General features: G+C 39.5%; 4 protein-coding genes across 5 annotated transcripts; 1 reads left to right on the forward strand and 3 right to left on the reverse strand.

Moving 5' to 3' along the window:
- The first annotated feature begins 21625 nt into the window (after nt 1-21625).
- LOC108716235 (galactose-3-O-sulfotransferase 2) lies at nt 21626-29094 on the forward strand. Its single transcript, XM_018262357.2, has 4 exons — nt 21626-21758; nt 24946-25038; nt 26188-26632; nt 27936-29094. The coding sequence occupies exons 1-4, from the start codon at nt 21727-21729 to the stop codon at nt 28740-28742; spliced, it is 1377 nt and encodes a 458-aa protein (XP_018117846.1). The 5' UTR covers nt 21626-21726; the 3' UTR covers nt 28743-29094.
- Nucleotides 29095-55580: 26486 nt separating this feature from the next.
- On the reverse strand, nt 55581-61740 carry LOC108717138 (aquaporin-12). Its single transcript, XM_018263956.2, has 3 exons — nt 60561-61740; nt 57795-57911; nt 55581-56423 (listed from the first exon to the last, which is right to left on the reverse strand). The coding sequence occupies exons 1-3, from the start codon at nt 61165-61167 to the stop codon at nt 56185-56187; spliced, it is 963 nt and encodes a 320-aa protein (XP_018119445.1). The 5' UTR covers nt 61168-61740; the 3' UTR covers nt 55581-56184.
- Nucleotides 61741-62441: 701 nt separating this feature from the next.
- pak2.L (p21 protein (Cdc42/Rac)-activated kinase 2 L homeolog) lies at nt 62442-98888 on the reverse strand. Its single transcript, XM_018263957.2, has 15 exons — nt 98658-98888; nt 83686-83876; nt 78993-79093; nt 77182-77332; nt 76691-76725; nt 76243-76350; nt 75966-76092; nt 75143-75206; nt 72722-72770; nt 72337-72449; nt 70961-71078; nt 70052-70151; nt 69308-69504; nt 69056-69193; nt 62442-68117 (listed from the first exon to the last, which is right to left on the reverse strand). Exons 2-15 carry the CDS (start codon nt 83852-83854, stop codon nt 68031-68033), a joined length of 1557 nt encoding a protein of 518 aa, XP_018119446.1. The 5' UTR covers nt 83855-83876; nt 98658-98888; the 3' UTR covers nt 62442-68030.
- Nucleotides 98889-121412: 22524 nt separating this feature from the next.
- Nucleotides 121413-130650, reverse strand: nrros.L (negative regulator of reactive oxygen species L homeolog). 2 transcript variants are annotated; one of them, XM_041563492.1, is made up of 4 exons: nt 129284-130650; nt 128968-129068; nt 127208-127328; nt 121413-123509 (listed from the first exon to the last, which is right to left on the reverse strand). In XM_041563492.1, exons 3-4 carry the CDS (start codon nt 127310-127312, stop codon nt 121581-121583), a joined length of 2034 nt encoding a protein of 677 aa, XP_041419426.1. In that variant the 5' UTR covers nt 127313-127328; nt 128968-129068; nt 129284-130650; the 3' UTR covers nt 121413-121580. The 2 variants fall into 2 exon arrangements, with proteins under 2 accessions (XP_041419426.1, XP_018119447.1); XM_018263958.2 differs by lacking the exon at nt 129284-130650 and having other exon boundaries at nt 128968-129189.
- Nucleotides 130651-139360: the final 8710 nt, after the last annotated feature.

The raw sequence follows: 139360 nt of genomic DNA on the forward strand, positions 1-139360 counted from the left end.
GTGGCTGCTGCTGTGTATCTGGAAATGGCTACAGCTGGATTAAATAGGACCACATAGGAATGATGCAGTGCAGAGGCGCTGAACGAAAATATAAATCATTCAAACAAAGACCGACTGCAAATTGTCTATAAGTATAACTGTGTACATCATATTTAAAGTTAATTGCCCTTTGATGGAACATTACCCCAAATAATCTCTTCCAAAGGATTCCTACACTCAGCTGGATCTCTCTCTCTCTCTCTCTCTCTCTCTCTCTCTCTCTCTCTGTCTGTCTATCTATCTACCACAAGGATGTGGTAAAAAAATGTCACCTAAAGTACCCCCTATGTAAAATCCTTTCACTCCGTAGAGAAGGTGTGGACAAAACCATATCACCATATTGCCAATAGCAGTCTGTACATCATACGAAAAGTTAATATAAAGGTTCTGGGGTAGCTCCCAGCATCCTTTGGCCAGGTGGTTCTGGCCATTTGGTTGCTCATCAGCCAGTTATGTTCTATGATGATATAACCAGCTGGGTGACCTTGATAAATCCTTGAGGTCCAGGGTCTTGATCAATAAGTAGAGGAAGATTGGGGGTGTAGGGAGTAATTGCTGGTGCAATTAAAAGAAAAACAAATGAGGCATCAGTTAAAAGCACTTTCTGATGTCTACATTCTACTTATAGTTGGACCTAGCAGTGACAGCGGTAAAGTTGGCGTATTGTGTTAAAATCAAGAATGTGCCAGTACATTATACTCTTTTAGATATAGAAGAAATGTACTTTAAAAAGTAGTGTATCAGGCTGATTTATTGAAAATCTCTCCAAAAACTCTACTAGCCCAGTCCATCTGTCCTACCTTCTGCCTTCAGAAGCGTAACTAGAGGGGGGCGGGCCCTGGCGCAGAACGCTGCAGCCGGGCCCCCGCCCCCCTCCGTACACCCGGAACCGGCCGGGAATATGAGCCGCACAGCGGCACGCGGACTGCCAGGGGGCCCTGAGGTGGTGCGGGCCCTGGCCCGCTCGCACCCCCTGCTCCCACGGTAGTTCCGCCACTGTCTGCCTTCTTTTCCAGGCTGTGCAGGGAAGCTGGGTGGACTGCACTGTAGGACAGGAACCAATCAGGAGCAAGATAGACCTGACAGGGAGTTGAAGCTTGTCTGTGCTTGTGTGAATGCAGGGCTTTGATAGGCTGTCCCCCTCCTACTGTGCTTCTGGCAAGGACCATTAGGACACACTCACCCCTCACTTGAACCACAGACCAGAACTGTAGCAGATCTATGGGGGAGCTCAGACAAAGGGACCATTTTTAAAGATAATATTAATTTTTAGCCCAAAGGGAAACAACAGGGCTGTCCAACTGGTGACCCACGGGCTGCATCCGACCTGCGACCCCCCCTTGTGCGGCTCCCACATGAAAGTCTACCTGTTGTGACTGCTTACTTTGTGTAAACTTTGAAAGGTATCAGTACTGGGATTAACTGGCCCCTGCATTGTTTACACCTCAAATTCAGATTGTAATTCCCTGTATTGTTCACATATGTAATCCCCCCCTGCATTGACACCTCTGTTGTTTACACCCCTGTACGGTTCATCCTCAGACATAAACTGAAAGTGCCAACATTGTTCATATCTCATACAAACTGCTGGAGGGCCACCAGCCTTATGTCACTTTATGTAGCACAGTATGAATTGTTCATCTTAGAGTGGCCTTGTCTCCTGCTGTATTCTGATTTCCCTATGCTCCCTGTGTGTGTCATACTCTGCCAAATTCCCAGTATATATGGGATTTTCAGTTTTATCAGGAGGTGAAAACATCTGTCTCAGTTGCAGGAAACCACTAAAAATATTGTTCTATAGAGCTCTGAAAATGACTAAAAAATGTTAGTCCCGCATACCCCCAGTTACTGGCTAGTCTACAGGTGTAACTACAGAGGTAGCAGACCCTTTGGCTGCAGGGAGGCCCAGTAGGTATAGCCTAATTCATTTAAAATTTTAATAAATATTGGTGCAAAGAACCTAGCCTGGTTAGGGTGAGACAAGCTAAAAAATCCCTTCATTATGCAAAACATGCAGCATGAGGCCTTCTTAAAACAGAAAGTATTTACTTGTCTCATGCCATATACATAGCACTGCTTTAATATCACAAATGAGAGTTTAACTCTCACATAAGGCATTAGGGGTGGAGACATGCAAATCACTAATTTATGTCCCTTTGGCCAACTATGCGTCCAGAACCGCTGATTTTATAGCACAGATACAGCCTAATAATTCAGAGCTACTCCACAAGTCCTACCTCTCAGAAGTCATGTTCCAATATCTTGTACTGATGAGATCTAACAAGATCGAAGCAGGCTGTCTGCAAGTTTGGATATGTAGCTCTGAACCATTAGGCTGTGTCTGTGTTATAAACCAGCAGTTCTGGATGCATAGTTGGCCAAAGGGACATAAAGGAGTAATTTGCATGTCTCCACCCATGATGCCTTATGGGAGAAACAAAACTCTTATATTGGTATCTAGGCAGTGCTGTGTGTATGGAATTAAGCAAGTAAATACCTTCTGTTTTCAGAAGGCCTTATGCTGCAATAAACCAGTAAAACCGATCAACCTCTAGATATTTTGGGGGCCTGAAAAATAGTTTGTTGTGTGCAACACTACATGATATTTTCATTACTTTAAAACACTTCCAAAGTAACAGTGTTACTGTTGCTTTAATTAATGGAAAACTAGTATGTAAGGAGACTGGTATAGATAATATGTGCTTCTTTACCACTCAAAGCATTGGAGTATTCTTGAATCGGATAAACTGCTGAAAGATAATATTATAAAATCTGAAGTAGTGTTTAGGAGAGCAAAAAACTTAAGGCAGCAGCTGGTTCATAGTTATATCCTAACCAAGTTGATAGAATTAAAAAAAGAGGAAAATTAACCGAAATGTTTTTTTCCCCTGTGTACTCTGCAGAGCATGCAAATATGCAGTAAAAAGAAAATCCTTTATAGCAAATTCAATATACAGGGAATTTAAAAATGAATGCGGTATAAAGTGCACATCAGAATATTTAATTTATTGCTTAGAATGTCCTTGCGGACTCCAGTACATGCGGAAAACAAATAGCAAGTTAAAGGGGATCTGTCACCCAAAAAAATTATTCCAAATCCTATTTTATCATGTAAGTCAGGCAAAATGAACTTTAATTACACTGTATAAATTGTTTGAATCTAGTTTACTTTAGTCTGGGAATTCATAATTATAGCAAGCAGGCAGGAGCCATTTTGTGCACACTGTTATGAAGGCAAGTCTTGTATCATCTCAGAATCTTGTTTGTGCATCAGAATGGGGGACCTGATGTCCATCCCCATGCCCTGGATACACAATTAAATAGTGAAGAGAACGGGGAGTGACATCTAGGATGTGCTGAATGGAAAGTGAAAGTAATTATTAGCCCCACCTCTATGCCTAAGGCATAGAGGAGGGTCAGGCAATATTTGATTGACAGCTGAATTTTTTAATTGAGTTTACAACAGCTATGAACACTTTAATAAAAAAAAGAATTTGGATTTCATGTTTAATTTGAAAAGGACTTTTATTATTCTGATTTTTATGTCTAGGTGACAGGTCCACTTTAAGGGAACAAATAAATAAACATGTAAGGAACATTAAAGCTGGAGTAGTGAGTTATAGTGTGTCTAAGCATTTTAAAGAACAGCATAATATAAACTCTCAGGGATTAAAATTTTGGGGTATTGAAATTGTTTGAAAAATTTAGAGAGGGGGGGACATAACACTTAAAGGACTGCAAAGGGAAACTAAATGGAGGTATGCCTTTTATTCCCCTAGGTTTGTACATTGATATTAATTTTACATAGGACTTTTAAGAATAATTTTAGGATTGGTATACTGTTATATTTGTATAAGGTATTTATGTATTTATTTATGTGTTTATTCATTGATTGAAAGTGATTCTGCTCTTTAAAGGCAAATTTAGTACTTTTGCAGTACAAACAGACTTTTTTACCTGGTGCCCATATGGACTTTATGGAGGAGGGGTTACAAGATCATTGAATGGACTTGCAAAAGAAATGTGAAGTGTAACCATTTCAACACAGGCAATATAAAGAAACTAGCACGGAAAGGAAATCCACCTATTAATAGGGTTGCCACCCGGCTGTGCTCCCCGATATTTTGCTGCCCTAGGTCCAGGACTTTGTGGCCTCGCCACAAATCCGGGCCTGCCCTTAACAAAACCCCTCAGCCCTCCGCTGGAAACTTACCTTTTCTCCGCCTTCTAGCCATCATGTGATGTGGCTCCGCCCCTTCTATGGCTCTGCCCTCTTTTGCAGCATGGTCCGCCCTTCTGTTCCCACCCCCAACACCTATGAAAAAGCTGTCCTCAGTAAAAGTGGCAGATGTGACATCACTTCTGATAACAGGAGTGAGAGGATGTATAGGTAGAACACACGGTAGAGGAAGACGATGGGAGAACCCATCTCTTTGTATTGCAAAGGTTCCCCTCCATAGCACTGAAGAAAGTGACTGTTTGTTATGCACTCAGAAATGGGATTTATACTTTTATAAGTGCAATAAGTTTTAAAACCTTTTGAAAAATAAAGGTGAATTACATTATGGGTGCTGACCCTGCTTTTAATATCTTTACAGAAAAAGAAATACCCTGGAGTTGACTAATATGCTGTTTTGAAATCAGGAACCTTGTAAATTGTTCATGCTGAGTTTTATTGTTTGAACACCATTGCACCTTGTTTAATTCATTCAACATTTTGAAGAAATCATTAAGACTGTGCACATGCTCAGTGTGGTCTGGGCTGCTTAGGGATCGTCATAAACAAAGCTGCTTGAGTTCTGCATGGCTGGGAAGTAAGGCGGGGGCTCCCCCTGCTGTTCATAAGTATGATTGTTTCCCTGCTCAGCAGTTAGGGACTGTCTGACAATTTCTATCCACAGCAGTAAATGAAGGGAGAATTTCACTGCATACAGTCAGGTTTCTTATAAAAACGGTACACATTTTCATTTCATTTTTTTTGCCTTTACATGCCCTTTAAATACAATGGAAGTGCAACTGACATTAATCAATGCACATTCCCTGGTCCCCTGTCTCACAAGTAATTCAGTAGATATGCAAATGCATGTGTGAATAAAAACAAGAGTTTTTAGTTACAAAGTTATGATCATAAAATTGGTAAGCCACCATACCACGTCAAGGTAAACCCCATACGGTGGTCCCTAACTGTTTACCTCTGGTCATAGTATAAAAGTAGTATTTCTTGGGAACAATGTCTCCTGGCCTTGGCTTTGGTTTTAATCAGAGGGCTAGATCCTCCCCTGCCGCTGACTAATGCGGCTTTGAAGGGAGATATTGCCCAAACCAACGCCCATTTTTAAAGGCATGGCACCACTTTAGTTGAAGGGGCGGGGAGGGGGTGCTACAAACCACTTGGAAGCAGTACCTGCTCCTGGCTACAAGACAAAAAATACAAGGAGGGGTAGTGGGAGCACTCCAGGCTAAAAAATATGTTTAAATACAATGGAAGTGCAAGACCGCCATATGGGTTTTACCATGACGTGATATGGTGGCTTACCAATTTTATGATCATAACTTTGTAACTAAAAACCCCTGTTTTTATACATGCATGCACTTGCATTTATACTGAATTACTTGTGAGACAGGGGACCAGGGAATGTGCATTGATTAATGTCAGTGGCACTTCCATTGTATTTAAAGGAAAACATGTTTTTTTCAAAACGCATCAGTTAATAGTGCTACTCCAGCAGAATTCTGCACTGAAATCCATTTCTCAAAAGAGCAAACAGATTTTTTTATATTCAATTTTGAAATCTGACATGGGGCTAGACATTTTGTCAATTTCCCAGCTGCCCCTGGTCATGTGACTTGTGCCTGCACTTTAGGAGAGAAATGCTTTCTGGCAGGCTGCTGTTTTTTCTTCTCAATGTAACTGAATGTGTCTCAGTGGGACATGGGTTTTTACTATTGAGTGTTGTTCTTAGATCTACCAGTCAGCTGTTATCTTGTGTTAGGGAGCTGTTATCTGGTTACCTTCCCATTGTTCTTTTGTTTGGCTGCTGGGGGGAAAGGGAGGGGGTGATATCACTCCAACTTGCAGTACAGCGGTAAAGAGTGATTGAAGTTTATCAGAGCACAAGTCACATGACTTGGGGCAGCTGGGAAATTAACAATATGTCTAGCCCCATGTCAGATTTCAAAATTGAATATAAAAGAATCTGTTTGCTCTTTTGAGAAATGGATTTCAGCGCAGAATTCTGCTGGAGCAACACTAACTGATTCATTTTGAAAAAAATGTTTTTTCCCATGACAGTATCCCTTTAAACGTATTTTTAGCCTGGAGTGCTCACTCTACCCCCCTGGTATTTTTTGTCTTGTAGCCAGGAGCAGGCACTGCTTCCAAGTGGCTTGTAGCACCCCCTACCCACCCCTTCAACTAAAGTAGTCCCATGCCTTTAAAAATGGGCGTTGGTTTGGGAAATCTCTCCCTTGAAAAACAATTTTTTATAATGACTTTGGATCTTTTTGCCGCTTTAGGACTACAACTTTGGCTGTTTTTGTGACTTTGGGTCTTTTTGCGGCTTTGGGAGTTTGGCTGGTTGGCACTTCGGCATTTCGGCTGTTCGGGACTTCAGGAGAGGAGGCAAAGCTTCGGCGCTGTCAAGGCAGCCGGCACCCCCTTCAAGCAATCAGGCATTATGTTTTCAATCACAGACTGAAAGGTGCATGGGAAAGAATCCAATTGCGGATGCTGCCTCCTCCTTTAAATGATCTCATAAACCCATATACCATTGCAACAGAAACAGGGAATATGACAAAGCACCCTGTTACCTTTGGAATGCATTTCAGACAATGGTAAAATCTAACAGTAGGCTGCAAAGCTTATCTTCATACCATAAGTCTACTAAAAAATCTTGTAAACATTAATCAACCCAATAAGGATTAATTATATCTTATCAAGTACAAGGTACTGTTTTATTATTACAGAGAAAAAGAAAATTATTTTTTACAAATTTGGATTATTTGATATAATGGAGTCTATGGGAGACAGCCTTTCCATAATTCGGAGCCTTCTGGATATCGGTTTTCCTGATACCGGATCCCATACTTGTAAAATCAGCTGCTATAACTCATCTTACAAATGTTTCAGTGTTTTCAAAAAGATATGCATAGAATGACAAATCACCAGTCAAAAAGATTTCAGTTATTATATTCAGCATTTGAGCCAATGATCCGTTCACTTAAGGGTCTTGAGAAGAGTGGTTGACTCTTCTCCTGAAGAAACACAGAATACCTGCTGGGCTTTTCTATTGCTGTGATTTGTGACTGGCACCGGTACAGATGGGGGGCTTGGGCTCCTTGTGGACAATATTGATGGCTAATATGGCCAATGGCTGCTGGCACAGGTACAGATGGGGGTCTTGGGCCTTGGGCAGTATTGATAGCTAATGGGCAATATCTGCTGGCACAGGTACAGATGGGGGGGTTTGCGCCTTGGGGGTAATATTGATGGCTACTGGGCAAAGACTTCTGGCACAAGTACTTTTCTCATAGGAGTTGTGTTAAAAGCAAAAACATTCCAGTATTGATGTTAAGTGAACCCCTCATTTTCACTTTGTTTGTTTAATAGGATGAAGCTTTTGTTTTTTCTACATTTTTTTAGTGGTCCTTATTTTTGCTTGTAAACATTAAGTATTTTATTTACATAAATGAAAATTTTCATTCACTAATGTGTTTTCTTTATTAAAAAAAGTAATGGTAAGGTGGGAAATGTTAACGCAGGGGGGGGGGTTAGGGTTAGGGCGCTGATTCGAGCCCTTGCCTAGGGTGCCAGACTACCTTGGCTCAGCCCTGAATGGAAGAATGGCCTTTAACTGGATGTTACTATGTAACACAATTTGCTCAGAGAGCCATTTTTTAACTTTTCAAGATATTCACCATTGTTTCTCAGCTAATATAATGAATTTGTAACAGCAGCATCACCTGCTATTAATTTCAGCCAATTGTCCACAGTCAGCAAGAAAACCATTTTGTGGAAATAAACACCTGGAGCTTATTTATCATGTTGTGTAAAACATTGGAGAAAAACATCACCGGTAAAGTTGTCCAGAGCAACCAATCAGCAATTAGATTTCAACAGTTTGAAAACAAAAGCAAATATCTGGTTGCTATGGGCAATATCACCTGTGATGTTTGTCTCCAATGAGACACAACATGATAACTAGGCTCCAGGTTGTGTTATTGCCCTGTTTAGAACATGGAGTGAGCAGAGAGGAGTCGTCTGATGTTTCTCTTGCTAGTGATAAGCGGAGCAACATCACAAGATTTAGGAAATTCATTTTCAGTTGTTGCAGCATCAGCACTTTTGTATGGTGGGGTGGAGAGTGAAAGTCAATGCATGCAAATTATTCTCAGATATGCACACCCTAATAAAGTCACAGTTTTTTAAAATAGGGTTTGTTGGTACAAAGACCCATTGGAACATGGCTCCTATGGCTTCATTCCCTACCAGTACCTCATTTTATTGTTGCTGGGTTAAAGCCCATGTAACCAATTCTACTTATTTTGAAAACCCAGTTCATTGGCTCTTAGGTTGTTGACCATATGCTGCATCACTGTAACAAAGTGCTTTTTGGGGGGAGATATTTCCTCTTCGGCCTGCAGCAGTTGATCCTAGTGGATGTTCCATTAGGGCTGGGGCCCAACGGGTTTTTTCCAGGTGTCCTGCTGGCCCAATCCAACCCCTGATACAGGGACCCCATGAACAAGGTTAGTAAGCGCAGGATAGAAAAGAGCAGTTTGCGTTCCAACCAGGAGGATAGAATGGTCGTATCTCTCCCCAGGCTCTGCTTTTCCTGTAGTGGAGGGACCACAGTACTGACAAAGGGAATCAGGTTATTGTTCTATCCCTGTTCCACGTCTACTGTAAGGAATCCATGAGGTACTGAAACCCTGGGTACACTTTCAACTCCCCACACTATTCCTTCAGTGGCGCCATTCTGTGCTGCATATGCTGCCCTTGTGATTGTACCTGCTCTTTATGCTACCACCTCATTGCTGTGAGTATCATCTTCCCTGCTGTTGAATAAACTACTTGTTATTTCTGTTTGCAATGGACCCCTGGTGTCATATGATTTGGACAGTATAGAGTTGTAGTACAACAACACCCTCACGTGCTCTTTCCGCTTAGCGAAAGCCAATCCTCTTGAAAGAGGGTCCAGTGTAGCCCATGCTCTACCCCTCGAGTTGATATTTGCCTATTTAAGCCAAATCAGGGTTACATGGTCTGAGAATAATTTTATATATGGAGAGAGAGAGAGAGAGAGAGAGAGAGAGAGAGAGAGAGAGAGAGAGAGAGAGAGAGAGAGAGAGAGAGAAAGCACATCTCATGCTATAGTTGGAGTCTTGTCTCAAAAGCAAGTAGAGGAGACAATGCCTTTTTATTTACACATATATCCGTGCGTGTATATGTCTGCTTGTTTCTAGAGGAGGTTACTCTTCACAAGGTTCACCTTATCTAATTGTTTTGATAAACACAATTTCTTGTGGAAACTGGAGACTGGAACCCTGGACTTTAATTACTTGACGTAAAACAAGATTAAAGGTATAGACACATGACCTTAACTGTGTTCATGGCCCCTGAATTATGCAATCCCTGAGAGACATGCTAATAACTAATAAACAAGTGTACAGAGTCCCTAGTGTCTCAGTAATAAAACAGTGCAGCAATAAACTAGTGTTGATTGTCATAAAATGCTGCTACGCACGGTTCAATTTCAAACCCCTTTATTACTTAGTGCCACCAACCGCAACATGTTCAGAACTGGGTTATGGGTTAAACTATGGGAACCTAGAAGCTTAGATGTTATGCCATCAAATAACCAGCACCAATTTTTTTAGGGGCGGCATGCCACCCAGTTGCATTCTAATTTTTTTTGGAAGAACTGGGGACATGCCTGCGATTTACCAATAGTGATGGGCAAATAAATTCGCTAGACACAAATTTGTGGTGAATTTTCGCGTCTCAAGCAAATTCATTTACAAAACTGTGGCGACAATTCGGCAGGGAAATATTCGCCTCATCAAAAAAAAAAAATTGACGCTTCGGACACCCATTGACTTTAATGCATTTGGACCAAATAGTCACGCTTCTAAAAATTGTTGCTCGTGTCAAAATTGAGGCACATCAAAATTATTTTGACGCTCATTGACTTAAATGCGTTTTTTGACGTTTTGCGAATAATGCTGCACAGATTCGCCTATCACTATTTAACAGCTCTTTAAATCTCCTGTATGCCTAACCCCCAGTGCTCCAGCGGAAACCTGCACAAGGAGCAGTAGCAGGACCTTCTGGCCTAGAGGAGCGTAAATCTGAAACCGGGCCTGGAAAAGGGAATGCCAGTGGGTTGGAGATGCAGATAAATGTGAAGCACAATAAACTCTGGTACAATTTTCTTGGTCTCAGTCCACAGTGGCAGCTTCTTGCCCCCCACATCTTGTCTCTTATAACCAGAATGGCCAATGCTTTTTATTTCACTTGTTTAAACACAGGTTTCCTGCAAGAATCTTTCCTGCAGCACACAGTTATACAGATAATCAGCAAAGAACATTTTCTAAGTGAAACCTGCCTAATCCAGTTGAAGGAGACCTCCATCTAAAGTCCAAAGTCTAATTTTTTTTTTTAACAATTCTTTTATTGAAACAATCGTACATTCAGTTAACACAACTGTTACAAATACAATTTTTGTTCCTTTTTCTTATTGTTTCATGTAAGCTTTTTTGTTTCATAATTAAAACATAAACAAAAAACAATAACATGGTGTCTTTGTCATTCTTAAGATTCTTGCCTTTTTTCTACGTTTGTTTGTGTTTTCCTTGTCATATCATTGAGAATTATCACAATACAGTTCTATCTCAGTACATCTAGTTAACCACAGTATATCTACAACAATACTGCTATTGATTCACAGCTTGTCACAATATAAAGATATAGTACTAATCCTGTCTGTTTCACACATACTATTATCCCCTAATCATGCTAAATTTAATTCTTTAAAGAGGTAGTAAGCCAATTGATAGTGTGCAAAGTCTAATTTGCCTCAGAGGGAGAAAATTCCTCAATGACCCAATAGGATTTTTTTGCCACCAATATGATTCATGCAGCTTAGTTACCATCAAGTACAAGGCACCGCTTTATTATTACAGAGAAAAAGAAAACCAATAAAATTAGAATGATTTACTCGGTGGCATAGAACCTTCCTGTAATTCAAGCTTCCTGGATATTAGGTTTCTAAATAATTAATCCATTGTCTATTGTTTAACTCTGACATATATAGATTAAAAAACAGTGGGAGTACAAAATGCAATATTGCAAAACAAAATTGGCTAAGTAAAAGAATGGTCATGCCACAGAACTGAGCTGCAACCTACCCCCAAAACCAAGCTACTTTTTTTTTTTAAATAATTTTTATTTGAGCAAAAAGTGTACAAAGTCCAATCATCTCCATATTAAAGGATAAGTAAACCTTAAAAACAAGTGAATGTAAAATTGATGAGAGTGCTATTCTAAGCACTCCTGCAATGTACATTCATTATTTATTTTTTTAATTCCAAAATATTAAAGGATACATGTACTGTTAACTTGAATGAATTTTGTTACAGCAGTGTCACCTGCTTTCTGACTATTTACGAAAAATTAGATACCTTTCTCAAATCTTTCCTAAGCACAAGAACATCAGAGCAGCCTCTTTCTCCTGACAACTTCCTACTTGCTGGTCAGACTGGTCTGAAAATGACCAGTACATGTATCCTTTAATATCTTTGAATTAAAAAAAATGATTAAAGAACATTGCAAAAGTGCTTAGAATAGCACCCTCATCAATTTTACATTCACTTATTTTTAAGGTTTACTTATCCTTTAAAGAAAATGCCACATTTACATTGTTACAAATATCCAGTACATCAAAGCAATGAAGGCAATATGCCAGAATAAGATCCTGGAATCATCTATTTGTGTTACCAGTATTACACATTTTTCCTGAGGTAGTCCAGGAGATGGGATATTTACCGTATATACTCGAGTATAAGCCGTCCCGAGTATAAGCCGAGGTACCTAATTTTACCTCCAAAAACTGGAAAAGTTTATTGACTCGAGTATAAGCCTAGAGTGAGAAATGCAGCAGCTTCTGGTAAGTTTCAATCAAAAAATTGAGGGTTTTTGCTCCCATTGGAGGTGCCGGCGTCTCGTTTTTGGATGCCAGCTACCATTCTTGGACTAGGGCGAATATTCTTGGAGACTATTCTTGGACGCCAGCGACTATTCTTGGATGCCGGCAACTATTCTTAGGCGCCGGCGACTATTCTTAGACGCCAGTGACCGTTTTTTGCGCTTGACCCGAGTATAAGCCGAGGTAGAGTTTTTCAGCATATTTTGGTGGCTGAAAAACTCGGCTTATACTCGAGTATATACGGTAATGCAATATATATATATATATATATATATATATATATATATATATATATATAAAATCCAAAAAGGTAAGGTGCACACTGGGATCCTTTGTAGCTTTTTAAAAAAATAAATTTTATTCAATACATGTTAAAAAGAGGTCAACGTTTCGGTCTGTTCCTCAGACCTTTATCAAGACCAATAACACACTTAAAAACATTGTATCCATAAATAAGTAAAACCAATTAACACTCACCCAATCCCGTGTAGCCCCATGGGACATGTGATGCAGGCTCCACCCCAGCCGGGGGTTAAACCAAACACCACCTGAACCATATAGAAAAAGGAAGAAAACATGAGGCGATACTTTCTTCAGTATTTACATAGTTGTAACAAATGTAACAAATACAGTGCAGACAGGAACGTTGCAAAATAAACACAGTTACCTTATCAAATATTAATGTACATCTTATTATGTTTTATCTTTGTTTCAGAAAGCACAAGAAGGAGCAGTGCTCATTTAACCCTGTCGGTATTAAGTTTTTTAATCCAAAACACTTCTCTCTGGAGAAGCATTTTGGATCTATCTCCCCCTCTTCTAGGGGGAGGAACGTGGTCAATGGCAATATAGCGTAAAGTAGGTAACCTATGCCCAACTTGAAGGAAATGATTTGCCACAGGTTTATTCGTATTACCATCACGAAACGCTGTGCTAATTGCGGATCGATGTCCATCCATCCTTAACCGCAATGTTTGGTCAGTTTTACCTATATATGACAGCCCACACGGGCAAGTAATCATATAGATTACATGGGTTGTAGTACAGGTGATGTGGTGTTTTATCAGAAACCGCTTACCAGTATGGGGATGTAAAAAGCTATTCCCTGGTTTCATAAACCTGCACGAAGTACAGCTTGGGCATATAAAACAACCAGGTTAGTCACTTCGAAGCCAGGTCTCCTGTCTAGTTTGATAGCACCTCCCTGGATCACTTTTAACCAAAAGATCCTTTAGATTAGTGCCCCTCTGGTAACAATTCATAGGTTTATCTGGGACCACCTTAGTCAAAACCCCATCTGCCTGAATAATACTCCAATTTTTCTTGATGGTAGTATTTATCACATCAGAGCCTGTAGAAAATTTGGTACTGTAAATAAAGGACGGTTTTTTAGCCTCAGCTACTGAGGTTGTCACCCTATGTCTAGCCGACTCTAATGCCCGTTTAAGCACATATTCAGGGTAACCCCGTTCTGTGAACCTGTCCCACATCTCATATAGCTGTTGCTCTGCCAACAAATCATAGACCTTGGATGGCAACTATTGTAATGTAGGAGAACATTTTTATCAGTCTTTTTAGGATACAGAGTAAAATCAATGTGTTCATCCTGTCTCCAAAGTTTCTACAGGCTCTGATGTGATAAATACTACCATCAAGAAAAATTGGAGTATTATTCAGGCAGATGGGGTTTTTCAATCTTCACAAACATTGTTAGTGCTACTTTTTATTAATCATCTTTCTATTCAGACCCTCTTCTATTCATATTCCAGCCTCTTGTTCAAATCAATGCATGGTTGCTAGGGTAATTTGGACCCTATCAACCAGATTGCTTAAATTACAAACTGCTGAATAAAGAAGCTACATAACTCAAAAACCACAAATAATAAAAAATGAAAACCAATTGCAAATTGTCTCAGATTATCACTTTCTAGTCATACTAATTTAATGGTGAACAATAGTGATGTGCCCGCCCTAACACGCCCAGCTACAACCCGCTTCCGGGGGTCCATTTATAGACCTGCACCGACCCGCCCGCCGATGATGTCACAATGACATCACAAAAGGGGCGGGGCGAGCAGACGCGAGACTATAAAACTGGAAGTCGGATGCAGGCATTTGAAGGTGGCCATCCGCGAGGAGCACTGCGAGGTCGACCTGAACCCGCCCGCGGCTTTAACATACAAATAAGGACATTGTTTGAAAGTTTCAAAGTAACATTCACCTTACTGTTAGTCCATGTTTTTTTTTCTGTATACAAATTTTGCTTTTAATGTGAAAAAGGTCTCCTGAGAGTGGCTCAGAGAAAGGTAAGGGTGATATTGTGTCCAAAGCTAGAGTTTGTGGCAAGGTGGGAAATCTGATATCCTATGTACTCAAGTCAACTGCTACGGTCAGCAACATGGAACAAAGGAGAAACAAGCCCTTGGAATAAAAAAACCCAGATGCTGCAAGGACATTGTTGTGTTTATTGGGTAGAGAAGTGGAAAAAATTCTGCCTGGATTGCAAAGAACAGAATTTGAGGACAGAACAGTTTCATAGTCTGCATAAGGACTTGCTCTAATTCTGTATAAAGACTGAGTGCAGCTCATGTATTCAGATGGAACATATAGAAATGACTGGTAAATGAAAGTATCAACAGAAGTCAGCAAAAGAGAGACTCAACTCATTCATTGTTGCATCCAATTTATTACATACACCTAACCTGCCACTTGCAATAGTATTGGATACCTTATTTGTCCTAAACAAAGCAACAGAAACAGCTGCAGGAGTATGTAACCAGTTCTAATACCGTTTCAAGACATATTTAAAGGGGTGGTTCTCCTTTAAGTTAACTTTTAGCATGTTAAAGGAATGGATGATTTTTAGCAACTTTTCAATTGATCTTCATTTTTTATTTCTTAAAGGAACAATAACACCAAAAAATTAGAATGAAGTAAAGTCATAAAAATATCATGTAGTGTTGCCCTGCACTGGTAAAACTGATGTGTTTGCTTCAGAAACACTACTATAGTTCATATAAACAAGCTGCTGTGTAGCAATCGTTGATATTGAAAAAAGTCTATATGGCACAGGTTAAATAGTGGATAACAGATACATTATGTTCTACAGAGCTTATCTGCTATCTGCTGTGTAACCTGAGCCTTTTCTCCTTTGAATGTCTGTGGAATGTCTGGTGGAATTTACACTACGAAAAAATTAATTAAATTAATAAAATTACGCCATTTTTTACATGGAGAAGCCTGGTGATGTATGGCGAATTATCCCACTGCTTTTTACACTGCATAATAAATATGCCCCTTGGTGTCATTAAAACAAACTAAGAAGAGAGTCATCTTCCCCAACTGAATCCATGTAAGGAGTGCTGACCATCTCCAAGGAAAACTAGGGCAGTTAGGCGAAGGGGAGATTTGTAGTAAAATCTCGAAAAATGCATCTCCATTCGAAATTACTGAAATCACTGGCGGTGAAACCAACATATCGCTAAACTGCCTGAAATTTCCTCCAGGGGAAACTTTGGGCAAGTTCACCATATGTTGGTTTTTTCGTCAGCAAATTAATTTATTTCCAATTGAGATGCATTTTCAGGATATTTGTCGCTCGCAGTCACTCATATAAACCCATGGGGCACAATATATAGCGGCACCTAATGGATAGTATTCAGTATAGTACATTACTGAAATTCAATGGATGCCTACGGGACTTGGAGAATCCCATGGTCTACTCATTACTACTGGATAGAGTTTCATCCTGGCTAAAGGAACAGGAACACCAAAAAATTGAGGTGTTTTAAAGTAATGAAAATGTCATGTAGTGTTGCCCTGCACTGGTAAAGCTGATCTGTTTGCTTCAGAAACACTACTATAGTTCATATAAACAAGCTGCTGAGTAGCAATGGCGGAAATTGAAAAAAGACTATATGGCACAGGTTAAATAGTGGATAACAGATAACAACATTATGTTCTACAGAGTTTATCTGCTGTGTAACCTGAGCCTTTTCTCCTTTAAATGGCTGCCCCCATTGCTACTCAGCAGCTTATTTATATGAACAATAGTAGTGTTTCTGAAGCAAACACATCAGTGCAGGGCAACACTGCTTTATATTTTTTATTACTTTAAAACAATAAAAATTTTTGATGTTACAGTTCCTTTAAACAAACTTTGACAGGCTATAGCCTGGTTATTGTGAAGGGGAAAGGGTTATAACTGGAAGCTCTTCCAACTGGTGTAGCAACAGAAGAAGAAATACACAAGACTTTGCATTTTAAGCATAAACAAGGCTTCTAGATAGGAGCAGACAATACGATTTGGCTAGTGGTTGTGGGCTGAAATCAACGTGCCCTAGCCAGAAGGATAGCCACCTAGACATAACACTATATGCACACATAAGGTTAGAATAGTTAGAATGTAACTCTAATAAACCTTTTATGTTCTAAGCTTCTCTCATTATGGGATCTAATTTAAACTGTGATAGCTTGTTGTAATTATATTAGTTAATTGTGGTAAGAATAAGCTTTTATAACCATAAGTTACTAGAGTCCTTTATATGTTATCACAGGTATAGAAATACATGCTGGTTTGTAGTTAAGTGAAAGACTGACAGGTTATAGTCACAATCCCGGTATTTAGGGGGAGCTTTATATAGTGATTCATAGTAAGTAAAGCCTGACATTTTATAGCCGGAGACCCTTTATTTAGGGGGGATTTCTATATAGTGGTTCATAGTCAAGGAAAGCCAGACATGTTATAGCCATAAACATACATTTCCTATCCATATTCCTATTCTATCATTTAAATCACTGACTGATTGCTAGGGTAATTTGGACCCTAGCAACAGATACCTGCTAAAAATCCAAACTGGAAAGCTCATGAACAAACAGATACCAGAGAAAATAAAAAGTGAGGATGAACTGCAAATTATCTCAGAATATCAAGCTTTATACTATACTATAAAGTTTTTAAGGTGAACAACTTTTTTTAAGAGCAATATTTAGCATTCTGCATATAATTGATTTAAAAATGTTTGAATATGTTATGGATCAATTCTAATCAGAACTGATCCACATTGGGGGAGTGTAGTAATATGTCCCGGGCCTATACAGATATAGGAAACCTGTCTATTACAGGAAGACCAGCTCCCATAGACTCCATTATAACCAAATAATTTTTAAAAATAATTTCCCGTTTCTCTGTTGACATCACAACTAAGATATAATTCATCCTTATTGGAGGCAAAAAAATCCTACTGGGTTTAATTCATATTTAAATGTTTTTTTTAGTAGACTTATGGTATGTTGATTAAAATTTCAGAAAGATCCCTTATCTGGAAAACCCCAGGTCCCGAGGATTCTGAATAAAAGGTCCCATACCTTCACATTGCGAGCGGAAAAAGCCCTACACTGGTCCCAACAAAAACTCTATACTCAAACTAACAAACCCACCCGGTTATTAGCACGCCGCCTCAATAATAGACTTGATTTTACTCCAATAACCATGATCAAAGGGACCTCAGGCAGACTAATTAGATCAGTAAGAGCTATTGTGAAGGAATTCTCACGGTATTACCGTAAACTTTACTCTAACGACCTTAAACCTTCTAAAACGGCAGTGCTCCAGTTTTTACAAGAGTGTAATCTCTGCTGCTTATCCCCTGAACAAAATAGTCGACTTGAAGTTAAGGTTTCAATTGAGGAAGTGATCTCAGCTACATCTTCCCTACAATTATCCAAATCACCAGGCCCTGATGGCTTCTCCGCTATTTATTACAAAAAATGCATCCATATTTTAGCCCCTTACATGGCTAATATGTTTAACGGTCTACTCTCAGGAGAACATTTTACCCCAGTCTCATTACTAGCTAATATCTCCCCTATACCTAAACACTCATCCGAGCCAACTGAATGCCAGAACTTTAGACCCATATCAGTATTAAATGTTGACATTAAACTCTTAGCAAAAATCTTAGCTACTAGATTAGGCCCTATTATGCCCCACTTAATTCACAATGACCAGGTGGGATTTGTACAGGGCCGTCAGGCCTCTGATGCAGTACGACGGCTCATATTGCAGACATCTCGTGCTAAGTCAACACTACAACCAGCTATGATTCTCAAGCTAGACTTAAGAAAAGCATTCGATTCAATCTCTTGGGCCTTCCTCTGGACCTCTTTATTAAACAGGGGTTTTGGCCTCAATTTCCTTACGTGGCTGGTGGCCCTGTACAAAACCCCTACTGCCCGAGTTCGTATTGGTTGCAACATGCCTGAATCTTTCCCAATCTCAAGGGGCAGCAGACATGGATGCCCCTTATCCCCACTATTGTTTAACATAGCCATTGAACCCCTAGCAGAGACAATCAGGGCTAACCCAGATGTTTGAGGCCTCAAAATCAGCGATAGACAACACAAAATTAGCCTTTTCTTGGATGATGTGATCCTCTTTTTGACACAGCCTATGACATCCCTGCCTAATCTTTGCATCGTATTGACCAAATTTGGTAATCTCTCAGGATTAACTATTAATCCGGAAAAGACTGAGGCTCTTAATATAGGCTCCTTCATGATTTAACCAAAGTGCTCACCCTTAACTTCTCATTTCAATGGCAGAAAACATCAGTCTCCTTTCTAGGCATCCATTTGACCAATTCCTATGATACATTATATAACGTAAACTATTCCAACATATATCGCAAACTAGGCAAGTGCCTAGAGGACTGGAGCAAATACCACATTTCATGGATAGGTCGCATTTGGGCTATTAAGATGACACTATTCCCTAAATTATTGTATTTCTGTGTGCTTCCCCTGTCGCTTAACCTCCAAGATTTAAAAAAATTTGAAACTAAAATACTCAAATTTGTATGGAACAATAAATTTCCCAGGGTAAATAGGAATATACTATATATAGATCTTTATCTAATGGTGGCTTAGGCTTGCCCAATCTCAGATACTACAACTGGTCAGCACAGTTATGTCAACTCCCGACTTTACACTGCACCTCAGACCCCCCCCCCCAGTGGGTTGCAATTGAGAATGCCTTTGCTGCCCCCTATGATGCCTTTTCGTTCCTTTGGCTACCCAAGAAATCTCAACCTAAAACTATGAGCCCTTGCTTCACTTGTTCCCTACAAATATGGGATATAGTTTCCCGTAAGCACCCATTTATTACCCCTCACAATCCTGCAGCACCTATATTTGGTAACCCAGCTTTCCCAGCTGGATTGCAAAAACACCTCTTTCACTGGTGGATACTAAATGGGCTGATATCTGTCAAATCCCTAATAAACACCAGAGGTCCCTACACTATCCAATATCTCTTAGTTTATTATTAACTTCCAGATTCGGAGAGGTTCAGAGCTTATCAGGTTTTACATTTTATACAGAAATGTTGGAATTCCACTAAAACTCACGATATGTCTAGCTCGTTCTATCAACGTTGGTGTACAAAAGGTGCAGCCCTAAAGGAGCCGTTTCAATTCTATACTTACAATTTAACACGCCAGCCAGGTTACTAGATTTACCATATATTACCAAATGGGAAATAGATATAGGGAAATCATTACCTGAACAGGATTGGTTACGGCTTTGGGATAATACACGCAAAAGCTCTATCAACACAGTCATTCTGGAAGCAGGTTATAAGGTATTATTTCGCTGGTATTCAACCCCAGAAAGATTAGCTAAATTTTATCCAGATTGTAACAATACATGTTACAGGGGTTGTCCTGCATCAGGATCCATGTTCCATATTTGGTGGTCGTGTCCCATGGCTGTGAGATTCTGGATACGGATTTATACCCTTATTTTTTCTGTGTTACATCTCAACTCGAAAAGAGACCCATACGTTGCCTTATTGGGAGCTGTCCCCGGTGACGTCCCCAGGAAACAGGTTCGCTTACTTAATCATATTTTCTTGGCCGCCAGACAGGTTATTGCTAAGGCATGGAAATCACCTTCTCTACAATATAGCATGGTAAAAACGAAACTGGATTGGATTCTCGTTAATGAAAAACTAACCAGTATCCACCTGGATAAGTATCAGACCTTTGTAGATATCTGGCAACCCTGGATAGATTACAGATTCCACGGTACCCTACCGGTCTCTACACTTTCCTTATAAGATCCTTGCCTGGCAAACCTTTTAACATGAGACCAATCATAATATTTAATACCGCAATCTGATCATAATTGACATGGCTCCTTTATATGGAAATTGCCTAAAGTTGATATGCTGGTATCTGATACTGCTCAAACTCCCCATGTATATGATGTAACCCACCTTTGATACACCTGACTGTTCGACACGTGTGTCTACTTATTGGTCTAACTTATTTTATTTTCCTTTTTTTCTTTCCAAAAGAAAACAACTGTCTTCGATTTCTTTGTTTCGAGTTACATGATATATGCAATGTAGTTTTGCTCTGTTTCAACACACAATGATAGACAGACGACTGATCTATACAAATCCTTTTCTTTTTTTGTTTTATTGTTTGTATCATCTTCTCACTGTAATATGCTTCCTGTATCTGATTATAAGTGCACAGTGATGATGTCAATCCTTTTGATCTGTCTGTTACACGATTTTTTTTCCTTCTGTCAATAAAAATATTGAAATAGAAAAGGTCCCATACCTGTATATAAATACATAAACCCCCTGCACAATGCAACATGCAATTTATACCTTGTCCTGGTGCTGTTGGCACATCTAATTCAAGGTATGGCCCACAGCACTCTGTAATACAAATGTTAAAATTCTGGTTGTAAGGTCCTGCAATAGGCTTAGTAAATGCAAAAACTGCAAGTACTGAGTTGGTGACAGGTATGAAATGCAGATGTGGTTATGGATTGGTGAGTCTGAGAGTCAAGTTTCAATATAGTCTTCTTTCATACACCAATTAGTTTCGATGAGACTGCTGCAAGTTAGGAAATAAAGGCAAATATCTGATTCACTATGCACAATTCACTACTACATTCACTTTATTTATACCACTTTTTTGACAGCAGCACTGGGTACAATTTGGATGATCAGAAAGGAATGCAGGATATCTGCTAAAGACAGACATCTTATGGCATGTTACTAGCTGTTTAACTACCGTCAACCCTAGTTTATGACACATGTACGTTCGGGTGCTGCTGCAGTTAAATAACGTTTATTGTAGGGAGTTGGTTCCTTCCCAACATGGAACATTTCCACTTTTGTTGGTAAAGAGACATTTGCCATATGTTGGACACATCACATCCTATATATTCAAGGTTCTCATAAGCATCATAGCCAGGTTATTCATTAATCTTCATATCAATTACCTTTTGCAATTGGATTGGATTGTATTATCAGTTTCCATCAAAGTTTACTATATAACCTTTCATAGAGAAGAAGGATGATTGCGTGGAGGGAAAGTTACATGAGAGAAGACCAAGCTCATTGATTCGTGGATAGAGAACATTATTGTTTTCCACTTGGACAGAATATTTATTTCCTTTAGCCATGGTTCTGAAGCAAGGCTCAAGTGACTTCAGGTAAGTGCGAAAAATATTATATATCTCATTAGATGTTCAGATCTAAGACTATTGGGCGCCCTCTGTATGATGTTATTCAGTCATGGGGAGAGGAGCACATTTTGTGAAATAATACAATATATGTCAGACTTGTCCACTATGATACCAGGAACATTCCCAGTGTGTCCAGGTGTCATGGTCTTTCCCTATCTCTGTATGGGAACAGTCTGACACTATATAGCTTTAAAAGGAATCTTAAAAACATTGGTAGAAAAGTATCTCTACTTAGTTAAAAGAGGCAGATTATGTTACATTGTACAAAGAATGCTTAAGCTGATAAGACCCATCAAAACTTGGAAACAGTCATTACAAATGAAGTATGTCCCACCTGCTTGTTTTCACTGCCTTATACTTATAGTAATTCGTGTGGATATACAGATAATACAGTAAATAGGTGCATAGCTAATACAGAGACAGACAGATAGATGATATATACTGTAGATAGATAGAAAGATATGCCAATTGCTAGAGTATTTGTTATAAAGCAAAAGTTATTAGGCACTTAAACTCCTTCATAAACTGCATTTGCTGCTCTCTTCTTCTTTTTGCAAGAGGATATATCTTTATAGAAGCTCAAATTAAGTTGCCAGTAAAATATCAAATTTTTTCCTCACAGGAAATTTTTATTTTAGACTGTAAGCTGTTTCTGTCACTCTCCCCTCCCTCCCCTCCTATCACTCTCCCTCCCTCCCCTCCTATCACTCTCCCCTCCTTCACTCCTGTCAGTCTCCACTCTATCCCCTCCTGTCACTCTCACCTCCCTCCCCTCCTTTCACTTTCCCCTCCACTCTTTCACTCTCCCCTCCACTCTTTCATTCTCCCCTCCACTCTTTCACTCTCCCCTCCACTCTTTCATGTCTGTCACTCTTCCCTCCCTCCCCGGTTGCAGTAAGGCAGGCGCAGGGTGGGGGAGCGGGGTGGCCGGTCAGGTTGCCTATGCACTTGGTTAGCTTGGTCCGGCCATGGTCTGGGACAAAGACCTTAACCAGCTAAAACGGAATACTAAAATGGCAATGTGCCTCCAAAATGCTCTCTGTCTCCCCAAAATATAGACTTAAACATGTATATGGTCCATAAAGCTTACAATACAAGGTCCAGTCTACACAGAATGGAACCACAATTTTTCCTCCAATGCCAGCACTGTAACATAGGGGGTTCTAATAGATACAATATGGGACTGCCCTGAAAAAGTTGGATTCTGGGAAAGGTATTTATGATTCTGGTGAATTTTACTGGTGCTAACATCCTGAATGACCTAAACTGTGTCTCCTAAATATTATACCTGAATTGCTGAAAACACAGGCAGCAGTGACTTTCTTATGCCAAACACAGTTTCTGGCGCATAGAAGTGGAATCATATCTCAACCCCCCTTGTATGAAAATTGGGAAAGTAGCATGAATAAGCAATGAGAACTAGAGAAGTATATGTATACACAAATGAGAAACACAATTCAGTATGCCAGAATAGGCTGGCGCATTTAATGCAGCAACTTACTATTCGGTGAAACTGTTTGTACCACTGATATATTGTACTGTATTGTATGAATCTGTTGTTGCCACTGACATATGATGTTCATAAACTTGTATATTGTCTCTGTATATTGTATGTATCTTGTATATATCAATAAAACCTCGCCTGAATGAAAAGGAAAATTCACATTTTCTTTTTCGTCAAAGGCTGACGAGACATTTTAAATGGGTTGTTCCCCTTTGAGTTTACTTTTAGTATGATATAGAGAGTGATATTTCGAAAAAAAAATATGGAATTTGTTTTTATTTTTTATTTGTGGTTGTTGAGATATTTATCTTTTTATTCAGCAGCTCTCCAGTTTACAATTTGTCCAAATTGCCCTAGCAACCATGCACTGATTTAAAAAAGAGACTGGAATATTATTAGTCTGAACAGTAATATGAGTAATATGAGTAATATGAGTAATATGAGTTTTATAAAGTATCAATAACAATACATGTGTAGCCTTACAGCGCATTTGTTTTTTTGATGGGCTCAGTTACCTCCATTTGAAAGTTAGAAGAAGGCAAATAATGTAGTTTAGAAATAGCCATTCTACAACATGCTAAAGGTTATCTTAAAGGTGAGCCACCACATTAACGATCAGGCTCATCAGTCTACTAAACTCGTTGTTTTTTTGTTTTTTTTACACAAAATAATGACCAGCTTTAGCCAATGAAAAACACCATTCTATGCAACAACTCTGCTCCAAATTTTCTTAGTCAGCCAAGGAAAGAGTTGTGAAAAGCTGCTCTTGCTGCAGGAAAATTCATCATAATTTAAATTTATTAGAAATACATTTTTCCCATGTTATGATTATTTTTGACAACCCAACTAGTTGTCATACTAATAATTGGCAGAAACAAACTCTCACTTACATATACTATCCTCAAACCGTTAAAAATGTGACATTTGATAAATGTGCCCCAGTCCTGTCACTGGATCTCACAATGCTGGTGAATTCAAGGTGTCAAGGTGACTGCACATGGCGATTGACTCAAGGAACCAAACCCAAAAGTGTAAGGAGCTATTTAAACACTGGCTACTGTTATTGGGGTATAAGCAGGGCCGGATTTCTTCCCTGGCCACCTCTAGGCCGCGTGGTCCGACCAGGCGGCAGCGCGTTCCTAGCGCCCACCTTCCCAGCGCGCCGGCGAAAAAACACAGCGCAGCTGGTGTAGTTGAATGGGGACGCGAACGTCCCCATAATGCGGCTGCCGCCCCTATTTTTTGCCGCCCTAGGCCCAGGCCTATGCGGCCTTGCCACAAATCCGGGCCTGGTTATAAGAATATAAATCTTCCACATCTGGTTGCAATAGACTTCAGAGACTTTTACATTTTCTCAAGCTTTGCTCGGGGTGCTGTCTTTTATTTGAGCAGTTCCCGTGTGTTCTTTAGAAAGGACTACTGAACCACACTGAAACAAAAAACAATAAACATTCAAAAATTCTCAGGTGCCCTGGACATTTTCTGCATTTAATCTGAAGTTCATTGAGAGTTGTGTTCCCTGCTTCCTATTTGGGTGCCAGGTATTATGTAGATACCTACAGTACCACCTACAGACCATCAATGTATTGTTTATAAAGAATTGTATCTTTTGAGCATTCACTTAAAATAGTTTACTACTACATCTTGCAGATGCCTGAATTTCAAGAAAGTGTTCTTTGTTGTTTCTCTTCTCTTTGGGATATCCTTTGTCACAAGAATGTTGGCTGTCGGTGAGTTCTGGAGGTAAGGGACCTAAGACAATGTTCTTCATTAGCAAGTCTGAACACAAACTAAATATCTAAAATACATATAAATAAGCCTAAAAATGATCTTCTTAAAGAGGATACTAGAGAGAAAAAACAGTAGACTTAGGAACATCATTTACTGACACCCAGGACACAAGTCAAATGACCCTAAGGTGCACAAAAGGGCGCAGAATGAAAGAAATGGTAATGCACAGTACATTCCACTATACATTAATTAAAATGTATAATGATTTTAAAGGGGACATTTGTGTATGATGTAGACATTCATAATCTAAGACTACAGATATGGGATCCATTTTACAGAAACCCCTTATCCAGAAAGCACAAGAATTATGCAAACAGTAGCTTGTACTTAATCCCATCTAAAATATAATTAATCTTTATTGGAGGCAAAACAACCCAAATGGGTTTATTTAATGTGTACATGATTTTTTAGTAGACAATGTATGGAAATCCAAATTACTACTGAGAAGGCAGTATATTCATGAGGGATAAGCAGGGATGGCACATAGGCTTCCTTCTCATGCCCACTACCCATCCTCTAATATTGTGTCATTCAGCCACACAAGTTACAAAGTGGCAGCCAATACTGTGATCTGCATCTTGTAATTTAATTTTCTTTGCCACATTTTCTTCTCTTAGTATACAATACAGGGCGTGTGATTCTGGACTTTAGAGTTTTATAACTTTTTGTCAAGGGACCCAAATTAAGTTAGGTGGCTTTATCAGTTCATGAATATTTTGGATACTTGCCATTTTTGTTGAAAATTCTTTTTACATAAAATTGTAAATCCACTGAGTGAAGTTTGGTTTATTATTGTTTCACTTCATTATTTTATTTACTATGTTAATTATTTTCCTTTGGAATGTGTTCCTTTGAGTATAGATTTATAGATATTTGTTTGTATCTTTGGCATGTTATACAGCATTGTATATTCTTTTCTTTTGTTATCTTGACATACTCAATCTGCGTAATATATTCTATTGTGTTTATGGAAAACTCAATAAAATTATTGAAAACAAAAAAAAACAAGTCAATGCTATATGAATGAAGTATAATAACAATTAAAAATGCCACACAAGCAGAAACACCTCTTATTGACGAGCTTTGTTCTCTCCAATCCAGGTGCAACGGACATCTACTTCCCACTCAAACAACCCAACAATATATTGGAAAGCTCCTACAAGCCCTCCACAATGTCAGTCAATTAAACAACATTCATGGGACAGAACAACGTGAACTGCTGGGAAAATCTGAGTTGATTCTAAAACGTATTTTGGATCTTGAGGATAAAAAATCAAAGGAGAATGGGAAAACTGTGAAAGGTTCTTGCACTCCCCACAGGCACATCTTCTTCTTAAAAACCCACAAGACTGGCAGCAGTACCATCATGAACATATTGTTTCGATTTGGGGACCTGAGAAACCTGAGTTTTGCACACCCCACTAATGGAAACTCACAGTTTAATTATCCTAGCTATTTCTCTTCAAGGTTTGTGGATGGCTTTGTTCCAGGCAACTGCAGCATGTTCCATATTATGTGCCAACACATGAGGTTCCAGTTTACTGAGGTACAGTCGGTTGTTCCACATGATGGATGGACAATATTTCCAATATGACCAGTATTTGTTGATGAATTACAGCTCCTATTAAAAGGCTGTCAGGAAGCTGGTAGGTCTTACAGACAGGGGCTTCACCACAAATATGTGTGGGAATATATGGACTCGCCTGGAGCTACTACTGGTACCGCGTTACACTTGACCAGTCACTCAATCTACTTTTCATTTACTATTCTGTAAATTGGACCAACATTTAGGTTCCAACATTGTTCTTGAAAAACAAATTGCATTCCCCAAGGGTTTGGGATGGTTTGTTTGAGGTTCATTAGATCAAGTTAATTTGATTAAACTCTGTTGTAGTCCCCTCCAGCTAGCAGTCCTGTCAGTGAACATTTGCCATGAGGTGGGTTGAGAAACTTATCTCAGCCGACAGCATCTCCTGGTAACTTTAAGAGCCACATTTCTGGTTATTAAACTGGAAATTGCACTTTCTGCACTAGAAATGCAGCCTCCCCCCTGCACTTGCTTCTGAGCAGAAAAGGTAAGTGTTGGTGAGCTGGGGGGATGCATCGCAGGAGCTGCCTCAGGCAGCAAGGAAGAGAGTATTGCCCCTGTGTGGAGCATTTATCATGCCAGGCACTAAATACTGTTTGATATGGTGGACGGTTTACCAAGTATTTCTGGGATTTGTTGTCCGTTTTAAGTCACAAAAGTGCATGTGCCTTTGTAAGGGTTGCTAGGCATAATGTAGGCCATCTGCTTCTCTAGCCTTGGGTCGTATGTTGAAGGCACAAGGTTAACCTGTAGTCTCATTCTGGAGCAGATACAATCCTTGTGTTACATCCGGGTTGTTTATATCTTAAAGATAGTATCGATACTTCTTTAAGTAAAAAAGTGTTGGACTGGCCCCATGGGTACCAAAAGTTCTTCTTTCTTCTCCACCCAACCATTCATGTCAATGTTCTTAACATGGTAGAGGCTGAAAAAGCAAATAATACACCCAGTATATTTTAAGCCTTGTAATAAAGCTGTCAAAGAAATTTGTCTTCAAAGGCTAAATTAACCTTTTTGTAGTAATTATAGCACTGAATGGCAATAAAAAGATTTATGATACTAAACTACTTTTATTATGTTCCCCATACTCATCCTCAAAAATATAACAGTGCTCCTTTGGTTTTATCAAGTATAAAAAGAAGAAAATATTTATACTCAACACTTCCAACATGTTTATATTATACTGGGAATTTTTATTTGAAATAAGCATTCAGAGTTTGGCTTCTTGGTGACCATGATTATGTTTGTTTTTCCTTTTCAGGTAGACAATGTGATGCCCAGAGACACATTTTACTTCACAATTCTTCGCAACCCAATTTCCCAAATGGAGTCCTCTTTCTCCTACTATAAATCCATAGGTGTCTTCTCCAAAGCTAAAAGCCTGGAGGACTTTCTCCACAATGCATCAAAATATTATGAGAGCAAGGGCCTGAGCAGGAACTATGCAAAGAACCTCATGATGTTTGACATGGGTTTAAATCCTGATGGAATTTCATCGAACAAAAATTTCCAGCTGAATTGGAGAACAGTTGAAACAATATTTGATCTTGTACTGATCACAGATTACTTTGATGAATCACTGGTGCTCTTAAAGGATGCGTTGTGTTGGACTCTAGAGGATGTGCTATCATTTCCACTCAACACAAGGAGTAACAGCACAAAGAAGAATCTCTCCAAGGAAACTCAAGACATGATTAAGAGCTGGAATGAGTTAGACTGGCAATTGTATGTTTATTTCAATCATTCCTTCTGGAACCGTGTTGATATGTATGGAAGAGAGAAGATGCAACGAGAAGTAGAGGAACTTAGAAAGCTTAGGGCACAAATTAGTATGACATGCCTGGAGGGTGAAGTTGACCCAGAAAAAATGCAGGATAAATCTTTAAAGCCATACCAGTCTGGGATAGCCAGGATTCTTGGCTATAACCTGAAACCAGCGTTGGAGCAATCTAATAAGTTGATGTGCCAGAGAATGGTGACCCCAGAGCTCCAATATACTAAACTGCTGGTACAGAAGCAAAGCAAGTCAAAATACTATTGTATAGAGAAAAAGGAATCAATAACTTAAACACTCAGAGAACAAGTGTTCTAACTCATATGCTATACCTTTGTTTTCCAGGACTTGTTACAAAATATGGACAGTGCTCTTGCCTCATATCTAAGAGTTTAAATCCTCATCCTTGTCATGTTTGACAAGCTGATGTGAAGGAATGTGTCCTTTAAATAGTTGTAAGGGGAGAGGTCCAGTTGGGTCGGAGAAACCAGCTTACTGAAAGAATGGGATGAATGAGGCCAGATTTTGTGCCCAGAGGCACAGTGGCACACCACCACTACTTAGTTGTTACCTGTTCACCTTAAAGGGCATGTAAAGTCTAAAATAGAATAAGGCTAGAAATGCTGTATTTTGTATACTAAATATAAACATGAACTTACTGCACCACAAGCCTAATCAAACAAATAATTTATGCTTTCAAAGTTGGCTACAGGGGGTCACCATCTTGTAACTTTGTTAAACATCTTTGCAAGACTAAGACTGTGCACATGCTCAGTGTGGTCTGGGCTGCTTAGGGATCGTCATAAACAAAGCCGCTTGAGTTCTGCACGGCTGGGAAGTAAGGCGGGGGCTCCCCCTGCTGTTCATAAGTATGATTGTTTCGCTGCTCAGCAGTTAGGAACCGTCTGACAATTCCTATTCACAGCAGTAAACGAAGGGAGAATTTCACTGCATACAGTCAGGTTTCTTATAAAAACGGTACACATTTTTTAATTAATTAAAGTATATTGGAGATAGGTTTTTTTTTCATTAAAGAAAGTAAAAATGGGATTATTTTTTTGCCTTTACATGTCCTTTAAATTAAATCTTAGTATCCTCCCCAATTTGTATAATTTACTGGACAAATGTGGGGCAATTTCAGGTCTTTCTATTAATCATGATAAGTTCAAAGCACTTAAACTCACTCTCCTGCAAGAAATGGTTGAACTGAATTTTATTGAATTTTTCATTTAAATGGCAACCTGACTGTGTATCCATTTAGGGGTAAACATTACAGTACGACATTCTAGGTTATATAAGCACAATTACCGGAAGTTATATATAACAAAAATGATGATAGAATGGAATAGATACCAAATCTCATGGATAGGTCAGATCAGTTCTATAAAAATGACTTTGCTGCCTAAGATTTTGTACTATTTTTGTACCCTACCAGTTCAAATTAATATTCTGGACCTCAAATCTTTCCAGTCTAAAATGATAGCCTTCATTTAGGCAAATAACCCCTCCTCTCCGGGTCAATAGGAAATATGCCCCAAGAAGTCAAGGAGGTTTAGGCTTCCCTTGTCCATTATTGCTATGCAGCTCAACTGACTGTGATACCCACCCTAAACTTAGGGCATGCAGACCCTCAATGGACAATATTAGAAAACCCATTTAATGCAGAAGCACTCTTATGGACTACATCTAAAAGAGTGGCCTATGTATGGACACCACCTTAAATATATGGGATTGAGTAAGATACTCAGTGGGGCTGATGCACTATGAACCCCATTGGCTCCATTACTCCAAAACCCAGTAGCTTTTCAATGGTGACAGTCTAAAGGCATAACTAGAAACAAAAATTTGTTCACAACAAGGGGCCCCATGTCAATGTCACAATTGCAGGATCGATATGAGCTCCCCCAATCAGAAAGATTTAGGGCCTCTCAGTTTATACATTATGCAAGGTCCCTAAAGAAATATTGGGAAACAGTTGAAGGGAATTTAACCTTTTTGGAAAGTTGGTGTGTGCACCCATCACAACGCAAATATATGATAACTATACTATATATTACCCATAACAAAATATCTCACCCAAGAGAACACCCCTATGTCCACACTTGGGAAAGGGACTTAAAGGGATCCTGTCATCTGAAAACATGTTTTTTTCAAAACTCATCAGTTAATTCTGCACTGAAATCCATTTCTCAAAAGAGCAAACAGATTTTTTTATATTCAGTTTTGAAATCTGACATGGGGCTAGACATTTTGTCAATTTCCCAGCTGCCCCCAGTCATGTAGGAGAGAAATGCTGCTGTTTTTCCTTCTCAATGTAACTGAATGTGTCTCAGTGGGACATGGGTTTTTACTATTGAGTGTTGTTCTTAGATCTACCAGGCAGCTGTTATCTTGTGTTAGGGAGCTGTTATCTGGTTACCTTCCCATTGTTCTTTTGTTTGGCTGCTGGGGGGGGGGGGAGGGAGGAGGTGATAACACTCCAACTTGCAGTACAGCAGTAAAGAGTAATTGAAGTTTATCAGAGCACAAGTCACATGACTTGGGGCAGCTGGAAAATTGACAATATGTCTAGCCCCATGTCAGATTTCAAAATTGAATATAAAAAAATCTGTTTGCTCTTTTGAGAAATGGATTTCATTGCAGAATTCTGCTGGAGCAGCACCATTAACTGATTCATTTTGAAAAAAAACATTTTTTCCCACGACAGTATCCCTTTAAAGACCACCCTCGAACCGGAAACCTGGAGTACGTGTTGGGATATAACCAAGTCCAGTTAAAAAAATACAGTATTGCTAAAGGCATCTTATAAGGTTATGTTCTGATGGTACTTAACCCCCGAGAGAATATCTAAAAGTGTAATGTCTGCAGACACCAGCTGATTTAGAGGGTTCACCCAAACAGGTTCCATGTATCACATTTGGTGGACATGCCCCATAGTTGTTCGCTTCTGGACCAGAGTGTATAATATTATTTTTTCTAAGTTTCATATTAACATAAAACGAGATCCACTGTCTGCCCTACTAAATAGAAAATGTGAAGGCTTTACAAAACTCCAGCATAAATTGCGTATGTCAATTTTCTTAGAGGTTAAACAAACAATTGCTTTCAATACTCCTTTTTTCTTTCTTGTGTGGCAACTTTCAGCCTCACCTCAAAAAATAACCCCAAATGTAAATTGTAATAGATTTATTACAACTATCCTGTGTCAAGCTTTACACAATACAGCGTGGCATTTAAGATTGCTTTATTTTATTTTTTTGCTTTTGTATGATTTGTTAAAATTGTTACAATATGTACTGACAAGACTCTTGGAGGCAACACAACTGTTATACTGTAATATTGACAATGTCAATTAAAATATTGTTATAAAAAAATGTACAGAGACAATCTAGAACCAATCTTTATTTTTTGTTTTTGTGTAGTTTGAATTATTTAGGATTGTGTTCCAATTTGGAAATTCATAGAGACTGGAATATGACCAAGGTCGGAATGGCCGGCGGGACACCGGGAAAAAACCCAATGGGCCCCAGCCCTCATAGGCCCCCGCTGGCCCAGAATTGCTCCCCCCATTGCCCCAGAAATACCGGCTACTGTGCCGCCACCATGTTCATGCATGCACACACTTGGGTGAGAGTTTGGTGGTCGGGAGGGAGGGAGCCCCCGTGGACTGCCAGGAGATCCCTTCATTTTGCAGCCCCCGTGGGCCCCTCAAGGCTTCAGTTCTTTACTTCACAGATCTGACACAGTGTCATTCATTTCCTTCATTCTCTGTTGCTAAATGTGAATTAAATTATTATTATTGGCTTGTTTTTGTGTGCTTTGAATTTTGGCTGGAATGCTTGTTAAGGGTTAACTAGAGGGATTAAATAACAAAATTGGAGAAAAGGACTTAACCTCCAGGACTGTATCAATGAATCAAAGAAGTCATATCCAAATAATTTAAAAAGACAATATTTATTCACAACCATGCCCCAAATGTCAATTAAAAACAAATATAAAAACAAGGTGCAGCATATGGGAGGAGGGATCCCTCTGTTTTAAATCATTTGACCCCACCACCTGCTTTATGTAAAGCGGGTTAGAAGAACCAATGATATGTATAGTGATAATGGCTGTGGAACAGACTCCTGGGCACACCTCTATGCCACTGAGTAATTGGGCACACCTCTATGCCACTGGTTATGACCAATAATTAATTATCACACAGCTGATAGAGTAACATGCAACACAGTAAGCGATCTTAAATATAGCAAAGCGTGGAACATGGGCACTGCCCAAATTATTAGAGTCTTGCAGAGTTAACCCAGAACCATAAACTCAACAACACAATTCAACAATGTAGATAGATGGAATGTGTTATTATAGATCCGCAGAGGGGTCTGTGTATCGCATATAGTAATAAGTGGTGTTTTGGAGTCCAGGTATTGCAGTCCAGTGACTTCCTTAGCGATTAAACAATCGCAAAATATCCTGTCCACTCTCACAGAACACAAATAGGTATACAGACCGTACTCTTGTAGTTTTCCCCGCTATGCGGATTGAAGTGAGCGAGTGTGATGAGATTAGCATCCGGGTTCCATATCTGCCAATTTAGGAAGAGAGAATAAATTCCACCGCCATGCTTAAGAAGCCTGTGAGCATAAGATCTTGGAGAGGGGCCCCTTCTCCCAAGTACCGCACCAGCCTCGACGACCGTTTCGCCGCCACCCGCAGCTTTGTCAAGAGGCCGAATGTGCAGCAATGGACGGGTCTTAAAGGGGAAGGAAACCTCCTCGGCGCTAACCCCCCACCCCCCCTCCCGTGTATTGCCCCCCCTCCCTCCTCCCCCCTGGCCTACCCCTCCCACTGGGCAAATGCCCCTAACTTGTTACTTACCCTTCTGCGCAGGTCCAGTCCAGGGAGTTCACAGCCGACATCTTCTTCCACGCGATCTTCTTCCTCCTTTGACCGGCGCATGCGCAGTAGGATCATTTCGCCGGTACGATCTACTGCGCATGCGCGTGACTTTTGGCGCATGCGCAGTAGATCCGTACCGGCGAAATGCTCCTACTGCGCATGCGCCAAAACGCCGGTCAAAGGAGGAAGAAGATCGCGTGGAAGAAGATGTCGGCTGTGAACTCCCTGAACTGGACCTGCGCAGAAGGGTAAGTAACAAGTTAGGGGCATTTGCCCAGCGGGAGGGGTAGGCCAGGGGGAGGAGGGAGGGGGGGCAATACACGGGAGGGGGGAGGGGGTTAGCGCCGACGAGGTTTCCTTCCCCTTTAAGGGTGTGGTCACGTGATCTTCCACGTGCGTGTGACGTCACACGTCCTCAGCGTGGTATGCCTTGATAAAATCCTTAAAGGAGTACCAATCTTCGTATCTACTGTGTTTAGGTCATCCATTTGATGGCACTCATACCCACGAGTGGGAGTGTCCGAGTATCAAAATCCTTTATAACACATAGTTCACTGTATAAATGGATACCAGTTAGCATAGATACATAATCAATTAAGGGCACAATATACATGATGTTCAAAGCATCCCAGCTGCATGTCTCACCCAATAGAGCATGGTTGTGAAGATAATGACAATAAATGATAATAATGTATAATAATTAAAACTGTTTCATTGATATGTATAGTGATAATGGCTGTGGAACAGACTCCTGGGCACACCTCTATGCCACTGAGTAATTGGGCACACCTCTATGCCACTGGTTATGACCAATAATTAATTATCACACAGCTGATAGAGTAACATGCAACACAGTAAGCGATCTTAAATATAGCAAAGCGTGGAACATGGGCACTGCCCAAATTATTAGAGTCTTGCAGAGTTAACCCAGAACCATAAACTCAACAACACAATTCAACAATGTAGATAGATGGAATGTGTTATTATAGATCCGCAGAGGGGTCTGTGTATCGCATATAGTAATAAGTGGTGTTTTGGAGTCCAGGTATTGCAGTCCAGTGACTTCCTTAGCGATTAAACAATCGCAAAATATCCTGTCCACTCTCACAGAACACAAATAGGTATACAGACCGTACTCTTGTAGTTTTCCCCGCTATGCGGATTGAAGTGAGCGAGTGTGATGAGATTAGCATCCGGGTTCCATATCTGCCAATTTAGGAAGAGAGAATAAATTCCACCGCCATGCTTAAGAAGCCTGTGAGCATAAGATCTTGGAGAGGGGCCCCTTCTCCCAAGTACCGCACCAGCCTCGACGACCGTTTCGCCGCCACCCGCAGCTTTGTCAAGAGGCCGAATGTGCAGCAATGGACGGGTCTTAAAGGGGAAGGAAACCTCCTCGGCGCTAACCCCCCACCCCCCCTCCCGTGTATTGCCCCCCTCCCTCCTCCCCCCTGGCCTACCCCTCCCACTGGGCAAATGCCCCTAACTTGTTACTTACCCTTCTGCGCAGGTCCAGTCCAGGGAGTTCACAGCCGACATCTTCTTCCACGCGATCTTCTTCCTCCTTTGACCGGCGCATGCGCAGTAGGATCATTTCGCCGGTACGATCTACTGCGCATGCGCGTGACTTTTGGCGCATGCGCAGTAGATCCGTACCGGCGAAATGCTCCTACTGCGCATGCGCCAAAACGCCGGTCAAAGGAGGAAGAAGATCGCGTGGAAGAAGATGTCGGCTGTGAACTCCCTGAACTGGACCTGCGCAGAAGGGTAAGTAACAAGTTAGGGGCATTTGCCCAGCGGGAGGGGTAGGCCAGGGGGGAGGAGGGAGGGGGGGCAATACACGGGAGGGGGGAGGGGGGTTAGCGCCGACGAGGTTTCCTTCCCCTTTAAGGGTGTGGTCACGTGATCTTCCACGTGCGTGTGACGTCACACGTCCTCAGCGTGGTATGCCTTGATAAAATCCTTAAAGGAGTACCAATCTTCGTATCTACTGTGTTTAGGTCATCCATTTGATGGCACTCATACCCACGAGTGGGAGTGTCCGAGTATCAAAATCCTTTATAACACATAGTTCACTGTATAAATGGATACCAGTTAGCATAGATACATAATCAATTAAGGGCACAATATACATGATGTTCAAAGCATCCCAGCTGCATGTCTCACCCAATAGAGCATGGTTGTGAAGATAATGACAATAAATGATAATAATGTATAATAATTAAAACTGTTTCATTATAACTCCAACACCAAAATAAAATAGTCCTGTGTTGGATTTGTTAAAGTATGAAAACCATATCAATCTAAGGGCTCACTAGATTAATACAAAATGGACAAAGATACAAGTGCCAAAACCAGGATGTAAGCTCTCTGTTCCTAAATAAATGCTTGAAAGTTTAAATGACCATTCAATCCCAATTCTGACTTGTATGCGTTTAGCCTAAAAATCCAGGTTGTTTCTAATTGGAGCAATCTCTTATCCAAATCCCCACCTCTTAGGTCACCATGGATACGATCTATTCCTTGAAAAAAGGAGCCTGCAAACGTGCCCCCATGTGCGCAATGAATATGTTTGGCAATGCTCGATAGTAAATTGCAGTTTTTTATATCTAATAAGTGTTTGTAAATGCGTCTTTTAAAGGGCCTCTTGGTTTTCCCCACATAGAGACTGCCACAATGGCATGTAAACAAATATATCACGTGGGTAGTAGTGCAACATGTATAGTGATACATCTTAAACTCAAGACCAGTTTTGCCAAACATTTTAGATGGTTTTATGAAACGACATTGTTCGCAATCTCCACATCTAAAGCTGCCCGTTGTTTTGCAGCAAAATTTATTAGGTTGTTTTTGAAAATGACTTTGTGTCAGCAAGTTGCCAATGCTGATATTTTTCTTGTAGGTAAATAGTGGGCGAGGGGTGACCAAGTGGCCGAGAGAGGGGTCCTTGGAAAGGATTTCCCGGTGCTTATAAATTATGTTGCGTATATCCGCATCATTGTTATTGTATCAGAATAAGTCTGGTCTGGCCCTGATTTCTGGTTTTGCTTGTATTTAATTTGGATTTGGGTTTATAGAGCAAATCCTCCCTATTTTGGGAAAGGTCCCATTGGTATGCTTTGTGAAGGGACCGTGATTTTTACCCTCTCATTTTAAACCTCTGATATAATTTGTACGCCTCGTTTTTGAAGTCCTCATCAGAGGAACAAATTCTCCTCAAACGTATGTATTGTCCTTTGGGGATACCCTCAATACATTTGAAAGGGTGCATAGATTTAGCATGAAGTAAACTATTACTTGCTGTCTTCTTGCGAAATAAGTTGGTGGATATTAGGCCTTGGGGGTCCTTTTTGATTTCTATGTCCAAAAATTCAAGTTTGGAACTATCGAAATTCATAGTAAAAGAAAGGTTGAAATTATTGATGTTAAGTTTGGATACAAATTCTCTCAGAAGTATTTCAGACCATGCCATATCAACATGATGTCATCGATGTACCTGTCATGTCATAACTATCATCCGAAAAGACATGGCGCTCCCATTCACCCAAGTATAAATTTGCATAACTAGGGGCGCATTTCATGCCCATAGCTACTCCCTGACATTGTAGATAGTGAGTACCATCAAAGAGAAAAATGTTATGATGTAAAACAAAGTCCAATGCTTGTAGAATGAAACTGTGTTTTTCGGTGATAGGTGTATGGATTCTTTCAAAAATTGTCCTGATAGCATCCAACTCATATACAGAGCTTCCACATCTAAACCCACCAATATGCAGTCAGAATCTTGAGTAAGTCCATTTATTTCCCTTAACAAATGGGATGTATCTAATATAAATGAATCCAATTGAGTGACCAGGATACTTTTCAAGGAATCTTTAAAACTTGAAATTATGCAATTTTATGACTTACTAAAAAGTGGGAAAACACTAAGCTGATTTTTTTCTGCATAGTGGGTCATTCAGATTCTCTGGGGATCATTGACTTTCAGTGTCGGACTGGCCCACCGGGATACCAGGAACAGTCCCGGTGGGCCCAGGTGTCAGTGGGTCCTCATGGTGCTAAATATTTGGCCTATTTCATGGACATTCCCAATTTTTATGAGAACAAAGAGGCTAAATAGTTGGAAAAATAGAGTATAGTATGTAAAGAAAATAGACTAGGAGAATAGAGGTTGGGCCCCTGGTCTAAGATTAATTGGTGGGCCCCTGGTCTATGGTTTTTGGGTGGGCCCCTGACGTCCCAGTCCGACACTGTTGACTTTCCTCATGTTCTTCTCACATCACCTGGTTAAACTTGTTCCCTCAATGTCCAAGTGCAATGTGATTCCCATCTACGGGTTAAATGTTCAAATTAAGGGTTCACCAGAAGTGTCCCCAATGCCTTTATCCCACTATGCATATATTCATATAAGACATTTGTGTTAAAGGAGAATTAAACACTTAAAATGAATATGGCTAAAAATGCCATATTCTGTAAATTGAATTTATTGCACCAGCCTAAAGTTTCAGCTGGTCAATAGCAGCAATGATCCAGGACTTCAAACTTGCCACAGGGGGTCACCATCTTGGAAAGTGTCTGTGACACTCACATGCTCAGTGGGCTCTGAGCAGCTGTTGAGAAGCTAAACTTAGGGGTCGTCACTAATTATCAAGCAGAAAATGAGGTTGGCCTGTTATATAAGCTGATGCTACAGGGTTGATTATTAAATTCTGATGCTAATTGCACTGGTTTCTGTGCTGCCATGTAGTAATTATCTATATTAAGTACTAATCAGCCTTATCTTGTGACATTTCTATTCTATGTGTACTGTATATTGTGAGTGGGTCCCTAAGCTCAGTAAGTGACATTTAACCCACTTTTTTAGTTAAGCTTTAACTCTCCTTTAAATCAATCCACTACCATCTAGACTACTGTGTTCCCATGAGATAGAGGAAGAGCAACTATAAAAACATAGGTTTTCAGGTATGGTAGCAACTGTAACAATACATGGGTTCAGCCCTGGAAGGTTAAAAGAACAGTAAAAAATTTAAGTGTTTTAAAGGAATGACATTATAATGTACTGTTGCCCTCAGCTAGTAAAATTGTTGTGTTTGCAAACACACCAGCTATACCAGTGCAGCACAACAGTACATTATATTTTCACTACTTGGGTTGAAAGAAAGAGGATTTGTTGTGCCCTTAGGATGCATGGTAACAGGGAGGAGACAAAGGAAGCAATCATACTTCTTATAAAGGTGGCCATAGACTTAGAGATCCGCTCGTTTGGTGATGTCCCCAAATGAGCGGATCTCTCCCCGATATGCACACATTGAAGTGGGCGATATCGGGCTGATCCGATCGTGGGCCCTAGGGCCCAATGATCGGATCGTAATGCATTCTATATGGGCGGTTGGATCGCAGGACTGCATAAACGCACAGATGCGGCTGCGATCCGACGGGATTTTCCAACCTGCCCGATAGAGATCTGGCTGACTTTCTGCCAGATATCGATCGGGAAAGCCTGTCGGATTGCCCCACACACGGCCCAATAAGCTGCCAACTCGGTCTATCGGCAGCTTTTATCGGCCCGTGTATCGGGGCCTTTAGAAAGGTTCTTTTTTAAAAAAAAAATGTAATGTTTGCAATTTAACAAAATTGATTGAAATAAATCGTGAAAAATAACTTCCGATACTTCTAATTTGTACTCTATTTATCATTATCAATAGCTCAAAAAAATTCAAAAACGTGCATTGAAAATTTTTTACATTTGCCATAGGCAGCTCCCATTTACTTCACATGAACTCGGTAGCTTTTAGATGCCGAAGTTTTACATTCGAATTTTTCATGCTTAATCAATATCGTACATTTGAGTTTATGAAAGCATCATTTGAATTTAGGAGTTTTAGCACACAAAAATTTGAGACACATCATACATTTTCATTTGAAAATTGATAAATCACCCCCTTAATGTATCACTTGCATTTATATTATTACTACGAAAGTGCAAAACCTTGCACTTGTCATTGAACCTCCTTTGCCAATATGCTGAGCAGTTCTTCAGTTTAGTCAAATCACTTTGCAAAGTGGCAGCTTCCTGGATGAAATGTATAGTTTTGCACAGTTTAGTATCATCAGTATAGTACTTACTTGCCCACTTACAGGTTACTAATAAACAAATTAAAAACCACCTGTATATTTTTGGAAGTGTAGTAATGTCATTTAGGAATAGCTACACCTTATAATGAGGAATTGCTAGTAAATCATGATGGGCAAGAAATGTGTATTGACCAGTGTCCCCTGTTGTTTTGTTTTTAGTTATGTATTTATGGATTTGGAGGGAATTTGTAAGAGTAATGGAAGCATGCTATAACGCACTAAGCAGCAACTACTTATTTAGATGTTTACATATTAAAACACAATTTAAATATTTTTAATTGAATATTTTTAACTTGACATAGCATGTTTTGCATTGTGAAGGGCTCTTTGGCTCATTCAAGCACTTTTCACACCACAACCAGGTTGGTTTTCTCTGCTTCTCTTCTCTTCTTCTTGTTTACACTTATATTCCTCTGTATCCTCTGTATCTGATCATTTGTGACAGCTGGTGAGTGGAACCCTAAACTCATATGATAAAGAAAAAGTGCAAAGGTGCATTTCACTTGATAATAACTGCAATGTGCAGGTGTAACTAAAACTGATTAGCACATTGTCCTTTTGGCTTGTTATTATGCTGGAGATATCTTCTGCAAGCAGCAAAGAATCCTTCTGCCTGTATTACTGACTCATGTTTTGCTGATTGCTGGGACTCTACTGGACTCCTTGGGTGGGTAGAAAGCAGTGCTTCTATGTGGCCATAGACTTAACAATTACGATCTTTCTAGGAAAAGATCTTTCCAAGAAAGATTGTTTATTTCAATACACACGTGTAGAGCTGAATCGTCAGATATACAGGTAGATATACAGGTAGAAACAATAGAATCCTACCTGTATCTAACGATTCAGCACTAACAATGGCCGATGTTTAGGTGCCTTCAAAGTCACACAATCAAAATTTTCGTCCAGCCTGATTGACGAGCCGACCAATATTCAAGTCTTCAGCCGATATCGGTCGGCTCTTTTCCCATCAAAAACGCACCGAATATCGTATGAAAATTTGTTTTGTGCGATATTATCTGTGCTTCTATGGCACCTCTACAGATCTAACTGTTCCAGCACTATAGTATTTTTTAGCATAAGTGTGCACTGCCACTACAAATACTTTAGGGCAGAGACATATGTAGAGATTCGGGGAGATTAGTCTCCTGGTAACAAATCGCCTCTTCTTCGGGCAACTAATCTCCCCGAACTGCCTTCCCGCCAGCTAGAATGTAAATCACCAGTAGGATGGCACTCGGAGCACTTTGTTTTCCGAAGTCACCCAAAGTTTCCTCATGAGGCAACTTCGGGTGACTTCAGAAAATGAATCGTTCCGAGTGCCATCTCACCAGTGATTTTGATTCTTGCCGGTGGGAAGGCAGTTCGGGGAGACTTGTCGCCCAAAGAAGAGTTGATTTGACTAAATCTCCCTGAATCTCCACGTGTGTCTCTGCCCTTAAAGGAACAGTAACATCAAAAAATAAAAGTGTTTTAAAGTAATGAAAATATAATGTACTGTTGCCCTGCACTGGTAAAACTGCTGTGTTTGCTTCAGAAACACTACTATTGTTTATATAAATAAGCTGCTGTGTAGCAATGGGGGCAGCCATTCAAAGGAGAAAAAGCTCAAGTTACACAGCAGATAAGCTCTGTCTGTCTAATGATGTTATCTGTTATCCATTAGTTAACCTGGGCCATATAGTCGTTTCTCAATTTCCGCTATTGCTCTACTGTCGATAATAATAAAGGGGAAAATTTAGTTGAAATTTGATGCAATGTAGCAAATGCCTAAAAGACACGTGATTAGATTTATAATAGTTACAAAGATACAGCTGAACGTATAAATAGAATACCTGTCCTGTTGCAAGGACAAAGATTATGTTCTTATCTGTAAGGGAAATGGAACACTTGTTAATAATGGGATCAGTATGTTGCAAACAAACAAAAAAAAAAACAAGACTTGTTAAACTCTTCATTGAGGCCCTTGGGATATCTGGATTGTAACAACCAAATCCAATAGCATTCTCTCTGAAGGAGTAATCGTTTCTTATTATCATTTAGCTGTTTTTCAAGCATCTGCCAACGAATTTGTGCCACACTGTGGCCATGGGTAAAAAAATTGTTTTGCCAACATTGGTTTCCTTTTTATATTAAGCCTATGACTAAGTGTCCCAGTGACACGAAACGCGCCAGGCAAGAGATGTTTGTACAATAAAGGTTTAAATTTTTTATTTATCTTTCGTTCTGATCCATTCGTGGAGTACCGGAGTGCCTTGCACCTACATTTGTTTGTTCCCTTCCTTTTTATATTTCCCTGGTTCCATTTTTAATTTCACATTGGCACTAATTGGTGCTATAGAGGGTTGATAGCTGTTTATTGTAGATTTATGTTCATTCAGTTTAACCTTTATGGCTCTAGTGGTTTGTCCCACATAGGCTAGAGCACATGGGCAATTTATGCAATAAATAACATCACAACTGTCACAAGTAAAAAACCCTCTAATGTTATGCTTGGTGCCCTGTTGTGATGTGTGACCAAGTTGCCAGGGATGATACCATTACAATGGCCACAATTTCTACATGGGATTGTACCAGCGGAATTTATTGGGGAGTAACCCTCTGTATGGTGCTGGGTTTTAGGTTTGATCCATTCCCCGATGCTTCTACCTCTCCTATATGAGAATAGAGGAGTGGTTTGGAACATATTGCCATATTTGGGGTCCGTTTTTTTTAATTTTCCCCAATATTTTAGGATGATATTTATACAGGCCTTGGAGTTACTGTCAAAGGAACTAATGAAAGGGATTCTTTGATATTTACTTGTACTGTTGGCCTCTTTTTTAAGCAGATCTCTGCTAGGAATTTTTCATACCTCACCATTTTTAGCTTGTAAGTTTACAATATCATAACATTTTGTTTAAATTTATGAAGCATTTTAGTAGATTCTGTGTCATATAACTCATCAGTGGATGTGATATGTCTAACTTGTAATGACCTTTTGGAAGGCTTTTAACAGGGCCCGGGGAATGGAAGCTGCTGGGTCTCAGCAAATTGTTTCTCTCAGTTGGTTCAGTATAGACAGAGGTGACAAAAGATGAGCCAGTATATAGAATGTTCACATCCAATTTAGTGGTAAACTTAATAGTCGAATGGATGTTATTCAAATATCTCACAAAGTTATTTAGTTTATCAAGTGTGTCAGACCAAAGGAAAAATGTATCGTCCATGTAACACATGTATGCGTGGGTATAATGGGCAAAGTCATCATTGGAGAAAATAAACGTTTTTTCAAAGTAATCCATAAAGATGTTAGCATAGGCAGGTGCCATGTTGGCACCCTTGGCACAGCCCTGCAACTGAAGATAAAACTCATTATTACATTTAAAATAGTTTTTCTTCAACACATTCTCCAATAGGTCACAGATAAAATTTATCCTAAAACTCAGTAAATTGCCTTGGGACAGGTAAGTACGGACTCATTCGATACCCTCAACGTGGGGTATGGACTTAAATAAATCCTTTATTTCCAGGGAACACAAAACAAAATCACCAGTTGGCACAGCTGTGTTCTCAAGTCTATTTAACAAACTCAGTTGTGTCGATAAGGCAGGGTTTCGAAGAAGATAAAATTTCTTGCAAATACATATTAATGTAAATTGCTATTGGTTGCCAGATGGATTCAACGTTAGACACTATTGGTCGCCATGGAGGGTTAATCTTGATTCGTTTTTGGATTGGGATTTCATCTGTATCTTTGTAACTATTATGTATCTAATCACGTGTGTTCACCACATTGTATCAAACTTCAACAGAATTTCCCCCCCGTTATTATGGACTTCTACAATGTATCAATTTTCAATCAATTTGAATGAGTACTCCATCACTATGGACTTCACTGAATTGGTTATATTTTGATTTGCCTTTCTGGTTTTAAATGAAACTTAATACTGGAAGTATGGACTATTGTAACTTCTAGATTACAACAACCATTTCACATTGTAATATATATAAATGATCTTTAATCACCTTAATTGTTTTCCCTTGAAATACACCTTAAAGGGATACTGTAATGGGAAAAAAAATTTTTTTCAAAATGAATCAGTTAATAGCGCTGTTTCAGCAGAATTCTGCACTGAAATCCATTTCTCAAAAGAGCAAACAGATTTTTTTATATTACATTTTGAAATCTGACATGGGGCTAGACATTTTGTCAATTTCCCAGCTGTCCCAAGTCATGTGACTTGTGCCTGCACTTTAGGAGAGAAATGCTTTCTGGCAGGCTGCTGTGTTTCCTTCTCAATGTAACTGAATGTGTCTCAGTGGGACATGGGTTTTTACTATTGAGTGTTGTTCTTAGATCTACCAGGCAGCTGTTATCTTGTTTTAGGGAGTTGTTATCTGGTTACCTTCCCATTGTTCTTTTGTTTGGCTGCTGGGGGGGAAAAGGGAGGGGGGTGATATCACTCCAACTTGCAGTACAGCAGTAAAGAGTGATTTAAGTTTATCAGAGCACAAGTCACATGACCAGGGGCAGCTGGGAAATTGACAAAATGTCTAGCCCCATGTCAAATTTCAAAATTGAATATAAAAAAAATCTGTTTGCTCTTTTGAGAAATGGATTTCAGTGCAGAATTCTGCTGGAGCAGCACTATTAACTGATTCATTTTGAAAAACATTTTTTTTCCCATGACAGTATCCCTTTAAGAGCAGAGACACACGCTCAGATTCGGGGAGATTAGTCACCCAGCGACTAATCTCCTCTTCTTCAGGGCAACTAATCTCCCCGAACTGCCTCCCCTGCTTTCCCACTGGCTAGAATGTAAATCGTCGGCGGGATGGCACTCTGAGCGCTTTGTTTTCTGAAATCACCCGAAGTTGCCTCACGAGGAAACTTCGGACGACTTCGGAAACTAATGGCTCAGAGTGCCATCCCGCCGTCGATTTACATTCCAACCGGTGGGAAGGCAGGGGAGGCAGTTCGGGGAGATTAGCCGGCCCGAAGAAGCGGAGATTTGTCGCCAGGCGACTAATCCCCCCGAATCTGAGTGTGTATCTCTGCCCTTACACCTTGATCCACTATGCTTAACAAAGGGGTGAAGCACTTCGCCATTAAAAAAATTGCAAGAGTTTTCCCATTCTGGCCAACCAGGAGTTTATCTAGTGATGTGGTAGGTCAGTGAGACCCAGTACTTTTATTGGTTGAATTTACTGATATTTCATATTTCACTTACGTATAAAATACAGCTTTTGCCTTCAGCTTTTTACCTGATTTATTAAAAAAAAAAGTTGTCGATCACTTTGAGCAAAATAGCACTAAAATAACTTGGGCAGCTCAAACCAGGGACAATCCCATTGTTTCCCGAGAAGAGGTGAAAAACTTCTATTTGACAAAGTTAGAGAAATCATTAGTATTTTAATACCTGGTGGTGATCAGCTGAAGAACTTAAATAACCACCAAAATAGTAGGATTTCACTGAAACGTTTTTATGGCTGTGTTTATAATCTCACTTACTTCTGGCTTTAAAGTTTTATAAGCAGGCAGTAACTGTAAAGCAAATCAGTAGCTAAGCAGCTCATTTTTTTTTTTTTGTCACTTTATAAACAAGGCCCTTTTTAAACTTGGAGATGATGATTAATTAGCATTGGGGGTAAAGTGCACCAGCGCAGTTGTGTGTGTGTAAATAGTAACATATATGTGTCAAAAGGGCACGATCTTGTGTATATTCCAGCAGTGTTAAACTGGTGAAATAAAAACTCCAAGGAAAGTCTGTGTTGCTGCAGCAAGTAAAGCTGTGTAATTGTGCACCGGCTATGGAAAAGCTGGGTAACGGGTCCCTGGAGTGAATGGAAGAGAGCAGGGTGGGCTTCCATTCCTTGTTCCAGTGAAGTTGGCCATACACAGGGAGATCCGCTTGTTTGGCGATGTTGCCTCTCCCCATATGCCCACATTGAGGTGGGCAATATGGGGCTGATCTGATTGTGGGCCCGAGGGGCCAACGATCGGATTAGAATGGGGGCCATACGGGCGGTCGGATCGCGGGACCGCATCAACGAAAAGATTTCTTACCCCAGGGACGCCCGTCGGATGGCCCCACACATGGGCCAATAAGCTGCCGACTCTATCTTCTGTCGGCAGCTTTTATCGGCCCATGTATGGGGGCCTTAAAGGTTTTTCAGCTGCAAAGCTAGAGGCAGTTAGGTAATTAGGCTGCAGATGAGATGCAGTTAAAAGGAGGTGTGCAACTACACCTCAGAGATTCCCCCTGAAACCTTCTTGAGTGGAGGAGGGTGAGGGACCGGGAAAACCTCCTTGAGTAGAGGGACGGAGACTGGGAAAAGAGAGTGATTCTCCCTGAGTTGGAGAGAGCTCCAAAAGGACTGGAGAGAGGAAGAAAGAAACCCCTCACAGGAGACAAGAGTGTCTAAAGTGAGCCCCAGAGAGGATTCTGTGATTTGTGTCTGGTGAAAGCAGCAAGTGCTGGAAAGCTGAGTCTGTGTGAACACCAGTGAGGGTGTTAGAGCAGGACTGTTATTCCCTATGTAAGCAAGTGTGCTGAAGCATTGTTTTATGGTGAATAAAAGCCTGCCAAGCTGCATTTGAATGTGGAAAGTGGTGTCTCCATTTCTGTGCTGAAAACTGTGCAGTGGCTATAGTTTTCTCTACCTAAAGGTCACAATATATATATATATTTAGAGCCTATGTTAGTAAATTAGCCCCTAGAACAGTGATCCCGACCAGTGGCTTGTGACCAACATGTTACTCACCAACTCCTTGGATGTTGCTCCCACTGGCCTCAAAGCAGGTGCTTATTTTTGAATTCCAGCCTTGGAGGCAAGTTTTGGTTGTATAAAAACCAGATTTAATGCCAGATTCTCCTGTAGGCTAGCATGCCATATAGAGGCTAAGCAATCACAGCCCTAATTTGGCATCCACAGGACTTTTTCATGCCTGTGTTGCGCCCCATTATTTATATTTGAATGTGGCTCAGGGCTAAATAAGGTTGGGGACCCCTGCCCTAAAGTATTTCATTCTGTACTCAATGTGCAACAACTGCATTCAGTTGACTTGAATTTTAAGTTTGACAGCAATAAGATCAAATCTGTTTTTTAAATCTTGACTAATTATAAGCTTCTACTGTATAGACAAAATATAGTTAAGGTAGCAAGGGCACATGGTAGGGTATTCCTGTTTATATACACATTCAAGTAACAGTAACACATCTATAGCAATGACATCTTTTCTTGCAATCTATAGAATGCACAGATATATTATCAAAATACACTGCTTCTCATGACCATTCACTTGCATCACACGTCTTTCCATCCACACTATCCTGCACAAAAGGAGTCATAAATACTCTTTACATTATCAGTATCAGCAGTGGTTACCACTTAGTGCTTCAGTGAGAAGGGAGATCCTGATGTCATCTATTGGGGTTCATATCTCGGATGTGAAGTTTAACACTACCTAGAGAGCTACAGTTTGCCCTGGTATATAACAACCTCTGAATCCAATTTCATAGTAACCAATCATAAACAAATCTTGAAATAAATGACGTATAAAGAAGAGCTTCAGCTCAGCAGCTCTTTATGAAGCTGCCTTTAAAGGGATTGTTCACCTTTAAATGAGCTTTTAGTGGGATGTAGAGAGTGATGTTCTGAGAAAATTTACAATTGGTTTTCATTTTTTATTATTTGTGTTTTTTTAGCTTTATATTCAGCAGTCTCCAGTTTGCAAATTCACCAATCTGGTTGCATTGGTCCAAATTACCCTAGCAACCATGCATTCAGTTGAAAAAGGGACTAGAATATAAATAGGAGAGGCCTGAATCAAACGATTCTAACGATTTTATCGAACGATCGAACGATTTTCCTTCTAAACCCAAAAACCTGCTCTGGCAGGTCCCCACAGGCTAACATAGCACTTCGGCAGGTTTAAAGGGCATGTAAAGGCAAAAAAATAAAATCCCATTTTTACTTTCTTTAATGAAAAAGAAACCTATCTCCAATATACTTTAATTAAAAAGGGAGTTGTTTAGTGTCAGGGCTGGAACTAGGGACAAGCAGAAGAGGCACATGCCTAGGGCATAATGCTGCTTTTGTGTCTGCTTACTCCATAGTTCAAGGCCCTGGACAAAGGTTGGTTCTAATTTTCACAGTAATAAGTAGGGAGTGATCTGGAGTTCTACTCACTCAGCTAACCCCCGACCCCTGGCTGGTCACTGTTGGAGAGGAGGGTGGCTGAATGTCAGATTCCATTGGCAGCTTCCCTCTTGGTCTGGCACAGTTTGTCACCAAAGTTTTACCCCATCATCCATGTGTCCAGTAGAATGCTTTTCATTCACTGATATTGGGAGAGTTGACAGGTGGAATGAGCAAGCATTGGTCAACCTTGAAGGAACTGATGACTGTGTTTCTGCACGTAAGGATGTCTTATAAGAGCGAGACTGTGGGTTATTGTAGGGAAGAAGATAAAAAGAAAACAACCATATTGTGGCTGCTATGTAAATACTTCATTTTCCATCACATATATATATGGTTGTACTTACGATTGCTAAGTAGGAAATAGCTTGACACCTGCCACCTGCTGACTTACTTCCTTCTTCTTTATGCACTCATGCTGCCCTTGTGCTCTATAAAATATAATCCTTGCAGATTTTAACACATACCAGATATTGCCAGACGGTTTTACAAGAGACAGAAGGGCTAAGATCAGCTCAGCAGTTCAAAGTTACTCACTCATGGCTCGTGCGAACTCCAAAGGGAACTGAACGTGCTGAGCAGGGTTGCCAGGTTGGTGGTTTTCCAGCCAAATTGGGATACTAATGTTAAGCCCAGGTCAGTTTTGAAAGTACAAACTAGCCAAGGTACAGATTTGGGCTACTTTTTGGCCCTTTGGCTGGTATGTACATTGGAAACCAGCCAAAGTTTTTTCTTGCCCTAATGTGCAAAACCTACATCTCCCAATGCATGTTGGGTAATGTTGTTTTGTGTAACAATTTGCCAACTGCTAAGTTTAATGGAAGACCCAACATGCAATGGGACTGACTTGGTAGAAGTCGGGAGTTACCAGATTTTGGGCTCTGTATCCCAGTCTCCCATCACTCTTGAACATTCTCATGTTTTCCGGTGACTTTCCTCAATTTCCGACAAATTTGGGGCAAAAATCTGCTGGCCACCAAAAAAATCTAGAGGTTGACCTGTTTTCCCAATATTTATTGAAATTGTATATGCATTGTGGCCTTATGGGGCCCCTATACCTCCTGAACCCAACTCTGTACTTATGCCCCTGGTGATGGTCGAATCTGTACCGTTTTGATTCATGGAAAAATTTGCAAATTCCTTTATTTTTTTAGACATTTTTCACTGCACATATTGTACCATTTTTGGGCTACTTTTGAAGTGCCTCTTGGCTAGTTTTAGGCTCGTTTTGTAGCTGAATTAGGTTGGTTTGGCAAATTAGACCTGGCAACCCTGGTGCTTAGAAATGTCTGAGAGCCGACGGCAGTGACCTGTGCCGTCATGTCTTTACCCGGCTTCAGAACATAGCGTATGTTACCATGACTGCAATTTATGGAAGCTATTATTTATGAGGGGGCAGACAGGGGCAGACAGGCAGCCAATATACTTTATTTAAAAAATGTGTAACATTGTTATAAGAAACCTGACTGTATGTAGTGAAATTCTTCCTTCATTTACTGCTGTGGATAGGAATTGTCAGACGGTCCCTAACTGCTGAGCAGGGAAACAATCATACTTATGAACAGCAGGGGGAGCCCGCACCTTACTTCCCAGCCATGCAGAACTCAATTTTTATGATGATCCCTAAGCAGCCCAGACCACACTGAGCATGTGCACAGTCTTAGTCTTGCAAAGATGTTTAACAAAGTTACAAGATGGTGACCCCACTGTAGCCAACTTTGAAAGCATAAATTATTTGTTTGATTAGGCTTGTGGTGCAGTAAGTTCATGTTTATATTTAGTATACAAAATACAGCATTTCTAGCCTTATTCTATTTTAGACTTTACTTGCCCTTTAAACCCCAGTCTTGGGGGAGATGAACATACCTTCACCTTCTACTCCAATAAATTATTTCTGCTTTCATTTGTTAAGGGAGAACTAAACTAAACATTTTTTTTGCTAAAAATGTCATATATTATATATGAACATATTGCACCAGCCTAAAGTTTCAGCTTGTCAATAGCAGCAATGATCCAGGACTTCAAACTTGTCACAGTGGGTCACCATCTTGGAAAGTGTCTGCGGCACTCACATGCTCAGTGGGCTCTGAGCAGCTGTTGAGAAGCTAAGCTTAGGGGTCGTCACTAATTATCAAGAAAATAAGGTTTGTCTGTAATATAAGCTGATGCTAAAGGACTGATTATTAAATTCTGATGCTAATTGCGCTGGTTTCTGAGCTGCCATGTAGTAATTATCTGTATTAATTACTCATCAGCCTTATATTGTGACATTTCTATTCTATGTGTACTGTATATTGTGAGTAGGTCCCTAAGCTCAGTAAGTGACAGCAGCACAGAGCATGTGCAGTGAATCAGCAGAAAAGAAGATGGGGAGCTACTGGGGCATCTTTAGAGACACAGATCTTTACTGCTAAAGGCCTGTGGTTGCCTTGGGCTGGTACAGAAGCCTAAAACATTATATACAACATTAAGCTTTAGTTCTCCTTTAAAGATGTAGGAATTTTAAGAATGATGAAAAACAAATACATAAAGTATGTGTGTACATTATCTCTCTATCTCTCCTTGGAACATGACTATCTACACTATATATTACACCACCCAGGCAGTAAAACTCTGCTGGATTGGAGTGCACCACAGCCTGAACTGTATATATATATATATCCTGTATATGTTTTAAAACTCATAAAAATTCAAAGTTGTGCTCAGGGAGGTGAAAGGTAGCGAAGTTGTGCTAGCTTTAATTCGTTAAGCAAAGCGAAGTTAGGCTAGTGATACCTTATTTGTATACAGCGCCAAGTTAAAGTACAATGGATGAATATGTAGCAGCAAATACATTACACTACACATACCTGGGAAAGCTTCATAAAATAAAATAGTTAGTTAAAATAGTTAAAATAAAATAAAGTTATTATAATGCCCTACACATGAGCCCACTGTATAGTTTAGGTGCCATATGTTAGAAAATGTAGGGGGGAAGGAGGGTACTCCCAAAAAAAAAAAATTTACGATCTTTTTCAGCCTATCACACTTAAAAAAGTAAGACACCAGAGTTTTTTGGGACTTAGAAAAACTTTCAACTTTTTTTGAATCAAGCCCTATCTACTCTATTGCACTTCGCCTGGTCTGAGGTGGCGAAGGCAAGTCGGGCGCAAGAGGAAACGTTCAGTAAAATGCGCAAGTTAGTGAATCAGTGTAGTTACGTCCCTTCGCCATAGCGCAACTTCGTCTGGCGTAAGGGTGCGAAGTAGCACAAGAGTAGGTCCACTTCGCTAGCGAATTTACGCCAGCACCCGTTAGTAAATCAGCGAAGAAACGAAATTCCCTTATTGGTGCAACGTGGTATATTAATGACTCAATGATACAATCACACTGAGTCAAATTCAAATCAAGATATTTAAACATTATCCCATATCCACGATACATTATACACAAAAACTACGACCGACCCTGTCCAATACATAAATGGTGCTTTGTAAAGCCATCAACAGCCTCTCTTCCTCCAGACCCCCCCCCCATGCCACCCTGGTCCCACTGCTTTCACTCACCCTTTCAGCAACTAGTAACCCAGGATGCGTTCTATAGCACCCATCATTTACTCTTTTTGTCTTTTTTAGTTTGCACCCTCCTCCCAGCTATACTATAATAAGCTTTCCCTTCTGCCGACCCCTAATTCTGCTTCACAGACCAAAAAAAGGAAAAATATCAAAAGAAAAGAAATAGCTAAATTAGGTTCAAACACTGTTCTAAAGACCTGTATTGTGGAGGTGCAGAGATGAGTTCATTAGATTGTAAGCTCTTGCCAGCAGGCCCCCTCCCCTCTCGTCTCCTAACAATTTCCAGTCGTGACAGTATCTTTATACTGGTGAAAGGTTAGTGTCTATTTGATGCAGTATCAATAAAGCAAAGAATATTCTGACCCTTTGGATGTTGCTCCAAGTGGCCTCAAAGCCGGTGCTTATTTTTGAATTCCAGGCTTGGAAGCAAGTTTTGGTTTCATAAAGACCAGGTGTACTGTCAAACAAAGCCTCCTGTAGGCTATAGTCTACATAGGGACTGCCAAATAGCCAATCCCAGCCCATATTTGACATCCCCAAGTGCTTTTGTTCATGCTTGTGTTGCTCCCCAACTTTTACAATTGAATGTGGCAAACAGGTAAAAAAAAGTTTGGGGATCCCTGCAGTAGGATGAGATTGTAAGTATAAACAACATAGCTAAAGATGGTCATCAGAAGCAACACAACAGTTTTCCCACACTGTCTGTCCAGCTTCACTTCAGTTTTGATGAGGCCAGAGAATTTCATTTGCTCCACATTTTATTACATTGAATCCAAGTAAACTGTCGTTAATCTCTTCTAGTAAACGGAAAAACTTTCTGTTCCAAGATTTTATAATTTAATAGGTGTCAAAAAAAGTATAATAAAAGCACAAGCAGAAAGATATCTTTATGCCAATCTTTCATGTAGTACTTCCTACTTTAACAGCTCAACAATACATTGGAAAGATCCTACAAGCCCTACACAATGGCAATCTAGCAAATGGCATTCAAAAGCTTTAGCAAAGTGAACTGATGGAAAACAATGAGATGCTTCTGAAATGTCATTTGGACAGCGCTAAAAATGGCAACTCCCCCCTCTACACACACAAAAGTTATAAAAAGTCATTGGTGGCCTGGGCCCCCCCCTAAAAAATTAGGCGTTGTCAAGGGGGGCCCAGATAATTCAAAAAGTGCAGCAGAGCTGGTCCCCCTTTAGGCCTGGTACAAATTACCCCCGGATCCCCCTGATGGCGGCGCTGCCTAATATAGAACAACCCATGAATCCAATTTAATAGTAACCAATCATAAACATCTCTATAATAAATGACGTTTAAATAAGAGATTTTATGACACCTGTACATTCCAGATGTTTGTAGTATGCAGGTATTTATTATAGGGAGTGGGTACCTCTTAACCAGATGGCATGTTTGCTTTGGTCTATAAAGTGACGTTTCCTGAATGTTGGGCAAATTATATTTTATAAATCCAGTGATTTCTTAGTCATCATACATGGGTTGTTCATTGATCTCCAGAAAAGCAATGACATGAGTAAATGGGAGAAAGAAGCATTCATACATGGATAGTTGGATGGAATATGAAAGTTCCATGAAAAAAAGGAAAGGTGGGATGGGAAGCGGAACATTGAGTAGAAGGAAGGATACATGGGAGAAGATGTAGAGAGAGAAGATATAGAGCACTTTAAGGACTGCACTAGTTTTGTTTTCTGCTGGCACAGAATATCTAATACATGTAGCCAAGCACTGAAGCTCTGCACAGGAAACTGCAAATAAATGGGATATCAATAACTACATATATAAATGCAAGACCCCTGATCTCACTACTTTTATTAGACTGGTGGAAACCACGTAGATGCTTCTGAAATGTAATTTGGATCTAGAAAATAGAAAAACAAAGGAAAATGGGGAAACGGCAGAGGGATCCTGTCCCTACAGGCACATCTTCTTCTTAAAAACCCACAAGACTAGCAGCAGTACCATCATGATTGGTTTCAATTTGTAGGACCTCAGAAAACCTGAGCTTTGCGCATCCCACTAACAAAGACTCACATTTTCATTGTTGCATTTATTTCTCATCAAGGTTTGAGGAAGATATCAATTACATGAAAACATGCTGGACAATGTTTGTAAGCTTATCACTTTAAATGGTCAGTCAGGGAGCTCATGCCCTAGAACTTCAGCATTAGGGAGTGAATGACTGGTGAATATAGCAACAGGCACCCATAGACAATTTACAGACTCACCACCAGGATGAATTAGCCCCAGCTCCGGTACTTGAGGGGAGTAACGGTAGTTTCACAAGAGAAACCACTGCTTGTGTCTATGCGGTGCCTGCCTGTCGCTACATTTACCAATGAAGGTTTAAAGGAAGGCTTTGCTCCAGGGAACTGCAGCATGTTCTGTATTATGTGCCAACACATGAAGTTCCTGCTCACTGAGATTCCTGCTGCCCAAGTCAATATGACTAGAAACAGCAGCCCACCAGCTCAACTATTCTCACCCATAACTCTCCTAGTTAACTCTGTCAGCTCAGACAGACAGCTCAGGGTGTTAAATATTTTTGACAAGGCTGCTTGGTGGCCTAGAGACAGGGTCGAGTATGAACCCATTTCCACATGCCCCAGCCACACACATGACCTGCACCCTTGTTCCTGCCTCCCATAGCATTTTTGTGAAGTTCTGATGCAAGGATCCAGGTCCTGGGGGTGTGGGCGATCTCATGTTATGCCCCTGGGTAAGACATTGGCTTTGTTTCTGTGCCTATTTGGTGCATTTACACATATCACTAAATACTTGTTGACATGGGGGGTTGGTTTGCACCACATTCTTAGGACTTGTTGCCCTTAAACCAAGTGCAGCATGTCACATTTAGTCGTGTATGGATTGCAAGGCATAATGTGGGGATTCATATGTGACGTTGGACCATATGTTAAAGGGATTCTGTCATGATTTTCATGGTGTAGTTTTTATTTCTAAAGTACACTGTTTACACTACAAATGATTCACTCTACCACATAAAATGTAATACCTGAACCAATTAATTTTTTTTAGTTGTAATATTGGTGTGTAGGCGCCATCTCAGGTCATTTTGCCTGGTCATGTGCTTTCAGAAAGAGCCAGCACTTTAGGATGGAACTGCTTTCTGACAGGCTGTTGTTTCTCCTACTCAATGTAACTGAATGTGTCACAGTGAGCCCTGGATTTCACTATTGACTGCTGTTCATAGATCTACCAGGGGGCTGTTATCTTGTGTTAGGGAGCGGCTATCTGGTTACCTTCCCATTGTTCTGTTGTTTGGCTGCTGGGGAGGAAATGGAGGGGGGTGATCTCACTCCAACTTGCAGTGAAGCAGTAAAGAGTGACTGAAGTTTATCACAGCACAAGTCACATGACTGGGGGCAGCTGGGAAACTGACAATATGTCTAGCCCCATGTCAGATTTCAAAATGAAATATTGAAAAATGGATTTCAGTGCAGAATTCTGCTGGAGCAGCACTATTAACTGATGCATTTTCTAAAAAAAACATGTTCTCACATGACAGTATCCGTTTAAAGGCACCAGGCCACTCTGTAGCCAAATTAGGGAGCTGACATAAACCTGTATTATATAACCCTTAAAGAGAGTAAATACACTATAGTTGGCTGGAATATTGACTTACCTACCAGATGATAAGGAATAATATTGGTAAGCCTCTCTCTTCACTCAAGCAACTTGGTCTATATGTTTGTAGCATGTTGGGGGGATGAATGAAGCTGATCTATTAGAGTATTCTCATAGAATTAGGTGTTCTGGGAGGTCTCCGACTATCCAGTCAACCACTGGTACCAGTGTCACCATTTGCAAGATCAAACTTCTTTTCTATGCTCTTTTCTATTCAATGGCAAGCTGAGGAACTTGGAAAGCTTAGGGCACAAATGTTTATAACTTGGAGTGTAAAGTTGACCCAAACAAATTGTGGGCTATATCTTTAGAGCCAGTCTGGGATTGCAAGGAATCATGGCTATGATTTAAAGCCAGGACTGGGGCAGTCTGTGTCAGAGAATGGTGACCCCAGAGCTCCAATATATTAAACTGTTGGTGCAGAAACAAAAACAGTAAAAATTCTATTGAATCAAGGAAAAAAAAAAAAAGTCAATGATAAAAATATTGAGAATAGTTTTTATTTGTCTCCTGCTATATCCTTGTTTACCTGGGATAGTTAGAACACCAGTAATAGGTAACTTACATTTTACAACAGTGGGTACTTTATTCACGATATACAGTTAGGCCCATAAATCTTTGGACAGAGACAACTTTTTTCTAATTTTGGTTCTGTACATTACTACAATGAATTTTAAATGAAACAACAGATGCAGTTGAACTACAGACTTTCAGCTTTAATTCAGTGGGTTGAACAAAAAGATTTCATAAAAATGTGAGGAACTAAAGGCTTTTTTAACACAATTGATGTCAAAAAGGACCAAGCTTGCAAGCTCTATTTAACCCATTGATATCAATAACATTCAACACCTGTAATTTCATGTTTCTAACAATAAAAAACAATGGCAAATCAATACTTCTGAAAATTACCCGTTAATCCAAACCCAAATTCTGTGGATACACTTGTGTGGTGCTCTATCTGGGAACTTCGCTGCTCCACTATTCCATATACATCATAAATTAATAATCAAAAGGCAATCAGACGGCACTCACGCAGCAAAATGTACTTGCAATTTGTGATTTATTTAGATCTCACACAACGTTTTGGAGGATCGACCCCCTTTCTCAAGCACACTTGAGAAAGGGGGTAGATCCTCTGAAACGTTGTGTGAAACTGCGAGTGCCATCTGATTGCCTTTTGATTACTTCTGAAAATTAAACAGCTTAATTCCCTTCTTCAAATAGAATGCTTTGAGGAATGCCTCCATTGTGTCATTCTCCCATCATCATCATCATCATCATCATCATCATCATCATCATCATCACTGCAGCGTTTAGCCGCTTCGTTTCTGGGTTGGCAAAGTCCCTGCTTTCCTGGACTCATCTTGACCAGCTTTCTTCTCAGGTGCTTTTCCCTTTTGAGAAGATTTAAGCTTATCTGAAGCCTTAGCTGCAGACGATTGATGAGCTTTTGTCTTTGGAGTTTTGTATTTGCCCTTCTGGGAGTACAGCAGGTTTCTCTGAAAGAGCAGGGGGATGTTGCCTTGATACAGGAGGAGGGCCAGTGCCATGCCTGAAAAAGAAAATTCAGCTAATCATTATTCTCTAAATATTCACAATATGTGTTCTGCCTCACCTTGGGTAACCCGCTTAGCTGTACAGTAGTGATGTGCGCAGGCCCTCCTTTGGCCCGCTCCCGATTTGCTTTTATAGACCTGCGCCACCCCGCTGATGACGTCACAAAAGGGGCGGGCGAGCAGGCGCAGCGTCTATAAAAGACAAACCCAGAAGTCAGAAGCCACCAGAGAGCAGAAGAAGAGCTCAACCCGCACCAGCCCGCCACCCGCGAGGAAGAGTGCGAGATGCGCCCAAACCAGCTAATAAACAAATCTCTGTAAGGCTACACATTTGTTGTTATTGCTACTTTGTATTACGCAGCTTTCTATTCAGGTCTCTCCTATTCATATTCCAGTCTCTTATACAAATAAATGCATGGTTGCTAGGGTAATTTGGACACTAGCAACCAGATTGCTGAAATGACAAACTGCTGAATAAAAAGCTAAATAATTAAAAAACACCAATAGTAAAAAAATTAAACACAGTTGCAAATTGTCTCATCATATCACGCTCTACATCATACTAAAAGTTAATTCAAAGGAGAATTCAACCCTAACGTTAAAAAAAAAAACCTTTTTTCAATGAAAGAAAAACTTGAGAAAGGGCACCACTTGCCCGAAACATGTTGTGTAAAGCAGCATGAATAATAAATAATCACAAGGGGTTAATCTGCGTTTGAGGGCTCTCCTCTCTTTCATTGAAAAAAGTGGATATCTCTGGATGATTGGTAGATCTTTGTGAGAGGATTGATGCATGCATAAAGACGTGATCATTAGGCTGAGCACAAAACCCTACCCACTACCTTACATAGACTCCCCTCCCTCCTCAAAGTTACCCCAGGCAAATGCCCCTAACGTTTTACTTACCCCTCGGTGCAGATGCAGACATCGAAATTCACGGCCGCCATCTTCTTCTCTTCAGAAATCTTCGGAATGAGACGGCAGGTCGATGTACAGTATTTGCATTGGAGCAATTTTCTGCTTCGCGACAACTACGCATGCGCCAAAACGTTGAACGCAGGTCTCATTACGAAGATTACCGAGTCGCTGAAGATGGCGCCCGTGAACTCCAATTCCTGAATCTGCACCGAGGGGTACGTAAAACTTAGGGGCATTTGCCCGGGGTAACACTTAGGCCGGGGGGGGGGTTGGAGGAGGAAGGGGGTCTATATAGGGTAGGGGGGCTAGGGTTTTTTTAAGTTTAGGGTTGAATTCTCCTTTAAAGGTGAACATCCCAGTATGAATTAAAATAAATGTCTAGTAATAAAATTTGTATAATGTCATTCAGTCTTCCGAATGGTAAGGACCAGCTATGACTAAATACTCACCAGCACAAGGGCCACAGCAGTACACCAGTGAATATTCCCTTAGACTGTTTCCAGAGCATTGGAAGGTCAGTGTGGCAGCCAGCATAGGGTTAAAGAAAGCTCCAGTGTACGACCCGGCTACACAAAAGAATGAGTAAATTGTGAGTAACTGGTAACATGAAATGCTCGGAGTGGATCTTTAGAATCTTCAAGGAGCGACCAGAAGAAATGTTTGTGAATACAGTCACGGAGACTAGTGGAAACATTGGCTGGTGGACATCTCTGCTGAGAAGTTAAAGGGATTCTGTTATATTCTTTTTTTCAAAAAGCATCAGTTTATACTGTTGCAGACTGAAATCATTTTATCAAAAGAGTAAGTTTTTTTTTTAATATTTAATTTTAAAATCTGACACAGGGCTAGACATATTGCCAGTTTCCCGGGTGCCCCCAGTCATGTGACTTGTGCTGTGATAAACTTCAGTCACTCTTTACTGCTTCACTGCAAGTTCGAGTGATATCTCCACCCCCCCCCCCAGCAGCAGAACAATGGGAAGGTAACCAGATAACAGCTCCCAGAGGACTGCTGTGATGTTCTTCTGCTTAGGAAAGATTTGAGAAAGGTTTCTAATTTTTCAACTAACCAGAAAAATACCAGAGCAGCCTCTTTCTTTCTCCCGACAGCTTCCTGGACTACTTGGCGGTCAGAAAATGACCAGCAGGTAACGCTGTTGTAACAAAATGAATTCAAGTTAACGGTACATGTATCCTTTAATATCTTGGAATTAAACAAATAAAATAATGAATGTACATTACAGAAGTGCCTAGAATAGCACTCTCATCAATTTTACATTCACTTGTTTTTATGGTTTACTTATCCTTATCCACTTACCTACTATAAACATGACTTACTAGAAATAGAAACACCTTTATGACAGGCAGTTGGCATTTGTCATTAACTCATGGTATGCAAGTTATAACTGTAAATTGTATGTTGTACTGTATGTCCAAGAACCATAAATTCTTTTATTAAAGAACAAAAAAAAAAAGAGAGAAGTTCATAAACCCACAGTAAATGACCCAATCAAAGCTAATTGTTGACAGGTCATTATAAATGACTGCGCTTCTGCATGTATGTTATAGTCAAGGAGTTCCAAGTGCAACAGTGTTAAACCTACAACACAAAATGACTATTATCATTAAAATGTATTTACAAGTCTGCATAAAACTGGCCTGGTTTAGCTTAACTTAAGGCACTGGACTGTTGCAATGCTTCTCAAGCAAAATGAATTGTTAGGCCATGTAGTGTCAGGAATGTGCTTGGCCGGTATGAAGAACAAAGCAACACAGGTTGGGGTAAAGTTCCAAGTGGATGTACCCTGAGCATTGCCTATTTCTCAGTTGATGGTTCACCAACCAGTTTTTTTTACCCGTGAGCCGCATGCAAATGTAAAAAGTCAGGAGCAACATAAGCATGAAAAAAGTCCCTGGGGTGCCAAGCAAGGGCTGTGATTGGCTATCTGATGTGGATGTGACGTCTCTATGTGAACTGGCAGCCTACAGGAGACTCGGTTTGGCAGTAGACATGGTTTTTATGTAACCAAAATGTAATAAAGATACCTTGCCCTGGCAGTCTAGAGGTGCGGCGGGGACGGGGGGGCTTTTGAAGGCGCATGCGCGTTGGCGTGATGACGTCAGCATGCAATGGCACGAAATTTAAATTATTAAAGGGGTATTCTTACTGTTTGTCATTGCCCGTGATAGGATTGTATTCCTGGTGCTCCCGAGCCTTGTGCTATTTGTCTGCTTTCTTCTGAACCTGTCTGATTCCTGCTGTGACCCCTGCCTGGCTATTTTGACTATTCTGACTTCTGGATCCTGACCTTTGCCTGCTTACGACTACTCTTCTGTTAACCCTTTGATTGATCACCCGGTTTTGACCCTTTTGCCTGTTTTACGATCCTGCTATCTGCCTGCCTCGACCCAGCCTGCCTGACTACGATTCTGCCTCATCCTTTGTACCATGACCTTCGGCCCAAAAAGACTCTGCTAACAGTCGTGCCCCTTTGCCAGCCAGAACATCTCGCCTTGCACCCCTCGTTAAGTCCAGGTGGCACCCAAGTAAGCTGAGGGCTCCTCCCGAAGCCCAACGGTGGTCACACTACTGGTGAAGCCGAGCCGAGACCAGGGTGCTTGGCACTTGTTCTGGTATTGGGTGCCGGCCGTGACACAAAACTTGCCTCAAAGCTGGGAATTTAAAAAGAAGCTCCTACTTTGAGGTCACACAGTTTTTATGCAACCAAAACTTGCATCAAAGGGGTGTGATTAGCTATCTGATGTGGATGCGATGTCTCTATGTGAACTGGCAGCCTACAGGAGACTCTGTTTGGCAGTAGACATGGTTTTTATGCAACCAAAACTTGCCTCCAAGCAGGGAATTCAAAAAGAAGCTCCTACTTTGAGGCCACATTGTTTTTATGCAACGAAAACTTGCCTCCAAGCCTAGAATTCAAAAAGAAGCTCCTACTTTGAGATCACATGGTTTTTATGCAACCAAAACTTGCATCCAAGCTGGGAATTTAAAAAGAAGCTCCTACTTTGAGGCGTCTGTGAGCAACATCCAATGGGTTGGTGAACAACATGCTGCTCCTGAGCAACTGGTTGGGGATCAGTGCCTTAGAGTATGTGTACAAACATCTGTGTCATGTAACAGTAGGCAATACATGAGTAAAACAAACAGAGCAATATTTAATAGCTTGCCATTATATGTTGAAGCACAAGACTACTTACCTGTGTAAGACAGGAGAGAGACAGTAAGTGCAACTATAGGAACCCTGTAGATCAGCCTTATGCTTTTGAAGCGGAGGAGCACCAGATGGAAACAGAAAGCGCACAACCCTTCAACAAAGACACCATGTGCAACTGAAGTTTGCAGGGACGAGCTGCAGTCCTGAGCCATCAGATTCTGAATCATGTGGAATTCTGTGAGCTCCAATGCCCAATAATGTTTCGTTAGCACTTTTGCAGCTTCCATGCCCATGTACTGTGCCAGTAACTTAGCCGTGGTGTCTAGAAGAGGGGAGTCACGGAGAAGGAACTCCTGCAGGGACACTGCAGAGTTGCCGGACGCTTTATCAAAAGTGAATCCATGGGCGACGAACAGAAGAAACAGCAGTGTTGTGACCACATCAGGGCCATAACCACCTCCCCACATACCAATTTCCACCAGCATCCGCAGCTCCAGGCAGCAAGCACATAACTGAAGTGAACTGGCCAACTCACTGGCAGTGCACTGATAGAACCGGTCAGGCAGGAACTTCCTGGCAGCCCAGCGAAGAAGTTGGCACACTGCTATAGTTGATGCAAAGAAAGCCACCAAGATGTTGAGGCCAGCCATGACTGTATTGAAGCACAAGGCAGCAGTGAAAAAAGGATATGAACCCTGTGCTTCTCTTGTTATATACGTGCACTGAAAGGTAAACGTGGCCAAAGCTACAGGCAGTTAGTGCAAGGTCACATCTGGGAAATGGCAGGTGAGCAGCATTATTCTTCAGCCAGCATGTATCACACCTGTTTATCCTCTCCTTAAAAGTGTAGCCATTGGACATGATCACTAAACTGATATATTCTCTATATTTACAGTTGAGGGGGAATTTGCAGGAATTGCATTTCACATTCACCTTGTATTCTTTGCTTAACGAGTCTAATTCTAGAAAGGTTTCATGTAATTCTGCATTGCACACCTGTGTCCTTGTTGCACACGGCATAATGCTGAAAAGCGAAACTCTCGAAATGCAACGAGTTTAGGGAGCGAAGCAGGTCTAACAGAGTTGCCATAAGGTGATCCAGCTCCATTAGTTTTGTTCTTTTGCAATGTTTCTTTGCCAACAATATATCATTTTGCTCAATTCATTGTCATTATAGAAATTCTGAACTAAATGTTTAGGAGACTGGTTTCATTGATACTTGGAAAGTCTGCCCGTTGAATAGACAAAAGTCGGACTATAGTTGAAGGTGGACCACCCCTTTAATCTCGTATTTCTTTGATTGTATTGAAGCAAAACGATATCTCTTTGCCATAGCGTTTGGTCTCTCAGATTCTTGCAGGGATAAAGTTTTGCTTCAATACAATCAAAGAAATACGAGATTAAAGGGTGGTCCACCTTTACATTAACTTTAAAAAAAAAATATCAAAAAAGTTTTTTGTTTTTTTTTATCCCCAAAATGTGAATTAACTTTGTGGAAAACACTACCCGAACCTTAGTAAATCTGCCCCTAAAAACAACCCCATTACCTTTATTTCATGTAAAGTTTCACCTGTATCATTTGTTGCTCTTCCTATTGCAGTGTGCTCCAAATTACAGAAAGACCGTCTCCCATAGACCCCATTTTATCCAATAAGCCAAATTTTTAAAAATGATTTCCTTTTTCTCTGTAATAATAAAACAGTCCCTTGTACTTGATCCCAACTAAGATTAATTAATCCTTATTGGAAGAAAAACCAGCCTATTTGGGTTTATTTAATGTTTACATGATTTTATAGTAGACTTAAGGTATGAAGATCCAAATTACGGAAAGATCCGTTATCCAGAAAGCCTCAGGTCCCAAGCACTCTGGATAACAGGTCCCATACCTGTACTCGCAAATAAAATGAAACCAAAATAATTCTAGTAAAATACAACAATTTTTTTTTTTATTTTAAGCCAAGACAATGCACACAAATGATTCAGTAGTTATTGCCGTAAAAATTAACAATTAAATAAAAGGATGGGATTAAATTAAACAGACAGGCAGAGTAAGAGCAGGAGAAAGAGAGTTCCATGAAAATATAAAACATCTGCATGCAAGGAATACATGGAGGAAGAAAGAGGGACCTGAGGAGAATCCACATAGAAACAAATAGGGAAGATGGAATAACAGCTCTGCTACTGCAGTACAGGTCCTGAGCTCACACAGCTGGATGGGTTTATCCTTGGGATGCACTAAATCCAGGATTCGCTTTGGGATTTGGCCTTTTTCAGCAGGATTCGGGCAAATACAAATTTGCATATGCAAAATAGGGGCAGGAAATTGCATGACTGTCACAATAGTGGAAGTAAAGACATTTTTCACTTTTTACTTTCCCAGACCCTAATCTGTTTATGCAAATTGGGATTTGGTTCAGTATTCGGCGAATCTTTCCCAAAGGATGAATCCAAAGTAGTGAATTGGGTGCATCCCTAGTTTATCCGAACAGTAAAGATTTATCGTGAAGGTTTCGGTCAATTAGCGAACCAAATCTGAATTTGCATATGTAAATTAGGGGCGGGGAAGGAAAAGGTAGGAAACATTTTTTTTACTTCCTTGTTGGTGTTCTGTTAAAGTGGAAGTTCACCTTTAGATAAAAACTTTATGCTATAAATGGAACTATTCCAATCAGCTTTTTACTTGATCTTCATTTTTTGTTAATATAATGTAAAAACTATCTTTATGGTTTTTGAATTACTAGCCTATTCTGCCTCTTTGTTGCCTGCAGGGTCACTGTCCCCAGCAACACCAACAATGAAAAATATCTTGTATTCATGCTTCTACTAGTCATCTTTCATACTGAATTTCCAAAGTGCTCTCTGGTTGCTAGGATAATTTAGACCCAGTAAAACTAATAAATAATTCCAAAACTGCAGAAATAGACAACAGGTTGACTACAAATTGTCATAGGATACCACCGTCTACAACATAATAAAATGTGAACTTCCCCTTTAAGCTAATCCTGCATTGCTCTGTTCACAGCACTGGTTTGGGTGAAGCATACAAGAAACCCAAACCACTTTAGTTTGACTTTCTGAAGAGCAAACATTAAACCATTTAGTACTAGACAACTTGCTTGGCTATACCTTCCACTTAAAGGAACAGTAACACCAAAAAATGAAAGTGTCTTAAACTAATGAAAATATAATGTAGTGTTGAGCTGCACTGGTAAAACTGGTGTGTTTGCTGCAGAAACTTTACTATAATTTTTATAAACGAGCTGCTGTCTAGCCATGGGGGCATAGGAAAAATGCACAGGATACACAGCAGATAACAGATAAGCTCTGTAGTATACAATGGGTTTCTTTAGAAATGATCTGTTATCTACGGGTGTATCCTGTGCTTGAAGTTTTACCAATACAGGACAACAGTGCATTATATTGTGATTCCTTTAAAACATACATTTTTTGGGGTTACTGTTCCTTTAAAGGAGGGAGGAGGTTGAATATTCACAACTATACACATCATCAGGATAAGAAAAAAAAACTCTCCTCTTCCCTAGTTGAAAAGAAAAAAACTAAAAGATAAAAAGAGTTGATAAAAGGAAGGTCGATGAGCAATGCCCCATTGATTTTAATGCTTTCTCCAACAATAATTACAACCACTAGAAGATTTAAACTCATTTTGCATTTCTACTGGTCTTTAGTAAAATATAGTAATAGAACTGCTGACATTTCTTCAGCCACAGATAAACCGTCACATAACGGGTCACCTGGCCAATTGCTATTGCACCAACAGACAGAGAATAGCAGACTTCTTGAGACTTGGCATCAATTCAGAGACATTGGAAAGGGAAGATGAGATATTCCTCAAAAGAAAATATCATCTTTGCTTACAGTTTTCCTTTGAAGAAAGAAGCATTGTGTTCACCAACGAATGGAACAGTCATCTAGTTTAACACCAGATCTGGATTGGGGGAAGTAAAATGCACTTGAATATTATTGTGGTATAAAAGTAACTGAAATGAGTGTCTGTGTCATAAATAACACGTGTCATGCTTAGGAAACACACAAAAGGAAATATTTCGAGCAATTCCAGGTAAGATACAAGGGTCCTTGAGGGTAGGGATACACCGAATCCAGGATTCGTTTCGGGATTCAGCCTTTTTTGCAGCAGGATTCAGCCGAATCCTTCTGCCTGGCTGAACCGAATGTGCATATGCAAATTAGGGGTGGGGAGGGAAATCACATGACTTTTTGTCACGGGAAGTAAAAAATGCTTTCCCCTTCCCACCCACTAATTTGCATATGCAAATTAGGATTCGGTTCGGTATTTGGCCAAATCTTTCGCGAAGGATTCAGCCGAATCCAAAATAGTGGATTTGGTGCATCCCTACTTGAGGGACATGGAGCAAGCAATCAGTGCAGAGGCCACATATTGATGAAGGAATCAAGCAGATAATCCTGATATCAGCATGTGGGGCCCAGGAAAGATATGCCCAACTGCCAGCCCCCTACTACAGAGATAAGTATGGAATTACTAAGCCTAGGGGTACAGTATTTATCTTGGAAACTAATAAGTAAAAATTACCTTGTGGCCTCTGGAACTAAAAAACTTTATGGAAGTTGCCCTTGAGTAAAGATGTGAGTCACTAGAAGATAAAGTTGCCTGACCAAATCTGGGCATGTATGGCTAGCTTTAGCACTGCTGTCAGGGGTCACACAGTTGGCAGTTTGGATAATTACAACCATACTACCCAAACAGCTGGGGGCTTTTTGGTGGATTTAGGATCATCTATCCAGACTTTTAACCAAGAAAGGACTAAAGGTTTCCAGTTATTCAGGTGGTCTCTGCCTGAACAAAGGAAATAACAGAAAATTGGTTGTTTGGTCTGTTATTTACCTCAATGGAATCCACCAGGAATAAGCAGATTGCCTTTAAGCAAATCAGGCCCTTCTCTGAGAATACGGCCCATGTGAAGAAATTCTTTAAGATGGATGCTCCTTCATCTTATGTATGTTTAAAGGGGAACATCAAGTTTAAATCGACTTTTAGTATAACAAAAGTGGCAGCCTAAGAGAGATTGCAGACATTTTTTCTTTTCCTTTTTAGCTCTAAGTTTAACAAGGCTCTTGTTTAAATCCTCAAATAAAAGGGAGAACAGGGATTGTACTGGACTAAGGACAAGCTGTAAATACAGGTTCTAGAAAATCCAGCCTCTCAATTTAATTAAGAGTTTCCAGGGCAAATATCCCTAGTGACTAGACTGTATTTTGTAGAAAGGCAGAGTGATATAAAAAAAAAACAAAAAAAAAACACCCCATAAAGATAATCTTAGATTAACAGCATCTACAACACAGGAAAATTAAATAAACTTCCCTTTAAAAAACCTAAGGCATCATGAACAAGGGATATCTGGATAGTAGCTTGTAAAAATCAGATATGCCGTTCAAGTTCATCAGACAAGCCCAATGCTTTCTAACACGGTAATAGAAACAAGGCTATGAAATGATTTACACATACAGTAAGACCAGTTTCGGTAAAAAAAAAAAAAAATTAAATCGTGGCACCGATTAGCAGCAGGAAAGAACGTGAAATCAATGCAAATCTGGCTCCAGGGCTGCAGTGCGGATAATGAATTGGCTTCTCTAAGGTAAAGGCACAAAGGATGGGACACTGGAAGGTTAATTTCCCCTGTGCTTCTAGAGCATTAGCTCATGGTAAGAGTTAAATCAGCACAAGACAGAAGTTGCATAGTTTTAGTCTGCTTAAACACACACATACGTTGTATTTAAGTAGAAGACAAATATGGTTTAGTGAAATTCTGTAAAATTACATGAAATGGACAAATGATCTCAGCAGCATCACAAACCTTAGCACCAGGAGATGGAACAAAACAGATAATAGCTGCCTACCTACGAGCCCAGAACTCTGGTTCATGGACTGCTGGGAGCCACATTTAACTTCCCCACGCCACATACTCCCTAGTCCGTCACCGTAGCTCTATCTTAAGAAAAAAACATGAATGTGACGTCTCAGACTTGTATCAAATAAACCATCTAACAAAGGGCCTTACATACTGAAAAATCTGCCTTTCAAAACAATAGCCAAACAATATTTGAAAGCACTGGAAACACCACAGCCTGCATTTAAAAAGGCATGTGTTTCGCTACATCATTAGCATGGGTCATAAAACCCCCCATCTCTACAGATATTTGCAGAAATATAAGGAAAATAATACCAAAAGGCTTAGGGATTATTTTAGCGAAAAGCATTAACACACTGGATCACAATGGTTTAATAAATGGCACTACTATTCCCTTTTTGTATATTTTTGTATATTTAGTGAAATATATTAAGAGCAAAAAGACTGGATGGTGACTTGGCAATATTAGGCGAATCTCCAGGAAAAACAGAGTATTCATTTTTAGTACTGTTTTTTGTAGATTAATATCAGTATAAATGGATTCATAGTATAGCCCTACAGCTGCAACAAGAACAGTGGTGATCCAGGCTCTGACAGTTCTAACCTTGTTGAAGGCACTTTTGTCTTCACAATGCTTTAGAGAAAAAAAAAGGAACATTTTGATTTAGCACTTAAGTTGGCAATCACTGATTAGTAAAAAAACTGATCAAAACTACAAAAATATCATTCTAACTTTGGCACTACTTCCCTTCCGACAACAACGCATGGGTGTAAAAAAAAATCCAAATCTTTTGTTTTAAGAATATTAGTGCAGTTTTTACTGACTGTTAAGAGCACTTAATGAACTGTCCATAGCAAAGGTACAGAATTTACCTCAGTACAAAAGAAAATAACCCAAAACACCAGTAATGTCCCATGTCACCGTCTATACTGTTATTTTAACCCTTTCTCTAGTAAAGAATACAAAAACAAATCCAGAGCAAAAGGCTTTGAACAAAAAAAAGTGATTCTACCCTTACTGAAAGGGTCAGCATATCATTATGTGTTGCTGGCCCTATAGTAAAAAAAGGTTGACCGGTATAGCACATGGTGGCACAAAGCAATTGCTTATGCTTCTACACAAAGAATTCAAAAAGATCTGCACATTTCTTCCCTGTATTAAACAAACAGATCCAGGCACATGGAAAATAATTGAAATCTGAAGAGCCAGCACAGACCCAGAAGACTAAAGCTCTTCTATCAGCGAGTTATTCAAGTATCAAGAGAAGGCCAGGAAACAGAAACGCTGCCCTCAGAGGACAGAAAGAAGACCTAAAAAAACCAAAACAATGTGAATTCCCATAAAACAAACCGTCAATACCCTGGATCAGAGGGATCTTGAAGGGCCACAAAAAAAATGTTCTTTCTAAAAGGAAAAGCACACAATAACTGTGTTCTGCACAGTTATTCCAGCTGTACAGTCATTAGGATTTCTTGGCTTTGTCTGTACAGGATGCGGTTTGCTCTTCTTCAACACGAGTTGGGTAATCAGTGGCACTTGTAGCATATAAACGTGGTTATGAAATAAGGTGAATGAGACTTTAAGGCAAAGGATAGAAGGGTTGATGTTAGCGGTTTCCCTTCATTGCATCTTTGGCAGCCAGGATTAGCGGTGTTAGGCTGGACAGTGGTTTTGCGAGTTTCAGGAATGGGTGCTGTGGAGAAAAAGAAACACTTTCTTTAAACTAGTCAAAAAAGCAGTTTGTCACCAATTTCTACATAAAATTTCAGGAGTAAAAAGTTGCTTCGGGAAGTAATGAAAGAATTGTATTAACTATTACCTTAATGAAGATTCTATACCCTTAGCAGTGAAGTTACAGAATACCAGAAAGATGTAATAAAAAACTCACACAGAGACAAAAAATTTTTCCCACTAGGCGATGAAGCGCGATTTGCAAAATAATATTAACTGTGTTCAAAGGAAAATGTTTCTATTCTATGAATTTACACATGCTAGTCTATTAAATTGGAAATTCAGCCCCAGAGTGGTCACGGTGAGACAAAATGTTATGAATAATAGGTTATGTTAAGAAAACCTATGAATTAGCAAGATCTAAGCCAAGAGCACTGGGATCAAATATTCTTATATTCACATATATTTATGATGCCAATCAGTTTTAACTGATCTGGAACCTGCAGAGTTCTGGAAAGTGCACATAAGATGCCTCAAATATAAGGAGCTTATATCTAATAAAAAAAAGCACGTGTTAGCAGTTCTTTTAGCTAAAACTGACTGTAAATGATTAGGGATGGGTGAAATTTTTCGGAAATGACGCCTATAGACTTGTATGGCGGTGTGCTGCAAAAAAAAAAAAGCCACGCGACAAGTCTATGGGCGTTGGCGACAATTCGCTGGCAGCTAATTTTTGGCGGAACTAAACAGTTCAGATTCGACCATCCCTATAAATGATCTAGTCAAAAACTTTATGCTCACAAAAATGTTGATGTATCACATTGCAGAAGAACCATTATGAAGAGATTTTGTGGTAACAAAATCCACATGCAGTGGTACAATCTTCAGGGAAATATCAGAATGTTTTTGCTATGTAATGCTTCAGGCTAAAGGGCACCGGACTAAACCACGTCCACACACCTGCAAGAGCTCTCTAGCAGATCCTCTCTTTTCTACATCCATCTCAAGTGAGCGGTTTAAGAAATCCCGGAATATCGGTGAAAGTTTTTCAGGTTTCTGAAGTTCTGGAGTGCCATTAGTAGCAATCAAATACAACGCCTGAAAGACAATGACATTTAATTGTTTACATGCAAACTCTTTTCACTCAGCATAAACACGTATGTGAGTGGGGCCTCTTTGTTAATGAATAAGTCTCCCTAGTGCAACACTTACTCTTAAAGGATTTTCGTTGAGATATGGTGGCTCCCCTTCCACCATTTCAATAGCCATAATTCCAAGAGACCAGATGTCCACTTTAGGGCCGTATGCTTTTCTTGTAACCACCTCTGGTGCCATCCAGTATGGTGTTCCCACCATGGTGCTTCGCTTGTTCTGTTCTGGGGTAATTTGTGCACAGAAGCCAAAGTCAGCTGTGGAGGAAAACATAAAAAACATTAATGCTTAAAGTGCTGTAAAGTGTCCTAGAAGTGTTGTATTTCAACCTTATGCAACAGTGTATTAATGTCTGGGACAAAAATGAATCAGAAATATCAAAGAGCAGTGAAAGAAATGGAATTACAGTGTTTCTGGAAAACTGCAAACTATAAAGCGTTGATGGTAAAATATTTGAGGTCATCTAGCTGGATATAAACCAATCCTATAAAGACAGTGACAGGTTATTACCTCTTTTTAGAAGGTACAGGGTCGCAAAGAACTGTGAAAAAAATAGTTGCTATTTCCTTGTTTATGTGATAAAAGAAATAATAAGGATTGATATTAATGATTCTGATTTAGTTTGGCCAGGCACCTGGATCTGGCTAAAATCGAATCCTGCTGAAAAAGGGCTGACTCTCGAACCAAATCCTGGATCCGGCACATCTCGAATATTTTTGCGTAAATCTTGTATTTGTCTCATCAGTACTGGTTTATAGGTAAATGCTATAAGTTAATGTTTTATGGTATAAATAAAATACTCACTCAGTTTGACAGAACCATCCATTCCAAGAAGTACATTGTCACTCTTTATGTCTCTATGAATGACCTGGTTCGCATGTAGGAATTCCAAAGCTTGAAGACACTGTTGCCAAAGAGAGTAAAATACATAAAATGAATGGTTTACTTACCTGATATTTTTGCTTTGGAATTTAGTTCTACATATCAAATATCAGAAAGTATTGGACAGGAATTGTTTTTACAATAAAAAATAATGTTGAATACCATTTTTGAGATGAGGTCCCTCAACAAAACATTTATTTGATGCAGCACAGAAATCATTAACATTGTCCCAGACTGATAGGAGGAGCTATTGGTTGTACAAGTCATATTCACTGAACTCATATTAAAGGAACGGTAACATCAAAAAATTGTTTTAAGTTAGAAAAATATAATGCATTGTTGCACTGGTAAAACTGCTGTGTTTGCTTTAGAAACAATACTTTTATTAATATACAAAAGCTGCTGTGTAGCAATGGGGGCAGCCGTTCAATGGAGAAAAGGCTCAGGTTACACAGAAGATAGCAAATAAGCTCTGTAGAACATAATGGTGTTATCTGTTATCCACTATTAAACCTGTGCCATATAGACTTTATCCAATTTCCACCATTGCTACACAGCAGCTTATTTATATAAACAATAATAGTTTCTGCAGCAAACACATCAGTTTTACCAGTGCAGGACAACACTACATGATATTTTCATTACCTTAAAACATTTTAATTTTTTGGTGTAACTGTTCCGTTAAAGAGGGTATACAGACCCTTTAACCTGCACATTGTGATCATATTGTATACTATGGCCATGTGAATTTAAAGGTCTAAACGATGGCTTGTTAATTGAAGCATATTTTAGGGGATGAGGGCATCAGTAAGTGAAAGTTGCATATCTCACCTCTCTGCAGACAGCAGCAATCTGTGCTTCATCCATGCAGGTTTCTGTAACCACGTCTGTTAGGGACCCTCCAGCCAAATATTCCATTACAACATACAGTTCATCATTCACTAAGAAACTGGAACAAATATTTGTTTTTATAAAAAAAAAGGTGAAAACTGAAAGAAAGTCCAAATCAACATGAATGCTGTTTTATAACGTGAAAAATTCAGTACTCTCCAATAAAAAGGACAGCAGCCCCAAAAATGGATAAGTTCTTATATACAACTTAATATACTACATGGTTAGTGAACACTTGTACAGTTTTGTTTTTTTGGCATTATATACAGCTAAGACCCCACTGTCATGAAATGATTTAAGGGGGAAGTTCACCCTGTTTGATATGCTAAGTTTAATTCTAGTGGGGCAGACCCAAACCAATTCTCGATTATGAAAGGAAAAAACACATTTTCAATGGGTCAGAGACAAATTCAATTCAGTTACTAATGTAAAGCTAAGTAAATATTCTACTATTCTCAGAAACTGTGAACTAGCACAGTTGCAAATAGTTATTCAGGGGATTGGTAAAGCAGCTAGTGGGCAGACAACTGCAATTGATATCTAAGTACTATAGATATTGGTCAGTTTGTTAACTGGGCAGATTTAAATGTCATTCACTGATGCATCGTGTCAGCCAGTGTATGGGACATCAGCAGATGAGGAAGTGAAGAGGAGTCACAGCTGCTCTTATCATCTATAGATAACGTTAAAGGGGAACTATCGGTAAAATTAAAATAAGCTTAAGAGACTTTGTAAACACAATCAATTAAATATTCTGCATTGTTTCTGAAATAATCAAGTTTATGTTCACCATCCCTCTCTCAGCATCTGTTTCTCTTCATTCTGTCGTCATGCAGCAATTGAGTGTCAGATGAATAATCTAATATATTTTACAGGGGGAGGCTTCCTTTCCTAGCAGATGAATTAGAGCTCACTCAAATAACCGATTCCAGTACAAACAATAACTAACAAAATAACTGCCTTTTGCACAAATTCTGCATGTGGAGAGACATGATGTCTGGTGATTTTAATAGAGTGAGCTCTAATACATCTTCTAGGCAAAAGGACCCCCCCCATAAGATATATTGGATCTAACTGTCAATGAATATCTGACACCTGCATGAAGACAGAATGAAGAGAAACAGATGCTGATAGAGGGATAGTGAAGATAAACTAAATTATTTCAGAAACAGTACAGAATATTTAATTGATTATATTTAGAAAACTTCTTATTTCAGTATGCTGAAGCTCATACTACATTTTTGTGATAGTACCCTTTTAATTACAAAAAAAAAAAAAAACAACACACACACACACTGCCATTTAGTTTTTATTACCTGTCCACGAAATTTACTATATTGGGGTTCTTCAATTCTTTCATCACCAGAATCTCATTGATTATCAGTTCTTTCTTGGGCTGCTTCTGAAGATTTATCTGTTTGATTGCAACCTGTAGAGAAGAACCAATTAATATCATGGATAACATGAAATCCTATCAGATGATGTTGTACCACCTAGTCCTATATTGTGATTAAGGCCTAATTAAAAAATCCTGGTCAAATATTAAATTCTCTCTAGGGGACACCAGAGGAAACAGTGATGCTAATTACAAATGTAAAGATATTTGTGTGTGTGTGTGTGTGTGTGTGTGTGTGTGTGTGTATATATATATCTGGCAATTAAAAAATAAAGGCCATTGAACCCAAACATATCAAATCTTACCTCTTGTCCCGTAGCTACATCAATCGCGGTAAATACAGTTCCAGAGGCCCTGTGAGTTTAACATTAGAAACAAATGGCCAATTAGCATGACTATACTTAAAATTTTTAACATGTGTAACGGTTTCAAAATTGTGTAAAAAGGTCTGTTTCAGACCACAGAAAAAAGGGCAAGAGAGAAAGAAAGTCATAGCTTTTGGCTACCATTTCAAATATCTGGTCTCCTCCAGAAGGTGGCTCACCACACAACTGAACTCCCTATGTAACCTATATAATATTTAAAGTCTATAATTACAAGGCTGCTACAATATAACCTTTTGAAATACTAGTATAGCCTATTTTCCTCCAGCTTATTTGCAGCATACTAGACAAGAGGAATTCTGGGAAAAAATAACAATTAATTAGTTGGCTAAAATTAGTTAACGTTTCTAAAGGCGATTTCCACCAGGCACATTCATTTATCTAATTAATTTAAAATGCTCTTGCACACCATGTAAAAAACATATCTGTCAGCTCATTGTGCCCTTTAAATATCATTTTTAGATTACTAAAAGGTCAATATACTCATTACTTGCCCGAGTCTATTATCTTTCACAACTTTAATTAGGCTAGCTGCATCCACTTTTGTGGCTATCACATTTTAGCTCCTCCCCAATGCAAATGCCTTTCACCAACTCCCGCTGCCCTCTTAAAATCAAATTCAAAATATTAACACAGTAAGTAAAAGGTAAGGAATAGCAGTGCACGTCGAAGACTTGAAGTGTGTCTGTAGGGGAGAGAATTTTAATAACGTTAAAATACAAAAATCAGTGTGATTGATTGAAGCTACTCACATTCCATTAATTAGCGCTTAAGCAAGGAAACATCCACGGGGTCCCTGCCGGATTCTACCTGTCAGTAAGAGCTGTATATGGTGAAGTATAGTAAAAGCCCTTGAATCAGCCCGCACTTAAGATGTACTTACAGGATAGCAGATTTCAAGTCGCATATCATGGCAACCTTTGGTTCGCCAGTTCTTCTCTGCTGATCGTGTTTGTAGCTCATGTTGAAGCGTTGAGGGGTATTACCTTCCCGGATGGCGTTTCTTCCTTGTGGGTCCCAGCTACAAAATGGTTCCAGTCTCCAGGCGCTCTCTCAACTCTGCTGATTACTAGTTCCGTGGGAGCAGTTTTTTAATCACAACCCGAATTTTGTGAATCAGCCAGACTACTCTTAATTAACATAAATTAATTTCACTTTATTGTGTAAAAAAAGCCCAACACGTTTCATATACACTAATGTAGTATAGGATAGTGTATATGAAACGCATTGGGCCTTTTTTTTTTTTTAACACAATAAAGTGAAATTAATTTATGTTAATTAAGAGTAGTCTGGCTGATTCACAAAATTCGGGTTGTGTTTAAAAAACTGCTCCCATGAAACTAGTAATCAGCAGAGTCCCGCATAGTTCGGAGAGCACCTGGAGACTGAAACCATATTGTAGCTGGGAACCATGAGGAAGAAACGCCATCTGGGAAGGTAATACCCCGCAACGCTTCAACACGAACTACAAACACGATCAGCAGAGAAGAACCGGCGAACTAAAGACTGCCATGATATGCGACTTGAAATCTGCTATCCTGTAAGTACATCTTAAGTGTGGGCTGATTCACGGGCTTTTACTGTACTTCACCATATACAGCTCTTACCTGACTAATTAACCGAATGTAAGTAGCTTCAATCGATCACAACTATTATTTTAATGTTATTACACTTTCAGCGCATTCTCTCCCCTACAGCCACACTTCAAGTCTTCAAGTGCACCACTATTCCTTACCTTTTACTTTTCCTTACCTTTTACTTTTGACTTCTGGGATAAGTGGATCCCATAAATTGAGTTGGTGCTGCATCAAAGTGATTTTCTGTACCAAGCGCAGAGTTCACCCATTTTCTATTAACACAGTAAGGAATCGTATAGAAACCTCCCTCCATTCTGCACCTTATCCTTTGGCTCACATTAAATCAACCTAGCCCTGAAACACTTCAGGAGTCTGTAATTCAAACTCTCCCCTTCGCTCCAAATTCTGCTTCAAGACCCACCTGTTAAAATACTAACCAATGCATATTTCTAATTTCCTGTCAACTAAATATGTGGTACACATGCCGCACATGTAACTTAGATCCTCCCCTTGTCCTACCAGGTAAATTTAAAAAATCAAAAAAAGAAAAATCGCAATGGTAATTTTATGGGTTGCTCAAGATATACAATGAGACTTAGAGGGCTGGACAAAAGCTGAAAAATATCTCAGGGTTTGAAATGCTCTTTACCCCCATTGGATATGATGGACTGACTAGCTGATGTGTTCCAACAAAGTTTGTTGTCTGATAAAGACATTGGAAACTACATGACAACTTTTGAGAAGTGCCCCCAAAATTTTTACTCACCCTTGTCCAATTTTTTCATATCTAGTATACTTCTTCTTGGGATCACCTATGCTTACAATAGTTCCTAGAGAAAAAAAAAGTAAATTATTAACACGCAGCACTGTGGGAAGCGACAGCAGTCAGTTGACTGCTTTTTTATTGCAAAATACAATACTTAGGGTGTTATTTATCAAAGGTTGAGTTGAATGTTTTCTAATTTAAGAAAAAACTGAAATCAGTGAATTTGAAAAAAACCTGTACATCATGGAAGACTATTAACATCTTCAAATGATTGAAGGGACCTCTGCCAATTACTTCTACATGACCTACAGCAAAGGAATTCCAACGGCACACAGGACTGTGAGAAATCTTCAAAAATGTATTTCAATGCGGAGTGCGATGCAACGTTTCGGGTAGTAGAACCCCTTTGTCAAGCATGACGCATAACGTTGAATCGCACTTTGAAGATTTCTCACAGTCCTGTGTGCCGTTGGAATTCCTTTGCTGTACTCTGTTGTGGGGCTGCCGAACCTCTGCCAGTGAGCACCAGGCATATTGCGGTTATCTGTTGGGTGTGCGGGATCCTACTTTGTTCCTAGCTTCTACATGACCTAGACAGGTTATAGCTGGAGTATTTTTGAATTTGCGATATTTCCAGCATCGGGGTATAATAAATCTTGAAAAGTTCAATTTTTTTTTTTTTAAACCCAAATAATCGAGTTGACTGGAAAAATACCTTTGAAAACTCACATTTTTCAGGTAAAAATCAACTCGACCATTGATAAATAACCCCCTTAATGTCAGCAAATATTTTACTTAAAAATAATTTACTAATTTAACGTACTTAGTTTTTCCATAATCTCGTCATCGCTCATCTTTGTTTTCTTTTTTTGTCGGTCTCCAGTCTTCGCAGCACTGTCTGAATCTCCAGGGGGTGGAGGTATTGGGTCAATTACAGAACGTGTATACATCTATTTCATGAAAAAAGCCTAGTTAGTAAAATTAATTATTTTAAATTTGTAATCATTTCCACTGGTACCAACAAAACCCCCATCCCCCAAAAAACAAAAAAGGCCATACACAAAAGTATACAAGTGAAAAAAGAAGAAGAATTAGCTTACGGATTTTGTGTGTTCAGGTCTTGGAGCAATAGCAGGAGGAGGAGCCTTATCGTCATCAAAGTCATCATCATCTGTTGCTGCTGTTGGTTTAGAGCCTTTTGCATTAGGCTGAACAAAGAAATATTAATGAAGTAAGTATTGCATGAACACCTTAAAAACCTACAATTTAATAATATCACAGGGGTACAATAACTAAATATTACAATATGTGGGACTTTAGAGTTGCTTCCCTTAAGGATGCGTAGACATATAATAAATCCAGACTTATTGTAACTGGGTAAATTAAGAAATTAAGAGAATAATGCCATAATACCATTTTATTTTGCATATTTTCATTTTTATTTTGCAGCAATTATATGAGATTGTGTATGCAAATAACAAAATCTGGAATAAGTATAAAGGACTGGATTCTAGTATTCGGTATACTTAACAGAAACTCAATACTCACTGCAGGAGACACACCAGAGGGGAGCCCATCTTTATCTAGAATAGAAAATTTGTAAAACTGAACTTAAATTCAAGTTTCTTGCTGGAAGCACTGACTTATGCTTATCAGAATCTATTACTATTACACCCCTCACTGATGATGGATAACATGGAATAAAGGGGTTAATAAACGGTCGAAAAAAATTCAGTCCAATGAGTTTATTAGTATTCTATTACAGTTGACTAATAAAGATCAGAAAGCATGTATCAGAAATGTATCAGCCAACGTAGCACCTCATTGATGAGCTGCTACAGGGTAACAAAAATGTGAAAACTGCAACTTTTAAATCAAAATGGTCAAAAATAAAAAAGCAACTGAAAAAGTTGTTGCAGTGTTCTGTAATGTTGGTTGTAACGGTTTTTCTTTGTAATCTTGCAAAAAAGAGATAGACACCGTTCTCTAAGCAACGTGCTATAAGTCTAAAAAAAAGATGTGGGAGACTCATCACTTACCTGGTGCAGAGAAGCTTAGATATTTCTGCTTGACTGTGTGTTTGGAGTCATAAAACTTTAAAACATCAAGGACAGCTTGCGGATTCTTCTTCTGTTCAAGTTTAGTGATGTTTGAGGTCTGCAGTAACCGTGCCCATTGCTCTGGCATTCCCTAGAACATGAAAACAGGATGGGTTGGTAAAAGAAACCAAACCATCAATGGGGGCTCTAGCATAATAAACCATATAGGATACTGCCAAGAAAATGCTAGAAAAGGAATACTTCCATTAACTGAATAAAGGTAATGGCTCTATTACGATGAATGCTTGGGACCCTGGGTTTTTTCAGACTCTGTTTTCTGTTATTACAGAAAAAAGAAGATTGATTTTAGAAATTAGAATTATTTACTTAAAATGGACTAGGAGAGATGGCCTTCACTTAAGGGAAGATGATCCAACAGCTGTATTATATATTGTGGCAGATCTAATAAAGAATGAAAATGATAAAATGCTCAGCTATGCATTGGTGCCACAGACACTAACATATACTGTGTGACTTAAAGTGGTCTGCTACTTCCAGATTTTTGGTTCGCTAGCAGGTTTTACTGCTGAAAAAGGGCAAATTGTATAGAAGTCTATAGGCAGAAATTGGGCAAATTGTATAGAAGTCTATAGGCAGAAATTGGTGGCTTCTCCGAAATGTGTACAAGACATCTGCTGTTTAATAACATTTTTACTGGGCACACTTTTCATCCGCTACCAAAGACTGTAAATACAGGCACTTCTACCAATAGGCCAATAGCTGTTCTGACCCACTGCTTCTCCCTCCCCACCAATACTACATAAACAAATTTCTTATTTTATGGATTTTAACTGCTTTTCATTAGCACACCTGCAAACGCACATCGCATATATCCTTTTACTCTGAGTGTTGTTGCCCCTGGATGGTGTTACTAGACAGTTGGGTGTTTTGTTTACCCCACTGTAAACACAAAGGAGTGTTTTGAACAAAATGTTAACACTTATAAATGCCATGTCATAAGGCTGGGGGGGGGTTGGCTGTTGCAACAATGTGCACAACTATTTGTTAAAAAAATAGCATGAGCCTTTTGGCCAAGGTGTATTGTATTACAGTATATAGACAAACACATGTTGGAGCAGGGCACTCTGGTAGGTCATGCATAGATCAGACTCATGGATGACTAAAAATTGAAAAATGTATTTATATAAACATCTCACGGCTGACACGTATGTGTCACTAGGAAACTAGCCTAAGTGTCCTAGTGACATGAAACACGTCAGGCGTGAGATGTTTATATAAATAAAATGTTACATTTTTACTCATCCATGAGTCTGATCTATGCGTGACCTACCAGAGTGCCTTGCTCCAACATTTGTTTTGTCTATATACGGATTATCCGCCCCCATGAGCTGAGGGCCTGGGGCAGGAGCACCTGGGCCACCTATTCAATTTCACCTATTCGTTTCCATTGATGCTTAAATATTTGGTTAGTAGTATTGTATTACAGTACCTAGGAATATTATTGATGTGTGGCAAGTGTACTGGGGTGTAATTGTGTGCATCCCCCAAAACTACACGCATATAAAGCAAGTTTGTCAAATTCACTATATAGTTTGTAACATACAGCAATAGCTGACCCCTCCCCCCTTTAATTCAGATTTGTGAGCTTTTCCTTTCCTATCTTAGAACATGCAGAAGAAAAGATGCTGCATGGTGCCAAATTTTAAGTTCATGTTCAGGAACTTAATAAAAAAGGGTTTTGTTAGCTTGCAGTGGAATATCTTTACATGATCAATAGTTATAAAACTCACAGTGAACTCTCCAGTGATAGAATCAAAGCCCACATGAATTGTGTGCTCAAAATCGGATGGTGGTGAAATCTCTGGCCTTTCCTTATCTTTTTTTTTGCTTCCTGCAAAAAGATATTTAAATTTTTTTTTAAAATACATATACAAATGCATACTTGTGTGTAATATGTATGTATGTATATATATATATATATGTCATGGCTGTGAGGATAGAAATACATTTATACATTTAGTTATGCTTATGTCATGCACAGAAATTAGCAGAGAAGAACATTCATGTAGAGGGCTAGAAATAGGATAGTTTTTCAAGGGACATGTAATCTATTAGGCTATCACAGGAAAGACTTTATAAAATCAGTAGATATTTATCTCAGTTTTGAAAGCAGACATGTTTAGGGTGACCTCTGCTCAGTGTGCCTGTACCCAAGTGGAAGCTGCACTTTTCAGTTTTTAGCGCAGGTACATGGAGCAGATCTGCTTCTCTCCTATATGATAGTTTTGTGGTGCTTGCTGGAAGAATCCAGGGCCGGTGCCGTTTTCTTCTGATAGTTTCTTCTGATAGGAGCATCGGCCCAGGGTTTCAGGACAGTACATGCGATCACTTGGTTCTCTTGGTTTGCACTGATTGGTTACCAGGCAGTAACCAATCAGAGACTTGAGGGGGGGGGCACATGGGCCATTACTGTTGCTTTTGAATCTGAGCTGAATGCTGAGGATCAATTGCAAACTCACTGAACAGTTATGTCCCATGTGCCCCCCCCCTTCAAGTCACTGACTAACTCAGAGTTAGAGAGCTGAAAAGCAGGAAGTAGTGTTCTAGCTATTATGTTAGACATCCAGTCACTCCAGCCTTTATACATTACATTTTTGACTAACTAACTATATTAGAAACCTTTTTTGTTTAGCATAGCCTATTTACCTAGTTTTTATTTTTATACTGAACTGTTTCTTTAAAGGAATGTTCTATGACTTGTCAATATAGTGTATATATACACTGTATATGTAATATTATTATATAGTGTCCAAACTGACATGAGGAAGTGTCTGGATTCCAGTTCTGCATAACTGAACACCGGGCTTTGTATGTCTATTGCATTGTCTGATTGATTCATTTCCTTCTCACTGTAACTTGGGCTTAAAAGGGAAGTTAAAACCTTTGAGTTCTTTTAATTGAACTTTCCTTAAATTCTGCCTCTTTCTCTATGCTTTCACACGCACTCATTTCACAGGTTCATGTAAGAAGTGTTGTTAATGCACGGTTATGAAAACAACAATTATAAATACATACAGGAATACGCACACGCTTATACATGCGCTCGAGCATAAAATGTTAAAGCTATGCACACACACACAGTGGGCAGTCTTTAATTTATTTGGCTGATTATCAAGTCATGAAATTAAAGCAGATAGAAAATGTGGGTTTGAAGAGCACTACCATAATTAACCTGCAGGTCAAATCTAATAAGGAGGTTAAGCTTAACGAAGTCCGGCCATTATTAATTTTTTTATGGATAACCACTAAAAAAAACACACACCATTAAATAGGATAAAATGCCCCACTGCTCGATTTCATGCAGTAGGAAAATGGAAAAAATAGTAGGTTTTATCCTATTTAATTAATGGTCACTGCAAACTAATTATACCATCATAATTAACTTGAAAATTATCTATTTTTGAGCACAGCACTTTATATCACTAGTATATTATTAATCATGTATCTCTAATTATTGTTTAAAGTCATCCTCAGTGTTGTAATCAGCTAATTGATTTGTAATTATTGATTTGAGGAACTGTGTTGCACCATTAAGGACGATAGAACCCATTTAGGGGACATTACTAACCTTTAAAATTGTGGGCTTTTCCAATTAATTATTTTAATCAATTTATTGGGATTAATTAATTTCTGAACTGCACTTTAAAATAAAATAATTCATTAAGTGATTGATACTATTAAGTTCATTTATTGGTGGTGTTATTGGGTTTTATATAAATACTTATATAATCTTAACCGGTTGATTAAATTGTATTAATAACCTATGGGAGTGACCTGTTTGAGTTAATTAGATTGGGCGGGGTAATTTTATCTTTTCATCAACATTGTGAAATATATTACCCTGACCAAGGTCAGACCTCTGCTTAATCTAAAGGATAAATAACTTGAAACTATCACCAAGGGTATCTTTTGGTGCTTTTTTGATAATAAATGTTCCTTTAAGTTACCATAACGTTGAGCATCTTGTAATATCCAAGCAGAGTTAACATACATTCATCACAAGTATCAGTGTAACAAATCTTAAGGCTGTGCTAAACCACTCCACAATCAGAATTAGTTAGCACTAACCACTCCGAATTTAAAGATGGTATTTAAAGGGGAAAAAAACTGAAAAATAATATAGTACAGTAGTCAGCACTTGATTTTAAACAAGTAATGAAATCAATCTGGAAAAAATCCAGATTGCATGCCGTTTAAGCAGAACAAAACCACCATTTTTCACAACAGGTTACAAAACAGTGTGAGGCAAATCAAACACCTTTTCAAATTGCCTTTCCCCTGTGGGTTTAGTGGGTACCTACAGACTTCAGCCCTTTAGCACGCATGTAATAATGTTTAAAGGGATACTGTCATAGGAAAAAAAATGTTTTCAAAATGAATCAGTTAATAGTGCTGCTCCAGCAGAATTCTGCACTGAAATCCATTTCTCAAAAGAACAAACAGATTTTTTTATATTCAATTTTGAAATCTGTCATGGGGCTAGACATATTGTCAATTTCCCAGCTGCCCCTGGTCATGTGACTTGTGCTGTGATAAACTTCAATCACTCTTTACTGCTGTACTGCAAGTTGGAGTGATATCAACCCCTCCCTTTTTCCCCCAGCAGCCAAGCAAAAGAACAATGGGAAGGTAACCAGATAGCAGCTCCCTAAAGCTGGCCATAGATGTTGAGATTTTTAAAAGATCAGATCCTGATCGTGAGACCACGATCTTCTCAGAACGATCGTACGATCGTACGAATTTACCATCAACTAAAAAGACCAATTTGCCAGTAAAACAAAGGGGAGCTGCCTGCTTGGCCCTGCAAACATAGATAGATTGCACTGGGGCCGACAAAGATTTTTTGACCTGGCCGATCAATTTCCTGACAGATGTCAGCCGAAAAATCGTAAGATGTACGATCGTTCGAATCCCACTAACCGTACGATAATTTCGAAGGATTGGTCGGGCTTCCCTAAAATCGGTCGTTCGGCAACAAGAATCGTTGCGTCTATGGGGAGCTTTGCACAATATAACAGCTGCCTGGTAGATCTAAGAACAGCAGTCAATAGTAAAAATCCATGTACCACTGAGACACATTCCGTTACATTGAGAAGAAAAAACAGCAGCCTGCCAGAAAGCATTTCTCTCCTAAAGTGCAGGCACAAGTCCCATGACTGGGGGCAGCTGGGAAATTGACAAAATGTCTAGCCCCATGTCAGATTTCAAAATTGAATATAAAAAAAAAAAATCTGTTTGCTCTTTTGAGAAATGGATTTCAGAGCAGAATTCTGCTGGAGTAGCACTATTAACTGATGTGTTTTGAAAAAAACATGTTTTCCGATGACAGGATCCCTTTAAAGATACCCTGTGGTTATAACTTTAGATTTCCTTTAACATTAAAGGCAGGGCTGTGGAGTCGGTACATAAATTATTCTACTCAGACCCCTCAGTTTATGGTACCTCCGACTCCTGATTTTAAAGTAACAGTAACACCAAAAACTAAAAGTATATCAAAGCAATTAAAACATAATGTACTGTTGCCATGCACTGGTAAAACTGCCATGTTTGCTTTAGAAAAACTACTATAGTTTATATAAGCAAACTGTTATGTAGCAATGGGGGCAGTCATTCAAAGGAGAAAGGGCTCAGGTTACATAGCACATAAAAGATTAAAGGAGAAGGAAAGTCTGTTTGCATTGGGGGGTGCCAAATGTTAGGCACCCCCAAGTGATTGTATTGACTTACCTGAAACCCCAGGCTGGTGCTCCTATCTAGCAAGCACCACGGAGAGACCTTCTTCCGGCTTCTTCTTTCTTCAAATTTCCCCTGGTAAACGCATGCACAGTAGAATGAAATAGCCAACTTTTTTTGTTAAATTTTGGCTTTTCGTTCTACTGTGCATGTACAATCACGCAAAGAAAGAGGAAATGGGAAGAAGATCTCTCCATAGTTCTCACTGTTATAACCCCGGGCCAGTGCAGTTTTCTGCCGACAGGAGCACCGGCCCGGGGTTTCAGGTAAGTCAATACAATCACATGTGGGTGCCTAACATTTGGCATCCTCAAGTGCAAACAGACTTTCCTTCTCCTTTTAACACCATTGTATTGGACAGGGCTATGTTATTTATGTGCTATGTAACCTGTGCCTTTTCGCCTTTTCTCCAGCTTGAATGGCTGTCCTATGGCTACACAGCAGCTTGTTTATATAAACTATACAGTAGTAGACTTTCTGAAACTAGTGCATGCAAATAGTATTATTATATGTTATTACTTTAAATCACTTTCACTTTTACAGTTAAAAAGTGTTATTCCACAAACAAAATCATAATTCTCTCTATATTCACACGAGAAATAAAATGTAAAATAAAGACTTAAAATTTTTACTTTAGACCACAAATTAACTATGTTCTTTTATGAGACAATAACAAGAGATAAATCCTACCTTTTTCTGTGCCAGAAAACATTGAAATGATTTTATTCCTGGGTTTTTCAGGGATCAAGGGTAAAGGCTTATGACTATGGTTACTGGTCAGGGTATCTTTCGTCCCTGTGCTGCTAATCCGAGCTGGAGGAGCTGGTGGTTTATCCTCAAGCTCCCCGTTATCAGACATGATTTTTGCAGAAAAGCCCGACCTAGTCAGAAAAATAAGTGTTAGAGTTACAGTGTTGTTGATTTTCTATTTAAAATACATAAAATTACATTTATATACTCCTGTATATGACTTTTTTTTTTAATGTTCTCTCATATTAAATATATACTACAGTCATGTGAAAAAGAAAGTACATGCCTTGGTTCTCTTCTTGGGCCCCATGTTCTTCCCAGGCCCACGGGTTTTAAAATGATAGCAAAACAAGTGGAAACAATCATTCCACTGTTCAGAAAACCAGCTACAAATAGAGAACACTTTACACAAATAACAACTTGCCTAGGTCTGGCTATCTCAGCAATTTCAGCCTGAGATCCAAACACAAAATACTTAAAGAACCCCAAAACCTCAATTTCATCATGGGACCAATGTAGCTCTCACTACTTCTGATGTAGAGTCCTGCGCGGGTCCATTTTTGGAACCCGTACCCACAACTTGCAATCTGGAACCCAGAAACGCAACCCACGTTCTTACCTGCTTGGACCCGCTACTGACCCGCAAGTACCTTATCCGCAACCCGGACCCACTGACCATCATGAATCAGGAAGTGCTGTCATTGTAAACCGGACGTGACTTCATCGGAAGTAGCCGTGATCAGAAAAAAAGAGAAGACCCGCAGAACTGCGTCTATACCCGCACCCAGAATTGTACCCGCAACTTGCAGGGTACCGCAGGTTCAACCCGCTGCAGGACTCTAGTCTGATGTGCAGTACAATTGGAGGCTGTAAAATTTGATCTACATTGGAGGTGTGACTGGAGGAAACCTTTGTTGTCCCAGGGCAACACAATAATTTGCCAATGAACACCAAGGCAAAGTCCGAGCTTTTAGAATATGCTCTAGGCAGATGATGCAAAGGCAGAGTTATCTGGCCAAAACACCAGAAGCCAGAATTTTACCTGAAGAACCTGATACTAAGTGTAAAGCATGGAGAAGGAAATGTTTTGCTTGCCATAATAGAATACACTATGAATCCTTCATTACACCACAAAGAGCTTGGAGGATAATGTAAGACTATCTGTCCCATGAGTAAAGCTTAACAGAGTGAACAACATGGCCATGCCCCTAAACTTTTCCATAGATCCATGAAGGAATTGCTAAGAAAGACACAGAAATGGAGGGTTCTGGAAGGGCCAAATATAAATGGGCTGTGTGTGAGAAAAATAATTCTTCAATCATTGCACAGAAGCAGGAAAAAAAAATATGAATTTATGCAGCTTAACATAAAATAGATGTTATTTATAAATTACAGAAAAGGAAATAAAAATGATAATTAGGAATTGTTTAAAATGGACCTGTCACTATAAGAAATAATTCCAAATCAGTTTCTATCATGTTAGCTGAGCAAATTAAAATGAACTTACACTACATTTATTATTTCAATTTTGTTTTCTCCAGCCTTGGAATTACACAATTACAGTACACAGGCAGGAGCCATTTTGTGACACTGTTGTTAAGACAAGTTGTGTATCACCTCAAAATCTTGTGTATACACTAGAATGGGGGACCTAATGCCCATACACAGTGCCCTACACAATTAAAAAGTGTTAGGAGGTAGGGGGAATGTGTGGAGAGCAGTGACATTTAGGAAGTGCTGAATAGAAAGTGAAAGTAATTGACTGTCCCGCCTCTATTCCTCAAGCATAGAGGCGGGGCAGGTAATATTTGATTGACAGCTAAGATATTTAAACACGTTTATAACAGGTATGGATATTGGGTTTTTGGGGAGACACATTTATTAAAGGTAGAATTTCGAATTCATGTAAGTTTTTTTAGGGATGCACCGGATCCACTATTTTGGATTTGGCCGAACCCCCGAGTCCTTTGCGAAAGATTTGGCCGAATACCGAACCGAATTTGCATAAGCAAATTAGGGATGGGAAAACATTTTACTTCCTTGTTTTGTGACAAAAAGTCACGCAATTTCCCACCCAGCCCCTAATTTGCATATGCAAATTAGGATTCGGTTCGGCCAGGCAGAAGGATTCGGCCGAATCCGAATCCTGCTGAAAAAGGCCGAATCCTGGCCCAATCCCGAACCGAATCCTGGATTTGGTGCATCCCTATTTTTTCAACGCTATTAAATTCGAATATACTCTAAATTCTATTGGGGGTTATTTAATAAATAAGATTGAATATCTTAAACTCAGACTCGAAAACTCAAATCGAATTTGAATCAAATTTGATTAAACTCGGTTTGAGTTTTTTCTCCAAAAAAAAACTTGAATGTCAGGATTGGTCCCTGGACCTCTCCCATTGACTTATAAATGAACTCGGTAGGTTTTAGGTAGCGAATAATTGAAATTTGTGTTCCTAAAGGGCCAGAGTGTGATAAATCTCGAAATTCGAATTTGAAGTAAAACTCAAATTGAGTTTGGATGATTCACAATTTAAATTTGAGAGAGAAAAAAAAAATCAAAAATTCAAATTCAAATTTTCAATTTCAGTTTCAATTTGACCCATAATGTTTACATGTTTTTTCTAGCATACTAGTGTATTTTAAATCATGGAAAGATTAGTTATCTGCAAAACTCCAGGTCCCGACCATTCTGGATAACAGGTCCCATACCTGTACCTATAAAAACAATTCAGGAGTTGTGTTTGCCACCTCTTACCCTAATGACCTTCCCTCTCCCCCACCTAATATAGAATTGAAAACATATTTTCATGTTATGCACTATTAAAGTAGTGTCACACAGTGCGAGAAAGTTCACTGGCACACAAGGTATTGCTGGCAGGGTGAAACTCTTGCTTTAAATTTTTATTGCAGCATGCTGCAATAAAAATTTCTTTCCTTCTATTGTGTACACATGGACTTATCAGACTTCCTGTTTTCAGCTTAATCTTCCAGGGCAGGGCTTGAGCATGCTCACTTTACTCCTCTCCCCCTCCCTGCTGTAATCTGAGCCCAGAGCTAAGAGTGAGCAGGGAAACTCAGACAAAGAGCGGTTTACTCAGGTATGGTAAAGCATTCTACAGAATAAATAGTGTTATAGCTTGCACTATTGCGGCTAATCTATTGGCAATAAACTGCTTTGCTAGCTTTCCTTCTACTTTAAACAACTGATAGAAAAGGATACTCCTTTACTTACCATGAAAGGGAAAGGCAAACTACTTGCTGCTGTAAATTTAACCTGAATGTAACGTGACACAGAGCCTCAGTTTATCTAAAAATACTCGTGGATTGAGTTTCCCTTCAAGCATAGATGAGTAGAGGACATAAGCTTCCCAAGTATATTTATTTAAAGTTAATACACACCTTATAAAACAGTCTACTTGATCCTCTTGTAGAATAGTATTCTAGGGTCCTAAAGGTGGCCATAGACACACAGATAATATCATACAAAACTAATGTCCGTACGAAATTCGGTGCATGTATGGTGGGAAAAGAGCCGACTGATATCGGCAGAAGACTTGGATATCGGTCGGCTCGTCGATCGGGCTGGATGGAAAATTTTGATTGGGTGCCTTTGAAGGCAGCCAAACATCGGCCATTGTTAGTGCTGAATCGTCAGATACAGGTAGAATTCTATTGTTTTTACCTGTAATCTACCTGTATATCTGACGATTCAGCTCTACACGTGTTTATTGAAAGGAACAATCTTTCTTGGAAAGATCTTTTCCAAGAAAGATCGTAATTGCTACGTCTATGGCCACCATTACTCACAACCGTTTTTATCTATGCTCCCCCCATGGTCAGTTTTTCTGCATTTCACCAAAGTATGAAACACAGTCTATTCTTTATTTCTGGGCCTCTACTCAAATAGGTGCATGCAAATACCAAGGGGGTTGATTAATAAGATTCAAATTGTGTTTTCCACCAAAATTCAAAAATTGATTTTTGGGCTAAAAAAATGTTTTGAAGGAAAAAAAAACTCCAATTTTTTGAGATTTATTACATCTCAACACTGGAAATAGCTTGAATCCAAAAATATACCATCTAAATACTGTTGAGGTCATGTAGGAGTCAATGGCAGATGTCGCTTGAACCATTTGAAGATTGCCTGCATGATTTTTTTGAAGGGTTTTGCACATGGAAAACTATTAATTTGAGTTTTTGGGTTTCAAAACTCTCAGAATAACTTTTTTCCCATTCAGGTTTTTTCTTAAATAAGATACCATTTGAGTTGTGTGTTCCTTCGAGGTATAAAAACCCTAATATTTGACTTTTTATAAATCACCCCCCAAATATAGGTGGAATACAACATGAGGCGTTCCACCTGCATTTGGCACTTGGGTGTGCCTGTGAGAGTATAAGCCGGGGGAAAAAAAAATTGGCTGCATTTCGTCCTGCAGTCCCCTATGGTGGAACACAGGAAAACTGACTGCAATAGAATTCATGGCAAAATTCCCCTGAGTATGAGCCATTAAAGCATTGTCAGAGCCTTAATAGTATTTTGTTATACCACACAGATGTGAAAAAAAACTCAAAACATTTTCTGTTAAAGGAACAGTAACACCAAAAACTGAAAGTGTTTTAAAGTAATGAAAATATCATGTAGTGTTGCCCTGCACTGGAAAAACTGATGTGTTTGCTTCAGAAACACTACTATAGTTCATATAAACAAGCTGCTGAGTAGCAATGGCGGAAATTGAAAAACGGCTGTATGGCAAAGGTTAAATAGTGGATAACAGATAGCATTATGTACAGAGCTTATCTGCTGTGTATCCTGACCCTTTTCTCCTTTGAATAGCTGCCCCCATGTCTACACAGCAGCTTGTTTATATAAACTATAGTAGTGTTTCTGAAGCAAACACAGCAGTTTTACTAGTGCAGGGCAACACTGCATTATATTTGTATTATTTTAAAACAATTTCATTTTTTGATGTTAATGGTCCTTTAAATATGGCATGAAGAGGATAGTAGAAATCATGTTAGTAAGAAATGATCTATTGCCATTTGGCATCAGACCACTGGATCCTTGGGGATGATGAATGCATTAAATCCAGGTGATGTCAGTTCAAAAGCTGAACTCACAAATATAGAAAATTAAGCCCTCCGTCCAAAACAGAATGCCTAGAATTAGGTCTTTTTTTTATATAATATTTTAGATACCTACATCACACTAGGCACATTAATATTAATCTGGCACAGTTGCTCCTAAAAATATATAACTGTATTCCTTTACAGGTAAAAATACCAACCTTTCAACACAAGCCCATTCAGTTGGGCGTTTAATTACATAAGCAGACATACTCAATTCTGATCAAATGGAAACTATGAGAGTCTGCCTCTGACTTGCAGGGACATTTTACCACCATCCCTTTGGCTAGCAGAGTCTTTCAACCCCTCCCTTACCTTGTTGCATGTAGAAAGACAGATTTGGAGACTTGAAGTCCCTCTGCTTTCTAAAGAAGCTGTGCCACCCATCATAGAAAACAGAGGGACAAAAACAACAGGAAAAAGGATCTGGACATTGATGATGAATAAGGAGAGGGTGGGCTGTTATGTACAGAGGTGTGAGGTAGAGAAGGGCAGAATTGCCTTATTGTTTTTAGGCAGAATTTAACAGTACAAAGAGACATGAACATTAATTTTACATTTACCTACCAAAGAAAATACATGTAATAAACATAGAAATAAAATCCGAATGTTTAAAGCTGTGCCAAGGTGTGAACAGGCTTAGAAAGACTTGCCAGTGTTACAACACACTCTTGAAGTTACATCCATTGTATATCTTAGCCATCATTAGCCATTAATACAATAACCCCAGCTTTACAGGAAAAGGGATACGTTTTTCCAGTGGAGTAAGAATGTATATATAAAAGGAAGTTCCGTCCAGGATTTCCTATTGGAGTAGCATTAATGCACCCTGTAAAATTCTTTCCGAGTTCTAATTAATCTTGCATATGATGATGGTGAGGACGACGATGATGATGATAATGATGAAAGGACCATTTCTGTACTTTTGAAAAGAGCGAGCTGAAAAAAATACCATTTCCACATGGAATCACCAAGGACTTCAAAGACCAGTGAAGGAAATCAACAATGTAATGGTAACAACAGCTCCCAAACGGGCTGAGCTAGAGCAATGGCTACCTATTTCGGAAGTAGCATGCAAAACAAATGCCCTTTGCAACACAGAACAGGGTGGGCAGGCTTCCTATTGACAAAAAGGAGTGTGGCAACAAAAAAATGGCAAACTTTTGAATTTATGGACTACATTAATTGCAGATAACGTTGCTGTACCGTGTTAGCCAGTAAAAATGTTACAGGGCAACCCTTTTGAAATAAAAAATAACAAAAGTGGTGATACATTTATTGGCTAACAGAGATAATCATAGTAAGCTTTCAGTACATTCAGACTACATTAATAAAACAGGAGTGATTCTAAAGCCAGCCAGCCATACACGTATGGATGTTATCATCAAATACAAGGCATTTGTATGTGTTTAAAAGTCTTGCTCGTATACCTTCATCATCTCACAATACCTGTACATGTACAGTCAATCTTTAGGTAACATTCATATTAGATTCACAGTTGATGACGTTGATGAATAAAAATCCAACTTGCCTCTTTGTGTGCAGGGGCTGTCTCACAACAAATCTTTTCTATTATCGATCATATTTGCAAGACAGCAGGCTTAATCATTCCATATAACAAACAACTGGTCTTGCAACATTATTTGTGTATTATATGTGTATAGCCAGGCTAAAAGCCAGGAGCAATGTGGCCCCGCCACAAACCACCTCCTAGGGCTGCTATTCACTTTAATAGGAAATGTTGGAAAGCTCTGGTATAGTCTGGAAAGCTTATTTTCAGACTGCCATGGTATAAACCAGTCAGTTTTTTAGCTAGTAGCGACATGATGCTAAGGCACATCAAGTATACTTTTAAACTGGATAGAAACAATCATAAGCACAATTCCAGTAACCAGATTGGATAGCACAGTACAGAAGAGTTTGTAAAATGATCTGCATACACAGAAGACAAATTAAAAAGGTGAGAGGCTAAACTCTGTTCTCTATTCTTTCTGATTTAAAAGCATCCACTTTAATCCCATCAACGCTGTAGCTTTAAAAAAAAAAAAAAAAAATTAGATGGAGCAATGCAAATGAATAATAAATGGTTTCTGCATATAGCAGATGGAGGGGATATTCTTATGATTAAAATCGGATAACAACCACATGCACGTCATGCATAACAGGATCAGGACTAAATAAAGGTAAAAAGTGCATATTTTGCCCCCTACCTTTACCTATGCACTGGTGGGCATATCAACTACACAGCTCTCTGCAATAAATAAGATGTGGTATTTTGTGACATGACAGTAATGTGAGAAAATGCTGCAACTCCTCTTCACTTCCTGCTGTTCCAATCTGTGTGCCATCGGCCTGAACAAATGTAAAAATAACCATATGGCCATACCATGTATCTGTTTGATACTGCAACTTCTCTTTTACAATTCAGTACTGGAAATATAATGTTGGTCATAAAAAATGCACATGTCCCAGACAATCAGCAAGGGGTGATAACCCAAAAAAAAGTTGAAGAAGCACTTGTGTTAATACTATGAAGAAAGGTGAAGTAAAAGAACAGTTACCTATAAAATAAAGCCCTGCGAGTGTTTTGCTTTTCGCTGCACTTTATCACAGGACATGATTAAGTGCAACAAAAAGCACAGGTGCCTGCTTAACTACTGCTATTTGCCCTATGTGCAGTTGCCCTTAAAAGGGGTTATTCACCTTGAAATAACTAGTTGTTTTCAGGTAGATCACCAGAAAAAAACTACTTTTTTCCAATTACTTTCCATTTTCTATGTGTCACAGTTTTTATATTATTGAAGTGTAAAGTGTCATTTTTCACCATTTTAAGCAGCTCTGGGAGGGGGGGGTCGCAGATCCTGTAAACTGTTCTAAATTGATATATTTAGTTGATACATTTGTTATCTCTGAGCAAAATCTCTGGGTTTCATTACAGGCAGCTGTTAGAATTGATAAAATAGTTGCTAATACTCCAGAAATGCTGCTGAGAAATGTATCAACTAAATGTTGCAAAAATGTAATAGTTTAGAATCTACACCTGAATTACTGAGCTGCCAGACTGAAACACTAGAGACAGAGAGGAACATTCAACTTTAAACTTAGATTTTGGAAAAACAGTAAAAAATAAATAATGGAAAGTAATTGAAAAAAGTCTTTATTTCTGGGGAACAATCTGAACTGAAAAAAAAGTATTTGGAAGGTGAACAACCCCTTTAAACCCAGTATTTAAAGGAACAGAAACATCAACAAATTAAAGCGTTATAAAGTATTTTGAATATAGTATACTGTTGCCCTGCACTGGTAACCGTTATGTATTTGCTTCAGAAAGAAATACTATAATCTATGTATATATGCTGCTCGGGGAAGTATATTTATATAGCCACATAACCACTTATATAGCCATGGGGGCAGCCATTCAAGCTGAAAGGGGTGAAAAGGCACAGGTTAGATATGACTATGAATATTTTCATGCATCCAGGTCATAGTATATCTAGTATAGGTCAATCTAAAAACAACTGGACTTGCTGAGTAATCAATGAAGACGTTTCACTACTCATCCGAGCAGCTTCTTCAGTTCAACTGACTGGTGTGGGAAGTTCTCGCCATATAAACTCTTCCACTAATCCAATCACAATGGCACATTGTAACTCTTCAAAGAGGTGACATCTGAAGAAACTCACAGAGGTGTTGATTCTGTGTAGTTGTGATAGGATTATCCAATGTGTCATGCAACTCCTAGATACAGCGGCGGATTCAGAACACTTCACACATCCATTCATGCAACTCTCACAAGTAACACCTGTATCTAGGAGTTGCATGACACATTGGATAATCCTATCACAACTACACAGAATCAACACCTCTGTGAGTTTCTTCAGATAAAGGTCTTGATAAAGGTCCGTGTGTGGACCGAAACGTCGATCCAATAAAACAAGTTTTATTTTGATAAATCCCAGTGTGCGTCAGCTTTCTACCGGAATATACAATTTTTTCTGACTAGCACCTGGGTCTTTGTTCCAGTAAGTGTGTGCCACAGCCCTTCTACATATATACATATATACATATATACATATATATATATATATATATATATATATATATATATATATATATATATATATATATATATATATATATATATATATATATATATATATATATATATATATATATATATATACATATACATATACATACATATACACAATATCAAAACAGGGGGGTTGTGGGAGCACTCTAAAGGCTTTAAAGTATATATATAAGTATAATAAATGCTATTGCATATGTACCCAAATAGGGGTTATTTTGTTACAAAGTTATGATCATAAAATTGATAAGCCACCATACCACGTCAAGGTAGACCCCGAATGGTGGTCCCTAACTTGTTTTATTTCTTATGTGCATTTTAGCATTACCTGTAATCAATGTCCATTGAACGCTGTTTTTTCACTGAGGGCTAATATATATATATATATATAGCCCTCAGTGAAAAAACAGCGTTCAACGGACATTGATTACAGGTAATGCTAAAATGCACATAAAATATAAAACAAGTTAGGGACCGCCATTCGGGGTTTTACCTTGACGTGGTATGGTGGCTTATCAATTTTATGATCATAACTTTGTAACAAAATAACCCCTGTTTTGGGTACATATGCAATAGCATTTATTATACTTATATATATACTTTAAAGCCTTTAGAGTGCTCCCAAACCCCACTGTTTTGATATTATATATATATATATATATAGCACTGGGTGAAGACAACATCACATAGACAACACATTGATTGGGTCCTTGCCCAATGGATCTCCATAAGCCCTCAGTGGGGCCAATGATCGAATCAGAATATTTGACCCAGCGCATGGGTGGCCAAATCAGAAAAAAAGGATGTGTTTGTTTGCACCAAAGTGTATGGTCAGTTTTAAATCACTAATAAGTATCTGTGCAACTTTAACTTTCTACAGTTCAAGCGGGTTGAAAGAATCTCTGCTTATGTGTCAATATGTTAAAACAAAAAAGCATAATTCAAAAACATACCTAACATTCCAGCATGTCCAAAAAATATGGGGGGGGGGATACCTTTACTTTGTTTAAAAAGAACGTTTTTACGCTGTCTGAAAATGCCTGTAGGCATCAAAAAACGCTGTTTTTTCACTGAGGGCTAATATATATATATATATAGCCCTCAGTGAAAAAACAGCGTTCAACGGACATTGATTACAGGTAATGCTAAAATGCACATAAAATATAAAACAAGTTAGGGATCGCCATTCGGGGTTTACCTTGACGTGGTATGGTGGCTTATCAATTTTATGATCATAACTTTGTAACAAAATAACCCCTGTTTTGGGTACATATGCAATAGCATTTATTATACTTATATATATACTTTAAAGCCTTTAGAGTGCTCCCAAACCCCCCTGTTTTGATATTATATATATATATATATATATATATATATATATATATATATATATATATATATATATATATATATATATATATATATATATATATATATATATATATAGCACTGGGTGAAGACAACATCACATAGACAACACATTGATTGGGTCCTTGCCCAATGGATCTCCATAAGCCCTCAGTGGGGCCAATGATCGAATCAGAATATTTGACCCAGCGCATGGGTGGCCAAATCAGAAAAAAAGGATGTGTTTGTTTGCACCAAAGTGTATGGTCAGTTTAAATCACTAATAAGTATCTGTGCAACTTTAACTTTCTACAGTTCAAGCGGGTTGAAAGAATCTCTGCTTATGTGTCAATATGTTAAAACAAAAAAGCATAATTCAAAAACATACCTAACATTCCAGCATGTCCAAAAAATATGGGGGGGGGGATACCTTTACTTTGTTTAAAAAGAACGTTTTTACGCTGTCTGAAAATGCCTGTAGGCATCAAATAGATGAGGAATTCACTTTAGAATATGCAAGACATGCACAAACAGGCCTAAAATGGTGAGCTGGAACTATTTGATTGAAAAATCCCAGATAAAATATCATTGCTTCTTGATCTCAGTGAGACACGCAGGTTTAAGTATATGTGTATGAGTATCTCTAAAGTAAACTATATCAAAGCATGACTAGAGTAGCTCAGCAGCAATATGAGTTTGTTACAAGCTGTAAATATTGCAACTGATCTTTTTAGTACAGTTTCACTATAACCTGCAGCAAGACTTAAAATAGATCAGATACTTTGACCATAAAGTGTCTGTTTGTTTATCCTGAGTAGCATTTTCCCCTCGAGCTCAGCAACATAAGGAGGAGAATCACTCCTGAAACCTGCAAACAAAAATGTGGGACACCAAAGCCATTAAAACCAACACCATTCAAGTATTTGCCCCTGTATTACTCATTGGAAAATTAAAAGCTTTGATCATTTCCACAGACAGGCAATGTCAAGCGTTTAAACAGTACAGTATGCCCTAATTTACACCACCATTAGAAATAGGACCACCAAGCAAAGAACGGCTAAACAGACTAGGAATATCCCCCACTTAAATTAGTTTATTGTTTTAACTTAAAGGAATACTGTCATGGGAAAAACATTTTTTTCAAAATGAATCAGTTAATAGTGCTGCTCCAGCAGAATTCTGCACTGAAATCCATTTCTCAAAAGAGCCAACAGATTTTTTTATATTCAATTTTTAAATCTGACATGGGTCTAGACATATTGTCAATTTCCCAGCTGCCCCAAGTCATGTGACTTGTGCTCTGATAAACTTCAATCACTCTTTACTGCAAGTTGGAGTGATATCACTTCCCCCCCCCCAGCAGCCAAACAAAAGAACAATGGGAAGGTAACCAGATAAGAGCTCCCTAACACAAGATAACAGCTGCCTGGTAGATCTAAGAACAACACTCAATAGTAAAAACCCATGTCTCACTGAGACACATTCAGTTACATTGAGAAGGAAAAACAGCAGCCTGCCAGAAAGCATTTCTCTCCTAAAGTGCAGGCACAAGTCACATGACCAGGGGCAGCTGGGAAATTGACAAAATGTCTAGCCCCATGTCAGATTTCAAAATTGAATATAAAATATTCTGCTGGAGTAGCACTATTAACTGATGCTTTTTGAAAAAAACATGTTTTCCGATGACAGGATCCCTTTAAAGGGATTGTTCACCTTCCAAACACTTTTTTTCAATTCAGTTGTTTTTAGATTGTTCCCCAGATATAAAGATTTTTTTCAATTACTTTCCATTATTCATTTTTACGGTTTTTCCAAAATCTAAGTTTAAAGTTGAATGTCCCTGTCGCTAGTGTTTCAGTCTGGCAGCTCAGCAAATCAGGTGCACGCTAAATGGTTACAATTTTGCAACATTTCTCAAAAGCATCTCTGGAGTATTAGCAACTATTGTATCAATTATAACAGCTGCCTGTAATGAAACCCAGAGATTCTGCACAGCAGGGACAAAGATAACAAATGTATCAACTAAATGTATCGATTTAGAACAGTTCAGAAGGTGAAAAATGACACTTTACACTTCAATATTAGAAAAACAGTCAGAGAGAAAATGGAAAGCAATTGGAAAAAGTTATTTCTGGTGATCTATCTGAAAACAACTAGTTACTAGGACTAATTTTACATGGCTTGAATGATTATTTTGAATAATAATAATAATCTGGTTGTTATGGCTGGATTACCCTAGCAACAAGACAGCAATAAACCAAACACTCACACGAGGGCTTTTTCAGCTGCCCTCAAATGTAAAAATATTTGGGGAGCAACACAAGCATGAAAAAGTTCATGGGGGAGCCAAATAATGATTGGCTATTTGAGCTCCTGTGAACTGGCAGATATAAATGCAAATATAAATGACTTTATATTTTGAATATATATATATTTTTTTTCAGGGAAACCCCCACTATACATCTGTACTTTGCAATTTAAAAATAAGCACCTGCTTTGAGGCCACTGGGAGCAACATCCAAGGGGTTGGTGAGTAACATGTTGCTTGTGAGACACTGGTTGGGGATCACTGCTATATAACATACTAAAGGTGATGTTTAGTATTGTATAACAACATTCTGACTGAGGGACTAGTTAATCTAATCCAACAACAAGAAAGAACCCAAACAGAAAATGGCATCACACAATCGCAGCAATTTCAGTGTGGTTTTCAAAAGACAAACAGACTTTACAGCATTAGGAAAGACTCAAAATAGGTTAACTATTGACATACACTTGGCCTATATTATAAACAAGAACTTAGATTACCGACTTTGTCAAATAAACTCTGCAGTTGATCAAGAAAATAACAAGCAATGGAGAATGAAAACTGAATGCTGAAATCTAGAACACAGACTAGAGACTTCAAATGAATCCATGGACTGTCCAAAGAAAAGGGCCAGTGGTTGGTTTACAGTACTTCGCAAACTCTTACGTTTATACCTAGTTCTAATATTTACAGCCATTATTTGTAATATTCTTAAATTCTCATAGGAGGATAGTCTGTTCCAATAATGATGCTCTGCCCTGCAAAAAACGGTGGGCCTGTTTTTCTCAGGGGCCAATTGAAGACCAAATTAACTGTCCTACCCTACGATATACTGGATCTAACTGTTAATGATTATCTGACACCCAACTCCTGCAAGAAAACAGAATGAAGAGAAACAGATGCTGAGAGAGGGATAGTGAATAGAAACGGGATGATTTCAGAAACAATACAAAAGAATTGATTGTATTTAGAAAATGTCTTATTTAAAGTATGCTGAAGATTATATTAAATTGTCATTTTCGCAATAGCTCCCCTTTAAAGAACCCCCCCCCCAAGACTGTGGAAATAGCAGTTTTACGCCAAGTTACATTCACAGCCATATCTGAGGTTTGATCTTGTACTACTTCATCGTAATTTACACACACAGGTTTACAGCCAGATCCTCACAGTCTGCAATGCCCTAGTGGGTACAGAGCTGAATGGCAATCATTTCATACAACATTTTACAATGGAAAAGGCTAAAACCGCTAGTCTAAAAAAGTTCTTTAGGGGGTCCATAACCTAAGTTTCTCCTGAAGGAGTTCTGAGACACCAATTCCAGACTGGCAGCTGGGTGTTATGACTTGTAGGCAGAGCAGGAATTGACCCAATAAAACCATACCCCCTTCTACTAATTATAAGGGCACATTCCCAAGCCTTTCACACACAGAGGGGCATTTTAGCGGAGGCTCTCCAACATGTACTACAACTCCCACAAACAGCTGCAGATGAGGGGATGTGGAATTTAGCACCAGTTTGTTGCTTATCCGTTTCAGCACAGGATTACAGGCAATTCTGTCTGTGAAAGAACTACGATTCCTCCTAGGCTGCTGGAAACTGCACTTCCATCCCACAAGTGCCAAGGGCTCCCTATATCTGGCGTGCTGGCACGGACATACTAATTCCTCTCCTCAGCATATACACATCACTGTGTTACCCCTCAGCATATACACATCACAGTGTTACCCCTCAGCATATACACATCACAGTGTTACTCTCTCAGGATATACACATCACTGTGTTACCCCTCAGCATATACACATCACAGTGTTACCCCTCAGCATATACACATCACTGTGTTACCCCTCAGCATATACACATCACTGTGTTACCCCTCAGCATTATACACATCACAGTGTTACTCTCTCAGGATATACACATCACTGTGTTACCCCTCAGCATTATACACATCAGAGTGTTACCCCTCAGAATATACACATCACTGTGTTACCCCTCAGCATATTACACATCACAGTGTTACCCCTCAGCGTTAGTAATTACCGGGTGTTTAGATGAGGTGTTATGACCTGTACCCCGGCGCCGGCTCTCTCTCCACTGGGCCCCTTCTTTCGCTAGACCCTCCTCTTCCTCACTTTTTCCGGTTCCGGGTTGCCACACCTCCCTGGGTTCCCCCCGGCGCCTGTCACAATTCAGTATGCCAGCGGCAGTGACTGACAAGCGCGTCACAAGGGAGGAGTCTGGCGCTTAGAGGCGCGCAAGTCTGAGCGGAAAATGGGCGGGGCAGAGAAGCGTGAGCGCTGGCCATTAAGGTCCTGGGGGTGTGGGCTCTACAGAGGGGAGGGGGAAAGCTGCGCAGTCGCAACAAGTGATTACACAGTGGTGGTTAGTTTGTAGCAGGTGAGGTGTAATGATTGGTGTGTGTGTGAGGAGTATGTGGATGTGCAGCTGGGAGCTGTTATCAATAACATGACAGTCAAGTTTAAAATCCCTGCTACGTGGGCACCTGAACTGAGTTATTGGGTCTCAGCTTATGTGTCGGTGCTGCTGACACAGTGTTAGTGGGATTTTGGGTTTTATGCTGGTTTCTACAGGTTTCATTTGTCTAATCCTTATCAACCCATGGAAGGGGTTAGTATCATATTTGTATATATCACTTTATATAGCACTGAAAACGCAGCACTGTACAATCTTGCAAGATATAAAAGTATTAAAGTACACAGGGGGATGGGGCCATCAATATAAATATATAAATACACAGAGATTAAATGCTGTGTGGTGAGAGGGACAGTATGAAGGAGGTCCCTTACCCATAGAGCTTACAGTCTAAGGGCAGGCGCATTAGGGGAACAGAAACATTTTGCATCTATGTACCCAGAGAAAAGCCAAGGAGCAAAGTCACTGAAGAGCGTATTTTCGCCTGTGAAGGCTTCGCCACACTCCACGCCACTTTGCCAGGCGCAAATTAATTACCACTACGCTAATTTATTACCACTACGCTAATTCACTAAAATGTAAAGTTGCGTCTCTGTAGCCGAAAGCGGGCGGTTTCACTAGCGTTAATTCGTAAAGCCCTAAAAAAAAAAAATAGGCGCATTTTTAGCTTCTGGTTAGCCAGGCGTCTGATAGGGACATAGAATTGGCGACTTGGGCGATTGGATCGGGAGGGGACCTCTGTGGGTGAAGGGGTTGGACAATTGAATGATCCGTGGGTCTGATACTATTTTGATACTTGTACCTGTGGTACATTTGAGCTTTAAACGTACTCAAGCGATTTATGGTCTTTGTTACCTTTAGCCCTCACTCATTTAACCTTATATCACAAGGGAGGGATCCTTAAAGGAAAACTATACCCACCAAACAATGTAGGTCTCTATTAAAAGATACTAAGTAAAACAGCTCATGTGTAAAACCCTGCTTCATGTAAATGAACCATTATCATAATATACTTTTTTAGTAGTATGTGCCATTGGGTAATCATAAATAGAAAATTGCCATTTTAAAATATAAGGGCCACCCCCTGAGATCGTACGATTCCTTGTGCTCACATACAAACCACATGTAAGGTCACATGAGCCAATTAACAGACAGAGTTCTGCCTTTTGCTTCCTCACTTCTTCCTGTTACAGTTAGAGTTGTAGTATTTCTGGTCAGGTGATCTCTGAGGCAGCACAGATAGAGTCACGAAATGGTGGATCAAGGCAAGAGATGTAAAAGGGCAATATTTATGTAAATATATATTCCAGTTTGGTAAGATTCTTTAATATGTCACTGAATATGATATAAACTATCTGTTGCTTAAGTATTCATTTTGGGGGTATAGTTTTCCTTTAAGTGGGTCAAGGGGTTGGTTTGGTGTGGGGCAACCTTGGGTGTACCAGATAGACATGTAGTTTGGCCTATGTGCTAACTACCATTTTGTGCTCCAAAAACCACTTCTTAGTGATCTAAGTGCAATTAGCACATTTCCCCTCGAACCCGTTGTTACCGTGTCAATCAGCCTCCTATACCTAACCTTCATTTTAATGTTGCTCTCTAGACTTTGCTTTTAGCGATTCATTAAAGGTTAAGTTTTATTATTATTTTTTGCTTCACTTGAGTCTCGGAATTTACGGATGGGAAGGTGCAGCTATTTGGGTCAGCTCTTTTTTCTTCCTTCTATTATAATTACTATTTGACCCTGCACACCATCCTCTGTGTTTGTTGGGCGGTGCTCCCCAACCATTAACTCTTTAACACCCTAAAACAAATGTGGCATGTCCCTCAAAAGGTTGGGGAAAAAATGCTAAAATAAAATGTCACATCCCCGCTTTAAAATATGAAAAAACACCAGCATTTTAAAAAAAATTTTATGGGGCCCAATACAATTCATTTGTCTGGGGCCCCCATGAACACAAGTGTCTAGTACCTACACCTATCATCTTAGGGCAAGGCCAGACGTGGCGTTTTTTTTATTATTATTTTTTGCTTCACTTGAGTCTCGGAATTTACGGATGGGAAGGTGCAGCTATGTGGGTCAGCTCTTTTTTCTTCCTTCTATTATAATTACTATTTGACCCTGCACACCATCCTCTGTGTTTGATGGGCGGTGCTCCCCAACCATTAACTCTTTAACACCCTAAAACAAATGTGGCATGTCCCTCAAAAGGTTGGGGAAAAAATGCTAAAATAAAATGTCACAACCCCGCTTTAAAATATGAAAAAACACCAGCATTTTAAAAAAAAATTTATGGGGCCCAATACAATTCATTTGTCTGGGGCCCCCATGAACACAAGCGTCTAGTACCTACACCTATCATCTTAGGGCAAGGCCAGACGTGGCGTTTTTACATTGCGTTGTTAAAGGAGAAGGAAACCCCCTGGGCGCAAAAATCCCTCCCGCCTCCCCTGTGTTGCCCCCCCTCCCTTCTCCACCCTGGCCTACCTGTCCCCCCGGGCAAATGCCCCTAACTTGTTACTCACCTCTCTGCACAGGTCCTGTCCACGGAGTTCACAGGCGCCATCTTCTCCCAAGCGGTCTTCTTCCTGGATTAATCAACATCTTCTGGCGCATGCACAGTAGGAGCATTTACCAGTACGGATCTACTGCGCATGCGCCGAATGTCACAAAGTCGGAAAACTTTGTGACTTTTGGCGCATGCGCAGTAGATCCATACCGGTATATGCTCCTACTGCGCATGCGCCAAAAACGCCGGTCAAAGCAGGAAGAAGACTGCTTGGGAGAAGATGGCGTCTGTGAACTCCATGGACAGGACCTGCGCAGAGAGGTGAGTAACAAGTTAGGGGCATTTGCCCGGGGGGACAGGTAGGCCAGGGGGGAGGAGGGAGGGGGGAGGGTTTTTGCGCCCAGGGAATTTCCTTCTCCTTTAAAAAGCTACATTGGGGGGTAAATACACATAAACTGCACTACCACTGAAACTAATGGAAAACGCACTATGGCAATTCTCACAGGGCGCTTGCAAGCTGAAATCCGCTACGGGACGCCAGTATTGGCGTTTTTTAGCAGAAACGACAATACGTCAATAAACTACCAAATCAATAGAGTCTATGGGATCTGCAAGTTTGAAACCACAGTTTACGTAAATATGCAGCATGATTTAAATATGGCGTCAAAATTCTCGTGAGAAAAATGACACACATACGTTTTTATGGCCGGTGACGTAATTACGTTGCGTATTGACAATCATTCCTGCTCCATTTTGCTTGTAAATAGTTTTTCTATTTCTAAATAGCTTTTCTATTTCCAGCCAGTGGAATTATGGGGAACGAGAACAATGAGAAGTGCATGTTGGTAAAAGAAACCTACGTGCTGAAAAACGCATGTTTACGGTCGCACGTGGTTTCAGTGGTGTATTTACGCCAGACGGAGCTTTTTTAAAAACGCAATGTAAAAACGCAATGTCTGGCCTTGCCCTTACTGAAAAGTAGTGTTGCAGTGGCATAACTAGGATTGACTGGGCCCCCTGCAACAAATGTCTTCATCGGTGTTTAAATTTAGATGTGTGCTCATTGCTTACCAGTCTACATGGACTACAATAAGGCAAACCATGGAGTCTGGGCCCCTCTGTTCCCCTTGTGGCTGGGGGGGGTTTGTAGTTACAACACTGCAGGGGTGTAATTATAGAGGAAACAGACCGTGCCACTACTAGGGGACCCAGTAGGACTCTGACAGATAACCAGTTGCAATATAGGGAAAATGTCTTGTTTGCAAAGTGTAGGGGCTCAATAGTCTTCCTGTGGTACCCAATAACTAGTTTTTCAATAGCTGGAAGGTTTGTGTAGGAGATAACTTGTATAATTCAGTAAATAGATCCTAATAGAAATGGCTGATATTACTCTATAATGAGTAGTTCATATAAATAGTTCCATTAATTAATGTTCTAATAAGTCAGGCATTTAATTGGGGGTCAGTAGATCTTGCCCTAAGTTCAGACCCTACTACTTGTCTGCTCCTGTCACGCTGCGCTGCCTTGTCATTGCTCTAAATCGAGGTTACGTCATGTTTGGCCTAAGTTAGATATATTGTGCCCTGTAACATGATATTTTTATTTGTGTTCCTTATGGCTATGAGTCTTGTGTATTTGCTTCTGTTGTGCATTATGTATATAAAGAATGCTTTGGCTGTGTTGGGTAGTTTTGCACCCTGTAAAACCTGTTTACACCCTGTATCAGTACTGATTACTATGTTACTAAGAGTAGTCGTGTTTTTGCCCCACTGAGGCTATTAAATATCGGAATGCATATATATGTGTTGACTGCATAGTTTGCAAACATGGGGCACAATAAGCAGTAGATAAATCCGTATACAATGTATCTAGCCGTTGGCATGGTAGTTTGTTTAGTTTACAAGGAGTGCAAAATTAAACTACTACAGGTATGGGATCCGTTATCTGGAAATCCATTATCCAAAAAGCTATAAATTACTGGAAGGCCATCTCCCATAGACTCATTTGTCCAATATGTATACAAATAATCCACATTTTTAAAATTACTTCCTTTAAAATAGGGTTTTAGTATCCCCTTTAAAATAGTATCTTGTACTTGATCCAAACTAAGATATACTGGGGCTCATTTATAAACAATGGGCAAATTTGCCCCTGGGCAGTCACCCATAGCAACCAATCAGTGATTAGCTTTTTGCAGCCAGCTGCAGGTTGAACACTGAAAGTAATCATCTGATTTGTTGCCATGGGTTACTGCCCAAGTGCAAATTTGCCCAGCGTTTATAAATAACTCCCAATGAATCCTTATTGAAAGCAAAACCAGCCTATTTGGGTTACTTTAGCAGAAACTGGATGGCAGCAGGTATAACTTTCCTCAAATATATATGTATTTTTTTTTGTTTTTCATATCCATTCATTTCTTTCTTTATTTATTGAGTTCTTTGTATTGGTAATGTTGCAGAGCCTAAACTTACTATAGTAACATAGTAAGTTAGATTGAAAAAAAAACCACATCTATCAAGTTCTTTTAACTCTATATATAACCTGCCTAACTGCTAGTTGATCCAGAGGAAGGCAAAAAAAAAATTTGCCTCAGAGGGGAAACAATTCCTTCTTGACTCCAAGATGGCAATGGGACTAGTCCCTGGATCAACTTGTACTATGAGCTATCTTCCATAACCAGGGCCGGAACTAGGGGTAGGCAGAGTAGGCACGTGCCTAGGGCGCAAAGCTGGGGGGGGCGCCAGACACGTACCTGCTCTGACGCCTACCCTATTGTCCGGTCCCGTCTCTCCCCGACTTATATTTTTAGAATTGCGCTTCTGCAAAGTTTCGCAAATGCGCGCACTTTCGCGCATGTGCACTCATGTGCACTTTCGCGCATGCGCACTCAGCCGGCCCCGTACCCAGCCAGGTTGCCTAGGGCGCCTGGCTGGGTTGGCCCGGCTCTGCCCATAACACTGTATTCCCTCACTTGCCGAAATGCCACCCGACACTACTGGCTTCTGACTTTTGGCTTCTTCTTTTATAGACGCTGCGCCTGCTCCTTTTGTGACATCATCTGCAGGGCAGCGCAGGTCTATAAAAGGAAGTCGGTAGGCGGGTGCGGGTGGGCGCAGGTGGAAGGAGGGTGGGCTTCGGGCTGGTGCGGGTCGGGAAAAACCCGACCCGCACATCACTAGTTCAAGCTCCTTGGTTTAGGCCCCTGGCTGCAGTGAAGTTATTTGGATAAAACTGAGTCTATGGAAGACAGCCTTTCTGTAATTCAAGCTTTCTGGATAACGGGTTTCCAGATAACGGATCTCATACCTGTATTCATATTTTATGCACAGATTTTACTTCTCCAAAAGTAATTCTTTACTTAACTTCAGGAGAAGGAGACAGCTAAGTTATAGCAATAAAAAGTAAATTTAAAAACTTTGTAATCACAAATATTTTTCATAGCATAGTCTGTTCTTGGCTTGCTTTACCTCTGTTAGGTTATGCTGCTGTAGAGAGGAGAGCTAATATGGATCCAAAAATAACCCAGAATGGGTGCTTTATTGAAACTGTACCCTGTAGCATTTCATCTGTTTTTTTATCTGTCCCTAAGCAGAAACTCTTGTTACCAAAGTAATACAAAGTACAGAACAAATATTAAAGGTAAAAATGAATATTTAAGCAACAGATAGTTATATCATATTAAGTCATATCATATTAAAGACTCTTACCAAACTGGTATATATACTTAAGTAAATATTGCCCTTTTACATCTCTTGCCTTGAGCCACCATTTCGTGATGGTCTGTGTGCTGCCTCAGAGATCACCTGACCAGAAATACTACAACTCTAACTGTAACAGGAAGAAGTGAGGAAGCAAAAGCCACAACTCTGTCTGTTAATTGGCTCATGTAACCTAACATGTTTGGTTTGTTTGTGTGCACCGTGAATCCTACGATCCCAGGGGGCGGCCCTTATTTTTTAAAATGGCAATTTTCTATTTAGGATTACCCAATGGCACATACTACTAAAAAAGTATATTATTATGAAAATGGTTTATTTACATAAAGCAGGGTTTTACACTTGAGCTGTTTCATGCAATATCTTTTTATAGAGACCTGCATTGTTCGGAGGGTATAGTTTTCCTTTAATGTGGCAGATCAGTGTGTAATAAAGAAGCATACAAGACCAGATTCAAGGATGCACAATGTATTGCTAGAAAGACAGCTGTGATATTATACTACCAACTTTTTAGTCTGCCTTGGGACCTTCTGCAGTGTAGATGGTATTTTCAACTTTATTTCAGAAAGGGAAGACTTATAAGGGTTTCAGATCAATGTACAGACTGTAACAAAGTCTAGGTAAATAATTTCTACAACAGTGCAGTAAGTCTCAGGTTACAGCAGCACTACCTGTTTTGTTGCATTCCTCTTAGAATGGGTTCACTTTAAAATTCAACTGGCATTCCGGATACTAATTCACAAGGTCCACACCATGATTTTTCTTTGTTGCAGTATTGCAATATTGCCTCCAGATAGTCAATGGCATGTTTAATGTTAGTGCATAGCCATTGGGCACAGATCACAGAGTATTTCAGAGAAGCTTGTATGCAGAAGTTATGTTGGGAACATGTTGCAATACTTGCTATCAGGAGTTAAGGGTAAGGCCACATGAGGAGATTCGGGGAGATTTTGTCGCCTGGCGACTAATCGCCTCTCACTGGGGGTCATTTATCAACACTGGGCAAATTTGCCCTTGGGCAGTAACCCATGGCAACCAATCAGATTGCTGCATTCATTGTTCTACTTGCAGCTGGCTTCAAAAAGCTAATTACTGATTGGTTGCTATAGCCTAGGTAATGCCCATGGGCAAATTTGCCCAGTGTTGATAAATGAGCCCCACTGAGGCAACTTTGGGCGACTATTGAAAACGCATCGGCGCGTGTGCATTAGCGCAGGCGACTTTTCATTGTAGCCTATGGGGAAAAAACGCTGATGCAGTTTGGGGAGATAGTCGCTCAAAAGACTAGGCGATTAATCGCCAGGCGACAAATCTCCCCGATTCTCCTCGTGTGGACTAGCCCTAAAGGGAACCTCTCACAGCAACATTTTTTCTCCCACTGGAGGGAAACAACCGTATTTCTTTAAGAAAACCCACCTGGTGAGCACTGACGAACCCCCCGGTCATACATTGCATGCATATAAATAATGAGTGAACTGTGGAACTAACTCATTAGGCCGAGGGCACATGGCGTGTTGGATCCGCTTCTCTCAGCCTGCATTTTTTTTCTGCAGACTAAGAGAAGCAGATCCTCTACCTTCTGCAGTGCCTTTGATCTGCACAGAAAAGTACAGCTTCCTGCTATATATATATATATATATATATATATATATATATATATATATATAAAGCATGTCCAAACAAGAAAAGGCAGGACTCAATTTATCAAAAAATAAATTGAGTGCCGTCTTTTCTTGTTTGGACATGCTTCATATATATGGGAAAACCATGGAACTTCCCCTTTAATGCTGTGCACCAACGACACACAATTAAGCTTTAACTTTTTGAGTGCCGTCTTTTCTTGTTTGGACATGCTTCATATATATGGGAAAACCATGGAACTTCCCCTTTAATGCTGTGCACCAACGACACACAATTAAGCTTTAACTAAGCGAGTATATAAAGGCTACTTAAATGTCGTATACAATTGGACAAACAGTTGTGTAAAATAGCGGATATGTGTAAAACCAATTTCGGATGATTATCATATTCATTACTCTATTAAAATATACATTACTCTCTTGTATTCACAAGCCTCTCATATATATTTATATATGTGTACTGTATATACAGCACTGGACAATAGCAAGAACATTAATACGTTTAAATATTGTAGCACATTCCCTGGCCTCTGGCTAAAGAATCCAAATAATTGTAAAACTCAAGTCTCAACTTGCCTTGAAATCCGACTGCAAATGAAGTATACAGTGCTTTGAAAACCCTGCCCAGAAGCCAAAGCACTTTACAGTAACATAAAAAAGTGTTAAAAATTAGGAAGGTATGTAAAGCATTACCACTTTAAGTGCCACAGATCATAGAATCCACCATCAAGGGTTGCCACCTTTCTAGACAGCCCGGTTTTCGTCCAAACTGCCTGTGATTTCCAAATTAGGAAATCCGGACAGGACTGTCACAGAATGACTCGGTATTCAGCCAATTGGAGATTTCTGCGTCATCCCTTGCTACCACCATCCTGCACAAAAGTATCATAGCACAGATAATAGATTCTATGATTTTTAGCACTTCTGGGTTCAGAAGCAAAGGGGTAACTATAAAGCTATTTTTTTACTACTCTTTGAGGAATGAGTTCCCCATGTGTGACACTGCCTCAAGGTTTAGGTTTTTTTTTTACCCACCATAGTATCCCTCCTCTGGTTCCTCTACAATTCCAGTGTTGAATGCCTGCCAGTGCCTAGGTAAGCGGCAGGCGCATAAACTTTTTTTTTTTAAGTGGGGTTCTTGCACACCAGCACACAATACTTTTTTTTTATTGTATAAGTGCTTTCTTACACTAAAATGTCTTTGGGGCTTTTACTATATGTAGTATGTATAAAACAAACAGGTAATTTAAGACTTCAGCTGCAAGATAGATAGATGCTGAAAGAGAATAAAATTCTGTGTATGCAGATTCCCCCGGGAGCCCCCCTGACTTGGATGGAGTCTGTTCTGAAGCTAAAATCAGTCACTAGTACCTTGGCCTTGAGGCAGATTCACATTCTTGGCTCTGAGAGTAGTTCTTTGTTTTCTGTGCTGTGAAGAGATATCTAAGCTGCACACACTGCCACCATTAACACCACTTGTGTCCCAACACACTGCTTGCACTATAGTTGCAGTTGCACCAAAAGGCATTGTGTATTTCCAATCTGATGAATTGTGCAAGTGCTTGATGCTGGTGAACCCACTCTCAACATGGTTTGTATCAATAGGTACACAAGACTTAAATAAAAGAAAAATACCTTTTATTGGCATCTGCTGGAAACAATGTAATCTTCACCCCAAAAATGTAAAACCAGAAAACAGGGCCAGATTCCCTATGATTGACACGGCGAACGGATGATTGACACGGTGATCGGCTGATTGCCCTACATCACAGCCTCACCCCCTGCCTGGTCTCCACTGTTTGAAAAGATGGCAACCCTACGTGTACTTTTGCTAATTTGGTGGGGGCACGTTTGTGGCACAGCCACAAACACACTGTAATTCTTGGGGAAAATTCTGATTTGCACTTCAAACACTGTGCCTAGTAAAAATAAATAAATAAATAATAATAATAATATATATATATATATATATAGACAAATACAAGAGTCCTCTGCACTCAACCCATTATCAATATATTTAAGACAGAGACATTTTGTGCATACTGCTACTGAAAAATGCCTTACCCTTTAAACAAAACAGGGATTGTTTGTCCATATATTGCAATATATTTAAGCTGGCCAACTACGTCAAAGTCATCCCATATCTGGCCAGTCCTATGCTCAATTTTCATCTGATTCATTAAGAATTCTATTGCTTCATTATACATTTTTCAAAGGGACTAGGTTTTACCTGCAACTTACTTGCTGCTTTCAAAGTAAAACTCCCAAACTTGGCTGCCCTTTTATTAGACACCAGTGGGATCACCTGACTATAGCTGGGAAGGGTATATATATTGCACACCGTAGAGCTGCTGAATAAAAAGCCAAATAACTCAAAAACCAAATATAATAAAAAACGAACACCAGTGGCAAATGGTCTCAGTATATCACACTCTACATCATATTTAAAGTTAACTCAAAGGTGAACAACCCCTTTAATTCACAGAGAATTGTTAAGCTTTGTCCCATAGCAACTAAACACTAAATTTGCTTTGGTCAGGTTAGTGCATTTAGAATAGTGAAAACAAAAAACTGGCTGCCATGAGCTTCAGGTTAGAAGAGCAACTTATTTTGTAAATTCTCCAAGACATTCTCTATGTGTGTGAATTAATTTTCTCTCAGATGCCGAGACCCCCTTCTGGTGCTTTAATCTTCCATGTTTGCTCCTCTTATTAGAAACAAATTATGATGCCATATATGACAGGTGGGCTATTACTTATGATTAGGGTTTTTATTTATATTATAGTAAATAACCCTCTTAATGTATGGAGATCCAATTTATGGAAAGATCCATTATCCAGAAAACCCCAGGTCCCAATCATTTTGGATAACAGGTCTCATACTTGTATTGGTTATGAACAGAAACCCAGTGTGATAGAATGCACATGTAGGCACAACATAGCCTGTACTGGGGGCAATTTATAATTTACAGGTTTCTTATGCTACTTTGGCCACACGGTGGTGCTGTACAAATTTTTTATGAGATTTGTTTTCACTTTTTGCTGTTCTGGATTTGACTAGTAACTGGGTGAATGGGAGTGCCTGCAACATAATGTTTAGTTATATGTAAATAAACAACTCCTGAAGGTCCTGGGATCATCTTTATGTAGGAAGAGAACACCTTGATACAATATAATGTAACACTCACTGTTTACATTCTGATGCTCTCCATGTTCATGTTACGTAGTCGGGTTGAAAAAAGACCATCAAGTTCAACCCCTCTAAATGAAAACCCAGCATCCATACACACACCCCTCCCTACTTTCACATAAATTATATACCCATATATACCCATATATACCTATATATATATATATATATATATATATATATATATATATATATATATATATATACCCATATCTAACTATAGAGTTTAGTATCACAATAGCCTTTGATATTATGTCTGTCCAAAAAATCATCCAAGCCATTCTTAAAGGCATTAACTGAATCAGCCATCACAACATCACCCGGCAGTGCGGTTTTTCTTATTCTCAGCAAATAAATGCACTAATTTGTTTGGCCTATCAAAGAATTTGGATGCCCATTTTCTTCTTTGTGTTGCCTTAAAGAATATTTCCCTTAATTCTAAGGGCAAGTGGCTGCTATTCAGGCTGTGTTGGGGATCGATGTTATATTGGAAAAAAAAAGAAAAATTATTGATGCCATTTATATTGTTTATTACACAAGCAAACTCTTATTACCAGCAGACCACAGATGAAAAAGAGGAATAGTCATTATGTTACCAACTCAGCACTATTTATTTGTTTGTTGCTGATGCTCGCCCGTGGTAACTATAGCAGCTATGCCAACCTGCCGCCAGTTGCTTGCAACCCTCTATTCCCACCCTCGCTGCCACCACTTCTTTTCCTGCAAATACCAAATACCATCTCTGCCAGGTCACTTGTTCAGTCATGGCTCTTTGCTGGTCACTAACTTAAAGACCCTTCTCCAAGTTTTACCCCCAACTCTTTGCACCCCAGGCAGCCTACTATTCTGCCTACCCCTATTGTTATTATCTTCTCCCATGTCTTATTACAATTGGCATTTAAAAGTTAATTTATCAATGATTAATTATTTTAACAATCATTTTTTTCCAACAATCATTTTCCATGTTAGATTGTCCATAAATAAACCAGGTCACTGAATTTATCAAGTAGGCAAATAACCAAGTAAAAAACAAGGCAATACAAAATTATAATATACTTATTAATTATCAGAGTATTAAAATGATTGGCCAAGCAGTAAGGTATTCAAGATGGGAAGGAAGAGAGTGAGTGGTGCCACTCTATGCATATTACAGATAGGAGTTTGGTTATTGTTTTGATTATAGTTTTAATGTACCATGAATAATGGCAGTTTTTTGATAATAAAGATTGCCTTTTATATGATGCTCAGTTATGGAGTCTTTGTTCTGTGATAATAATGGTTAGTCTGTACCCATTTGTACAGCATCTGTAACATGATAATTATTATTAATACTGTTGCAGTGCTCTTTTCTTGGTATTTCTTACACAGAGTGATTTGTTTGAACCTGTGCAATCTGTATCAGTGGATTCCAAGCTGCCTCTTTCAACCCTAAAATTAGAAAGTGACTAACTGTGACTGTGATGGAGTAGAGCACTGCATATGTGAGGAACAGGACTGTGATGGAGTAGAGAACTGCATATGTGAAAAACAGGAATGTGATGGAGTAGAGAACTGCATATGTGAAAAACAGGACTGTGATGGAGTAGAGAACTGCATATGTGAAAAACAGGACTGTGATGGAGTAGAGAACTGCATATGTGAAAAACAGGAATGTGATGGAGTAGAGAACTGCATATGTGAAAAACAGGAATGTGATGGAGTAGAGAACTGCATATGTGAGGAACAGGACTGTGATGGAGTAGAGAACTGCATATGTGAAAAACAGGACTGTGATGGAGTAGAGCACTGCATATGAGAAAAACAGGACTGTGATGGAGTAGAGAACTGCATATGTGAGGTACAGCAATGTGATGGAGTAGAGAACTGCATATGTGAAAAACAGGACTGTGATGGAGTAGAGAACTGCATATGTGAGGAACAGGACTGTGATGGAGTAGAGAACTGCATATGTGAGGAACAGGACTGTGATGGAGTAGATAACTGCATATGTGAAAAACAGGACTGTGATGGAGTAGAGAACTGCATATGTGAAAAACAGGAATGTGATGGAGTAGAGAACTGCATATGTGAGGAACAGGACTGTGATGGAGTAGATAACTGCATATGTGAAAAACAGGACTGTGATGGAGTAGAGAACTGCATATGTGAAAAACAGGAATGTGATGGAGTAGAGAACTGCATATGTGAAAAACAGGAATGTGATGGAGTAGAGAACTGCATATGTGAAAAACAGGAATGTGATGGAGTAGAGAACTGCATATGTGAGGAACAGGACTGTGATGGAGTAGAGAACTGCATATGTGAAAAACAGGACTGTGATGGAGTAGAGCACTGCATATGAGAAAAACAGGACTGTGATGGAGTAGAGAACTGCATATGTGAGGTACAGCAATGTGATGGAGTAGAGAACTGCATATGTGAGGAACAGGACTGTGATGGAGTAGAGAACTGCATATGTGAAAAACAGGACTGTGATGGAGTAGAGAACTGCATATGAGAAAAACAGGAATGTGATGGAGTAGAGAACTGCATATGTGAGGTACAGCAATGTGATGGAGTAGAGAACTGCATATGTGAGGAACAGCAATGTGATGGAGTAGAGAACTGCATATGTGAGGAACAGGACTGTGATGGAGTAGAGAACTGCATATGTGAAAAACAGGACTGTGATGGAGTAGAGCACTGCATATGAGAAAAACAGGACTGTGATGGAGTAGAGAACTGCATATGTGAGGTACAGCAATGTGATGGAGTAGAGAACTGCATATGTGAGGAACAGCAATGTGATGGAGTAGAGAACTGCATATGTGAGGAACAGGACTGTGATGGAGTAGAGAACTGCATATGTGAAAAACAGGAATGTGATGGAGTAGAGAACTGCATATGTGAAAAACAGGACTGTGATGGAGTAGAGCACTGCATATGTGAGGAACAGCAATGTGATGGAGTAGAGCACTGCATATGTGAGGAACAGCAATGTGATGGAGTAGAGCAGGGGTGCCCAAACTTTTTGCAACGAGGGCCAGATTTGGTGAGGTGAAAATGTGTGGGGGCCGACCATTCAGCCTGACATTCTTTGAACCATTAACATCATTTAACTCATTTAAACAAGGAATCGCCTAGCCATAGCAGTAATATTTGGGCACATTAGTGAAATGATCTGCCACTTGGTCTATACTGCTGCCTGTGTGCTGAAGGTGTTAGCAATAGACATGTACTGGCACGTAGAAGACGCCATACTTCTTTAGTTTACTGTACTGGCATACAGAAGCGTAACACAGCGGCACGCAGACTGCCGGGGGGCCCTGAGGGGGTGCGGGCCCTGGCCAGCTCGCACCCCCTGCTCCCCCGGTAGTTCCGCCACTGCTGGTACATCAGTGCGTCTATTGACACCTTCAGCCCTAAAGAAGTATGCGAAAACAGCGCTTCTCTTAGTGCCATGTGAGCTGGATTGCCCTGTGTTTACCTTTGAATTAACTCAATGTATGATGTAGAGCAGGGATCTCCAACCTTTTTTACCCATGAGCCACATTCGAATGTAAGAAGAGTTGGGGAGCAACATAAGCATGAAAATCCAAAATCGAATATATAAACCCCCAAAAGAGGGAATACGTATAAGGAGCGATCAGCGCCTGTGGCAACAGAAATAAAAAACAAACATAGCGCAATACGTTTGCAATGTAGAATATCACCCCGTGCTTGCACTGGATGTTAAGTGGATGTGTTTTCCCCTTTTTCCTTCAGGTGGCTATTAGTGAATGAAAGTGGCAATTCAAGTGAACAGAGGGGCGGAAGAGTGCTTTTCCTGTGAAAATAAAATATATTCCAAGGATGCAGGTGCCTCCACCTTCTATATAAAATGCCTACTTACAAACCACTGGCGTGGTATAATGCGTTTAATATGAAGCTCTCTCAGGTTTTTCTCCTCCAGTGTTCGACTCCTTCCAGGTTCCCAAAGTAGGAATACAAACCGATGATAGTGTAACACCGTTTATTTAAAACATAATTAAAAGCAATTAAAATTTACACTCACATTTCCCTTGCGGGTTTTTGCGCATTGAGTCCAACAAACAGTTTTTCTGGGGTCCCCAGAGGCAGTCCTGCCAGCTCGCTCCAAAAATCTTTTCTGCTTGCTCCAGGTGCCTTGGTCCAGGTTGTTGCGTCCCCCAAACTATGCCTAACGCGTTTCGCTGGATGCTACCAGCTTCCTCAGAGGCGTCTCTACCATCTTTGTTTGTGTCCTTCCTTTTAAAGCCCATTCCAGCGTGTTCGTTTGATTTCCGCTTTCACTTCCGGTTTATGCGTTCCAGCTTGTGCGTTCCAGCGACTTCACTTCCGGTTTGGCGCATATAACTCTCGATCTTCTATGTACTGTAATGTAGGCTGGTATATTTCTCTCCCGTGTCTTCTTTTCATCACTCCTCTGGCTTAGTACCCCACCAGGCCACAATATAACAACCCAGCTCCACAAAAGGATATATATATATTTCTAACAACATATTAAAATATGCAAAAATAGTGATCAGAGGGGATCATGGGAGATGTAGTTTCCCCTGATTTTTTATATGTTCAAAAAACTTTGTTTTCATCCATATATACATACAAAAAATACATACTTTTTTTATAGCATTTAGAAGTAACAATGCAGGGGAGTCATGGGAAATGTAGTTTCTCTGTTTTTTAAAATGAAAAAATCTTTCATTTCATATATTTTTTACATATTTCTTCTCATTAGTTTCTCCCGCATATATTAGTTCTAAATTTTTTGTGTTCAATATCTTTCATAAAAAAGCTCTTAAGTTAATATCAATATTTAACCCTTGTGGTATAAAAGTGTGCATCTTGTAAATCCATTTGCTTTCCTCTTGTAGTGTTTTTCTCGTTAAATCTCCTCCCCTCCAGTCTTTTTGTACTATACTTATACCCCAAAATTTCAAATCTTTAGCTTTCTGATTGTGACATTCTTTAAAGTGCTTTGACACACTGTGGTTCATAACTCCCTTTTCTATATTTCTTACGTGTTCATTAATTCTTTCCCTTAATTTCCTATTTGTTTTACACTGTATTAAATGCACAACACAAAATGTGATATATTGTTTAGAATGCCCTTGTGGCCTTCAATACATCGGTAAAACAAATAGGAAATTAAGGGAAAGAATTAATGAACACGTAAGAAATATAGAAAAGGGAGTTATGAACCACAGTGTGTCAAAGCACTTTAAAGAATGTCACCAATCAGAAAGCTAAAGATTTGAAATTTTGGGGTATAAGTATAGTACAAAAAGACTGGAGGGGAGGAGATTTAACGAGAAAAAACACTACAAGAGGAAAGCAAATGGATTTACAAGATGCACACTTTTATACCACAAGGGTTAAATATTGATATTAACTTAAGAGCTTTTTTATGAAAGATATTGAACACAAAAAATTTAGAACTAATATATGCGGGAGAAACTAATGAGAAGAAATATGTAAAAAATATATGAAATGAAAGATTTTTTCATTTTAAAAAAACAGAGAAACTACATTTCCCATGACTCCCCTGCATTGTTACTTCTAAATGCTATAAAAAAAGTATGTATTTTTTGTATGTATATATGGATGAAAACAAAGTTTTTTGAACATATAAAAAATCAGGGGAAACTACATCTCCCATGATCCCCTCTGATCACTATTTTTGCATATTTTAATATGTTGTTAGAAATATATATATATCCTTTTGTGGAGCTGGGTTGTTATATGTGGCCTGGTGGGGTACTAAGCCAGAGGAGTGATGAAAAGAAGACACGGGGAGAGAAATATACCAGCCTACATTACAGTACATAGAAGATCGAGAGTTATATGCGCCAAACCGGAAGTGAAGTCGCTGGAACGCACAAGCTGGAACGCATAAACCGGAAGTGAAAGCGGAAATCAAACGAACACGCTGGAATGGGCTTTAAAAGGAAGGACACAAACAAAGATGGTAGAGACGCCTCTGAGGAAGCTGGTAGCATCCAGCGAAACGCGTTAGGCATAGTTTGGGGACGCAACAACCTGGACCAAGGCACCTGGAGCAAGCAGAAAAGATTTTTGGAGCGAGCTGCAGGACTGCCTCTGGGGACCCCAGAAAAACTGTTTGTTGGACTCAATGCGCAAAAACCCGCAAGGGAAATGTGAGTGTAAATTTTAATTGCTTTTAATTATGTTTTAAATAAACGGTGTTACACTATCATCGGTTTGTATTCCTACTTTGGGAACCTGGAAGGAGTCGAACACTGGAGGAGAAAAACCTGAGAGAGCTTCATATTAAACGCATTATACCACGCCAGTGGTTTGTAAGTAGGCATTTTATATAGAAGGTGGAGGCACCTGCATCCTTGGAATATATTTTATTTTCACAGGAAAAGCACTCTTCCGCCCCTCTGTTCACTTGAATTGCCACTTTCATTCACTAATAGCCACCTGAAGGAAAAAGGGGAAAACACATCCACTTAACATCCAGTGCAAGCACGGGGTGATATTCTACATTGCAAACGTATTGCGCTATGTTTGTTTTTTATTTCTGTTGCCACAGGCGCTGATCGCTCCTTATACGTATTCCCTCTTTTGGGGGTTTATATATTCGATTTTGGATTTATGTACAGTTGAGAGACTGTGAAGGGGTCGGCAAGAAATAATCTAAGAGACTGACATTTTTTCATTGGGCTGCATTTTGTAAGCTTTATTGTTTTTATTGTTTTTATAAGCATGAAAATAGTTCACAAAGATTCCAACAAAGGGCTGTGATTGGCTATTAGGTAGCCCCTATGTGAACTGGCCGTCTAGAGGAGGCTCTGTTTGGCAACACAACTGTTTTTTATGCAGCCAAAAGTTTCCTCCATGCCTGGAATTCAAAAATAAGCACCTTTTTTGAAGCCACTGGGAGCAAAATCCAAGGGGTTGGGGAGCAACATGTTACTCACGAGCTACTGGTTGGGGATCACTGATATAGAGAGTGATATTTACAATTGGTTTTCATTTTTTATTACTTATGGTTTTCGAGTTATTTAGCTTTATATCCAGCAGCTCTCCAGTTTGCAATTTCAGTAATCTGTTTGCCATGTTATCCTAACAACCATCCATTGATTTCAATAAGAGACTCAATAACAATAAATCTGTAGCCTTTCAGCTCAACCCCTTCCTTAGGTGCAATCTGAGGAAGGGGTTGACCCCAAAAGCTTGTGCCAACTCTGCTGTAATAAATGTTCTAAAAGGCAAAGCCAAGTGTCTGGTGTGCTTCCTCGCTATGGGAATTCATTTATGTCTTCCAACCTCATCTGATGAAAGACGCCTGTGGAGTTCAGCCCTTATACTAATAATACTCCCACCAATGGGCCTGTTCATTACCGCCCTTATACTAATAATACTCCCACCAATGGGCATGTTCATTACCTGGGTCCTTTAATCAAATGGCAACATACCAAAACCGTACACTTTGTTTCTCCTTAGATAAATGTGGCAGTGTGGTAAATAGGTAGGTGAACATATAAGAAAAGATAGACAGTGACACTGCATCTTTCTCTAAAGGCACAACTGCAGTGGTTTTTGTTATTGTTTGTTTCAGCTGTGGTTAGTAAGTGTTGCTACCAGAGGCTACATCATTTATCCACCCCTCCCCTAAGTTCCGGTTGGGCAACAGCAGAAGGTCATGAAGACATTGCATACCCCAAGAAAAGGAGAAGTGAACACAAGGAAGCTAGCTTGCTTGCAACCTATTTCTCTCCCTATGCCTCATTGTGGTAGAAGCGGAACTGAGCATGCAAGCCCCCACACATTCCAAACTATCCATAACATATAGTTGTACTGCATGTAACCAGATGCCAGTGAAAAACAAGGACAGTACTTAACCAAAAGGTGACACTTCCCAGCAACATCACATTAGCACATATAGATAAGAAGGATCCTAGATAGCAACTTGAGGCAGCAGAAACCCAATTTCCAGACAGAAATCTTACATTCAAAATTAAAGTTCAGCAAGTTATTTCCACCAAACTTGGCCTTAGGGTAAATAGCAAACTGTGCAAAAAGTGCTTTATCTTCTCTGTAAATTGTTTCTTGTATTTATACAGAAGGCTAATGGCCAAGACTGGACCATCACAGATACAGCTAGAGGCCATTTGCCTATATTACTTGACAAAGAAGCCGCATTTGTCAGAAAGAATGCATCTTTTATAGATGTACGTGTTTAATCAGGGATGTTTTTGTTGCTGAACTACAAATACAAACAATTCTGCCAGCATCAATTTTTACATGCAGCATGCAGAAATAAGCATAAACTGTACAAACTAGTTTTTTTTTGCAAGAAGCACTGAATTGAAGAAGGTGAGAAAGATTCAGAGATAGAATAGGACCAGGTTCTCAGATTGTGGTTTCCTGCTGAAAAGCCTTTCATATTAAATATGAGCTGCAGATAAAAGTCAAACAACGAAACTCCGCTCTAAGCAAAAGTAATTTACTGAGAAGGCTGAATTCACAGAAAACAATGGCTTCTGCTTTACTGCCGCTTCCCTTCTGCAGAAAAGGTTTTGGGACAGACCTAATCCATAGGCAGCCTGCTGTACCCTAACTGGTTTGTGGATGCAGTTCAATTACACTTGGCCACCACATTTCCCTTATTTGAAAACTGATATACGTAAATGTCAGCGTCTTCAGTTATATCTAGTAAGAAGCTGGTCTGAGGTACACCAGCAAACGTTTCCCCACATGATTGACACTGTTTGAAAGAAGACAATTACATCTCTGTATATATTCAACAGATAACTGGCCAGATATTAATGTATCCAGCATGGCTAGTCACCTCAAACGGAGTTGTCAGGTGGCGCATTTTCTTTATTTTGGATTATTAAAGTTGGTGCAATTGCTTAATTGGCCACGTCCTTTTTACAACAGACCTGCATATAAATATGTGCATATGACCAGTGTTATAAAAAGCAATATAAGGGGATTTCCCACAGCTGCCAAGAACATATGGACAGACAATAGGGGGGTTATTTATTAAAGTCTGAATGTCAAAAACTCAAAAAATGTATTAAACCCAGAGGGTGTTAAAAGTCCAAATAAAAAAGTACTCCAACTCAGACCTGAAGAGTTCATGTAGAAGTCAATGGGAGAAGTCCCAAAGATATCCTGATCTGCGCTGGGTTTCATGCAATCATCCGAAGATGTTGTGGTTTACGGATAAAAATCCTAAAAAATCTGAGTTTTCGGGCTTCAAATCAAAAAAATTTGTATGATTCGAATTTTTCACAAATTTTTTCACACACAGGAAATTTTTGGAAAAATGTATTGATAAATAAGGAGAAAAAACTTGTGCTGATTTGGTCGGAGTAGCTTTCATAAAATAGTGAGAAGTTTTCGGATTTTAATAAACAACCCCCTTAAAATCAAGGCTTGAAATATGCTGTACAAGGCAAAACACAACTACTGTTTTCTCTACTATGACTTGACATAATGAAAATAATTGAACTGCCGTTGTGACATAATGATAGGGAATTAATAGAGACACAAATATCTGACAAACACATGGACAGACATTTGAAATCAAGGCTTGAAATATGCTGTACATGGCAAAACACAACGATTGTCTTCTCTACAATTGGCATAATGAAAATAATTTATCTGCCATTGTGACATAATGATTTAATAGAGACACAAATAGATTTATAAGGAACCAACAGACTATTATTTGGAACTTCTCCACAGATGCCCTGATACCTATCACTTTTAAAGGATTTTTTTTTAATAACGTTTAGTGAATTGTGGCATGTACATACAACTGCCAGGCTGGCTATAAATCTACCCTAGAAATCCTACTGAAATATATGTGGGACCCATACTGCCTTTTCATGCTAATAGAATAAAGAGAAGTTAAAACTGAGTTCCATAAGAATCCCAGACAAGCACTTGGGCTAATACTTGAAAGTGATTCCTATGGATATTGGACTACTTAAAAATCAAGGCACTCCTAAGAGTAATGGCACATGGTGTGTTTCCACCCTCCAGCAAAGACCAGCAGCAGTCAACTCACTCTCCTCTCTACCTGTCGAGGCTCCGAATACTATTAAATGTAAAGCTACCTATCAGTTGAACACGGAGCAAGGACAGACAGACCTTGATACCTAAAGAACACCTGATAAATGCTGGTGCTACTGCTTTCAGGTCATTTATTTGGCCTTACATGTTTGAGCTACTAAAAAATTTGACCCGGGTGCTTTTGCCCTAATTGGTACTGCCTGAATCTTGTGATACTTTTATATAAAGTCTTACAGACTGGTGTCTCTTATCCCAATATGTTGCAGCGCGGGTCACGCTACGAAGCCAATCACTATATGTTACCGATCAATATTGGAAAGGCCAGAGGGAGGTTTGATTAACTTTGGCGTTTCAGCACAGGGCCTGGGGCCGAGAACACCTGGGCAACATAAATTGAACGGTGAGACCCAGAGGCCGTTAGTAACTTAAATAGTTTTGGGAGAAGCCCGTTGGTTAAGAAAGATAGACACCCGCCAATGGTACTGGGCATATATGTGTGCAAGACTGGTGTCTCTTGCCAGACATAAAACAGAAATGACAGTATGAAACATTATACTCCTTGAGGTAACCTAAAAAGATGACTTTATCAGAAGTACAGTTTGCGTTACTTTGCATATTATTATTATTTTCAGGTATAAGTAAAAAATTTTCCATTGTGATAAAAGTATTCCTTTAATGCTTTTAGCTAAACCTCACTTTAAAGGGAAACTGTCATGGGAAAATTTTTTTTTTTTAAAATGAATCAGTTAATAGTGCTGCTCCAGCAGAATTCCGCACTGAAATCCATTTCTCAAAAGAGCAAACAGATTTTTTTTTATATTCAATTTTGAAATCTGACATGGGGCTAGACATACTGTCAATTTCCCAGCTGCCCCAAGTCATGTGACTTGTGCTCTGATAAACTTCAATCACTCTTTACTGCTGTACTGCAAGTTAGAGTGATATCACCCCAGCAGCCAAACAAAAGAACAATGGGAAGGTAACCAGATAACAGCTCCCTAACACAAGAGAACAGCTGCCTGGCAGATATAAGAACAGCACTCAATAGTAAAATGTCCCACTGAGACACATTCAGTTACATTCAGAAGGAAAAACAGCAGCCTGCCAAAAAGAATTTCTCTCCTAAAGTGCAGGCACAAGTCACATGACCAGGGGCAGCTGGGAAACTGACAAAATGTCTAGCCCCATGTCAGATTTCAAAATTGAATATAAAAAAAAATTTGTTTGCTCATTTGAGAAACGGATTTCAGTGCAGAATTCTGCTGGAGTAGCAATATTAACTGATGCGTTTTGAAAAAAACATTTTTTCCGATGACAGGATCCCTTTGAGGTACAGGCAATATTATCCTGTTATAATACAAAATCCCAAAAGGTTTTATAAGCAATTCTCCCTTGATTATTGCATGTGCTGAACACTGGATCTCAGTAACTAGTGGATCTCCTGCATCGTCTTTTAACTGTCTTTAAAAGTGTGTGCTTGAAAGTCAAAAATAGCAAGAGAAGAGCCACAAGTAAAGTCAGGCAAACCGGCAGTGTGAGCAGCAAGTACAGCCAAGTTCCTTTATTTGTCCACTGACAGCTTTGATTTATGGACTCTGGAAGATTCCGTACTGGCAAATATCTACTGGAGAACTTGCACATCACCTTCTGAAGATCAGGAATGCTAATGGAACTGATAAGTACATTCATCCAACCCAGTTCACAGCAATCAAATGGGTTGTTACTTATATATACAGTTTTAAGGTTCCCAAGCAGACGTTGTGTATTGTACAAGGGAAGGTAAATCAGGTTATTGTTGCGGAGGTCCAAGTAATGAAGTGCCAGTCCAGTTAGAGAGGCAGGGAATGTAGTGAGGGAATTTCCAGATATATCAAGGACAGTCAAACTCATAAAAACAGAGAAATCAACAGTGATGTTAAATTCTAGACAGCTCCTTAGGAAGAGAGACTGTAGTGTTCTTGCAGTGTCATCTAAAAAGATAAAGCCTTTAATACTGTTATAAGAAAGGTCCAAATGTGTTAATGTGTTTCCATAGAAAACTCTGTGCAAATTCAGTTCCATCCCACAACCAGACAAATAAAGGCGCCTGAGGGATGACACATTTCTAATATCTACACATTCTCCTTCACCCATTGTCAGCTCAGACTGAGAACACAAGTGAAGTGGATTATTGCTCAAATCAATTGTATGTATCCTTGTCATGGATGTGAAGATGTTCCTGGGAAGAGTGTGTAAATCGTTGCTGCTCAGGTTAAAATAGCAAAGACTCAAGATGCCTGGAGAGATGTTGTCTGCTTGTAGCTCAACCAGCTCGTTATTACTGAGATCAAGTTCATCAAGTAAACTGGAAATGTCTGATGGTGAAACACCAAATTTCTGTAAACAGTTCCAGTTAAGTTTTAAGTAAGACAATGAGCTCAAGTTGGAAAAAAATCCAAGGGGAAAGTAAGCAAATTGGTTATGGCTCATATCAAGGTAATGCAATGTGGAGAGGTTGCTATGTATATCATCACTCCAAAGGCCAACTGTAGTGACAGATGTGATGTTATTTTCTATAATCAGAAAATCAGCACTGGAGTTTGTGCCAAAAATGTCACTGTAGAACCTCATCTTATTATTGGAGAGCAGCAGCGTGTGCAGACGGTGTTGCCTGGGCAAGAGTGGGAAGAAGAGCAGCTGGTTGTTGGAAATGTCCAACATCTCCAAGTGGAATTCAGCATCAGTCTCTCGTGACTCGAACCATTCAAGGTTGTTGAAGCTTAAATTGAGCATCTGGATTTGTGTTAGTCTATAGTCACCAATGCATGGCAATAGGTTATAAGCCAAATCTAATTTCTTCAGTTTCACAAGTCCCTCAAATGTACCACCTTCAATTTCATAAATGTAGTTCCACCTCAAACTTAACTCCTTTAAATGAACTAGGCCCTCAAACGCAGTTTGTTCCAAGCGCATGATAATATTGTTGTCCAAAAGGAGGTTCTCTAGGGACGTCATGTCCTGAAGAAGAACTGGTACCATATCCATTGTAAGCGCATTCCTAGACAAATCCAGTTTCTTAAGGGAAGGGGTAAATCTTAAAGCTGCAGAAGTTAATTCATATTTCCTATTTATAGTGTTGTTCTGTAGTGAGAGGACTTCCAGTCTCCTTATGCCATTGAAGGCTCCTGGCTCCACAAATTCCATTCTATTAGATTGCACACTAAGGCTTGTTAAGTCATGATATCTTAGAAAGGAATTTTTATGCAGAATCTTTATTTGATTGAAATCTAGAAGCAGCTCTTGAATATCAGTAGGCAGGTTCTGAGGAACTGACAAAAGCTGTAAATGGCTACAATCAGCAAGCCTGTGAAACTGAAACAATAACAGTACGTTACCAAATGCAAGCAGATCTGACAGAGAATATATGGATAAAGTGCAAGATAATGGAAAGGTACAGTATAAATCATTCAGTGCAATCCAGGCAGTCCTAAAATATATCATACAGTTTTACTCGCTGAATTCTAAAATATCCTTAATTTATAAAACTGTTTTCAGCCTGATAAACTATGTATAGTTTATGTACTGTATATACAACATGCGTAATGCACAATAAGTAGATAAATTATTATATTGAATAGGTGTGGTAACTCTATTTATGCTGAGTCAATCCATTGCATAATATAAAGTCCAAAATTGCTTAAAGGCTTAAAACGTAGCATTATTTCATAATCATGAAAAGCTGGGGCATAACTACAGAGGAAGCAGACCTTGCAGCTGCATACAGTATATCTATCTATCTATCTATCTATCTATCTATCTATCTATATATATATATAGCGGCACTCACAGGATTGTTCTTAGTGCAAACAAAAAATATTTTATTGAACTCAATGTTTTGATCCCCCACAGGGATCTTCGTCAGGATCTCTGTCAGGAGAAGACAGACTTTGAAACGTCAAGTTCAATAAAATATTTTTTGTTTGCACTAAGAACAATCCTGTGAGTGCCGCTATTCTCTGCAGACACATTTACTTAATTTTTACAGGCACCCGGGTATCTCCTGAGATTACGGAGTGCACCTTTTGGACTTGGAGATATATATATATATATATATATATACACACATACATATATATATATCTATATCTAGAACTGGAAATGCCGGCACAGCGCGTATACTGGTATAAGGTGCCTGGGTGCAGAGCTATGTATTAGTATTTACAATGGCTCAAAAGAAGCTAGCACACACAGGACTTATGGAGAAAAGGTTTTTACTTTAACAGAAAAAAAACATTTTAAAGCAGCAAAGGCTGGAAAAGGGAATGGGTGACATCATAGAGTGTCATGAATGTGGGTGGGGCAATACACAAACGTAAAAACAACAATAAAGTGTGTGAAATATACAAAAAACAGTTTGCAAACACAAAAGGTGACAGAAAACAAAATCGCATGTACAGAAACTGAGGAGTGGTCAGTAAAACTGCAATAATGTACAATGTTGCCAAAACAATCATAGTGACATGTAACAATGTATACAGAGTAAAGATTAGAACTTCCTGTTCAAGTGAAGTCTTTCTAGAAGTACTGATTAGTAGTGCAATGTATCAATCTTAGTACATAAACAGATCCTAAAATGTGCAGCCGCTAAATAGAGCTGATATGCGGCAGCGTGTAAAGCTATTAATGGTATATAGCAAGAAAGGTAAAGATCGTTAAATGGTTAAACATAATAACTGCTAAGGAAACAGAGAAGCGGTAAAGTGTATCAATAAGTATAAAATATATTGAAGGGAGTTGGGCACCTTTACTACACAGGGACATCTGAGGCCCCTATTACTGCCACGTGAACCATTACCTCAAAAGTTCAGTTCCACAACAGTTCAAGACTTGGTTAATCTCTAGAACGGTGACAGCGCCTTACTTGGTCAGTCTACTCTTTTTTCTCCCCATTATCCCCACTATTTCTCTGTTTCCACACCCTTATTCATCCTTTGTATACTACAAGCGCCCCCTACAGTACGTAGTTACCATGCTGCATTTTCCTAGCAACCAGCACTTGGCATACTTGATAACTAAAGCGTTGCCATGCTGCGTTTTCCTAGCAACCGGCACTGGACATACTTGATTTCTAAAGCGCCCTCTCCTGGCCATACTCCTTTAACGATCCTCCTCCTAAGCCACACCTCCTGTTACAGTTACAGGCAGAATGTATGGGCCTTGACTGCTTGCTCCTTCAAGCTGCTGCCTCGCCAAACAACATGTAAGTGCAGACTCCCTTCAATATATTTTATACGTATTGATACACTTTACCGCTTCTCTGTTTCCTTAGCGGTTATTATGTTTAACGATTAAACGATCTTAACCTTTTTTGCTATATACCATTAATAGCTTTACACGCTGCCGCATATCAGCTCTATTTAGCGGCTGCACATTTTAGGATCTGTTTATGTACTAAGATTGATACATTGCACTACTAATCAGTACTTCTAGAAAGACTTCACTTGAACAGGAAGTTCTAATCTTTACTCTGTATACATTGTTACATGTCACTATGATTGTTTTGGCAACATTGTACATTATTGCAGTTTTACTGACCACTCCTCAGTTTCTGTACATGCGATTTTGTTTTCTGTCACCTTTTGTGTTTGCAAACTGTTTATTGTATATTTCACACACTTTATTGTTGTTTTTACGTTTGTGTATTGCCCCACCCACATTCATGACACTCTATGATGTCACCCATTCCCTTTTCCCGCCTTTGATGCTTTAAAATGGTTGTGATTGTTTGTTTCATTCACTTTGAGAAAGGCTAGGGACCTAGCCGAAACGTTAATTTTTTTCTGTTAAAATAAAAACATTCTTTTCTCCATAAGTTCTGTATGTGCTAGCTTCATTTGAGCCATTGTATATATGTATGTATATATATATATATATATATATATATATATATATATATATATATATATATATATATATATATATATATATATATATATATATCACAGTCCAGTGAGTATCCGCACTCCAAGGCACACTATTATGGCTTATATAGCCAGGTATGGGATCTGTTATCTGGAAAGCCATTATCCAGAAAGCTCTGTATTACTGAAAGACCATCTCCCATAGACTCCAGTTTATCCAAATAATCCAATTACTTTTTTCTCTGTAATAATAAAACAGTACCTTGAAATTGATCCAAACTACAATATAATGAATCTGTATTGGAAGCAAAACTAGCCTATTGGGTTTATTTAATGTTTACACGATTCTCTATCAGACTAAAACTGGCCATAGAAGCAAAGATCTCATCGTACGAATCGAGGATTTGTACGATTTTCGTACCATTTGTGAAGAGTCCCGACATTTTTCGTCCGGCGGAGATCGGTCGTTTGGTCGATCGGACAGGTTAGAAAATTTCTGTCGGCTGCCGATAATATCTCTGCGTGTATTGCCGATCGTACGATTTTCAGTGTCACTAGCTTTGTCTATCGTACGAATGCTGTCAGGGGCAGAACATCGGCTGATCCGTTCTTTAACTACTTTATTTGGTCGGAATGGTAAGACTTTGATCTGAATGGTTAGTGGCAGGTCGGGAGATGGGAAAGTCCAATCGTACATTGATTCGTACGATCGGATCTTTGCGTCTGTGGCCAGTTTAAGGGTGGTGGCACACGTGCAGATTCAGGGGAGATTAGTTGCCCAACAACAAATCTCCTCTTCTACAAGCAACTAATCTCCTCGAAATGCCTTCACACCGGCAAGAATGTGGGATGGTATTCGGATCTCTTTGTTTTCCGAAGTAGCCTGAAGTTGCATCATAAGGAAACTTCAGGGGGACTTCAGAAAACTGAAGTGATCTGTAAGCATACCGCCAACGATTCACATTCTTGCCAACAGGAAGGCATTTCGTGGAGATTAGTAGCCTGAAGAAGAGGAGATTTGTCGATTCAGCCACCACCTTTAAGGTATGAAGATCCAAATTACAGAAAAACCTGTTATCTGGATAAACCCCAGGTCCCGAGCATTCTGTATACATGTTAATTAGAAGACAAATATGTTGTAAAACCTACCAGTTTGCAGCCATTTTCGGACAATTTGCCTTTGGCACCATTATATTTCCATGGTAATGTTAAGTACATGAAAGCCAGTAGAAGCCAAAAGGACACATTGGCCATAGCATTAAAATCGCTCCTATAAGAAACACACAAATGCAGTCATGTGATTTAATTTCAACTGTAATGGTTCCTGCTACACCTCCATCACTGAAACTTCCAAAATAAAGGTTGTCCCTTGTTATCCTCTAACAAACAAGACCCATTATTCTGTGTTCATAAATCATTTTTTGGAGATATTGCTCCCCATGACTTATGTTGTAGTAGCAAACTAAAGTGCAAAGAGCAAAATCACAAGCTATACCCAAATTATTCACACTGGAAACTACAGGGCACATGGATACAGCCCAGGAATTTACATCTGCCTTGTGACGGCTCTTCTTTCAGGGTTCTCTTGTGTATTGCAACCATACAAAGCACCTTTAGCCTGAGATTATTTAAGTGTCTCTCGAGACATTTGTTGGCGTGGCTATGAATAAGAGGTAACCAAACGGGCTTAAAGCTGCATTTTAAACAACTTTCTCATGTTTCTTTCATCCATCTTACAGCACTGCTTTTATCATACCTCCCAACTGTCCCTTTTTCGGAGGGACAGTCCCTCTTTTGACAGCTCAACCTGCAGTCCCTCATTTGTACTGGAAAGTCCCTATTTTCTCTGCACTGAACAACCAGAAAAAGAAACAAAGTTTCTAACTTAATTGGCTTTAGCAGAGAGCACAGAACAACTAACAGGTGCAAATAAGATACTTTGTAACAAGAAAACAGTTTAGATAAGGAGAATTATTTTCAAACTTTAATAACCTGCCAAATTTTGTAAAATGAACATGGTAATTAGGGGGTGTGGCCACAGAAAGGGGCATGGCCCAAAAATTTCGCTGCGCTACGTGCGGAAAAAATTTTTGTCCCTCTTTTTACTTCCAAAATGTTGGGAGGTATGGCTTTTATCAATAACCATCTATATACTGTACGCTACTAAAACACCTTTGCCAATTGAGATTTGTTGGAGCTAAAAATGTCATCATTGTGTTCATATTTAGTAGCTGTTGGCTACTTTTAGTCCCAATTCTATTCAATATCAGTCTTGTTATTTGAGTGAACAACACAAGACAAATCCTATATCCTGTGCAATTCAAGATTCATGTCCCAACAGAATGTAGTAGACAAAAGGTTTATCTACAGTCAGCACGATGTTTGTGGTTGGTAGGAGTTCAAAAATACTGCAAAATTGAATAATTTATTATTTCATCTGGGTATTTGTAGGTTTACAAATCAGAGGTATCCAGTGTTCCAATTTGGCTAGTAATTCTTGGGCTGGCTCCACCACATGCTCCTGTCATCAGACACAATTAGACACAAGTAAAACAATAAAGATGAAAGAAGCCTTAAAGCAGAACTTTGTTGTGCCACAGCTAAACACATTTAATTGCAGCAAAGTTCTGCTTTAAGGCTTCCTTCACCTGTATTGTTTAATTTTTAGGCTTAGGCTGGGGACCCAGGACAACTACCCCCTCTATGCCACTGTGTATGTTACTTTAATGTAATAGAACAAATTAGACATTTGGCAAAGAAATGGATTAGGCTTTTAACATGCCATGTTAGAAGTCAAGTTGTTCTGTGCCAGTGGCTGTAAGGTATGTGAAAGTATTGTGTTAGAGCATCTTTTGGGGTTTTCTAGCCCACACACAAAAGAACCCACAACCAGAAATAGAGCCACTTACCACACTTAGATGAGCGCATAGCATCATGGGAATCACTTCAGCTGACAGGATCCAAAATGAAGCAGGTAAAGTCATGTACTGACACAGGGAGAAACAGGATTCTATGAAAAAAAGTCACCAAATTGAGCCGAGGTTGTATGGAGATGAGAAAAGACACAGTGATAACTAAAATACAATTCAGCTGGGTCACTATGTCAGAATGAAAACCAGCAGTAAAGTCTACTGGCTAGAACAGACTCGAAGGGCAAATGAGGTAGGAATGGTGAAGCCGCAGTGCAGGTGACTAACCAAAAGTCAGCGTGGGCTCACAACTCACATTAAGAAGTGCAGCGAGCCCCAGGCACTTGGATGTGAGGCGCAGTGTCAGTGTGGTAAGATTGGCACATGTACATCCTGAAACAACTCAGCAGCTTCTTCTCTCTTCATTTTTTTTTTCTTCCTTCTAGAGGTTATTTTAAATCTTGCGGAAGGAAATAACGGAAGCTACAATCACACGAAGCGCTGGGCCAGCACAGAGAAATAAAAAACCCTTCAAACCAAGTCACCAGGCTGTACGTCAGTTTCTGATAGTTCTTTTTTTTTTTAATTCCGCTTTAGTAACATCCCCAACTCTCTCTCTCATGGGGCGGGGAGAAAAGCAGGATATAACTGTAGATTTATAAGGCATTTCATTCATTTGTAAGGTTATAATGGGCTAATTGGTGGAAAGATTCGAGTAGTGTCAAGCACCAGTGAGGCTGGTGTGAACATTATCATTTAGTTTATATATTTACATTGAGATTTTTGTATTAGGACAACCACCTAAAAAGTGAATCCCGAATGTTGACAAATAAAAAAAGAGTGCCACTAGTGTACAGGTTTGGACATTTTTCCATTTACACTTTATAGATGCTGGACCACTGGTAAAGCAGAAAGGCTGGGACCCCCATGTGAAGATGTGTATTTAGTCCTTCAGGTATTCAGAAAGAAATTCATTGGGAGGCTCAGGGTGGAGGTTTCTCCATTTATATTTTTCAGCAACACTATACTGATATTATACATCATTCACATCAGCCCCTGACCCAGTGGAGCTTACACTCTAAGAGCCTTATCACATTTACACATAGTAGAACCAATTTTTATCAGGAGCCAATGAACCTGTCAGTATGTATATGGAGTGTGGGAGAAAACCGGAGTACCCAGAGAAAACCCATGTAGACATGGAGCAAACTCCCTTCAAACGCCTTCTCCATCTAGGTAAGACAGTCCCTGATGGAGGAAGAAACTGCTTATTGGCCAGAGATATTGAATGGGTTTAGTAGTCCATAATAAGAAGAGGATCACAGTCTATGAACTCCACATGCTGAAGGAAAGTAGCATGGAGTCAGGATGAGTCAATAAAAAAGGATATGAATAGCTAATATGAGGGACAGATCAGCTAGGAGTCTGAGTCAGGCTTACTATAGGTAGTATAGCAGCTAAAGGATCTATCGAGGGGAACATAAAAACTTAATATCCTATGCATCAAAGCAACATAGGGACCCAAGCAGATATCCTCAGGGTTAACCACATTCTACTACTAGTTTTACAATTGAGTGGCTTTTATTGTGGGACTGGACACCTGTTGAGGAAGTAGTATCATTGGCAAGAAATGTGCTACTTAACTGTGTTTTAAAGGATTTGTTCAGTATAAAAATAAAAACTGGGTAAATAGATAGGCTGTGCAAAACAAAAAATATTTCTAATACAGTTAGTTGGTCAAAAATGTAATGTAACTTTAAGAGCCGAATTTCCAACAGCTGCTCAGAGCCCATTGAGCATGCGAGTGTCACAGACACTTTCCAAGATGGTGACCCCTAGTGATGGGCGAATTTATTCTAGCGCCAGCGAATAAATTCACGAAACGCCCGCGGAAACTCGCCCGAAAAAATTTGTAGGCATCAAAAAAAATGTTGCCAAAATGGATGCCAGAGTAAAAAACGCCCGCCGGCATCAAAAAATTTCGCGGGAAATTCTCAAATTTTCCGGCGAAACGGCGCAAATTCGCCCATCACTAGTGACCCCCTGTGACATGTTTGAAGTCCTGGATCATTGCTGCTATTGACAAGCTGAAACTTTAGGCTGGTGCAATAAGTTCAGTATGTAAAATATGGCATTTTTAACCATATTCATTTTAGGGTTTATTTTTCCTTTAAAATGCTTTCAGTTTTTGGCGTTACTGTTCCTTTAAGATCCTTTATGGCCTCTATCATGAGTCTAGGATGACATCGGGAGTGTTCTTTGATATGCATATTGCTTATAGAAGTCTTGTAAGTATACACCCAAAGGAGAGGGTTTTGGCTTATTATCACCAAAGAGGCTCCTACAAAAACTTTATAAAGTATTTACCGGTGGTTCTTCAAAAGGTGCTGGACAACAGTATCCCCTACAATCCTGTATATTGTGGATCTGCCCAGAGTTTGCACTTTCTTTTTAACAGCGAATTTGCTTTTAGTATGTGTTATTCAGTGACAAGTGGCTCATAAGGTTCAGCCTTTCCACTTCTAATAATGGGGAGGTTTTTTATAGGATTCTTGAATGCCACAGCTGCAAATTAATTTATCATTTTACCTCTGCAAATTCACACATTAAGATTCTGACCAGAAGCAGAAAGCATGCAATAGCAAAACCAGAATAACAGAGTTTATCATTTCCTTCAGTTACGCTTTTATCAACCTCATGCAAATATGTAGGTCTATATTGGTCTACACCAGAGCGCACTCACTACATTAGCTGAGGCATGATAGAACATCCATTAACATGGTCTCCTTTTAGGGTCAGGCCACACTGGGCGTTTTGGGGAGATTTGGTCGCCTGGCGACTAATCGCCTCGTTTTTGCAGCAACCAATCTCCCCAAACGCCTTCCCTCTCGCCAGGCGACCAAATCTCCCCATACTGCCGAACAATCAGATTACCCCCGATATAGCCATGCTCGTTAATGGCATATCGGGGAAAGATATATATATATATATATATATATATCTATATACTGTGTATTTTCAATAATAAAAATCATCCACAGCACACTACATCAATGCTGGGAGGCAGGGCGTTCTGTAAACACGGTTGAGGTTTCCTGCTGCTGTCCTATTACACCCGCAACTAGGTGTTTAGACCACCATCAACCTTACTTGTTGGAAGCCTACAGAGAGCGGATGAATCATGAGATGAACAGAGCAATGTGAAGCAAATATAAACGTCCTTGTGGGTGTCAAGTTTCTGGCAGCCAGAGGAAACACGTTATTCTCTGTGTGAGATATAAGGGCTCATTTATGAGTGCAAGTGCAGTGTGAAAAGTTACATTTCAGGTGCAATATATCATGTTTTTTATCCACAATGCATCCTTGACCCCACAATTCTGGCTAATTGTGGTCATGAGATGGCCATGAGCCTGATTCAGTTGTAATCAACTCTTAAAAGCATACACAACTGCTCTCAAAATCTTTGGTTTTGGAATGTTGTAATTTCCATCACTCAGCATCAAAATAACATCTGTTTCTGATATTTTAGACATAGTTATGGTGCATCTATTAATGCTGTTGTTGGAACCCTGGAACTCCACCATTGAGGAGATGCAAGTGCAAGTCAATAAGTGCACTGCATGCAGATCCACAAGGCAAGGGGCTTTGTGACAAAATGCACAAGTGCATACCTCCCAACATTTTGTGGACAAAAAGATTTGCCGCACGGATTACATTTTTTTTTGACCATGCCCGTTTTTGTGGTCACCGGTTATAAAAGTTTAAATGCATTTCTTTGGTTTTTATGTTATTACAGTTTTGCTAATAAAGGTAAATTGTCCTTTAAGCTGCAAGTCAGTTTCCCAAAGAGACCTTCTTATCTTAAATCGTTACAATTGTTTTTTTTTGCTTATCTGAAATTGTTACAAAAATTGAGCTGTCAAAATCGGGACTGTCCTGCGAAAAACGGGAGGTATGCAAGTGCTCCCTATGTTGCCTAGTTTTTGGTATGTTGTAGATGTACATAATGTAAACAACTTTGCAATGGGTTTTCATTTCTTTTCTGCCTCTTTTCCAGCTCTCAAATGGGGGTCACTGACCCCAGAATCCAGAAAGTATTGATCTGTGAGGCTACAACTGTTCAATCAGATGAAAATTGAGTGTAGGACTGGCCAGATATGGGATGACTTTGATGTAGTTGGCCAGCTTAAATATATGGCAATATATGGACAAACAATCCCTGTTTTGTTTAAAGGGTAAGGCATTTTTCAGTAGCAGTATGCACAAAATGTCTCTGTCTTAAATATATTGATAATGGGTTGAGTGCAGAGGACCTCTTGTATTTGTCTATATGTATTTTGTGGTCACAGCCTCGTTGCACCCCCGCCTAATGGTTTTAAAAATTAGTGGTGAGCACAACTTTCCCTTGTTTGCTATGGTTGCTAGAGTAAACAAGCAAACAACCCTCGCAACCGGATAGCTACTAAAATACTAGGGATGCACCACTATCCACTATTTTGGATTCGGCCGAACCCCCGAATCCTTTGCGAAAGATTCGGCCAAATACCGAACCCGAACCATAATTTGCATATGCCAGGCAGAAGGATTCGGCCGAATCCGAATCCTGCTGAAAAAGGCAGAATCCTGACCAAATCCCGAACCGAATCCTGGACCCTATAAAATACCCAATGGAGAGCTGCTGAACAAAAAAGCCAAATAATTGAAAAACCATAAAAAAGAAAAAATGAATACCAATTACAAATTGTTTCAGAACATCAGTGGCATATTAAAGGTGTATTTAAAGGTGAAGTACCCCCCTTTAATATTTATGGGTGTATAGATAGGTCTGTATAAGTTTGTGCATTGGGGTTTGTTTGGAGGGGTAACTTGTTGGACTTTAGCATTTTTTCAACCCAACGTAAACTACAAGTACAGATTAATGTTCTCTGCAAGGACACATTCATGGAAGAGAAACCCTACCTACAAATTTTCAATGGCAGGACTGTCAGGGCACCTCTCTGTTGATAATGGGTGAAATTCCACGACCTTGACCATTCTGGGTAGCTGTTGTTGTTCATTGCTGAGGCTTCACTTTGCCTGGAAGGGGAGTGTACTTTCAGTTCCTGTGGTTAGCTCTCAAGTGGTAACGGACTTTAATCTCATGTTCTGAACCATCACTTAAACCACTTCAAAACACGCAAAATTCATAAAAGTGATAATAAATGAAACAGTACTACTCCAATATTCATTTAAAATAATAATGTGTAATGAGTCATTGTAATTATCTGCCATATTTAATTAAAAAGTGAGCTTTATTTGTAATAATATTATTTAAAGGTCATGGCCCTTGTTTGCTGACAGGGGATTCTGGGAGTTGCAGTTAAACAAAAGCTGGAGGGAAGCAGTGTGGACACCCATGATAGTACATACTGTAGTTAATTCGGTTGAAAAAAGACAACACGTCCATCAAGTTCAACCTTTTAACTTTTTTTTTTTTAATCTGCCTGCCAGTTGATCCAGAGGAAGGCAAAAAAACCCATCTGAATCCTCTCAAATTTGCCTCAGAGGGGAAAAAAATCCTTCCTGACTCCAAAATGGCAATGGGACTAGTCCCTGGATCAACTTGTACTATGAGCTATCTTCCATAACCCTGTATTCCCTCACTTGCTAAACACCATCCAACCCCTTCTTAAAGCTATCTAATGTATCAGCCAACCCCTTCTTAAAGCTATCTAATGTATCAGCCTCTACAACTGATTCAGGGAGAGAATTCCACATCTTCACAGCTCTCATTGTAAAAAAAAAAAAACCCTTCCGAATATTTAGGCGGAACCTCTTTTCTTCTAATTGGAATGGGTTACCTTGCGTCAGCTGGAAAGACCTACTGGTAAATAAAGAGAGAGAGATTATTATATGATCCCCTTATATATTTATACATAGTTATCATATCACCCCTTAAACGCCTCTTCTCCGTGAACATCCCCAATTTGGCCAGTCTTTCCTCATAGCTGAGATTTTCAATACCTTTCACCAGTTTAGTTGCCCTTCTCTGTACCCTCTCTAATACAATAATGTCCTGTTTGAGTGATGAAGACCAAAACTGTACGGCATGTTCTAGATGGGGCCTTACCAGTGCTCTATACAGTGGAAGAATGACCCCCTCTTCCTGTGAATAAATGCCCCTTTTAATACAGCTCAAGACCTTATTTGCCCTTGATTCTGTTGACATTGCTTGTTACAGCCAAGTGTATCATCTACAAGGACTCCAATGTCTTTTTCTATAATGGATTTGCCTAGTACAGTCCCATTAAGGGTATAAGTGGATATTTTTACATCCCAGGTGCATGACTTTACATTTATCAACATTGAATCTCATTTGTCACTTAGCTGCCCAGATTGCCAGTTTCCTGTTCCTTTCACATGGCAGTGGGCACTCAATAGGTTAATCCCCCCTGCCACGTGATTGGACAGAAATTCCTCTATAAAAAAACAAAACAAAAAAAAAAACCAAAATTGCCTGGGAGTGTGTGCCTTTGTGCGGTTCAGAGGGTACGACTGTGAGTACACCTCTGCTGGTCACGTTTAGCCCATATAATTGAGTGAATGACCTGGTCAGCTGTTCATGTTACTCTCTTCCAGGACCTTGGAAAAAGTCAGTCTAGCAACTATCATGAGGAGAAGGAAATCTACTAGAAGAGAATGCAGGTCTTGCAAAGATCCAGCCTTACCAGATGGAGACCACTGTGATAAATTCTTACATGACCCAGCAGGGAATGCTGCCCAATTTAAAGAATTTGTGTCTTGGATGAAAGACTCTTTTAATAAATCAATGGATGATATGGTCACTCAAGTCACAGACTTAAAAATATTAATCCACAACAACTCAGCGTTGAACCTAGTTCCCCTACTCTTGATCGTTCCAGTCCTATGGATAGGCTCATCTCCTCAGACTCAGAGGGAGAACTTTCTTCCGCAAGTTCTATCACAGAAGATTCAGCCTTTAATCTTGACTTAGTGGAGCCCTTACTAAAGGGACTAAGGAAAACTCTGGATCTGGAAGAAAAATCCCAGTCACCCACTAAAAAAGATAAGATGTTTAAAGCAGCATCTAAAAAGAACCATCTCTTTCCCATACATGAGCTAATCAAGAAAACAGTGGATTTAAAATGGGAAAATCCTGACAAAAATTCAGCATCTCCAGAAGATTTAAAAGTATGTTTCCCTTCCAGATTTAAAAGTATGTTTCCCTTCCAGACGGAACAATCTAAAACTTGGGATTTTGCCCCTAAAGTGGACGCGGCTATCACTCTAGTGGTCAGAAGAATCACTCTCCCAGTGGATGAAGGTGTGTCTGTGTCCCTTAGGGACCCAATGGAGAGAAGGCAGGATGCCTCCTAAAAACAAGCTACCTGCAAAGCAGCAATAGCGATCACTTCGGTTACCAGAGCCAACAATATTTGGCTACAAGAACTAGAAGTCGCTATTAAAAGGGGTGAAGACAGAGGAAAACTCACCCACATGCTACAAGACATCAAAGTAGCCAACGACTTTGTAGCAGAAGCATCCATGGATATGGTAAAACTTGCTGGAAAGTCCATGGGACTATCAGTTTCTGCAAGCAGACGACTACGGCCGATGCGACACTGGAGCGCTGACCCTCAATCCAAACATAACCTGTGCTCCATCCCTTTTAAGGGAAATCTCTTGTTTGGTCCTGAACTGGCTAAAATGATATCCAAAGCGTCTGCAGGAAAATGTTCCTTCCTTCCACAGGAAAAGAGAGATGTGAATTCATTCAGAAACAGGCATTACACCTCCAGACCCACTCTAAAGGATGCTAAACAATATAAACCAGGCAGGCCATTTTCCAGGCAATGGAAACTCAAAAATCAGTCCTTTCCTGGCAAGGGGTTTCAGAAGCAAGAGAAAAGAGCATGAAGGTGTTGGAGCCCCTCTGTCCATAGTAGGAGGCAGACTCTCTAATTTCCAGACACTGTGGGCTCAATAAGTGAAAGACAAGTGGGTGATGGACATCATATCAAAAGGATACAGACTAGAATTTAAAGAAGTCCCCTCCAACAGGTTTTATTTTCTCAGACAGACCAAGGTCACAGGAAAGCAAGTCCTCTCTCTCCAAGATTATTCTAGATCTAAAGAAGAGATAATTTCAAAAGTACCAAGAGACCAAAAGGTATCTGGGATTGTATTCCCACCTTTTTCTTCGGAGGAAAAACAAACAGAGAATTCAGGGTGATCCTAAACCTACAGAAGCTCAACCGCAACCTCCATGTCCCTTCCTTCAGAATGGAGACTCTGAGGTCCATATCACATTGCTTAAAACAGGGAGACTTTTCAACTAGACTTCGAAAGACGCATACCTACATATTGCAATCAGAAAGGTTCACAGGAAGTATCTCAGATTCAAACTTCTAAACCAACATTATCAGTCCCAGGCTCTTCCCTTCGGACTTGCCACAGCACCAAGAGTGTTCACAAAGATTCTGGCACCTGTTGTGGCAAATCTCAGAATGACAGGTATACAGATTTTCGCCTTATCATGGCCCCCTCCAGGGACCTTCTGAATTCACACCTTCTGACGACTATATTTTACCTGCAACGCCTGGGCTAGTTAATCAACTGGGAAAAGAGACATACACAACCTACACAAGAATTAGAATTTTTGGGAACCATAATAAAAACTCAGACTCTTTCCATCAGTCTCCCAACCAGAAAAATCCCAGACATCATGGCATCAGTTCGCTCTCTCACCAGATTTTCTATGACTACTGCAAGACTTTGTCATCAAACTTTGGGGAAACTAAGTCCCACTTCAGAGTGCATGAAATGGGCTCGAATTCACTCCAGATGGATTTCCTTTCGAAATGGGACCACAATTATGTGAATCTTTACCAAATAATCAGATTGAGCTTGGAAGTCATAGAGTCCCTCAAGTGGTGGCTACTCAAAGACAACCTTTCCCAACCAATATGTCTCCTTCCAAGAGAATGGATAACTATGACCATGGATGCCAGCAAGAAAGGCTGGGGGGCCCACCTGGGGAATTTCAGGACACAGGGAACCTGGCTACAGGAAGATGTACTCAGATCTTCCAATTGGAAGGAATACACTAGGCCCAAGTAATACACTTGGGCCTACTGAAATTCCAACACATAGTCCAGGAAAAGGCAGTACAGATCAAGTCCGACAACATGACAGCGGTGATGTATATCAACAAACAAGGCGGAACAAGATCCAAAGAATTATTGGCCTTGACCACTCAAGTGAGCAGAGCATCACCTGCTAGAACTGAAGGCAGTACATGTCCCGGGCATTCTCAACTCACTGGCAGACAAACTGAGTCGTTCCAGCATAGTGCCAGGAGAATGGGAAATACACCAAAAAGCGTTCCAGCAGGTCCAAGCAAGATGGGGTCCGTTCTCCCTAGACCTGATGGCCTCGAGCAAGAACAAGAAATTAACAACCTTTGTGTCCTGGGGCCCGGAAAAAACTGCAGTCTTCACGGAAGCTTTTTCGAGGAAGTGGAACTTCAACAGGGCCTACCTGTTTCCCCCGTTCCCTCTAATCCCTCGTATTCTGCAGAAAATCAAGGAAGAACAAGCAGAGGTGGTGCTAGTAGCCCCCTTTGGCCAAGGAGACCTTGGTTCCCTCTTCTCCTATGGCTGTCAGTAGAAGATCCTCTCAGCCTTCCCAACCTCCCAGATCTCCTCAGTCAGGGAGTAATGGTCCATCCTCATCCAGAAAGACAATTGTCTTGGCGTCCCAAACTCGCTTTTTAAAAATTGCAGGCAACAAATCTCCCTGTGTGTTACTACCCTTAGGGGCAGATTTATCAAAGGATTTTGAATTCATGCGAGTTTCATTCGAGTGAGCTTCTTCAATGGTCACATAATCCAGTGTAAAATCAGGTTTCAGTAAAAAAAAATCAGTGCGTCCATTAAAAGCCACAAGTGGTTCACATAAATAGTTGATGTGCAAAACAGCTATAAAAATCTAAAATTGGTATATTTTTGGTATAACAATTTATATCAAAGTTAATATTAAAGAATTAATAATATTCCCAATACATTTAACCCATGCATCACAGGTATAAAATAAAGCAGAAACGTTTTAGTAGTGTATGGCACTTCTTACCCTAAATGAAGGAGACTTGTTAAGTCTTGTCCCTGTTTGGCCACCACTTTTTCCAAAATTTGCCATCGCAACTGGGCCATCCTGTGGCCTTAAGTATAAAAATGTTGGGCTAATAATGTTTCTTTTTTTTTCTCGTTTTTTGTTTTTACACTAATTTTGCCACCTTCCTTGTTAGCCTCCTGAACCACTTCTGATGTTCCAATGGCTGGTTTAAAGTTGCTATCATAGATTTATGCTCATTAAGTCGTGTCTTAATGGGTCT

This window comes from Xenopus laevis, chromosome 5L, assembly GCF_017654675.1.
Source record: "Xenopus laevis strain J_2021 chromosome 5L, Xenopus_laevis_v10.1, whole genome shotgun sequence".
Classification (NCBI taxonomy): Eukaryota; Metazoa; Chordata; class Amphibia; order Anura; family Pipidae; genus Xenopus; species Xenopus laevis.

Excerpts from the sequence above, each read along its gene's own strand:
- LOC108716235 (XM_018262357.2), top strand. The coding sequence starts at position 21,727 with ATGGTTCTGAAGCAAGGCTCAAGTGACTTCAG. Across the intron at positions 21,759-24,945 it reads CAAGGCTCAAGTGACTTCAG|ATGCCTGAATTTCAAGAAAG; the intron begins GTAAGTGCGAAA and ends TACATCTTGCAG. Across the intron at positions 26,633-27,935 it reads TGAGGTTCCAGTTTACTGAG|GTAGACAATGTGATGCCCAG; the intron begins GTACAGTCGGTT and ends TTTCCTTTTCAG.
- LOC108717138 (XM_018263956.2), bottom strand. The coding sequence starts at position 61,167 with ATGGCTGGCCTCAACATCTTGGTGGCTTTCTTTGCATCAACTATAGCA. Across the intron at positions 57,912-60,560 it reads CTCTCTCCTGTCTTACACAG|CCGGGTCGTACACTGGAGCT; the intron begins GTAAGTAGTCTT and ends TCTTTTGTGTAG. Across the intron at positions 56,424-57,794 it reads CTGCTGTGGCCCTTGTGCTG|GCATGGCACTGGCCCTCCTC; the intron begins GTGAGTATTTAG and ends TTTCTTTTTCAG.
- pak2.L (XM_018263957.2), bottom strand. The coding sequence starts at position 83,854 with ATGTCTGATAACGGGGAGCTTGAGGATAAACCACCAGCTCCTCCAGCT. Across the intron at positions 72,771-75,142 it reads TATGAAAAAATTGGACAAGG|GGCCTCTGGAACTGTATTTA; the intron begins GTGAGTAAAAAT and ends TTAAACTCACAG. Across the intron at positions 70,152-70,960 it reads TTGCTGCTGTCTGCAGAGAG|TGTCTTCAAGCTTTGGAATT; the intron begins GTGAGATATGCA and ends CTTTGGCAACAG.
- nrros.L (XM_041563492.1), bottom strand. The coding sequence starts at position 127,312 with ATGGCCAATGTGTCCTTTTGGCTTCTACTGGCTTTCATGTACTTAACA. Across the intron at positions 123,510-127,207 it reads CCGAAAATGGCTGCAAACTG|TTTCACAGGCTTGCTGATTG; the intron begins GTAGGTTTTACA and ends TTATTGTTTCAG.